Genomic DNA, 107437 nt, shown 5'->3' with positions numbered 1-107437 from the left:
AAGTATAGTGAAGCATTTTACCATACCTATCTCAGTAATTGATACAAAAAGCAAACAGAAAATCATTAAAGATACAGATTTTTGGAACAACATAATTAACAAATTTGACCCAGTGATTACAAATAATGTGCAGAAAATGCATTATTTTAAGTACATATGGAATATTTACCAAAATTAAGCATGATAGAGTAAGCCTCAACAATTTTAAAAATTGTGATAAAATATACACAATATAAAGTTTACCAACTTAACCACTTTTAAGTGTACGATACAGTGCCATTAAGTATAGTCACGTTACTGTACAGCCATCACCACCATCCAGCTCCTGAATTCTTTTCATCTGCAAAACTGAAACTCCATACTCATTAAACAATAACTCCCTATTCTTTTCTTCCCCCTGGACCCTGGCAATCACCATTCTGCTTTCTTCATGACTTTACTCTAGGTACCTGATATAAATGGAATTATACAGTATGTGTCTTTTTGTGACTGGCTTATTTCCCTTAGCATGATGTCTTCAAAGTTCATCCATGATGTAACATATTACAAAAAATTTTCTTCCTTTTTAAGGCTGAATAATATTCCATTGTTATACACCGTATTTTGTTTATCCATTTATCTGTCCATGGACAGTTAGGTTGTGTCTTAATCAGGCTGGGGTACTAAAACAAAATACCACAGAATGTGTGACTTAAATAGCTAACATTTCTCACAGTTCTGGAGGCTCAGAAATCTAAGATCAAGGTGCCAGCCTTTAGTGTCTGATGAGGATCCACTTCCGGGTTTACAGATGACCACCTTCTTAATATATCCTTACATTATGGGGACAGAGAGCTCTGGTTTCTTGATCTTCTTATAAGAGCTTAAGCCAATCCTAGGACCTCCACCCTCATGACCTAAGCTAAATCTAATTACTGCCCAGAGGCCCCACCTCCAAATATCATCGCATTGGGGATTGAAGCATCAACATATGGGTTTTTGAGGGACACAGACATTCGGTCAATAGCAGGTTGCCTCCACCTTTTGATTATTGTGACTAATGTGAACAAATATCTCTCCTAGATCCTGCTTTCAATTCTTTTGGGTATATACCCAGAAGCGGAATTATTGGATCATATGGTACTTCTATTTTTATTTTTTGAGGAACTGCCATACTGTTTTCCAAAGCAGCTGTGCCATTTTACATTCCCACCAGCAGTGTGCAAGGGTTCCAGCTTCTCCACACCCTCATTAACAGTTGTTATTTTCTGGTTTTTAGTAGTAGCCATCATAATAGGCATCAGATGATATCTCCTTGTGGTTTTGATTTGCATTTCCCTAATGGTTAGTGATGTTGAACATCTTTTCATATGCTTATTGGCCTTCAGAATAACTTCTTTGGAGAAATGTCTATTCAGTCCTTTACTCATTTTTACATCCCGTCATTTGTTTTTTTTTGTTTTCGAATTTCAACAAATTTTAAAGGATTGGAAGCTGCTACAAGTCTATTTTCATTTGCTCTCTATGACAAAGATTGTCTTGAAACAGTGTTTTATCATCTCTCAGGTTCTGATGAGATATAATAAGCCATGATGATAGTATGTACCCTTGATATGATGTGATGAGAATGGTACTTTATCTCTGTGATCTTTCTCTCAAAAAACACACAACCCCAGTTGAATCATGGGAAAAAGTATCAGAGAAATCCCAATCAAGGAGCATTCTACAAACCACCTGACCACTATTCCTTAAAAGTGTCAAGGTCATTAAAAACAAAAAGTCAGAGAAATCATCACAGCAAAGAGAGCCTGAGGAGACACAACAACTAAATATGATATGGTATCCTGGCTAGATTCTGGTATAAAAAAGGACACGAGGCAAAAACTAAGGAAATCTGAATAAAATATGAATTTTAGTTAGTGATAATGTCTCAATATTCGTTCATTAGTTGTGATATATATACCATATTAATACAAGATGTTAACTACTGCATAGCACAGGAAACTCTGCTCAATATTCTGTAACAACCTATATGGGAAAAGAATCTGAAAAAGAATGGATATATGTATATGTATAACTGGCTCACTTTGCAGTATATCTGAAACTAACACAACATTGTAAATCAGCTATACTCCAATGTAAAATAAAAATTAAATTTAAAAAAAGATGTTAATAATCAAGGAAACTGGGGTATATAGAAAGGAACTCTGTGCTATCTGCACAACTAGAATCTAAAACCTATTTTATTTATCAAAAAATTTCAAAATTATATTTGTCAATGATAGAAAAGGACTGGTTACTTGATTTTTAAAATATAATTTCAACTTTTGAATGATTGCAAAAATGCAAAATATCTTGTCAATAAGAACTTGGAGACATTGTCATTAAAATGTCTTGATCAAGAAGTACAGACAGGGCTTCCCTGGTGGTGCAGTGGTTGAGAGTCCGCCTGCCCACACAGGGGACACGGGTTTGTGCCCCAGTCCAGGAAGATCCCACATGCCGTGGAGAGGCTGGGCCTGTGAGCCACGGCCGCTGAACCTGTGTGTCCGGATCCTGTGCTCCGTAATGGGAGAGGCCACAGCAGTGAGAAGCCCGCGTACCGCAAAAAAAAAAAAAAAAGTACAGACAATTCAAACATTAAACCTGCCCATAGAAGTGCTCTTAAGCTCTTCACTAAAACTTCTGAAATTTTTTATTTGGAAGTTTTATGCAAATTTAATATTTTATATTTTCCTTAATACTTTAGTATTCCACTCTTTCTTATAATTATACGAAAAAAATAATGAGCTTTTTCATCAAGCTTCATATAGATATTCCTAAATCCTCTCCAGTTTATTAACATGCCACAGAAATTTTTTTTTTTTTTTTTTGGCGGTACACGGGCCTCTCACTGTTGTGGCCTCTCCCATTGCGGAGCACAGGCTCCGGACACGCAGGCTCAGCGGCCGTGGCTCACGGGCCCAGCCTCCACGGCATGTGGGATCTTCCCGGACCGGGGCACAAACCCGTGTCCCCTGCATCGGCAGGCGGACTCTCAACCACTGCGCCACCAGGGAAGCCCTAGAAATTTTATTGTTTTCTTTGTGTGCATGACCTGAAGTTAGGAAGTACTAACCTAGAGAAACTCTTATACAGGCACGTGTGCACCAGGAGATATGTACAAGAATATTTACTCCATCACTGTTTGTAACAGCGAAAAGTTAAAAACAACTTGTCTTGTCCATCAAGGATAGGGTAGATAAATGCATTGTGGTATGTTCCTGCAAAAGAATGCTATGTATACAGTAAGAAAAAAATGAATAGAGCCAGAGCTTCATATAAGAATATGGACAGGGCTTCCCTGGTGGCGCAGTGGTTAAGAATCCGCCTGCCAATGCAGGGAACATGTGTTCGAGCCCTGGTCCAGGAAGATCCCACATGCCACGGAGCAACTAAGCCCGTGCGCCACAACTACTGAACCTGCGCTCTAGAGCCCACGAGCCGCAACTCCTGAGCCCGCGAGCCACAACTACTGAGCCACGTGCCACAACTACTGAAGCCCGCACACCTGGAACCCATGCTCTGCAAACAGGAAAAGCCACCACAATGAGAAGCCCATGCACCGCAATGAAGAGTAGCCCCCGCTCGCCACAACTAGAGAAAAAGCACACGCACAGCAACGAAGACCCAACACAGCCAAAAATAAATAAATAATGAAATTTAAAAAAAAAAAAAAAGAATATGGACAAATCCCCAAAACAATGCCAAATGAAACAATCAAGTTGGAAAAAGTTATATACCTTTCATGTAAATTTTGCAAAAAGGGAAAACAATGCTGTATATTTATGGATAGGTACATATGTGATAGAAAACATACATGTGAATGATGAGTATCAAAACCAGGACAGTGGGTACCTCTGAGAGGAAGGGAATAGGATCTGTAGGCTATTCTGGGGGATTCTACTATGTTTGTAAAGTCTTCCTTCTTAAAAAAAAAGATCTGAAGCAAATATGGCACAATGTTAAGATATGATAGAATTGGAAGGTAGGTATACCAACCTATTATCCTCTATATTTGTATGCTTGAAATATTTCATAGTGAAACAAAACCCAAAATGCATCCTAAATCTGATCATTCTTCACTTCACTGCTACTGCCACCATTGTCCTGGATGACCACAGTAGCCTCCTGTCTTTCTATCTTGCTTTCTATCTTGTACCACTACAATCATTCTCCATGTAACATCCAGAATGATTTTTGATAAATATAAATCTGATCTCACCATCCCCTATTCAAAATCTTTCAACAGGTTTACAGCACTCTAAAAATAAAAATTGAACTCCTTACCGGAGTCCACAGGCCCTGTTTTATCTCCCACATTTAGCCTTTATTCTTCCTCCACTGTCATTACTTATTCCCTCAAACTGTGGCACTTCTCACTAACTCAAATTATATTAATTCATGGTTTATGGGTACAATTCTTCCCAGAGTCCCCGCCCCCACTAGAATATAAGTTCCAGGAAAGCAGGGACTTTGTCCTCCACTGTATCCCCACTGCCAAGAACACCGTTTGACTCATATTAAGCATGAAATAAATATTTTCTGGATGAATGAAAAAAATGAATGATTTCATTTTCATTCATATAGAGGAGGAATAACATTTCAGTGGTTAAAAAAAATGATGTAATCAAATGTATGGAGCCTGAAAATGACAGGGTACACTCTCAACAATGACAACAATTGCTAAGACCCATTAAGCACTTATTATGTGCATTTCCAAGCACTAGAACCACTTACATTTTGGGGTGCATGTCAGCCTTGCTCTCCTCAGAGGCCCTGCAAACCTGAGACATAGGAACCTCCTTCCTAGCCACAGCTGATTGGATTTGGAGGAGAGGAGACTGAGAAAAACCCATATGTTAGCCAGGGGGAAGCAATCAGGTTCTTTTTCTCAAAAATTTATCCTGAGTGACATGTGCGCTAATGAAGTTTGAAGATGAGTCATGTTAATGGCAGGACATTTTTGAGTGAAAGGAACAACTGCTGAGGTCCTGAAAGCTGCACTGGTATCTACCCTTTCTGAACCTTGTTGTTCAATGTTTCATTGGCTAATGACAAAAGTTACCCGACTATTCTTCCAGAAAAATCCTCTCCCTTCATTTTTTTTTTTTTTTTTTTTTTTTTTTTTTTTGCGGTACGGGGGTCTCTCACTGCTGTGGTCTCTTCCGTTGCGGAGCACAGGCTCCGGCCGCACAGGCTCCGCGGCCACGACTCACAGGCCCAGCCTCTCCGTGGCATGTGGGATCTTCCCGGACCGGGGCACAAACCCGCGTCCCCTGCATCAGCAGGCGGACTCTCAACCACTGCGCCACCAGGGAAGCCCCTCTCCCTTCATTTTTAAAACTAATACAGGTAGGTTACTTTCTTTGTTGGTTATTCATTCTCTTAGAAACAAACCAACAACAGCAACAACAAAAATTAGCAATCTCTTAATCAGGGAAACTTGACTAGGGCAGTCTTTCCCACACAAGGTCTCATTTCACTATGAGAAGGTATTACTGTTTCCATTTTACAGATGACGATACAAGGCTTGAACAGGTCCAATACCTTTCCTAAATCACAGAGCAGTAAGTGATGGGGCAAGATTCCAATCCTGGCCTGTGTACCTCTGAATGTGGTTGCAGGAATGGCAGCAGGAGGACTGTTCACAGATAAAGTTAGGAAGACAGGGCACACATTCTGATACCATTTAGGGTAAATTAGAAAATGACACTGATAACAGTGAAGGTTAAAACCCAGATTTCATTCTATTTTTGGATAAGATCCAGTAAAAGCTCTCTATTCTTATGTTTCAACAACTGTTGGCAGAGAGAGATTTATACCAACACAGACTGTCTGTATGATTAAAACTTTTTCTCTTTCCACTGACAGAGGTAACAGTTTTTAAAGAATGACAGGATACATTCTTTTTAGGTGACATAAAAAATGGAGTTTTAACAATATATATTCAGAAATGAGTTATAGTTGACTGTCAGAGGGTTTGCAGTTAGGCAGGTATCTTTCTTGTCATTCTTGAAAACTCTCCCTCATTCTTGCATGCCTATAGAAGCTCTGTGGAAGGTGGTTTGACATAAGTGAGGCTGTGAATACAGAATTCCAAGGTGTTTGTATGGGAAGAGGCTAGTGAAGAGAAAGGGATAGGCATTGATGGATTCACGCACAATTTGAAGAGCATAATCGGTAAAACAAAAAAGTTTATGAATAAAAAACACTCAGAGTTCACCCTATAAAACATCCTTGCTCTAAGAGAAAGAACAAGTGGAATAACTCGTTTTCTCCAACTGAAGTTGCACTGTGTTTTTCAATATTTTAGAAATAATATGCCTTAAAAAAAAAGAAATAATATCTCTTGAGAAACAAGAGATAAGCTTTGGCTCTGTTTCATACACGTCAAATGACACAACTTGGAAACATCAATAACGTGGACACCCAATGCAATTTTGCTACTTTGGTGATTATTGAAACAATGTTTTAAAACTCAAGGATAAGAAATGTAACGAATGTTTTACAAAAGGAGAGGAAAATAAAAATTTCCTTAGAAAGAGGGGAGTTTTCCTTTTGTCTGTAGGTATGAATGGTATAGGAAGCAATTAATGGGCACATTTTTTGAAATTGTTCTGGCAGCGTGGGCAGGTTGTTCACGCACCTGTTCCTGGAGTCGCAAAAGAAAGGGAGACAGGAGCAGCACGCTCTTCCTCAGAGATGTCTATTGCTGTGCATGTTCAGGTCCTACACGAGGCTGAGGACCACATTGTGAATGTCAGACAAACCCGGCGACATGTATCATGGGAAGTTCATGAGGCAGGGGACAACAGGAACTGCCAGATGTGCAAGGTCACAGTCCCCTACAGAGGTGATGGGCGGCTCACCTGGACTGTACATCCGTGGCAGGAAGATCCACTTTCTGATCTGGCCAGATATGCTGAAAAACTCACCCACGTTAAAAAGCATGAAAAAGAAAAACCAAGGCTCAGGGCCAGCCGGTGAAAAACTGCTATTCTGAAGGCCCAAATGGCCTCAGGAGAAAGAGGATGTGGAAACATCTTCCAGAAGCAAAGATACATTGTTGAAGAGAACTTTGCCCTTATTTTTTCTTTTAGGTTATCTGGGTTGGGGTGTGGTGGTGGTGAAGTGCATACTTATGTATATGCCCTAGGTTTTCTTTGACATCTTTCTCTTTAGATGAGGAGAAATGTTAAATTTAATAAACATGGCAGTGGGGTTTTTTTTCTTCTTGAGTAAAAGAGATAGGTCTAACCTGGGGCAATTTTGCCCTCCACGGGACAATCGGCATTTGGCAATGTCTGGTGATATTTTTGGTCGTCACAATTTGGGGGTGCTCTGGCATCTAGTGGGTAGAGGTCAGGGACCTACTAGACATCCTATGATGCTCAGGTTAGCCCCCCACAACAAAGAACTATCTGGCCTCGAATGTCAACAGTGCTGAGATAGAGAGACCCTGTCCTAGCCCAACAAATCTAGCTGGAGAATTTCAGTGAGAAAAAATGGGTTCCTCTCTTAAAGGAAAAAACACATGCTGCTGCCTTTGTGTTTTCTTTCTAAAGTGGTAGCTTTAATTAAAACTAATTTTACCATACGACCCAGCAATCCCACTACTGGGCATATACCCTGAGAAAACCATAATTCAAAAAGAGTCATGTACCAAAATGTTCATTGCAGCTCTATTTACAATAGCCAGGACATGGAGGCAACCTAAATGTCCATCAACAGATGAATGGATAAAGAAGATATGGCACATATATACAATGGAATATTACTCAACCATAAAACGAAACAAAATTGAGTTATTTGTAGTGAGGTGGATGGACCTAGAGTCTGTCATACAGAGTGAAGTAAGTCAGAAAGAGAAAAACAAATACCGTATGCTAACACATATATATGGAATCTGAGGAAAAAAAAAAAAAGGTCATGAAGGACCTAGGGATAAGATGGGAATAAAGACACAGACCTACTAGAGCACGGACTTGAGGATATGGGGAGGGGGAAGGGTAAGCTGTGACAAAGTGAGAGAGAGACATGGACATACATACACTACCAAACATAAAGTAGATAGCTAGTGGGAAGCAACCGCATGGCACAGGGAGATCAGCTTGGTGCTTTGTGACCGCCTGGAGGGGTGGGATAGGGAGGATGGGAGGGAGGGAGATGCAAGAGGGAAGAGATATGGGAATATATGTATATGTATAACTGATTCACTTTGTTATAAAGCAGAAACTAACACACCATTGTAAAGCAATTATACTCCAATAAAGATGTTAAAAAACAAAGAATATTTGAAGAAGAGAAAAAAACCCAAAACAAAAAACTAATTTTAAGACAGGGTGAGATGAGATTGGGGAGTGATGTACATGTGAAAATGAGGGATTTGAATGCTCTAGATTACAGGATTTTGTAGGTAGTAGTGTGATAAGATCTCTATTCTAGAAAACTAACACTGGGAGTAAGTCAGGGGTCAAGTGACCTCCAAAGATGTCCTCTGAGAGTGTCTCATTCGTGATAGTCCCCATGTCATGACCCCTCATCTAGGCTACACAGCCTCATTTCTGACCTCCCAGCTCCTGGCAGTCACCCTTTCCAAGTCACCTTAATTTCTGGAGAATATTTTCACTGGGTATAGAACACTTAACTTCACAGTATTTGGTTTTCTTTCAGCCCTTTAAAGATGTTTACTATGACCATCTGGACTCATGTTGTTTCTATGTCTTGGCTATTGTAAATAATGCTGCAATGAATATGGGTGTGCAGATACCTCTTCAGGATAGTGATTTCATTTCCTATGGGTATGTATCCAGAAGTGGAATTGCTGTACCATATGATAGCTCTATTTTTAATTTTTTAAAAAAACCTCCATACCGTTTTCCATAGTGGTTGTACTAGTTTATGGTTTCACTGAGAGTGCAGTTCCCTTTTCTCCACATCCTTATCTCTTGTATTTTTAATAATAACCATTCCAACAGGTGTGAGATGATATATCATTCTGATTTTGATTTGCATTTCCCTTATGATTAATGAGGTTGAGCACCTTTCCATGTACTTGTTGGTCATTTGTATGTCTTCTTTGCGAAAACGTCTATTCAAGTCCTCTGACCATTTTAAAATTGGATTGTTTGGTTTTTTGCTATTGTATTGTATGAGTTCCTTACACATCTTGTATATTAACCCCTTATCAGAATGATGGCAAATATTTTCTTACATTCCATAGGTTGCCTTTTCTTTTTATCAATCATTTCTTTTGTTGTGCGGAAGCCTTTAGGTTGATATAATGCCACCTGTTCATTTTTGTTTTGGTCACGTGTGCTTTTGGTGTCATATTGAAAAAAAAAATAATTGCCAAGACCAATGTTAAGGAGCTTTTTCCCTAGGTTTTCTTCTGGGACTTTTATGGTTTCAGGTCTTACATTCAAGTCCTTAATCCATTTCAAGTTAGTTTTTGTGAGTGGTGTAAGATAAGGGTCCAATTTCATTCTTTTGCATGGGAATATCCAGTTTTCCCAACACTATTTATTGAAGAGACTGTCTTTTACCCATTGAGTATTCTTGGCTTCTTGTCAAACATTAGTTGACCAAAAATGTATTTCTTAATGTGTGTTTCAGTTGGAAACATTTGAAAGCCGGTGGTTATGTAGATAAAATTCTTTAGAAACACTTATATTACATTTGGAAATAAGTCAAAAGATAGTACAGCATATCCTTTCAATGTCATACTAGAGCAATGTTTAAGAGGCCCAACTGCTTTCCAAAAGGACTTTTTGCGATGATGGAAATGTTCTATATCTGTGTTGTCCAATATATTAGCCATTAGCTACATATGACAATTGAATATGTGAAATGTGGCTAGTGTGACTGAGGAACTGAATGTTTAACTTTATTTAATTTTAATTAGTTAAAATTTAAATGTAAATGGCCAAAACTAGAGGAATGTTTCTATGTCCTTTAGAAAAGAAAATGTCAAGATTTTACTGCCCTGTAGAACATTAACTAATTTTGTATCTAAGCTAGCAATCTTATCCTAACCTTTCTTCTCAAAATGCCTATAAATACCCAGTTCCCCAAAATGCTCTTTTTTTTTTCCCAAAATGCTCTTAAACCAGCTTTACCATCTTACTGGCTCCCTCAGTGAGTTAGATAAAACCTTTGACATTATGTCCGTTCATATCAAAGAGAGTCATATTTTTAACTTTTTTTTTTTTTTTTTTTTTGCGGTACGCGGGCCTCTCACTGTTGTGGCCTCTCCCGCTGCGGTGCTCCGGATGCGCAGGCCCAGCGGTCATGGCTCACGGGCCCAGCCGCTCCGCAGTATGTGGGATCCTCCCTGACTGGGGCACAAACCCGTGTCCCCTGCATCGGCAGGCGTACTCTCAACCACTGTGCCACCAGGGAAGCCCATATTTTTAACTTTTTTGAAAGTCATGTCAACAAAAGAATGTGCTAAGTGTAGCGTAAAAGGATATATAGTGGAATCAGGAATTAGTTTTCTCTCCACCTAAGCTCTGCCTGGAGTAAATATTGTGATCTGATAAACACCACTGATTTGTCCTAGAAAGTGATTCCGGAGCTGACTCTTCGTAGGCAAAATAGGCTTCAATTAGGCAAATGAGGTAGGAATGATCCTCCAAGCAAAATGAACTGCTCAGGACTGGTTCACAAGCATTGTAAGCAGTTCATTTATGCTGGAGTGAGAGATGAGGGGAGGTGTCTGGGTCAGGGTGGGAATGACAGGTGAAACTGGACAGAAAGAATAGCAAGAGAGTGTAGTGGAAAGGAACACTGGCTTCAGTCAGGAGACCTAGGTTTGCATCTTAACTCTATCTAGTTGGATAACCTAAAATGAGCTAACTTAGCTCTTTGAGCCTGTTTCCACAACTGTAAATTGGGAGTATTAATAACTTTCCATGGGGTGTTAGGAGTAAATTGGATAAACACATAAATCACATAGTACATTGCCTGGTGCCCTACTTTAAATGTTTAATCAATTATAGCTATTATTACTAATGAGAGAGCAGTGAACAACTTCAAATGGTGCCAAGTTTAAATTTGGTAAAGTGTAAAATAATCTATAATTGGATTTCCTATTTAGGAAGTTGTTGGCAACTTTGGCAAGAACAGCTTCAAAGAAGTAGGAGCAGAAAGTGTTGAGAAATGAATGGGAGGTGACGAAGTGAAGAAGAGGGATAGCCAGTTCTTCCAGAAAGCTTGAAGTGAGTGCCAGAGAGGTGATTCAATTTAACAATTACAAGATGAGAACTTTTTTTTTTTTTTTTTTTTTTGTGGTACGCGGGCTTCTCACTGTTGTGGCCTCTCCCGTTGAGGAGCACAGGCTCCGGACGCGCAGGCTCAGCAGCCATGGCTCACGGGCCTAGCCGCTCCGCGACATGTGGGATCTTCCCGGACCGGAGCACAAACCCGTGTCCCCTGCATCGGCAGGCGGACTCTCAACCACTGAGCCACCAGGGAAGCCCGAGAACTTTTTTTTTAGATTGAGGAGACTTGAATATTTTTGTATCCTGAGGGGAGAATGGATGAAGGAAGCCAAAGATAATGAGGAGAAGATGTTTAGAATAAGATACATAGCAAAAGAGACTGAAGGGAAAGACCTTGAAGACACAAGAGTAGTTAGTAGATGAAGAAAATAAAGCAGAGGAAAAAGTAAAGTCCGTGTTTGTCCACTTTTAATGAGTAGGTCTGATGTGGGGGAAATTGGAGGGGAAGGAAAAGTTTAATGCACAGTTTGCATCCAAGATAGCCCCTGACAGCCATAGTCCACATCAGATTCTATCAGTCTAGATGGACCAAGTACAGACAATTTCAAAGTAAAGCAGGAAGGAATTTCCAAACCTTTTCCTTAATCAGGAGGGAGAGGGGGGCCTAGAGAAGACGGGATGCCAAAATAGAGTCTTGGGAACAGAAGCATTGGGTCACGAAGGCCTGAACAACTGCCGAAATCAGGACAAATACTATGGTGCATAAACTTTAGAGACAGAATTTTGGGAAACAAAACAATTGCAAATGACCCAAGACATGCCAATCATCCCTTTTCTGTCTCTCGATTGGTCAGTGTCGTGCAAAACCTCTGGATTAACAGATTTATTTTAACATTGATTGGCATGAGTAAAGAGTCCATCTTTGCCCAGTGATTGGTTGGCATGTCCAGGCTCTGGCCAATCCTGAAGGGGGCGGGCTGGTTAAGCGTCAGGTTTCCCTGAGCCGCCATCGGTGGAGGTACTGGTCAGCCTAGAAACCGGTTCCTTTTCTCCCTGCTCTCGATGGAGCTTTCTTACCAGACTCTCAAATTCAGTCATCAGGCGCGGGAAGCGGTAAGGAAAGCATATACAAAAAAATAATTGTACTACCAGGAGCTCCTCTCCCCTTGTTGCTGCGGGCCGATTCGAGTGTCTCCAGTTGCTATGGTGACAGAGTCCGCTGCCCGAGTGGAGCAAGCGCAAAGTTTGGGGACTGGGCTTGAGGCAGGGGGTGAGGGAAGGATGGGTCTGGGACGCAGGCGGGTTTGGACTTGACAACGGGTTTGATGAGAGACGGCAGGGTTGGTTTGTGACTGAGGAAGTGAGGTGTCGAAGGGGAGGTATTATTAGGCAGGCCGAGTCTTGATGGGTGAGCGGGTTTGGGGTGTGTTCAAAATGGGATTGTTCAAAGACAGGACAACACTGACCTGGGAGTTGGAATACTGGGTTCTGGTCCTGATTCACTACTACCAAGGCTGACAGACCTTAGGAATTCAATTCCTCTCTCAGGTTCCGGTTCCCCATTTGAAAGTAGGTAATTGGATTATAATCCTTTTCACAGGAAGTTAACATGAATTTTACAATACCATACTGTTTCCTGTTGTCTGTGTTATCCGCTAACTGGCTCAGCAATACTTTCCACAACAAAAAATGAATTGAAGATGTACTATATGCCAGGCTCTGGGGAAATAAAAACAGTGCTTTAGGGGGAAAAATGATTTTAAAAAATTTAAATTAAAAAATACTGGGGCTTCCCTGGTGGCGCAGTGGTTGAGAGTCCGCCTGCCGATGCAGGGGACACGGGTTCGTTCCCCGGTCCGGGAGGATCCCACATGCCGCGGAGCGGCTGGGCCCGTGAGCCATGGCCGCTGAGCTTGCGTGTCCAGAGCCTGTGCTCTGCAACGGGAGAGGCCACAACAGTGAGGGGCCCGCGTACCGCCAAAAATAAATAAATAAAAATTAAAAAAATACTGGTATCTAAGCTCCACCTCTCGAGATTCTGATTTACTGGTCTTGTTGTATCCTGTGCATTGATATTTTAGAAAATCTCAATAGGTGATTATAATGTGTAGCCAAGGTTATGAACCACCACTTTAGTGTCTCCCACCTTTAAAAAAAAAAACTAATAATACACGAAAAAGGTAACCCTTTGGTCTCACATCCCCTCTACCTAGCAACCTCTCTCCAACGTCTCCAATTTCTCTCCAACTTCTGGAAAGGATTGGCTACACTTGCTGTTGCTACTTCCTCACCTCTGTCCATTCCAACCTGAGCCTGAACTACCTGCATCAGAACATTTTGAACTGGCTTTTAATAAAGCAGATTCCTGCACCTCCCTGAGAATTACTGAATCAGAAACTCTCAGGGATGGGGGTCTTGAAACTTGCATTGTAAATGCACACTCCAGGTTTGAAAACCACTGTCCTAGATGGTCGTATACATTTTCATGACTTCCAATGCCATCTGTATGCCAACAACTCCCCCAAACTGACTCTAGACTGGACTTCTTTGCTGAGCCCCAAACCCATGTGATATCCTAGAATATGGAACATGGAGAGCACAATGAATCAATTGATTGTTTGACAAATCCAGTGGGGAATCTCAAGAATCTGCATGTTAACTTGTTCAACCCCTAACATTTAACCTTCTTCTCTAAAACCTGTTTTCTTTCACAGTCTTCCTCTCTCTGGGAATGTGAAACCGCCATCCACCCAATTGCTCCAATCAGAATTCTGGGAATCATCCTTAGCTCCTTCTACCTGCTAATTCCTCCTCCCGTCCTCTACATAAGGAAGGCATCAGCAAATCTTACTGATTCTATTTCTATAATGGGTCTTTAATAATAGCCTTTATCCAGGTCCAAGCCACTACCATCTCTCACTTGAGCCATTTCGATAACCTCTTAACTATTCCCCCTGTTGGTTTTGCCTCCTTCCAGCCCATTCTTCATCTAATGATCAGAGTGATCTTAAAATTGCGTCACTCCCTGGCTGGGATCCTTTTAATGGCTTTCCATTACACTTGGGATAAAACCCCCAACCTTGACATGATCTATAGAGCAGGCAGTGATGTGGCCCAACTTCTACATCCAGCCTCTTTCTCACCACTTTCCATATTGCCTCGCACTGCTCCAGGCACATTCTCTCAGATCTGACATGTTTCTGAACTCCGTATGGTTTGTACCACACAGGTTACCATTTAATTGTGATTAATTTATGTTATTACCTATTTCCTGCATGTGACATAGCCTCTCAAACAGAATTCATGTGACTTGGAAACAGAGACCCAGTCTTATTTTTTTGTTCTATTCCATAGATGGGACTAAGAGCCATATTTAGGTATGCTCATTGATGTCTTGAACTTTTGGGGTCTGAGTGCAAGAACTGTGTCTGTGGAGGGAATAAGGTTGAGGTGGGGGAGGTGATCAGTGAGTTGGATATAAAGAGGATTGCCTGTCCACAAGGAATTTTGATCATCTATGTTGTCTACTGTATTAGGATATCAAGAATACTTCCTTTTTATTAGGTTAATTTTTATTGTAGTTTCAAATTTTAAAAATATATATATATATTTTAAATATATATATATATATATAGGATTTCTGTTTTAAACAAAGTAATGCCAGCACTCAGTTTAAAAACATTTAATAGTTCTACAAAACTTAAGAAAAAAAGTTTCCTGCTTGCTTTCACACCGCCTTCAAATATTGCTCCCCAGAAGCAACTGCTTTTACCCTTCTTAGCAGCTTCTTCAAAATAACAAGTTAAAACTTCTGAGTTCTGATTTTTCATTCTCAGATGTAAATTCTATTTACTTTGATGGAAAATGAGCATTTGGCTTTTTTTAACCTACCTTGCTCCTTCCCCATCCTCTATCACTAGCCCATACTTAACTTCCCTTCCTCCATTTTCCCAAGATCATTTTATCACAATTTTTGGTTAAATACATATTCAGTACAGTTATGTATATTAATCTGACCATGAAAGTGTTATTCACAGCTGATATGGTACACTGTGGTTATATTTTATTTTTTATTTAACTTTGGGCAGGACTCAATCATAGCTTAACTATGCCTTACCCTTTGGCTTAATTTTCTGTATATTTGATGACTACTTTCTTCCTAAATTTTCTGAAGGAATTGTAAAACTCCTTTCCATATGGTGAAGCTCACCAGGAAATCTTGCAGTTTCTTTTTTTTTCTTAGTGATATCCTTTCTGGACCTCTTGCATCTCCTGCTTTGTAGACTGGTTGTTCTCTGGGCTTGCTATGCAGCATTCTTCCTGGGAAATCCCTTCCCCTCTTCCCTGTGTCAGAAACCCTGTTTCTTGGATCCCATGTCTTCTTCCTTCTTGTCCTATATCCCTGTTTTAGTGAAACATACTGACCAATGACTGCCTGAGAAAAGGTAGATGGGAGGCAAAGTTTTTGAAGTAAGGTACCATGTATGAAACTCTGTACTTCTCTCACCTTATTGATGGTTTGGCTGAGATTAATATTCTAGGCTGGAATTGATTTCATCTCATTTGAGAAGGCATTTCTCCATTATCTTTTAGCTTCCAATGTGACTGCAACAAGTCTGGTGCTATTCTTTCTCTGAAAGCTTTTAGAATCTTCTCCTTACCGTCCCTGGTTTCTGAATTTTCATGAAGATATCGCTTGTTGAGAATCCTTTTTCTTTTTCTTTTTTTTTTTTTTTTTGCGGTACGTGGGTCTCTCACTGTTGTGGCCTCTCCCGTTGCGGAGCACAGGCTCCGGACGTGCAGGCTCAGCGGCCATGGCTCACGGGCCTAGCTGCTCCGCGGCATGTGGGATCTTCCCAGACCGGGGCACGAACCCACGTCCCCTGCATCGGCAGGCGGACTCTCAAACCACTGCGCCACCAGGGAAGCCCGAGAATCCTTTTTCATTCACAGCACTGGTATGCAGTTATGAGCCATTTAGATCAGGGAATTCATGCCCTCAATTCTGGAAAATATTCTTGCATTATTTCTTTAGATAATTTTTTCCCTTTCTTTTTTTTCCTCTCTTGCTCTTCCTTCCTTCCTTTCTTTTTCTTTCTTTCTCTCTCTCCCTCCCTCCTTCCTTCCTTCCTTCCTTTTGTATTTTTAAGGTTTTTCTTTTCCCTGGAAGTCCTATTCATTGGATATTTGACTTCGAAATGGAACCTCTAATCATGTTGTTTTCTGTTTTATTTTACATCGCTTACTTTTCTTGCTTTTCTTATCAAGAGACCTCTTCAACTTTTTATCCCATTTTGTTAAGTTTTAAATTTCTACTATCGTATTTTTATTTCCAAGTACTTTCTTATTGTCTCAATGTTCCTTTTTCACGGCATCTTGTTCTTACAGGATACCATGGCTCCTTTTATCTCCCTGAGGTTTCCTCTCTCTCTCTCCCTCCTTCCCTCTTTGTCTTTTGCTCCTAGCATTATGTCTATTTCCCCTCAGGTTTTTCTTTGCTTTTTTCCCTGGTGCTCTGTCTTTCATGTAGGAGGTTTTCCTCAGAAGTCTAGTGAACCTTGCCTGAGGTGAGACACCTAAAAGCTAGTTAGAATCCGTGTGTTTTAGAAGAGGCTCTTCAAATAAAGATGGGTTTCTCTGTAGGATGATCACGAAGCCAGGGGCCTTTTCACTGGGACATCCCCAAATGCCAGTTAGTGTCTGTAGGTCTTTGTTCTGAGGCCTTCAGTTTCTCTAAGGAGAAGTCCTTCTCACCCTTCTACAGGGAATGAGGGCAAAACAAGCATGGTTGCCACCACTGTTGGAGTTGAACAGGGAAAGACAATTGAGTGGGGGGGTTGGGGGCCTCTCTTCACTCTTCAGTGTATAAATTATACTTAATTACTCCTTCCCTTAAAAAAAATTCCTTTACCATCACTTTAATGTGATTTTGGGAGAGAGCAGAGATAAACAATCTCTAGAACAGTTTTGTTTTACAGATATTTATTGAATGCCTACTGGGTACAAAGACTCGTACTAGTAGCTTTTGCAGGGGGTGGTTTCAGAGAGGTGAATTAAAAAAAAAAAAAGAACTAATATATGATTCATACCTAAAAGATAACTTTATTTTGTTATTGTTGGTTTCAAGCTAGGCATTTGTCATACATGTTTATATATTAAAATTTACTGTTAAATATGGTTATTTCTTTGCGTATGATAGGGGATGGTGGCTGAGCATAAGAATGGGAGTTAGATACTCTTGAATTCATACCCCGGTTTTTACTTAATACTGAGGTAAATATGCATTTATTCATCAACTCATACAATGAACACTTACCTAGTGACTGCTATGTATAAAACGTGGTGTTTTGAGATACCCATGATGTTTTGTGCATTGACACAGTTGATTATCCGTGGGAAATGCCTCTTCTCTTGGTTTTCATAATGCTACAGTTTCCTAGAGTTCTGTTTTCCTTCTTGGCCTCCTTAATGAGCTTATGTTTCTCTGCCCCTTACATTTTTGTTCTTTAGGATCTGAACTTGCCTTTCTTGGTCAGCCTGCTTCCCAAACTTGACAAAGTGCCCCTCCTTGATGCAATGAGTAGACATCGCCATGCCACCTTTATCCCAGGAAATTATAATTGAATTTTTCCTTGTTGATTGCCTCCCCTGACCCCAGTAGACTATAAGCTCCTTGAGGGCAAGGACTCTGGCAAGTTTCTTTCCTGACTGGTAAACTGATCATGCTTCTGCAGGGCTTCTGAGTCTTTAATGTGCACACTGAACACCTGGGATGTTTTGAAAATTCAGATTGTGATCCAGTAGTTCTGGATGGGGCATGAATCATGAACTCTCTTGTGGTACTGATGTTGTAGTGATCTGTGGGTAGCAAAATCTGTGAGTGGAGAATTTTCTCCTATTCCATTTTAAATTTAGTGTTTAATTAAAATAAGACTATATGCAATTTGTAAACCTCCGCCACTTACTTTTTTTAAACTTGAAGGTAAGATCCTCGGGGCAAGGAAGCTCTGAGGAGCAATTGCTTCAGTGTTTTTAGTTTGACCATACAATTAAAACCAAACAAACAGTAATTGGTCTCAGTGCAGAAGAATGGTTTTTAGAAAGCCATAATTGATTCACACATTCGTGTGTACACACAAAATAATCTGAAAAATAGTTAAGTTTATTTATTCTCATGTGTCATTACATGTACTTTTCAAAAGTTGTGACTTTGCTTGTGTGAAACTTATATTAAAAATATCTGCTTTAAGTGTTAGCTAATTAATGAGGTGTCAGATTAGGTTTTTAAATGAGCGTTGTTAAATGCCTTAGCTTTTATTAATTGCATGGGCCCCTAAAAAAAAAAAAAAACTAGAGTAATTGAAAATTTAATTACATCATGTTTTTCTTCAGAGAACTGAGGCTTATTAAGCTTTAAATGTTCAAACATTTAAGCGTCTATTTAAATACCAATAGCTATAAACAATGTGCAGTTCTAAATACTAATTAAACAAACTCTACCTCACCATAAAGCTAAGCTGAATTTTAAGTAACTCATGTTTTAAGTTCTCGGCTCTGCTCTTACATAAGGAAGGTTAAGCACTTCACTACCGAGCACTGCCGTAGCCTTGTGGGCATCTTTAAAAGTGCTGTGGCTGCTGTTGAGCCCCATTCTTCCTGTACCTGGACCAAGAAAGGGAGGCTGATCAGACAACCTGGAACATTTTGCTAGTGTCACATTGCTACTCTTGGAGATTTGTTCTTTTTTCTTTTATTTTTCTTTTTAACCACTAACTGAGAATATGAATATACAGATATGACTTTGTATATCTGATGTTTTGGGTTAAAAACATCCTTTCTTTCTTTTGTAAAAATAATGTTAATTGTATTAGGTTTTATTTTTAAGTATAAAAAGTATATATCTCTCCACTCAGGTCAATCTTGTAAACATTAAAAAAAATGATAAAGCTTTCTGCTCTCAAATGTGGTAGAGTAAAGGGTACCAGACTAGCCTTCCTGCTATTTGTAACTAGGAAACTGGACTAAATATATGAATAATCTGTTTTCAGACTTTGGGCAATGTGATCATGAGACAAGATCTTCTGCCTGGAAGCAGTAACTGGGTTCTAGCACACAAGGGAGTATCTAGGCAGAGCACAGCAGTTTTGCAGAGATGAGACCAGGGAGTTGAGTTTGGGAAGACTTAGCTGGTTAGAATTGGGAGGGAAGAGGAACAGAGAGGAGGGAGCTAGGCAAACAAATTGCTCCATACATCTGAGTTTTTGGCTGAATACTAAGCTGTGCATACACAGAGTGGAAATGTATGAAGCTGGGGAAAAACCAGTTATCGGGGAACTATAAGCTGAACAACTACTGGTGCTCACATAACATTGAGAGACATTTGAAGTCCAGCCAACCTGAGTGGAGACTTCTTGTGGAACAGCAGAGCATTTAGTAGAGATTCCAGGAAGCAGTGCATTAAGAGTAACCCTGTGAAGCTGAAACTAACATACCATTGTAAAGCAATTATACTCCAATAAAGATGTTAAAAAAAAAAAAAAAAGAAAATAGGAAAAAAAAAAAAAAAAAGAGTAACCCTAAACTAGGCTTAGAATAAAATTGACTTTGGATAACCTCCTTCCTAACAAAGCTTGATAGAATCAGACTTACCTGCAAATAACTAACCTATCTGCCCCCTCAAAACCCTCAAAATACTTAAAAGAAGGCAATATAACCTAGGTATTCACAAGACTGGCATCCAAGGAAATAACTACTAGCGGTCATAAAACCCAGGAAAATGTGCCCAAACCAGGACAAAAATCAGTCAACAGAAGATCCAGTAATACAACAAAAGACAGAATTAGCAGATAGGGTCTTTAAAAATAGCTATTATAAATATGTTTAAACATTTAAACATTATAAATATGTTTAAACATTTAAATATGTTTAAACATTTATAAAAAGGAGAAAAACAGAAGATATAAGAAGAATAAAATGGAACTTAACAGACTTGAAAAATATGCAGAATTGTTTCTGGGTCCTCAAGTCTGTTCCATGGGCCTTTTTGTCTATTTCCTGTGCTAATACCACACTGTCTTAATAAATATAGTTGTATCCATTCTTGATATCCATTAGAGCAAAGACTTCTACTTGTTCTTTTTTTGTCAAATGGTCACACTATTATTTGTTCTTGTAGTTCCTTTAGGTGTAAGATTAGATTGTTTATTTGAGATTTTTCTTGTTTCTTGAGGTATGATTGTATTGCTATAGACTTTCCTCTTAGAACTGCTTTTGCTGCATTCCATAGGTTATGGATCGTAATGTTTTCGTTGTCATTTGTCTCTAGGTATTTTTTGATTTCCTCATTGATTTCTTCAGTGATCTCTTGGTTATTTATTTACTTATTGTTTAGCCTCCATGCGGTTGTGTTTTTTTATGTTTTTTTCCCTGTAATTGATTTCTAATCTCATAGCATTGTGGTTGGAAAAGATGCTTAATATGATTGCAATTTTCTCAAATTTACCAAGGCTTGATTTGTGACCCAAGATGTGATCTATCCTGGAGAATGTCCGTGTGCACTTAAGAAGAAAGAGTAATCTGCTGTTTTCAGATGGAACGTCCTATAAATATCAATTAAATCTATCTGGTCTGTTGTGTCATTTAAAGCTTGTGTTTCCTTATTAATTTTCTGTCTGGATGATCTGTCCATTGGTGTAAGTGAGGTGTTAAAGTCCCCCACTATTATTGTGTTACTGTCGATTTCCCTTTTTATAGCTGTTAGCGTTTGCCTTATGTGTTGAGGTGCTCCTATGTTGGGTGCATATATATTTATAATTGTTATATTTTCTTCTTGGATTGATCCCTTGATCATTATGTAGTGTCCTTCCTTGTCTCTTGAAACATTCTTTATTTTAAAGTCTATTTTATCTGATACGAGTATTGCTACTCCAGCTTTATTTGATTTCCATTTGCATGGAGTGTCTTTTTCCATCCCCTCACTTTCAGTCTGTATGTGTCCCTAGGTCTGAAATGGGTCTCTTGTAGACAGCGTATATATGGGTCTTGTTTCTATATCCATTCAGCGAGCCTGTGTCTTTTGGTTGGAGCATTTAATCCAATCACGTTTAAGGTAATTATCGATATGTATGTTCCTATTACCATTTTCTTAATTGTTTTGGGGTTTTTTTTGTAGGTACTTTTCTTCTCTTGTGTTTCCCACTTAGAGAAGTTCCTTTAGCATTTGTTGTAGAGCTGGTTTGGTGGTGCTGAATTCTCTTAGCTTTTGCTTGTCTGTAAAGCTTTTGATTTCTCTGTCAAATCTGAATGAGATCCTTGCCGGGTAGAGTCATCTTGGTTGTAGGTTCTTCCCTTTCATCACTTTAAATATATCGTGCCACTCCCTTCTGGCTTGTAGAGTTTCTGCTGAGAAATCAGCTCTTAACCTTACGGGAGATCCCTTGTATGTTATTTTTCCCTTGTTGCTTTTAATAATTTTTCTTTGTCTTTAGTTTCTGTCAATTTGATTAGTATGTGTCTCGGCGCGTTTCTCCTTGGGTTTATCCTGCCAGGGACTCTCTGCACTTCCTGGACTTGGGTGACTGTTTCCTTTCCCATGTTAGGGAAGTAGTTGACTATAATCACCTCAAATATTTTCTCCAGTCCTGTCTCTCTTTCTTCTCTATCTGTAACCCCTATAATGTGAATGTTGTTGCATTTAATGTTGTCCCAGAGGTCTCTTAGGCTGTCTTCTCATTTCTTTTCATTCTTTTTTCTTTATCCTGTTCCACGTAACAAAAAGAATAAAATATCTAGGAATAAACCTACCTAAGACCTGTATGCAGAAAATTATAAGACACTGATGAAAGAAATTAAAGATGATACAAATAGATGGAGAGATATACCTTTTTTCTCTTTAAGAGATGCATTTAAAGATTTAAATTTCCCTCCAATCACTACTTTGCCTGCTTGCATATGTTTTAATATGTAGCATTTTAATTTTTTCCTTTTCATTCAATTTCACATATTTTCTAACATCTATTATGATTTTTCTCTGACCCGTAAGTATTTAGAAGTGTATTATTTGCATATGGGAAGTCTATTGATACCTTTGGACATTGTTTTCTAGATTAACTGCATTGTGTCTACATAACAATATTCTACATAACAATCTACATGATTTCATTCCTCTAACATTTGTCAAGAATTGTTTTATGGCTCAGTGAATGGTTAAGTTTCTTAACTGTGTTGTTCAAATCTTTTATATCTTACAGATTTCTTTCTTCTTCTTCTGTTAATTATTGAGGGAGGCATATAAATATCTCTCACTGTGATTGTATTTTTTTGCCTATTTCTCGTTTTGATTTTGTCAATTTTTGCTTTATTTATTTTGATACCATGTTATTATGTACATAAAAATTTAGGATTGTTATCTTCAATTAATTTCTGTGTTTTATGTGAGATAGGGGTTAAGCTTTGTTTTTTTCTTATTTGGTTATCCAGTTGCTCCAGTACCTTTAAAATTTTTTTTGAATTACAGTGGCAACTTCGTAAAAAATCACATTATCATGTATTTGTGGGTCTATTTCTGAACTCTCTGTTCTGTTCCATTGATAGGTTTATCTATCTCCGTGCCAATATCAAACTATCTTAATTATTGTGGCCTAGTGTTAAGCCTTGAAAACTGGTAGTGTAAATCCTCTGACTTAACTCTTTTTCAATGCTGTCTTGGTTATTCTAAATTTCCACATAAATTTTAGAATCAGATTTTCAATTTATACAAAAAAGTCTGCTGAGCTTTTCATGAGATTTCATTCAATCTATAGATCAATTTTCAGGAGAATTAACATCTTAACAAAATTCATTTTCCCAATTCATAAACATTGTATCTTCTTTAGTACCTCTTATCCCTATTTTGTCATTTTCAGCACAGAGGCTGTATTAGTTTGCTAGGGCTGCCATAACAAAATGTCACAGACTGGGTGGCTTAAACAACAAAAATTTATTTTCTCACAATTCTGAAGGCTAGAACTTCAAGATCAAGATGTTGGCAGGTTTGGTTTATCCTGAGGCCTTTCTCCTTGGCTTGCAAATGGCCACCTTCTTGCTGTGACCTTAATATGATCTTTCCTACATTGGAGAACATTCGTGGTGTCGCTTTGTGTGTCCAAATTTCCTCTTCTTCTAAGGACACCAGTCAGATTGGATTAGGGACCACCCTAATGACCTCATTTTAACTTAATCACCCCCTAAAGGCTCTATCTCCAAATACAGTCACATTCTTAATTATTTCAGGGTTAGGGCTTCAATGTATAAATTTGGGGAGGAGAGGACACAATTCAGCCCACAAAAGAAATCTGAAACATCTTTTGTTAGATTTGTTCCTATCTGATTTTTATATACTATTGCAAATGATATTGGTTGAAATAGTTTTTCTCAAGTCTGTGTCTGAGAGTTCCAGTATCTTGAGGCCCATGTGAATCTGTTTCAGTTGTCTGTTATTCCTAATGTTTTTCATTTATGTTGTTCTTTTCTTAGACTGTATATGGCAGTGTAGTTGATGGTTTGTTTTTAGAAATAATTTGAGATGAAGGATGATGATATCTTCCTGTAGAGGTAATTTAGGCTTGTTTCTGTCTTGTGCCTGGGGAGAGGAGCTAGTAATCTAGGAATATCTCAATCCAAATTCAGGGACTGAGATTTTTCTGGGCCATACAGAGCTTAGGCAGCCTAACTTATCCTTTGTCCTTATTCCTTGGACTGAATAAGGACTGAGTATTCATTGGTTTTACCAGGATCCCCTATCTTGGTGGGTCTTGGATTAGAACTTTTGCACCTGTAGCACTTTGAGGTTGTCAAACACACTACTCAGCATCTTAGCCTCTTAGAGGCAGGCAAACGTCCTGGAGAAAAATTCGATTCAAGTGCCATGGTCATGTCTTTGTATTAATTGAGTACACACACACACAAACACACGCAGGTGTGTCTGGAGAATAAAATCCTATAAGTGAAATTGCTATATCAGAGTTTGTATATGTGTATGTTTGATATATGTGCATCTGTAGAATACAATTCTTGTGGAAATAAATGAAAACCACCCAAGCTGAACAAACAGAGGCTATTTATTGAGAGCTTGCTATAGCAAGGGAGTCAGCTACCATCACTTGCATTTGGCAGGCAGGGGAGTGGGATAGCTTTACAGTGAAAAACTAAGGGAAGGCTTTAGTATTTTCTGATTGGAGGTTGCTGACTTGGGAAATCTGGAGTTGGGCCTAACTAGAAGCGGGGCATCTTATGTGATTGATTTGGAGATCATATTTGGCTTTCTCTGCTTGGTCCTGACTTGGAGGCTGAGGGCAAAAATTGGGAGGCTGGGAGTTGTTGACCAAATCCTCACCACTCTGGGCCGATTGCTAAGGAGGTTGTGATTTAGTTTCCTGGACTGATTGCTGGAGAGTCTGTGATTTGGTTTTCTGGGATGGTTGCTGCAGAGGTTGTGGTTTGGCTTCCTGAGCTTATGTGGTTCTGGTCATTAGTCATTTATATATTCAGTTTCTCATCCTAAAAGTGATATTGTAGTACCAAAGAATATATATTTAACATTTGCCTATTAACTTGAATAGAAGTTGTATTAATTTATCATCTACTAGTAATGTATGATCATCTGCTCTAACATAGCAGGCTATTAAGCTTTTGAATTCCACTTAACTGGTAGGTGAAAATTTGTATCATATTATGGGTTTTTTTCCTTTTTCTTTGAATTTAATTGAATTTAATTTTTTTATACAGCAGGTTCTTGTTAGTTATCTATTTTATACATATTACTGTATATATGTCAATCCCAATCTCCCAATTCATCCCACCACCACCACCTCCCTCATATTATGTTTATTTGCATTTTAGTAAGATTGAGCATCTTGTCATATATTTAAGAGTCATTTGTGTTTTCTTTTGTGTGAACCATCTTTTCCTATGTTTGCCCATTTTTATAGTAAATTATTGGGTTTTTTTCTCATTAATTTGTGGGCCCTTATTATATATAAAGGAAATTTGCCTTCTGAATGTTAACTGAGTTATAAATATCTTTCCCAGTTTGTTGTTTATCTTTCGACCTTGTTGTTTTATATATTTCTAAATTTTTATGTGGTCAAATATATCAGTCTTTTTAATTAATTGCTTCTGGGTTTGTGTCCAAGAAGACCTCATCTACTCTGAGAGTAAAAAAAAAAATCTCATGTTAAGTACTTTTGTTTATTTATATAAACACAATCTGGGGATAATATTTTTTAAGACTATGTCATATTGTTTACAAAGAGGCTAGTTAACAACAAAAGTATAATGAATCTTAAAATCGTCAGTGGGACTGAGGCGTCTCATCTTCAGAATTCTGAAGTGTTCTCCAGGCAGGAGGCAGTGGCTATGGCAGCTCACAGGTACAGCACTTGAAAACGACAGGAGTCAGAGTCCAAAAGTTTCCACAAAGCAAAACATTCTGGTCTCCTTTGGAAGTCCCATTCCCTAACACCCACTGCCCTTGTATTCCTCCTCTGGAATTCCAGCTCCAAGGCAAGGCCTCAATTTACTGTCGGGAGAACCTGTTCTTGAAATCTTTAATTGTCTTGGCCATCATGGGGGTGATTTTCTTTGCAGGTTTCCTGCTGCAGACGACCCGCGGCAAGTGGGTACTGGTGGTGCTTGAGCAGGCTCTGGCTGGCTCCTCATGGGTGAGGTTAAGGCTGTTTCTGCTGGAGGGAGTATGGATGGTTCCTGTGGGGTACAGGGCTGGTTTGATCTTGACTTTTTCAGGGGCAGCTGCTTCTCCTATTTCAAACTTCTCCTGCCTCCTTCGAACGTCAGAAGGTGGCCTGGCCAGAGAGTTGAGAAGGATCATCTTTGCTTGTTGGCCTTTGGGCTTATTGGCTCGTGCAGATTGGATATTCACTGTCAGTGCTTGAAGCCCCTGCTCTCGGGCATCCTGAAGCCGCATGTACATCTCTCGCCATGTCTCGTGCTCTTTTGGCCTTTCTTTCCTAAAGTTTTGGTGAGAGTGAATTTTCCATAATTTGTCTGTTTCTTGGACTAATGCATGATTGTATTTCTCTATGCGATACAGCTGATCAGGTGTACAGCTCTCCAAGATGGGTTCAAGAACTGAATATGGGACTCCTCCCACTTTAAAGATTGAATTGATGTTGTTTTAAGTACCCAGATGCACTGCTGGCGCAAGGTCATCATTTTGGCAAGATAGGCACACTTGGAGCCAGAAAACACTTGCATCTTAGAATTCATTCTGTGTCCAGTAAATCCAACTTCTTCCTCTTCCTGGGGTGAAGACAGTGCTTTTTGCTTTGGTCCTAAGGAGGACATCAATCCAGAGGCAAGAAGTGGACGGTCATTGGCCTGGACCCTGGGTAATGGGAGGTCCGGCCACACTGGTGCATCAGTGGGGACTTTTTCCAGCTTGGCCCAGACGTTTCCAGAGGGCTGCAGCTTCTCTGATCTGTTTTCATTCACCTTAGGTAGTTCCTGAACCAAGTCCAAGTTTTCACTTGAATCATATTTTTTAGGTCCTTTTTCTTCAAGAGCAGTGGCTGAAGTTTTCATAATCTTTTTCTTTTTCTCCCTAGGCTGGTTGTGGTTGAGGTATGACTCAAAAGACATGGTGGGCGGCTTGAATTCATTATCCATATCCACCTCCTCACCTTTAGGGAGGGAGCCCTCAGGCTTTCCATCCAAATGAGGAGGTCTTACTTTCCCTTCTTGAATCTTTTGGTTATTGGAAACCTTCTCTTTCACCTTGGGTAACAGGCCTCTTGTCCCCTCTGCTATGTCCAAGCGGTCGAGACGCTGCTTGTTTTTGTCCGGTTTGATTTTCTCGGAGTCTTCGTGCTTTCGCTTTTTAAGGTCTGAAGCTTGTCTGAAGGGAGGTAAAACCTGGATGCCGCGACCCTCTCTTTCCTTCTCTTTCTCGACACCACTAGAGGGCGGATTCTCGTTTGCGCTGTTCCGGGGTGGGGGGGGGAGACCGCGGCCTTTCCTCTGGAGAAGGCCAGGCCTGATTTTTGTCTGGTCAAAGCAGAGGACTTCTCGTGTCCCTTGGTACAGACCAGGCGTTTGTCCCTGTGGGGAGGCTGGTGTCCCCTGCTTAGACTCCCAGCCCCTCTCCCCTGGGGTGCACCCAGGCGGCGGTCCAGTCTGGCCCGAGGGGCATCTGAGGGGCCTTCTCCAGGCCTCTGCTGTGCAACACGGGCCTCCGCCAGGCGTCTGTGACAGTCCCCGTACATCAGACAAGGACGGCTAGACTGAGGAGACCAGCTGTAACCAGATGATCCCCGCCCCGAAGAATAAACTGGGGAACCCCCGCGGCACCGCCGTCTGTCCTCGCCCCTCTCCCGGCCGTGGGACCCGTGGCAGGGCCTCACGAGCTCTGAGGAGTGTCTGTGTAGCTCTGGTCTGTGCTCGCGGCCGTGCAATCCGTCTCTGCGGGCTGCGCGGTGTGCGTGACCGTGCCCCTCCATCGCCTCCTTCGCCGAAGGAGCGTCCTCTGGGGGCTGTTGGGAATCGCTCTTCCCCAGGTCCCTCTCGGCAGGCTCGGGGTTTCCGTCCACCGGAACCAGCCTCCTCCACAGCGCCGCCAGGTCCCGGCCAGGCTTCCGACGCTCTGGCGTTTGTGCCCTCGACTGGCCGTCGGGCCGACCCCGCTCTCCGTGAGAACGGCCGCCGGAACGGGCGAGGCCAGTGGCGCTTCTGGTCTCTTCACGGCCTCCTCCACAACCTGGTGCCCGGACGCCGCCGCCCGGCCCTGCCCTGCCCTGCCCTGCTCCGAGCTCCCCCGGGTGCACACGGCGCGGCCCCGCCTCTGGCGCTCGGGGCGCGGAGCCCCCACGGGAACGGCCACCAGCGCGCGTCCGGGACGCAAGGAAGCCCCAGTGCCCTCTTCCTGAGGGGGCTGAGAGCTGTGCCCAAATTACATCACCACCAGTCGGGAGTCCCTGGGCCGCCCCGTCCCACTTGGGTCCCGAGAGCAGCAGGAATCAATCAACAGTGACGACAACCCTAGCGCTGTGCGCTTGCCATCGACTAATTCCAGCCTCTACACAACCAAAGAAGAGTTATATTATCCCCATTGTACGGGTGAGTAAACTGAAAGTCTTAGAATTTATTAGATCTAAGAATTCCTGACAGTTATTTTTATTTTGTTTTCAATATTCTCAGTAGTATAAATTGACAGTTCTAATGATTACTTATGTAATAATAAGTCAAGCTTAAAGAAATAATAGGTAACAAACAGAATAAATAAGTAAAACCACCACGTTCCCACAACCCAGATACACTAAGGTATTATTACCCAACAGTGAACCTTGGTGCATATCCATATATCTTTCCAGATCCTTTGCTATGTGTGTATATACATATACATGCACACACCCGTATATTTTATCAAAATGAAATTGTATTGTAAATATTGTTCTTTAACCAACTAGTTCTCTAACCAGAGTGCAAAACAGGATCATGCATTGTATCTGGTTGTATCCCCCATGTCTCTTTGAATTTGCGCAGCTTCTCCCATCCCCTACCTTCTCTATTTCTATTTATTTTATTTATTTTATCTTCTAGTTTTATTGAGATATAATTGACATACAGCACTGTATAAATTTAAGGTATACAGCACAATGATTTGACTTGATACATCATGAAATGATTATCACAAGTTTAGTGAACATCTAGCATCTCATATAGAGACAAAATTAAGGAAATAGAAAAAAAATTTCCTTGTGATAAGAACTCTTGGGATTTGCTGTCTTAACTACTTTCATATATAAATACAGCAGTATTAATTATATTTATCATGTTGTACATTATATCCCTAGTACTTATTTATCTTATAACTGAAGCTTGTACCTTTTGACCACCTTCATCCAATTCCTCCTCCCTCCACCTACTGCCTCTGGTAACCTCTTTTTCTATGAGTTTGTTTGTTTGTTTTGAAGTTTAATTCACTTACCATACTATGTTAGTTCCTGTTATATGACATAATGACTTGATATACATTCGATTTATATAATTTCAAAATGATCAACACAGTAAGTCAGTTTTGAGCTGTCATCATACAAAGATATTATATAGTTATTGACTATATTCCCCACACTGTGCATTTCCTACCCGTGACTCATTTATTTTGCAGCCAGAAGTTTGTTCCTCTTAATCTCCCTCACCTATTTCTTTCCTCCTTCCCGCTCCCCTCTGGCAATCACCTGTTTGTTCTCTGTATCTATAACTCTTTTTCTGTTTTGTTATGTTTGTTCTTTTGTTTTGTTTTTTAGATTCCACATATATGTGAAACCATATAGTATTTGTCCTTCTCAGTTGGATTTATTTCACTTAGCATAATACCCTCTAGGTCCATCCATGTCATTGTAAATGGCAATATTTCATTCTTTTTTTATGGCTGAGTAATATTTAATTGTATATATATGCCACATCTTCTTTATCCATTCACCTATTGTTGGGCAATTAGGTTGCTTCCATATCTTGGCTATTGTAAATAATGCTGCAGTGAACGTAGGGGTACATAGATCTTTTCTAATTAGTGTTTTCATTTTCTTTGGATAAGTACCCAGGAGTGGAATTGCTGGATCATATGGTAGTTCTATTTTTAATTTTTTGAGGAATCTCCATACTGTTTTTCATAGTGGCTGCACCAATTTACATTCCCAGCAACAGTGCAAGAGGATTCCCTTTTCTGCACATCTTCACCAACACTTGTTATTTGTTGTCTTTTTGTTAATAGCCATTGTGACAGGTATGAGGTGGTATCTCATTGTGGTTTTGATTTGCATTACCCTGATGATTAGTGATGTTGAAAATCTTTTCATCTGCCTGTTGGCTATCTGTATGTCTTCTTTGGAAAAATGTCTATTCAGATCCTCTGCCTGTTTTTTAATCCGGTTGTTTGTTTTTTGATGTTGAGTTGTATGAGATCTTTGTATATTTTGGATATTAACCCCGTATTGGATATATTTTTTGCAATTATATTCTCCCATTCAGAATGTGGCTTTTCATTTTGTTGATGGTTTCCTTCGCTGTGCAAAGCCTTTTACTTGGATGTAGTCACATTTGTTAATTTTTGCTTTTGTTTCCCTTGCCTGAGGAGACATATTCAAAAAAGTATTACAAAGATCAATGTCAAAGAGCATACTTCCTATGTTTTCTTCTAGAAGTTTTATGGTCTCAGGTCTTACATTTAAGTCTTTAATGCATCAAGTTTATTTTTGTGCATAGTGTGAGAGAGTATTCTGGTTTGATACTTTTGCGTGTAACTGTCCAGTTTTCCCAACACCATTTATTAAAGAGGCTGTCTTTTCCCCATTGTATATTCTAGCCTCCGTTGTTGTAGATTAACTGCTCATATAAGTTTTGGTTCATTTCTGGGCTGTCTATTCTGTTCCATTGATCCATGTGTCTGTTTTTGTGCTAGTACTATACTGTTTTGATGACTGTAGCTTTGTAGTAAAGTTTGAAATCAGGGAGTGTGATACCTCCAGCTTTGTTCTTATTTTCTAAAGATTGTTTTGCCTAATATTTTGTTGAGGATTTTTACATCTATGTTCATCAGTGATATTGGCCTGTAATTTTCTGGGTTTTTTGTGATGTTTTTGTCTGCTTTTGGCATCAGGGTGATGCTGGCCTCATGTTTGGAAGAATGTGTTTGGAAGTGTTCCTTCCTCTGCAGTTTTTTGGAATAGTTTGAGGAGGATAGGTTTTAGCTCCTCTCTAAATGCTTGGTAGAAATCACCTGTGAGGCCATCTGGTCCTGGACTTTTGTTTGTCGGGAGTTTTTTTTTATTATTATTATTACTGTTTCAATTTCATTACTGGCAATTGGTTTGTTCATATTTTCTATTTCTTCCTGATTCAGTCTTGAGAGATTGTACATTTCTAGGAATTTGTCCATTTCTTCTAGGTTGTTCATTTTATTGGCATATAATTGTAGTTACCTCTTATGATCCTTTGTATTTCTGTGGCGTTGGTTATAACTTCTCCTGTTTCATTTCTGACTCTGTTGATTTGGGCCCTCTCTATTTTTTTCTTTTTTCTTCTTCTTTTTTTTTTTTTTTGCAGTACGCGGGCCTCTCACTGTTGTGGCCTCTCCCATTGCGGAGCACAGGCTCCGGACGCTCAGGCCCAGTGGCCATGGCTCACGGGCCTAGCTGCTCCGTGGCATGTGGGATCTTCCCAGACTGGGGCACGAACCCATGTCCCATGCATCGGCAGGCAGACTCTCAACCACTGAGCCACCAGGGAAGCCCTCTATTTTTTTCTTGATGAGTCTGGCTAAAGGTTTATCAAGTTTGTTTATCTTTTCAAACAACCAGCTCTTAGTTTCATTCATCTTTTCTATTTCTTTTTTTAGTCTTTATTTCATTTCTGCTCTGATCTTTATGATTTCTTTCCTTTTATTAATTTTGTGGGTTTTTTCTTTCTCTAGTTCCTTTAGGTGTAAGGTTAGGTTGTTTGAGATTTTTCTTGTCTCCTGAGGTAAACTTGTATTGCTATAAACTTCCCTGTCAATATTGCTTTTGCTTTGTCCCATAGATTTTGGATAGTGTTTTTTTGTTTTAATTTTCTCCAGGTTTTAAAAATTTTGTCTTTGATTTCTTCAGTGATCCATTGGTTGTGTAGTAGCATATTGTTTAGCCTCCACATGTTTGTGTTTTTGCATTTTTTTCTTGTATTTGATTTCTAGTCTCATAGTGTTGTTATTGGAAAAGATGCTTGTTTTGATTTCAGTTTTCTTCAATTTACTGAGACTTGTTTTGTGGCCTAGCATGTGATCTATCCTGTAGAATGTTCCATGTGCACTTGAAAAGAATGTGTATTCTGCTGCTTTTGGATGGACTGTTTCATGTATATGGATATGATCCATTTGGCCTAATGTGTCTTTTAAGGCCAGTGTTTCCTTATTGATTTTCTGTCTGGATGATCTGTCCATTAATGTAAGTGGGGGTTGTTAAATTACCTTACTATTATTGTAATACTGTCATACTGTCATACTGTAATACTGTTTTCCCCTTTCTGTCTGTCAATATTTGCTTTATGTATTTAGGTGCTCTTATATGGGGTGCATATATATTTACAATTGTCTTCTTGGATTGATCCCTTGATCATTAGGTAATGTCCTTCTTTGTTTCTTGTTATAGTCTTTGTTTTAAAGTATTTTACCTGATATAAGTATTGCTACCCTGGCTTTCTTTTCATTTTAGTCTGCATGGAATACCCTTTTCCATCCTTTCACTTTCAGTCCATGTGTGTCTTTAGATCTAAAGTGAGTCTCTTGTAGGCAGCATATATACGGGTCTTGTTATTGTGTGCATTCAGCCACTCTATGTCTTTTGATTGGAACATTTAGTCCATTTACATTTAGAGTAACTATTGATAGATATGTACTTATTGCCATTTTATTAATTGTTTTGGGGTTGTTATTGTAGTTCTTTTTCTTTCTGTCTTCTTTTGCTCTCTTCCCTTGTGATTTGATGACTATCTTTAGTGTTATGGTTGGATTCCTTTCTCTTTTTGTGTGTGTGTATCTATTATGGATTTTTGGATTGTGGTTATCGTGAGGTTTATATATACCAATATATATTTTAAGATGCTGATCTTTTAAGTTCAAATACATTTTAACAATCCTACATTTTTACTCCCCCATGTTTATTGTTTTTGACATCATATTTCCCATCTTTTTGTTTTTTATATCCCTTAAATACTTAATATGGATATAGATGAGTCTAGTATGCTTGTCTTTTAACCTTCCTACTAGTTTTACATGTGGTTGATTTACTACCTTTATAGGATATTTGCCTTTACCAATAAGATTTTTCCTTTCATAATTTTCCTATTTCCAGTAGTGGTCTCTTCTTTTTCACTTAAAGAAGTCTTTTTAACATTTCTTGTAAAGCTGGTTTGGTAGTGCTGAACTCCTTTAGCTTTTGCTTGTCTGTAAACCTTTTGATCACTCTGTCAAATCTGAATGAAAGCATTGCCAGATAAAGCATTCTTGGTTGTAGGTTTTTCCGTTTCATCTCTTTAAATACATTGCCACTCCCTTCTGGCCTGCAGAGTTTTTGTTGAAAAGTCAACTGATAGCCTATGGGAGTTTCCTTGTACTTAACTTGTTGCTTTTCTCTTGCTATTTTTATCTCTCACTTTAACTTTAATTTTTGCTATTTTTATTACAATATGTGTTGGTGTGGTCCTCTTTGGGTTGATCCTGTTTGGGAATCTCTGTGATTCTTGGACCTGGATGTCCATTTCTTTTCACAGGTTAGGGAAGTTTTCTACTGTTATTTCTTCAGATAAGTTTTCTACCACTTTCTCTCCTCTTCTCCTTCTGGGACCCTATAATGTGAATGTTAGTACCTTGATGTTGTCCTAGAGGTCTCTTAAGCTATCCTCATTAAAATTTTTTTCCTTTCTTCTGTGCAGCTTGTGTGATTTCTACTACTCTGTTTTCCAGCTCACTGATCCATTCCTCTGTATCATCTAATCTACTGCTGATTACTTCTAGTGTATTTTAAAATTTCAGTTACTGTATTCTTTATCTTTGGTTCTTCTTTATGTTTTCTAACTCCTTATTAATAACTTCCAACTTCTCACTCTGCTCACCCGATCTTCTCCTGAGTTCTTTGAGCATCTTTACAGTTACTACCTTGAACTCTTTATTGGGTCGATTGATTATCTCCACTTCACTTAGTTCATCTTCTGGGGTTTTATCATGTTCCTTCATTTGAAACATATTCTTCTGTCACCTGATTTTACCTAATTTGCTTTTATTTACCTAATTTGTTTTTATTTCTATATATTTGGTAGGTTGATTATGTTTCCTGACCTTGGAGAAGTGGACTTTTGTAGATGTCCTGTGTTTCCCAGCAATGCACTTCCCTCTGGTCACAAGAGCTATATGCTCTAGGGGTGCCCCCTATGTGGGCTGTGTGGGTCCTTCTGTTGTGACAGGCTGACTACTGTGGGTGGTCTGGTATGCCTGGCTGGTTTATATATAGCAATATATATATGTATTTAAAAAATCTGGTTTGTTGTCAGGCCCTGTCTTGCGCTGAAGCTGCTAGTCACTGGTGCGTGAGGCGGGGTCACAGGGCAGCTGGGTACAAGGCCCTGGTGTGTTCTGGGGCTAGTGCTGGTCCGCTGATGGGTGGAGCCAGGTTCTAGGATGGTGGTTGTGGGGCTAGGTGTCCCAGATCCACTAGATGGCCTGCTGGTGTGGGACCTGTTCCTGACACAGCTGTCTGTGGGATCTGGGGTGTCCTAAAGCTGGTGTTGGCCTGCTGGTGAGTGGGGCTGGATCCTGGGGTTGGGGGGATCCTGGGGCTAGTGTTGGCCTGCTGGTGGATGGGCCCAGGGCCAAGGGGTTCCCAGGACTAGTGGCAGCCTGCCGTGGGTGAGGCTGAGGCCCATGAGGTCCCAGGGCTAGTGCAGGTTCACTGGTGTGAGGGTTCTGGGGAACAGGACTGAGTCCCGGGGCAGCTGTGGGCTCGGGGGTATTAAGGCAGCTAGCCTACTGGTGGGTGAGGTTTTATCCCCACCTATCTAGCTACTTGGCCTGAGATGTCCCAGTACTGGTGCTTCCAGGCTGGTAGGTGGGGCCAGTCCCAGCACTAATAAGCTAGAGGGAGGATTCCAGAATGGCATTGGCCAGCAACAGTGTCCTTGTGGTAGAACAAGCTTCCAAAAATGGCTGCCACCAGTGTCTGTGTCCCCAGGGTGAGCTCCAGTTTCCTCCCACCTCTCTAGGAGGCTCTCCAAGATCACCAGGTGCATCTGACTCAGGCTCCTTTCAAATTATTGCCTCGGCCCTAGGTCCCAGCACATGTGAGATTTTGTGTGCATTTTAAAGATGAAGTCTTTATTTCCCACAGCCCTCTGGCTCTCCTGAAAGTAAGCCCCACTGGCCTTCAAAGCCAAACATTCTAGGTGCAGGACCCCCAGGCTCAGGAGCCTGATGTGGGGCTTGAACCCCTCACTCCTTGTGGAGAACCACTGCAATTGTAATTATCTTCCCATTTGTGGGTTGCCCACCCACGGGTATGGGTCTTGACTATACAGCATCTCTGCCCTTCCTACCTGTCTCATTGTGGTTCCTTCTTTATGTCTTTAGTTGTAGAAGAACTTTCCTACTAGTCTTCTGGTCTTTCTCATCACTAGTTGCTCTGTAAATAGTTGTAATTTTGGTGTGCCCATGGGAGGAGGTGAGCTCAGGGTCTTCCTACTCCACCATCTTGGCCGTTCTCTCCTATTTTATTTTATTTTATTTTATTCTTTATGTATTTATTTATTTTTTGCTGTACGCGGGCCTCTCACTGTTGTGGCCTCTCCCATTGCGGAGCACAGGCTCCAGACGCGCAGGCTCCGGACGCTCAGGCTCAGTGGCCATGGCTCACGGGCCTAGCTGCTCCGCGGCATGTGGGATCTTCCCGGACTGGGGCATGAACCCGTGTCTCCTGCATCGGCAGGCGGACTCCCAACCACTGCGCCACCAGGGAAGCCCTCTTATTTTATTTTTAATGACACTAACCTGTTCAAGAAACCATGCCAATTGTTTTGGAGAACATCTCCCTTTCTACAGTTGTCTGATTGTTTCCTCAAGGTTTCACCTGCTGTTCTATCCCTGGTGAGACTGTGGTGTCACCTTACTGTGATTGCAGTCTGATCTCTCCATCATGCAGCTGTGTTGCAACTAGAAAGTAGCCTGTCCATAATCTAGTTCCATGTTTAATAACAATGGCATGGCACAGCAAGTCCCCTGTGTTTCAGTAGGCTTTATACTTCCCTGAAATCCCCAATTCTATAACCAGTTCAAGCTCAGGATTTACAACAAATGCCTCCCTTCATGGAACACCGTTCCTGAGCGTAGCTGACCTGTTCTGATTTTGTATTAAATACAATAAATACCTTCCCTGGATCTGTAGATACCCCTTCTGGCAGTTCTAGTGCTTTGCCAAGTTGTGCAGCATTTGGAACTTGGGAAGTTTCTTGGTAGAAACAGGAGATAATCAGGAAACAAATTAGAACCTATGGGTATATATATTCAAGCTTTTAAGTGAATATAAGATGCAAGGACTGTAAAATAGAACTATAATGAAAACATTTGAAAGAAGAAATGTGTCCTTTTTAACTGTTTGTTTTTGAGATGGAAAGCTTAATGCAAAATTTAGATCTTATTACAGAAATTGAAACAAGCTCATGCAAATTAATCTCCATTGCACCCATAAAAAAGAAATTAAAAGCACTAATGCTGTTTGTGGTGTATATACAGTAACATTTCCTAAATATCTTCTGGGTCTAAAGCTAGGAATGATATTCAGTGTTTCTTTTCCTCAGGCTACAGTATCATAGGATTCAATTTTGAATCTGATAATGTAGGCATTTTTGTTGCACAGTAGCCCACAAAGGAAATGAAGGAAGTAGAAAACAGCCAGATTATTGAAGCAGAGACAAATGAGACACCCCAGTTAGATGCTCACTTCTGGGCCTCCTTTCTTTGGTAGACAGAAACTAATTGAGCATCTAATTGTGTCCATTTCAGGGGCACACCATCTTTTACAGTTTAAATTGACCATTGGTGGTGGCCTATTCTTAGTCTTTTAATTCAGAAGACAATTTTCTATGGTAATTTGAATGGCATGAGTAGAAAGGTGTTATAGATCTGGCAAACTTTATACTTTTAATTAACAAATTTATAAGACCGTATTCTGTGTTTCAAGTAACCTCACGCCTTAAATACTTAACACTAGGTATTTGAATAGAGTTTTCTTATCTCTCCTTAAATTCTGAATTACCATCAAACTTAAAGCAGAAGTAGCATTATTATTTTAAGGCCTGGGCACCCCAACTATAAGCTGTTTCACAGTCTGCATGGTAAGAAAGCCATTTTTGAAGCAACCTCATTATCAAACAATTCTAAGTCACTGAACCAGAGTATCCTTCAGTCCCCATCATCTGCTGTAGAGATCAGGACTGTTTGCCAAACTTTGTGATTCCAGCCATAAAGCCCTAGAAATACTCTTGATTGGAGTTGGGACAGCTGTCGTTTTCCAGGAATATAATAAAAACTTGGCACAAGTCCCTCTGATAGAATGTTTATAGTCTTTCAAGAATATGATCAACATTGCTCAGATCAGCTCAGGATCCGGAAGTCCATCCCAAGAATTAGAGCTTTGCCTTCCTATTCATCCTGAGGTACCATGAGTTCACTAGGTCAGTGGTGTTCACTGTTTAAGCGACTCTCCAGGGATTCTAAAAGGAATTTGAGGGAGATTATTCTGACAAATCCTCCAGCTCAAGTTTGGTGAGGGCAGCTGTGAAAGCCAAAGCTCTCCCTAGGGATAGTGGACAATAAGACTCCTATGTTTCTCTCCCTCAGTGTATATGCACATGGAGGGAGGGAGGTAAATTCAGGGGGACATGGGAGTAGGAAGTGTAGTGTGGAGGAGGAGCTGCCTTTGGGTGACTTTGTCTGGATCTTTCCCTCCTAGTGAATGGAACACCCAAGGCCAGCATCAGTGTCAGGACATTTCTCACCCCACCCCCATATCTACTGATGGAGGAGAGGGGAGGGAACCCAGATGTCAGAATGGCTCATCTGCCAAGGTGATGATGGAATTCCTTAGCCTGGAAGTGTTTTGATCTGTGAACAGTTGAACCCAAGCCAACGTGTTTCTTTGCTCTTTACTTGCCAAAGTATTGAAGTTAAACAATTCAGAAGTCTATGGATAAAAAATTGAGCCACTGTGCCCCCATCCCTTTCCTCTACCCGGAGGTAACTACACATCTAGATGTTTATTCCTTTTTTTTTCTATGAGTGAAAGAGTGTGGGTATGTATTTCTGTGATTTTTCACCTTACATATGTCTTAGAATTAGGTAGATTTGCATCTGCTCACATAGAAAGATGTTCAAGACATATTATTAAGTGGGGGAAAAAGCAAGATGCCCAACAGTATATATAAAATGATAAAATTTTTTGCAAATTTAAAAGAATTTGTGCATATATATGTTGATATATTCATAAACCCCTTTCAGAATGATTACATGAGAAATTAACAATGGTGGATAGGGTGAAGAGAGAAATGTTTCTTTTTAAACTTTTTGTACTAATCGAAGTTTTTCTTTGTCAAATTTAAACATTACTGTTTTTTTATAGGTTTATTGGAATATAATTGCTTTAAAATGGTGTGTTAGTTTCTGTTGTACACCAAAGTGAATCAGCTATATGTATACATATATCCCCATATCCCTTCCCTCTTGAGCCTCCCTCCCACCCTCCCTATCCCACCCCTCTAGGTGGTCACAAAGCACGAGCTGATCTCCCTGTGCTATGCAGCAGCTTCCCACTAGCCATCCATTTTACATTTGGTAGTCTATATAGTCCATGCCACTCTCTCACTTCGTCCCAGCTTCCCCTTCACCCCTGTGTCCTCAAGTCCGTTCTCTACGTCTGTGTCTTTATTCCTGCCCTGCCAATAGGTTCATCAGTACCTTTTTTTTAGATTCCATGTATGTGCATTAGCATACAGTATTTGTTTTTCTGTTTCTGACTTCACTTTATATGACAGACTTTAGGTCCATCCACCTCATTACAAATAACTCAATTTTGTTCCTTTTTATGGCTGAGTAATATTCCATTGTATATATATATGTGCCACATCTTCTTTATCCATTCATCTGTCGATGGACATTTAGGTTGCTTCCATGTCCTGGCAATTGTAAATAGTGTTGCAATGAACATCGTGGTACATGACTCTTTTGAATTATGGTTTTCTCAGGGTATATGCTCAGCAGTGGGATTGCTGGGTCATATTTTTAGTTTTTTAAGGAACCTCCATACTGTTCTCCATAGTGGCTGTATCTATTTACATTCCCACCAACAAAGCAGGAGGGTTCCCTTTTCTCCACACCCTCTCCAGCATTTATTGTTTCTAGATTTTTTGATGATGGCCATTCTGACTGGTGTGAGGTGATACCTCATTGTGGTTTTGATTTGCATTTCTCTAATGATTAGTGATGTTGAGCATCTTTTCATGTGTTTGTTGCCAATCTGTATGTCTTCTTTGGAGAAATGTCTATTTAGGTCTTCTGCCCATTTTTGGATTGGGTTGTTTGTTTTTCTGATATTGAGCTGCAGGAGCTGCTTGTATATTTTGGAGATTAATCCTTTGTCAGTTGCCTCATTTGCAAATATTATCTCCCATTCTGAGGGTTGTCTTTTCGTCTTGTTTATGGTTTCCTTTGCTGTGCAAAAGCTTTTAAGTTTCATTAGGTCCTATTTGTTTATTTTTTTATTTTATTTCCATTACTCTAGGAAGTGGGTCAAAAAGGATCCTGCTGTGATTTATGTCAAAGAGTTAAACATTACCTTTAATTCACACTTTCTTTCTATTTGGGAGTGGACAGTAAGTGGGTGGAGAGAAAATACAATGTCTTCAAAATCTTTCCTCGTCAGTGTATATAGATCTACTTCGTTTTTTTTATTGGGGCAAAGTGATACATAGTAAGCCTGTATCATGATTTAGTTAACCACTAATGGACATTTTAGAGTATTTCTAATTTTGGAGGGGAATACACATAATGTTGTATTAGACGTCCTTGAACATTTATTATTTTGCACATGTGAAGTATTTCTATAATATAGTATAATTGATCTAGCATAAATGGTGAGGTATGGAATTGCGGGGTCAGTGGGCATGTGCATGTTTCCTTTTGCTGTATAAAAGTGTTGTACTAGTTTATATTTCCACCAACTGTATCTGAGTACATATTCTTTCACATCTTGCCAACTCTGAATATTATCTGGATAAAAATTTTTAAATTTCTGTGTTAAAAAATTTTGAGATTCTTTTTGAAAGAAGTTTATTTTTTTCCAAATGAACTGAGGAGATATTAACACTACTTAAGGTGGTTTCTTCAAATTTTCTGTGTACTGCAAGTTGTGATAACACCAGAAAGAAAACATAAAGGAAATATCTGCCTAGATGATTTTGTGTTTTCTTTTCTGTCTGGGGAGTCTACCCTGTAGCCACATTGACTCAGCAAGCTTGTTACAGCCAAGTCATCAGAGCAAGTAAAGAAGCATCATTGCCGCATCCCAAGACATGACCAGGCTCTACCATCAGGGTGGTGAGGAGGCCCTCACAGCAGTGTGGGTGATAAGCAGCCCCCCATTTCCATTTTGAATAACTTCAAAATATTACATGAAATCATTTCTATTTCCAGTCATATCATTTATTTTATATTACTCAAAACATTGCTCAAATTATTTACATTCGTTTTAGCCTTTTTCTCCCTAACTCTCCCTGTTTTATGCATTTTAAAACAGTTTTATTGAGATATAATTCATATACCATGCAACTCACCCATTTATTTTTTATTTTTTATTTTTCTAAGATGATGCTTTTTTTAGATTTTTTTTCTTGGCTGTGCCGGGTCTTCGTTGTGGCATGCAGGATCTTCGTTGTGGCGTGCGGGCTTCTCCGTAGTTGTGGTGTGCGGGCTCTCTAGCTGAGGCACACTAGGGGCTCAGTTGCCCTGCGGCATGTGGGATCTTATTTCCCTGACCACGGATGGAACCCGCGTCCCCTGAATTGGAAGGCGGCTTCTTAACCACTGGATCACCAGGGAAGTCTAACTCACCCATTTAAAGTGTGCGATTCTATGGCTTTTAAGGACAGGGGGTGACGGTTAAGGGATGCAGAGTTTCTTTTTGGGGTAATGAATATGTTTTTAAATTATCATGGTGATAGTTGTATAAATCTGATCTGGGCTCTACCCAGGTGATCACCTTTAGGAAATTCAGGGCTGTCAGCCAAAGCCAGTGCAGTGTGTGTCGTACTGAGGAGCACAAGCAAAACACTCCCGGCTGTTTTTTCTCAGCATCTTAGTCATAAGGGACCATTTGCATTAGTGCGTGTTTAGATTAGGAAGAAGCACGTGCTTTCAGAGTGAAGGATGGAGGGTCTCTGAACTATATGAACAAAGCAACTAACAGCTGTTAAGTACCCACCAAACACTGACCTGAGGCTGGCAGAGCACCCCACAGTTTGCAAAACACCAGGTGGAAATGGACCTGGTCAGTGTCGAGTGCAGTCCCTCTGGAGATATTCATGGCTTTCATGGCTCTTTAATTCAAATCCTTTTGTTCTCAAAGACCTTTGCAAAAATGAGATGGATGGGCTTCACGTACAGCAGGACTGTGTTTTTCAGGAATTAAAGACATAATCTCCTACAAGACGCACTCCTCCTGGTGCCGCAGGGTGACTAACTGAGGTCTAGCCAGTAATTGCTTTGAAATGGTCACTAAAATTGTGAGATTATGTTTGAGGAATTATAAGAGACACCATTTGTTGCTATGTGAGCTCAGCTAAGACTGGCAACCACGGTTGTTTAATTTGGGCAAATTTGGCACAATTTTTGGCAGATTAGAACAGCAGCTTCTCTCTGGTCAGATGTGCAGGGGCCGGAGTGGACACTGATGGGAGGGGTTAATGCAGGGGAGGAGTTGATGCAGGGAAGGGCACAGGTCGGAACCAGAGACCTCGGTTCTGAGTCTAACCCCCAAGCATGAGTTTGAGAATGTGGACATTTAGAAACATATCCCATCAATCTTATTACTGCTTGTTTAATATGCAGTTTTATTTTGAAAACTTGATTTGGACTAAATTTTGTGATGATTGTCATCTTTTTTATTATGTAAGTAGTAATTTGGAACTACCTGAATTTCATGAAGTACTTCCCTTCCTCATACACTAGATGGCACTACAGGCGAGGCAAATCAACTTAGAAAAATAGAGACTTTGACTACCAAGGCTAATTTTGGTAAATTAGAAAGGCTTCAGTCTTCACCAAGAGTTGTTGTGTCAGCATCTTCAGAAAGATGAGGGAAAACTGCCAGTGTTGGACATCTTAATAGGATGTCATTTTGTATAGTGGCTTTCAAGTTTTTTTTTTACTGTGACCAATTGTGAGACGTCTTAGACTGGGATCCAGTGGACACACACATGCAAACGCAACAGAAGTTTCACGAAGCGATACTAAGCCTTCTTACCTGTTATGCATTCTGTGATAATTCTGTTGCGTTGAACTATGCTGCTTGTAGCCCATTGATTTCATGACCTGTAGTTTGACAAAAACAGTTTTCTAGTGGACCTATCAAGAAATATCAGTATCTGCTTAGCACTTGGCACCATGCCAGGTACTTGGGGGGCCATGAAGAAATACTTAACTATACTTCTGTTTTCTGGGAAAGAGAAGAGTTAACTTGAGAAGCCTTAGAGAGCAACCCTGTAAGACACTGTAAAATTATGCCCCCAGACTAAAAAAACTGTGGAAGCAGATAATTGAAGTGAAGATATTATGGAATAGCTGGATCATACTTAAGCTCTTACTCTGACATGAATTTTTTTTTTTTTTTTTTTTTTTTTGCGGTACGTGGGCCTCTCACCGTTGTGGCCTCTCCCGTTGCAGAGCACAGGCTCCGGATGCGCAGGCTCAGCGGCCATGGCTCACGGACCCAGCCGCTCCGTGGCATGTGGGATCTTCCCGGACCGGGGCACGAACCCGTGTGCCCTGCATCGGCAGACGGACTCTCAACCACTGCGCCACTAGGGAAGCCATGATATGAATTTTTTGGGGGGAAATTACATACTGTGAAACAAAAGTAGTCACAAGAAATACATGTGTATTCCATTCATATAACATTCAAAAATGTAAAAACTAAACACTGTTTTTTTACGGATGTATAGTTGGTAAAAACCATAAAGAAAAAGGGAGTGATGAGCATAAAAGTCAGGATGGAAGTTACCTCTGGTGGGAGGAGGGGAAACGTCCGAAAGGAACAGCACGAGGGAGTTTCTAAGACACTGAAGGTGCTCTGGGGCTTAACCAGGGTGATGCTTGTTATTATTATTAAAAATGAATGGATGCTTTATACATTCTTCTATATGAATTATATATTTCATAATAATAAAAACATAGCAAAGAAGATTACTGTAATTGCCTTCTTGAGTCTTTAACTCATCTTGGTAAGTTGCTTTCCGGTTTTTTAACTCACTCGGACAAAAGGGGTTTCTTCAAGGACAGAGGTAGAAATGTACCAAAGGTCAGTTTTTAAGAATGACCTGTCATACAGTTTTAAAGCTCTCCAGATGTTATCAGATCTGTCCTTGAGGGCAAATTTGGATTTTAGAAAGAGTCAAAACTGCTAATAAAGTGCGTTCTTAAATTTAGTGAGGCACTACTTCAAATAAGAGGACTCTCCAACAGCTGAGGGGTGATTAAGTTATGGTGCATTCTCTGCAGTCATTAAAAGTCATGTTTTAGAAAAACTTCTAATAACTGGGAAAAATATTTACAAAGTATTGATATTTTTAAGAAGAAAAAGCACAGGTTATCAAAACACATGAGAAGCCTATTTTGTAAGAAGATGGAAAGAATGTGACCAAAACATCTAATTTTTTTCTTGTGCCTTTATGCATTGTCCCAGTTTTCTACAGGGCCACATATTATTTTTGTAAATGTGGGCTGGGGAAGACTGTGGTCATTAATCTACCTTTTAAAAGGTAATCTACCATTTAAAAGAGGAGTTTCAGAAATATTTTGAGCAATGGAATAAAAGCATGACCTGCTGAGGTAACTATGTTGAAGGGTGACTCCATTTAAATATATTAAGTCTGATATATTTGTTTAAAAATCAGTTAATAGTTTAAAAAATAGACATTTTTTTAGATTAGTTTTGGTTTCACAGCAAAATTGAGTGGAAAGGGCTTCCCTGGTGGCACAGTGGTTGAGAGTCCGCCTGCAAATGCAGGGGACATGGGTTCATGCCCCGGTCTGGGAAGATCCCACATGCCGCGGGGCGGCTGGGCCCGTGAGCCATGGCCACTGAGCCTGCGTGTCCAGAGCCTGTGCTCCGCAGCGGGAGAGGCCACAACAGTGAGAGGCCCGCGTACCGCAAAAAAAAAAAAAAAAAAATTGAGTGGAAAGCTGCCCACATATGCACCAGCTTCCCCACACATGCACCAGCATGTGTGGCTGCCCCACACATGTACCAGCTTCCCCAGTATCAACCTCCTGTGTCAGATGAACCTACTTTGACACGTCATTGTCACTCAGAGTCCGTAGTTTACATTAGAGTTCACTTCTGGTGCACATTTTATGGATTTTGACAAATCTTTAATGACATGTAGGCACCATGATAGTATCATATAGAATAATTTCACTGCCCTGAAATTCTCTGTGCTCTGCCTCCCTCCCTCTCCCCCAAACTGGCCACCAAAATCTTTTTACTGTCATCATAGTTTTGCCTTTTCCAGAATGTCATATAGTTGGAAACATACAGTATAAAGCTGTTGACACAAATAGCCAATAAATAATCTATAAAAGGACTAAAAAGGAGTTTTATTTGAGCCAAATTGAGGACTATAGTCCAGGAGACACAGACTCAAGAAGCATTTGAATTATGTTCTGCAGGACTACAAAATGGGGGAGGATTGTAAAGGCAAAAATTGCAAGGTTACAACTAGTTAACATGAATTGTTTATCACGAATTATGATTGGGGCTGGCAAGAAGTAAGGGTGCTTGTTAAGTAAGTATTGGTTGGGTCCAAAATGGTTGCAGCTGCTAGCAGATCTTGTTTTGAGAATGGCTGGTGGTGTCCTTGAGTCTGGTACAGTTCAGAAATTCAAGTTCTTAGTAATGCAGGAACGTGTCTGAAACCATATCCACAATGGCCACCAGGCTCCACTTTGGATGCCTGAACCAGTTACTCCGTTTTGATTTTTAAACGCGTCTTTTCCTTAATGGTTAAAGCAGACGTACAATTTGTCTGATAGGCTGCAGAACAGGCTATTCTATTCAAGCCAAATCACGTATATGCCAGAATGACTTCCCCATACCTCAATATGTGAAAATTTCTTGCACTGTAACCTTTTCACATTGGCTTTTTTTACTTAGTAATATGCATCTAAGTTTCCTACATGTCTTTTCATGGCTTGGTAGTTTATTATTATTTTTTTACTACTGATTAATATTCCATTGTGTGGATGTACCACACTTTATTTATCCATTCATCTACTGAAGGGCATTTTGGTTGCTTTCGGCAATTATGAATAAAGCTGCATCCGCAGCTTCAGTGTGCAAGTTTGTGTGTAAACGTAAGTTTTCAACTCTGGAGTAAATACCAAGGAGTGTGACTGCTGGATCATATGGTAAGGGTATGCTTAATTTTGTAAGAAACCACCAAAATGTCTTCCAGAGTGGCTGTACTGTTTTGCATTCCCACCAGCAATAAATGAGAGTTCCCATTGCTCTACATCCTCACCGGCATGTGGTGGTGTTAGTGTTTTGGATTTTCACCATTCTAAGAGGCGTGCAGTGCTATCTTCTTGTTGTTTTAATTTGTCATTCCCTGGTGACATATGATGTTGAGCATCTTTTTATATATTTATTTACCATCCATATATCTCCTTTTGTGAGGTGTCTGTTCATCTCTTTTGCCCATATTTAATTGGGTTGTTTATTTTCTTATTGTGGAGTTTTAAGAGCTCTTTGTATATTTTTAATAATAGTTCTTTATCAGATGTGTCATTTGTAAATATTTTATCCCAGTCTAAGTCACTATTTTTTGTGTTATATATTTTATTACTTCAAGGATTATAATTTTCCTTAAATCTCCTTTTCTCTTAGACTTCTGAGAACTTGATTTCATTTATTTTAGCCTGAATTCAAAGCAAAACATTAAACTAACAAAAACAACAACAAAATGTGTATAAAACTGTGATAAATAAAATTCAAATTAATTTTTTAAAACAGCAATAACTACCTTATAATGAATTTTTTTTTTTTTTTTCGGTACGCGGGCCTCTCACTGTTGTGACCCCTCCCGTTGCGGAGCACAGCCTCCGGACGCTCAGGCCCAGCGGCCATGGCTCACGGGCCCAGCCGCTCCGCGACACGTGGGATCCTCCTGGACCGGGGCATGAACCCGTGTCCCCTGCATCGGCAGGCAGACTCTCAACCACAATAACTACCTTTTGAGTGGCAGAAACCAGAATACCTTTTCGTTGAAAAAGTGGTACTTACTATACTTCCTTCACAAGCTCTTTGAAACACAGGTTGCTTCATTTTCTTTATTTTCTGGCAGTCTGAATAAAAACTTATTACCTTAAGCAACAAAACTTTATTTTAATAATTTTGGATGGATATCTTTATAAAATAGTGTTTTACCTGCCTACATAAACAGCAAATATTGAACATAACTGACATTGAATCATAAGAGAATAGTGCATTCAAAAAACAACAAGGGAGTTCCCTGGCAGTCCAGTGGTTAAGACTCTGCACTTCCAATGCAGGGGGCGCAGGTTCTATCCCTGGTTGGGGAACCAAGATCCCATGTGACGCATGGTGTGGCAAAAACAAACAAACAAATAAATAAATATTGGGAAACTGCTATATGTCTTAAAAAAAAAAAAGAACAAGATGTTGTGAAAAAGGAACAATCAGAAAATAAGAACAAGCTCTTGAAAAAAAAAAAAAGAACAAGCTCTTGGAAGTTAAAAATATTATTGTCTAAATAATTCTGGAGAGTGGTTCAAAGACAAGGCCAAGGAGGTTGCCCAGAAAATAGAAAAAAGAGACAAAGAAAAGGGACACTATAGGAGAAAAAATCTTAAAAGATAAAAGATCAATCCAGGTTATATCCCGTTCAATTAATAGAGGTTCTTAAAAATAAACTGGAGAAAACATAGGGGAGTAATTTATCACAGAAATAATAAAAGGCATTTTCTTTTAGAACAGAAGCATGAGAATGTCCAGCTCGTCAACGGCCAGCACAGTGAATGGAAAAAGGCTGGCACCAACGAAGTTGTATAATTTCAGAGCACCAGAGTTAAAAATAAGATTCTAAAAGCTTCCTGGGAATAAAAGATCCTTTACCTGCAAAGGAATAAGAATGTTATGCCCTTTCAAACTATCAAATTTTTAAATAGAATAAAAACACTTGCAGGCATGCAAATTCTCAACCACATTTATCTCTGTGTACCTTTACTTTAGCGGATGTGTGCTTTACTAAACCGAACCAGTGACCAGTAAAGAAGACTCCATTTCTAGGGAATCCAATGCAGGAAAGTGTCAAAGGGAAATCCCTGGATGAGCACCCATAGCAGGCCTAACAGTCAGCAACCTAGAGTGGAGAGGGAGGGTGGAGGCTTCAGGGAAGCCATGGCTGGGGGGAGTGTAACTGACACATTGACTGATGTATTTGATGTGTGGAAAGTGATGCGAGGGGCCTTTAGAGGTATGTTGGGATTTGAAAATTAGCAATAGGTATATAGAAAAGTAACCAAATTTTTAACATGAGGCAATTCTTCATTCCAAGGAAAATAATGTTGTCCAGAAATGGTAAAGTAACCACAGTACTTTTTGACTCAGCGACATTATTTACACAGTCATAATAATGTAATCACTGCATACTGCTATAACTGTAAGGGGAGGAGAGGGTGAGAGGTCTGTAAGGCAGCTTACTGCTCATCTGCCTTAACAAGAAGTGAATAGTTTAATGTCTAATATTCATATATTATAAAACAGTGATATGTTTAAAAACATGGAGGCAAATATCAGAAGAAACAGCTAAAGTAATTAAGGTTGTTGCCTCTCAGGAGTGGGGCGAGGGGGTAGTGGAGTGGGACAGAGATTACTGTTTTTCCTTACAAATGTATAGTACCATATTACTGAGCCACACACATGCTACAGCATGGATGAACCTTGATGACATTATTGTAAGTGAAATAAGCCAGTCACAAAAGGACAAATGAGTTCCCCCTATACGAGGAACCTGGAATAGGCAAATTCACTGAGACAGGAAGTAGAATGGTGATGGCAGGGGTTACGGGGATGGAGTTATTGTCTAAAGAATATAGAGTTTTAGTTGGGGAAGATAAAAAGTCCTGAAGATGGATGGTAGTGATAGTTGTGCAATTTGAATATACTTAACGCCACGAAACTGTACACTTAAAAATGGTTAAAATGGTAAATTTTATGTGTATTTTATCACAATGAAAAAGCAACTTAAAATGAAAGAAAATATAGTACTATTTGATTTTTAAGTAACTATGCACTTTTAATTTTATTACATTAATTTTTAGAAAGTTTAGATGAATGCCTGAAAAATTTTTATGTCATCAGTGTGTTTGTGCCTAGATTTTATGACATAATTTGGGCCACTCAAGGGCCTTTTTTGCTTTCATCCAGTTCTTACCTGTGTTCTCCTTAGATAAATGTAAGTTATTTTCAAGTAAGGGAAGTATTAGTGAAAGTAAATATTTTCTGAATACATTTCAGGGGAATTTGAGATACCAGGTAACGTAATGTAGCACATTAATACTGTGAATAAAAGTGCAAATTCATCCAGTTTGAATAAGCACATTTGTTATGCAGGAATGTCCCCTTTATGGCCTCTGCTACTCAGTGGATTTCTAAGTGCTCAGCTGCCGGGTCCCCCTGAATGGATTATTGGAACTCATCTCCACGTTTGTGCAGGGTCTGGGTGGGACTCCGAGTGAATTTAAGATGCAGTAGCAAGTCAGTACCTGTGATGGTACATCTTGATTTCTGGCTCATGAGTTTATCTCACTTTCCTTCACCTGGTCCAAATAAATGTGCATATATTTGTTTCTTTGCGGTGATAAGCAACAAAATGCCAATTAGCTTGGCAGTAAGAAGTTAACTAGTCAAGTGCAATCCCAATCGAAATCACTGTACCTTCAGTTTACAATTGAGAAGGCAGCTCTGAGAAGAAAATAACAATGGAAAACAACTTTATATATCCTTAGAGACGTCAAACTGCCTTCCAGCCTTTAAGTTACGCTTCTTGCTTTTGACAGGTTACATTTACCGTCAAGGGTTTATTGCTATAAAAGGAGTGTTATATTTCATTGTCGTCTCACCTACATTTTCTTTTTCGTTCACAGTGCGAGATGAGGACAGAAGCACGACGAAAAAATCTTCTTATTTTGATTTTGCATTATCTAACACAAGAAGGGTATGTTACATTAAAATATTTACAGAGATGATTCCTTTCTTTCTCTGACCTCTGCTTTTCCAACTACTCACTTTTAAAAACAGTTAATAACTTTATTTTTTTAGAGCAGTTTTCTATTTCCAGAAAAATAAAACAGAAAGTGCAGACAGCTCCCATACACCAGCAATACCCCGCCCTGCCCCGTCTCCCCTGTTACTAACATCTTACACTGGTGTGGTACATTTGTTGTAATTGATGAGTCAATATCGATATATTATTATTAGCTAAAGTCCATAGTTTACATCAGGGTTCGCTCTTGTGTTGTACAGTTCTACTAGTTTTGACAAAGGCATAAAGTCACATATCTACCATTGTAGTATCATACAGAATAGCTTCCCTGCCCTAAAATCTCTTGTGCGCTACCTATCCCTGCCCACCCACAGCAACCTAGACACATACTTTTTTTTTTTTTTTTTTGCTGTATGCGGGCCTCTCACTGTTGTGGCCTCTCCCGTTGCGGAGCACAGGCTTGGGACGTGCAGGCTCAGCGGCCATGGCTCACGGGCCCAGCCGCTCCGCGGCATGCGGGATCTTCTCGGACCGGGGCACGAACCCGTGTCCCCTGCATCGGCAGGCGGACTCTCAACCACTGCACCACCAAGGAAGCCCCAAGACACATACTTTTATTGTCTCATTTACCTAGATATTTTTCACATTATGCATTTGAAAACTTCATTAACAAAGCTACCCAGTTCATGGGATACTTTCCCTTTCCCATTCAGGTTTGAAGATAGTGTAGGCCATTCAAAGACGGTTTCCAGGGTCCCACTGCTTGCTGGCTAATGTACATAAAGATAACATTCTTTCTTCCCAGTTTTCCTTCTCTCGGAATAAAAGTATTGCATTTCCCTGGACGACCTGTGCTCAGATCTCTTTCCTGTGCGATGCCCATTCTATAGCTGGCAGGGGGAGGAAATTTGGAATCATTTGAGTTTGGCCACCTACCTCATGTGCGAGCACTTACATGAAGGCTGCTGATATGCTGGGAGTTGCGAGAGGGAGAGAGACCACCAAGTATCCGAAGGCTACACTTTAGAGTTTCCTTTCATTTCAGTTTTCAGCCAGGAAGAAAATATTCAGGTTTCAGGGTTCGGGCTCAAAACTTTCAAGTCAGAGCAGTGGTTCTCAACCTGGAGAACCCCTCAGAGGACATGTGGCAATGTCTGGAGACCTCCCGGGCAGCACACTGGCATCTAGTGGGAGGAGACCAGGATGCTGCTAAACGTCCTTCATATGCGCAGGACAGCCCCAAATGTCAATCACGCCAAGATGGAGAAACCCTGCCTTAGAGCAGGAGGAACCAACCAGCTGCTGTATTTTCCCAAAAGTTTGAAAGAGCATCTTTTCCTCTGATAAACGTAGTAGCTATCAGTGCACTAGGAGAGCTACCGTAACTAAAAGCCACATTTGAGAATCTAGCAACCCTAGTGCTGAGGTAGGAAGGAAAGCTGATGAGGGCGGGAGGGTAGGAGGCAGCTGGGATGAGAGTGAGGAGTTGATCCTTGTTCCTTGAGCTGTGCCAGCAACAGCTGTTTTAAATGAATCTAGTGCCTTCTTGAGGGGAATGACCGTTCTAGGGACCTTGAGGAATTTTTTCTGTTAAATTTTAAGGGAAGTAGTATTAGGGTCCCCATTTGAAGAAATCGAGGCTCAGAGGAGTCTAGGAACTTACCAGAAGTCTCCTGGCGCTAGGTGGGGGCACTTTTGAGGCTGTCTCACCCCAAGAGTCTTCAGGGTCCAATTCCTCTGCTCCAGTGTGGAAGATTTAGTTTTGTTTGAGGGTCACCTCAGGAAAATCAGAATGTGTGTGGGGCATATTTTATGAGTTTTTAAAAAAGTGATGGCTTTTTAAAGTCAGAAAATGAAATCACTGCAACTGTACTTAAGCATTCTTTTATTATCTAAGTCATTGAAGGATTTGAATTTTTTTGCCAAAATTTCAGAGGCACTGCATTTTGGTGACCAATTATAACACTGCACTTCTGAACAAACTTTGTTATTGAGTAATCTGATTTATTTTCTCCCCTGGACTGACCATGTAAGATCTTCAATTACAAAATGTGGCCTTTTTCATAATACCTTAACGTCACAATTTTGGAAATGGCCCTTTTCTCAGGGTAAATATGATGAATTGTATCATCTTTAACACAAAAACATTTCTCAGTCCACTTACTTTGAAACGGTTTTATCAGACAGTTCTCTTTTTGGTGTTGGGGATTTAAATTTTATTGAGAAAATGGCTCATTCTTTCCACATCACCACCAGTCTCAGACCAGAGAAATGAGTCCCTCTCCACCCCCCATGGTTGGCAGGCAGGCCAATCAGGTGATGCTCAACTGCTAAATCTCTGTGTCCACACACAGCAAGAGGGTGGAAGTGAGAGCCCGAGTAGAGAAAGGCTGACTTTGGTCCTGTCTGTGCCTTTTTTCCCCCATCTGGAATATGACAGTGTTCCTGAAGTTGCTCCACACTGTTCACCATCCATCCATGGAAAGCAATTCCAAGGGCAGCATGGAGCTGAGTGTTTGCTCTAAGACAAGGGCTGGCGGGTTGGCGTGGTAGGGGGGCTTCCTGGGTAAGAACACAGACTCAGGAGCCAACCTGCCTTGGTTCAAATGCCCACTCTACTCTTTGCTAGCCAGCGACCTCGGGCAAGTTACTTATCCTCTTTGTTCCTCAGTTACCTTGCTTGTAAAATGGAGTAATGGAAGATGGTATTTAAGTGTCAGGCAGATGTTATTATTATGAGGATTAAATATGTGACATGCTTAGAATAGTGCCTGGCACAAAGTAAGCGTATATGAGTCCTTGCTATTTTTACTATGGAGGAGGTAGGAGTTGGATTTTATTCTTTTAATACCCAACCTGGTTCAGCAAAGGACTTGAAGCAGTGGGAAGTGGGTTTGGCACATTTTACGTTATCTTTTGATAAAATCTCAGCTCCATTCAAAAAACCCTGAGCTAAATTACCTCAAGGCAGTGTTTTCTAAGTGCGTGGAACACTGAAACAATCGTTCTGCAGAATGTTAATTGATGTAACTTTATTTTATTTTTTTATAAATTTATTTATTTTATTTATTTTTGGCTGCGTTGGGTCTTTGTTGCTGCGCACGGACTTTCTCTAGTTGCAGTGAGTGTAGGCTACTCTTCGTTGTGGTATTCTCATTGCGGTGGCTTCTCTTGTTGCAGAGCACGGGCTCTAGGCGCGCGGGCTTCAGTAGTTGTGGCACACGGGCTCAGTAGTTGTGTCTCACGGGCTCATTAGTTGTGTCTCACGGGCTCTAGAGCGCAGGTTCAGTAGTTGTGGTGCACAGGCTTAGTTGCTCCACGGCATGTGGGATCTTCCCGGACCAGGGCTCAAACCTATGTCCCTGCATTGGCAGGCAGATTCTTAACCACTGCACCACCAGGGAAGCCCAATTGATGTAACTTTAAAAGAGCTTTATGGTCAAGTAAGCTTGGCAAACATTGGGTTAAACCGGGTTAAACAGGTTCTCTCATTTCAGGACTTCTCAGATCCTCTGACTTATTAATGTGCAATGGGAATATCTGTGCTAAAGTCACAGTATTCAGGGCTTTGCAAACCAATTTGGCCAAGGAACCCTTTTTTTCCTCAGGCCAACTTTAGGGACTAGTTTTCCATGGAACACTCTGAGAAATGCTGCCTTCATAGATTAACTGACCCTTTTAAAACCTGAACTCACCTTACAAGACCCCAACCTTGTGAGCATTGTATTAATAGATGTTTGGCAAATGTTATTTGAACAGCCATTAAAGAACTTACTAGCAGGTAGATGGGTAGAATAATTAGAAAGTGACTCAGTCGTTTACACAGATAATTCTTGATTTTTATTGTAATGTATTCTGTATTTCAGAAACTGTATCAGAAAGGAGAACTGTAAAAACAAAAAGACAAAAGTCAGATAGATTTCCCTTCTCCTGCAGGTGCTATTATGGCCTCAAGAGTTTCCTATTTACAAAGCATGCATTTACCCTTTTTGCCACAAGATGGCCTCTGGAATCTAGAAACGATGAAAATTATACTAGAGTTGATCATTTTCCTGAGACCTGCTGGGAAAGGGACTCACCAGTGGATTATCAAGATGAAAAGTAAACTATAGGTATTTTTAAGGACATATCAGTGTCAGAAAAGTAGACCTGCCTTTAACGAAAAACTGAGAATTCACAAAGAGGACAGATTATTGTGTATTGGAATAAACAATCAGGGAAAGCTTTGTAGGGAAGGCGATGTGAGCTGGTCTTGAAAAATGTGTAGAATATGGATAGACAGATGGGATGGACAAGGACATTCTAAGCAGGGGCACAGAGAAAGAAGGGGCAGGGCGTAAGTGGAACCACTAGGGAAACAGAAAGAGCAGAGTTCAAATGCATGAGGGAGAGTTAGTGAGATCAGACAGTGGAGGGTCATGGCTACAGGTTCTTCTAGGTCTGCACATGCATCTCCTCTGGTCTAAGTCCCTCTTAACAGCCTCCCTGTCTCTCCTACTCTGTCTTTCTCTTTACTGCTTATGCCTCTTTTTGAAGTCTTGTCCTGTCACTCTGTTGGTTAAGAATTTCCAGTGGTTCCTCCTGCCAACCCTATTAAGTTCAGACCTCATTCAAGCCCAAACAGTGGAATAGGAACACAGAAGCACTTCTGTTCCCCTGATCAGTTAATTTAGGAAATATGGGGCCTGCCATCATCTATTTCTTTTTTTTACACATCTCTATTGGAGTATAATTGCTTTACAATGTTGTGTTAGTTTCTGCTGTATAACAAAGTGAATCAGCCAAATGCATAGGTATATCCCCCATATCCCCTCCCTCTCGAGTCTTCCTCCCACCCTCCTTATCCCACCCCTCTAGGTGGTCACAAAGCACTGAGCTGATCTCCCTGTGCTATGCAGCTGCTTCCCACTAGCTATCTATTTTATATGTAGTAATGTATATATGTCAGTGTTACTCTTTCACTTCGTCCCAGCTTACCCTTCCCCCTCCCCATGTCCTCAAGTCCATTCTCTACATCTGTGTCTTTATTCCTGTCCTGCCAATAGGTTCATCAGAACCTTTTTTTTTTTAGATTCCATATATCTGTGTTACCATACAGTATTTGTTTTTCTCTTTCCAACTTACTTCACTCTGTATGACAGATTCTAGGTCCATCTACCTCACTACAAATAACTCAATTTTGTTCCTTTTTATGGCTGAGTAATATTCCACTGTATATATGTGTCACATCTTCTTTATCCATTCATCTGTCAATGGACACTTAGCTTGCTTCCATGTTCTGGCTATTGTAAATAGTGCTGCAATGCATGTTGTGGTACATGACTCTTTTTGAATTATGGTTTTCTCAGGGTATATGCCCAGTAGTGGGATTGCTGGGTCATATAGTACTTCTATTTTTAGTTTTTTAAGGAACCTCCATAGTGTTCTCCATAGTGGATGTATCAATTCACATTCCCATCAACAGTGCAAGAGGGTTCCCTTTTCTCCACACCCTCTCCAGAATTTATTGTTTGTAGATTTTTTGATGATGGCCATTCTGACCAGTGTGAGGTGATACCTCATTGTAGTTTTGATTTGCATTTCTCTAATGATTAGTGATGTTGAGCATCCTTTCATGTGTTTGTTGGCAATCTGTATGTCTTCTTTGGAGAAATGTCTGTTTAGATCTTCTGCCCATTTTTGGATTGGGTTGTTTGTTTTTTTTGATATTGAGCTGCATGAACTGCTTTTATATTTTGGAGAGTAATCCTCTGTCAGTTGCTTCATTTGCAAATATTTTCTCCCATTCTGAGGGTTGTCTTTTCATCTTGTTTATAGTTTCCTTTGCTGTGCAAAAGCTTTTATGTTTCATTAGGTCCCATTTGTTTATTTTTGTTTTTATTTCCATTTCTCTAGGAGGTGGGTCAAAAAGAATCTTGCGGTGATTTATGTCATAGAGTGTTCCTCCTATGTTTTGCTCTAAGAATTTTATAATGTCTGGCCATACATTTAGGTCTTTAATCCATTTTGAGTTTATTTTTGTGTATGGTGTTAGGGAGTGCTCTAATTTCATTCTTTTACATGTAGCTGTCCAGTTTTCCCAGCACCACTTATTGAAGAGGCTGTCTTTTCTCCATTGTATATTCTTGCCTCCTTTATCAAAGATAAGGTGACCATATGTACCTGGGTTTATCTCTGGGCTTTCTATCCTGTTCCATTGATCTATCTTTCTGTTTTTGTGCCAGTACCATACTGTCTTGATTACTGTAGCTTTGTAGTATAGTCTGAAGTCAGGGAGCCTGATTCCTCCAGTTCCATTTTTCTTTCTCAAGATTGCTTTGGCTATTCGGGGTCTTTTGTGTTTCCATACAAATTGTGAAATTTTTTGTTCTACTTCTGTGAAAAATGCCATTGGTAGTTTGATAGGAATTGCATTGAATCTGTAGATTGCTTTGGGTAGTAGAGTCATTTTCACAATGTTGATTCTTCCAATCCCAGAACATGGTATATCTCTCCATCTGTTTGTATCATCTTTAACTTCTTTCAACAGTGTCTTATAGTTCTGCATAGAGGTCTTTTGTCTCCTTAGGTAGGTTTATTCCTAGGTATTTAATTCTTTTTGTCGCAGTGGTAAATGGGAGTGTTTCCTTAATGTCTCTTTCAGATTTTTCATCTTTAATGTATAGGAATGCAAGAGATTTCTGTGGATTTTGTATCCTGCTACTTTACCAAATTTATTGATTAGCTCTAGTAGTTTTCTGATAGCATCTTTAGGATTCTCTATGTATATATAGTACCATGTCATCTGCAAACAGTGACAGTTTTACTTCTTGTTTTCCAATTTGGATTCCTTTTATTTCTTTTTCTTCTCTGATTGCTGTGGCTAAAACTTCCAAAACGATGTTGAATAATAGTGATGTGAGTGGGTAACCTTGTCTTTTTCCAGATTTTAGAGGAAATGGTTTCAGTTTTTCATCATTGAGAATGATGTTGGCTGTGGGTTTGTCATAGATGGCCTTTATTATGCTGAGGTAAGTTCCCTCTATGCCTGCTTTCTGGAGACTTTTTATCATAAATGGGTGTTGAATTTTGTCAAAAGCTTTTTCTGCATCTATTGAGATTATCATATGGTTTTTATCCTTCAGTTTGTTAATATGGTGTATCACATTGATTGATTTGCGTATATTGAAGAATCCTTGCATTCCTGGGATAAACCCCACTTGATCATGGTGTATGATCCTTTTAATATGCTGTTGGATTCTGTTTGCTAGTACTTTGTTGAGGATTTTTGCATCTATGTTCATCAGAGATATTGGCCTGTAGTTTTCTTTCTTTGTGACATCTTTGTCTGGTTTTGGTATCAGGGTGATGGTGGCCTCGTAGAATGAGTTTGGGAGTGTTCCTCCCTCTGCTATATTTTGGAAGAGTTTGAGAAGGATAGGTGTTAGCTCTTCTCTAAATGTTTGATAGAATTCGCCTGTGAAGCCATCTGGTCCTGAGCTTTTGTTTGTGGAAAATTTTTAATCACAGTTTCAATTTCAGTGCATGTGATTGGTCTGTTTATATTTTCTATTTCTTCCTGGTTCAGTCTCGGGAGGTTATGCTTTTCTAAGAATTTGTCCATTTCTTCCAGGTTGTCCATTTTATTGGCATATAGTTGCTTAGAGTAATCTCTCCTGATCCTTTGTATTTCTGCAGTGTCAGTTGTTACTTCTCCTTTTTCATTTCTAATTCTATTGATTGGAGTCTTCTCCCTTTTTTCTTGATGATTCTGGCTAATGGTGTATCAATTTTGTTTATCTTCTCAAAGGACCAGCTTTTAGTTTTATTGATCTTTGCTATCGTTTCTTTCATTTCTTTTTCATTTAGTTCTGATCTTTATGATTTCTTTCCTTCTGCTAACTTTGGGGTTTTTTTGTTTTTCTTTCTCTAATTGCTTTAGGTGTAAGGTTAGGTTGTTTATTTGAGGTTTTTCTTGTTTTTTGAGGTAGGATTGTATTGCTATAAACTTCCCTGTTAGAACTGCTTTTGCTGCATCCCATAGGTTTTGAGTTGTCGTGTTTTCATAGCCATTTGTTTCTGGGTATTTTTTGATCTCCTCTTTGATTTCTTCAATGATCTCTTGGTTTTTAGTAGCATGTTGTTTAGCCTCTTATGTTGGTATTTTTTACAGGTTTTTTTCCTATAATTGATAACTAGTCTCATAGCGTTGTGGTCAGAATAAATACTTAATATGATTTCAATATTCTTAAATTTATGAAGGCTTGATTTGTGACCCAAGATGTGGTCTATCCTGGAGAATGTTCCATGAGCACTTGAGAAGAAAGTGTATTCTGTTGTGTTTGGATGGAATGTCCTATAAATATCAATTAAGTCCATCTTGTTTAATGTGTCATGCAAAGCTTGTGTTTCCTTATTTATTTCCATTTTGGATGATCTGTCCATTGGTGAAAATGGGGTGTTAAAGTCCCCTACTATTATTGTGTTACTGTCAATTTCCTCTTTTATGGTTGTTAGCATTTGCCTTATGTGTTGAGGTACTCCTACGTTGGGTGCATAAATATTTACAATTTTTATATCTTCTTCTTGGATTGATCCCTTGATCATTATGTAGTGTCCGTCTTTGCCTCTTGTAATAGTCTTTATTTTAAAGTCTATTTTGTCTGATATGAGACTTGCTGCTCCAGCTTTCTTTTGATTTCCGTTTGCATGGAATATCTTTTTCTATCCCCTCACTTTCAGACTGTATGTGTCCCTAGGTCTGAAGTGGGTCTCTTGTAGACAGCATATATAGAGGTCTTGTTTTTGTATCCGTTTAGCCAGTCTATGTCTTTTGGTTGGAGCATTTAATCCATTTACATTTAAGGTAATTATCGATATATATGTTCCTAATTACCATTTTCTTAATTGTTTTTGGTTTGTTTTTGTATGTCTTTTCCTTCTCTTGTGTTTCCTGCCTAGAGAAGTTCCTTTAGCATTTGTTGTAAAGCTGGTTTGGTTGTGCTGAATTCTCTTAACTTTTGCTTGTCTGTAAAGGTTTTAATTTCTCCATCAAATCTGAATGAGATCCTTGCTGGGTAGAGTAATCTTGGTTGTAGGTTTTTCCCTTTCATCACTTTAAATATGTCCTGCCACTCCCTTCTGGCTTGCAGAGTTTCTGCTGAAACGTCGGCTGTTAACCTTCTGGAGATTCCCTTGTATGTTTTTTGTTGCTTTTCCCTTGCTGCTTTGAGTGTTTTTTCTTTGTATTTAATTTTTGATAGTTTGGTTAATACGTGTCTCGGTGTGTTTCTCTTTGGGTTTATCCTATATGGGACTCTCTGTGCTTCCTGGACTTGATTGACTATTTCCTTTCCCTTGTTAGGAAAGTTTTCGACTATAATCTCTTAAAATATTTTCTCAGACCCTTTCTTTTTTTTTTTTCTTTCTTTTTTTTTTTTTTTTGCGGTACGTGGGCCTCTCACTGCTGTGGCCTCTCCCGTTGCGGAGCACAGGCTCCAGACGCGCAGGCCCAGCAGCCGTGGCTCACGGGCCCAGGCGCTCCGCAGCATGTGGGATCCTCCCGGACCGGGGCACGAACCTGTGTCCCCTGCATTGGCAGGCGGACTCGCAGCCACTGCGCCACCAGGGAAGCCCTCAGACCCTTTCTTTTTCTCTTCTTCTGGGACCCCTATAATTCGAATGTTGGTGCTTTTAATGTTGTCTCAGAGGTCTCTGGGACTGTCCTCAATTGTTTTCATTCTTTTTTCTTTATTCTGCTCCCTTGCAGTTATTTCCACCATTTCATCTTCCAGCTCACTTATCCATTCTTCTGCCCCAGTTATTCTGCTGTTGATTCCTTCCAGAGTATTTATTTTTAATTTGTTTATTTAATTTATTTATTTTTGGCTGCATTGGATATTCCTTGCTGTGCGTGGGCTTTCTCTAGTTGCGGAGAGCCTGGGCTACTCTTCGTTGCAGTGTGTGGGCATCTTATTGCGGTGGCTTCTTTTGTTGTGGAGCACGGGCTCTAGAGTGCAGGTTCAGTAGTTGTGGCACGCAGGCTCAGTAGTTGTGGCATAGGCTCAGTAGTTGTGGCTCACGAGCTCTAGAACGCAGGCTCAGTAGTTGTTGCGCATGGGCTCAGTTGTTCCGCAGCATGTGGGATCTTCCAGGACCAGGGCCCGAACCCATGTCCCCTGCATTGGCAGGCGGATTCTTAACCACTGTGCCACCAGGGAAGCCCTAGAATATTTTTAATTTCAGTAATTGTGTTGTTCCTCACTGTTTGTTTGCTGTTTAGTTCTTCTAGATCCTTGTTAAATGTTTCTTGTATTTTCTCCATTCTGTTTCTGAGATTTTGGATCCTCTATACTATCATTACTCTGAATTGTTCTTCAGGTAGTTTGCCTATTTCGTCTTCATTTATTTGGTCTTGTAGGTTTTTAACTCGCTCCCTGTCTGTAACATATTTTTTTGTCATTTCAGTTTTTTGTTTTTGTTGTTGGGTAGTGCTGTATTCTTGTCTTACTGGTTGTTTGGCCTGAGATGTCCAGCACTGGAGTTTGCACTCAGTTGGATAGAGCTGGGTCTTGGTGCTGAGATGAGGACCTCTGGGAGGCCTCACTCCGATTCATATTTCCTGGGGTCTGAGGTTCTCTGTTAGTCCAGCAGTTTGGACTCAGAGCTCCCACCACAGGAGCTTGGGTCCAGCCACCAGCCTGGGAACCAAGATCCTGCAAGCTTTGCGGCATGGAAAAAAAAAAGTAAGAAAGAAAAAAAGCAGTACAATATCAAAGAATAAAAAACAAAATAACATTAGACACATAAAATATATGTTAGGAAAAATAAAACTATAATTGAAACAAGTACAACAAGGTAAAATAAAACCACAACAGAAAAAAGAAAATAAAAAGGGTGGGGGAGACAAGCCAGAAGGAGAGAACAATAACAAAGTATAAAGAATAAAAGAAAATTAGGAAAATAAAAGATTTATTAGGAAAAATAAAAATATAAAAGAATCAACAACAATGAATCAACAAGGTAAAACAGAACCCCAGTCTAAAAGAGGAAAAAAGGAAAATAAAGAGCCTTGGCTATGGGGGCAGAGTTTAGGCAGGGTGGAATTTAGGCAGGGGTGGGGTTTAGGGTGGGGCGGGACCTAGGCAGGTGGGAGGTGACGTTTGAGCATGGGGCGGGGCCTAGGCTCAGGACCCATGCAGCCAGAAAAGGCCTTGGGGGTGGGGCCTAGGCGGGGCAACGTTCAAGCGTGGGGCGGGGCCTCTGCTTAGGACCTGCTCGGAAGGGGAGAGGCAGCATGTAGAAAGGGGGGCCTCTGGAGTGTGGAGTTCCGGAGTTTGAAGGTAGGGCCCTGGGTGAGGGTGTGTGTGTGGGGTTTAGGCCCAGAGCGTTGGAGAGGGTCTCCGAGTGTAGAGGTGGGGCCCTGTGTGGGGGTGTAGGGGCGGGGCTTGGGCTCTGCACAGCAGGAGGGAGGCTCCGAGGGCAGAGGATTAGGCCCGGGAGCCCAAGAGGCTCCCTGGTGCCTAAGAGGACAGGGAAAGTGCTGGCCCCGTTCCCTTCCATTCCTTCGTGCCCCTCCCCCACCATCTCCCTCAGGGTCTCTCCCGTCGCCACTGGACCCCTAACTGTGGGTGGGTCCCGCTGGGTGTAGGAACTCCTCCCCTCCCCCAGCCACCCCTTAGGGATGCTGGTCCCGGAGGTCTGGCCTTTACTTTTGCTCCCCCTTCCCTCCCTCCCACTCCCTCAGGACCCGCGTGGCTGGAGGGGGCCTAGGTGGGCAGAGTATCAGGCCTGGGATCTCAGCAGGTTCCTGAGGGCCTGAGTGGGCAGGGGAAACCTGGCCACGCTCCCTTTGGATCCTCTGCCCTCCCAGTGTTCCCCAGTTTCCCCCTTTGGGCGTGGGATCCCTTCCCCTCCCCCAGCCGCCCCTCGGGCGCCACTCCCGTCCCGCCTCCACTTCTCCCCCTGCACTCCCCCCACGACCCACGTCCTACCCGGTCGCTGGGGGTACCTCCCGTCCCCTTAGGTGTCCATGGTCTCCCTCCGGTGCCTGGTAGGTACCCTAGTTGTGAGGAGACGCGAATTCCAAATCTTCCTAATACGCCATCTTGACTCCGCCCCTCATCATGTATTCTTATAATTTTTGTTTAAGTCAAAACCCTATGATCGGGAGGGAGACGCAAGAGGGAAGAGATATGGGGATATATGTATATGTGTAACTGATTCACTTTGTTATAAAGCAGAAACTAACACACCATTGTAAAGCAGTTATATTCCAATAAAGATGTTAAAAAAAAAAAAAGACTCGCCCCCAAAAGAACAAAAAAACCCCCTATGATCCTGGGAAGAGTTCAGAATGTAATGTGATGTCAGCAATCTTTATATTGCTGACAATAAAAACAATCTTTATATATACAAGCAATCTATAGTGTAGGTTCCCATCTTTTTTTTTTTTTTAAACAAGTGCATATATGTAAGTATATGTGTTTTTAATCACTTAAAAAATGTTTGGAAAGAGAGAAAATGTTAACAGTCATTATCTTTGAGTAATGGAATGTTCTTTTGACTCATCTGTATTTTCTAGTGTTTTTTTAAATGAACATGTATTACATCATACTAAACAAAAATTATTAATAAAAATGTATTTAGTTTTTCTCTCTGTAAAATGGTGATTAAGACATTGGGTAGAAGCGTGGTGAGCCATTAATAAGTATAGAAGCTGACAGACTACAGTCAATTGATGTTTGCAAATTCTTTAAAATTAGCAAGGTCATTGGAAATAGCCACGGCAACCTCTTTCAAGGAAGTCCAGTCTTCTAACTGATCTGAATCTGGGACAGGGAAGGAAGCATAATAAAAAAGAGTTTTCTCCTCTACCTTCCCAGATTTGAAATCAAAGAGAAGGAACTCTAACTGCAATGAGAATTTTTAATCTGAGGTCCTTGGATGAGCTCCTGGAATTGTATGCTAATTTGTGCATATTGCACAGTTTTCAGGAGAGAATTTTTGGTTTTAAAAGAAGTTAGGGACTCAGATTAAAACCAGAGAGTTTTTCCACTTTCAGAGGATTGTGAGACAAGGAGCTTGCCTTCATTGCTAAGACCACTTAAGTCAGATGGCCTTACAACTGACCACGTTAAAAACGAGTGAGAAACCCATGGTGATGACACTACATGCATGCAGAGGCACCTGGTAGTATAATCTGTGACTGATGAAGAAATTATCAGAAATACAATACATCCAAGTAGATGACGTCTTCTTATACTAAATTTCCTCGGTGATATTGATCAACATATTTTTGGAATTCCCTTTAGAGCACATGACATATTCTTTTGAGTTGCCTCAGTGATGGCAAATCTTGCCTGTTGGGGTTGAATTGGGGTTTTATCAATTGTCAAATGTGACCTAAAATGAATACTGGTAAATAAAGAAGTAATCAAGTTGGGCAAATAATCATCTTTGGCTAAAAATGAGTAAAAGTAAATTACAAGACATTTTCTTAGTTGATTTAGTTATTTGACTTTTAAGTACTTACAAAATGTTTTGAAAGACAATATTTGGATATACTTAACCTATGTGGGGCTTCTTTCTCTATAGGCAAACCCCATGTATTCTGGTTTTCCTTTGATGCACTCTTCAATATAAGCCTACTATTTGTATTGAGTCTCCTTGGACTTATGATGCCTGTTTGCCTTCATTCTTTTTACCTAGAGTTAATTTTTTCTTTCTCCTGTGAAATGGCCAGATATATTGATGCAGCCAATGCTTTGGAGCAAGAAACTAAACTGGGGTTACGACGTTTTGAAGTTTGTGACAACGTTGATCTTGAAACTATTTTGATGGAATATGAGAGCTATTATTTTATAAAATTTCAGAAATACCCCAAAATTGTCAAAAAGGCATCAGACACAGGTATCTTTACGTTTCGTGTTTCTTCCTCATTTTATTTCCAGATAGATGATGTCCCCCACCCTACACTGAAGGAATAGACCGAAGGATTGTGTAGCCTCTCTTAGATCCAGTGCAGACAATTTAAACATGACATCTGGACATTGATGTCCCTTTTGTCACTTTGGCATTTGTTTGAGGACTGTATGATTTAGGGCAGTGAAAGCAAAACCCCAGTGTGTCACAGGTACTTTTTAGAAGATCAGCATTACTTTCGTTTCTTTAGAGATGAAAAGAGCTGTTGGAAGACAATAAGTGACAGAAGACTTTTTTCTTGTTGGGAAGACCTATTATCCATCTTGAAAATAACATGAAAATGAGTATTGGTGAGGCTAATAGCTCATGTATAGATAATGAAATGCTTTTGGAAGCCATCAATCCAGATAATGATCAATATAATGCAAAGACCCAGTATAGGTTAACAGTCAAGGAGGCTGGCTGGAGGAAAGATCTAAAGTTAGGGTCCTGTGTTTTGTAGTGACATTGACTTAGAAGTCTGTAAGTGGGGAAAGTAATTATAAACCAAGGGAGATCATTGTCCTGTTTACAAGGCACTTGTTAAGCCACAGACTTTAACATTTCATGTGGGGACCAGGAAACCAAGAGGAATATCAATTAAAATTAGCCAGCACTGAATCTCAGAGCTGGAGGTGTTCTGAGAGGGTGGTGTTTTATCTGAGCTCCCTTCCAATGCAGGGTTCAAAGCTCCACATCCTTGGCTGGTTGTTGGATCTGGGTTTTGGCAGAAAATGCACTGACTCCTAACCACTGGGCCGCCAGGACTGTTATTGACATGATCTGATATCTAGAATGCTAGTTCTAGCTTGGAACCACACTCTCCTGGGATATTGGACACAATGTCTTTTTTTTTAAGGTAAACAGGCAAAATAGACTGGTAAGTGTTCCCTGCCAGGCTCATGCAATCATCCTGGTGTCCCAGGGACCACAGCAAAATGGTGTCAAGTTCATGAAAACTTAATAAAATGGTAACTATAAAGCTAGCCCACATTGGAGGTGCCACTGAGTCTGTGTTCTCCAACATGTTTAATATCTGAGGTCTTTGGGGTCCTTGTGTGGAAATGCTTGGGAAGCATGGGCTTCTTTCTCTTCGCCGGTAGGTAATTCCACTCCTCTCTGGATGAGAATAGCTTAGAGTTTATGGATGTAGCACAAATTTTAAGAACAATGTAAAAGGAAAAACATACCTGAAAAATCGCTTTCTCTTAAAAATTAAATCTTTCCTTTTCCTCCCAATATTTGTTTTGCCACAGCAGAAAATAATTTACCACAAAGAAGTGGAGGGAAGACCAGAAGGTAAAGTAAATAGTAATTCATCTTGACCAACTCAACTCTAGGAGTTTGTGGGATCTGTTTCCAGAAGATTCTCTAGTGCAGCTCCATGTCTGCCTACCAGCAATACCAGACTGGTCCTGTGACCTTGGTGGACCCAGCCACGGGTTCCCCTCATGTTACAGATGTTCAGGACATGGACCAATGTCTGTCGGTTCTCTGGTTTTACCACAAAGAATTGCGTCCACTGATGCTCTGTCTTTCTAGGCTGGGTGGTATGAAAAGTACGGACCTCAGAGATTAAAAGACCCATGTTCAGCTCCCAGCTCTGCCACTTACAAGCTTGGAGCAGGAGCCTGACACATAGTGAGTTCCTGCCACATAGTAAGCACCCAAGAAATATAATTTTCCCTTTTCATGTCGTACCTGTCATTTCTTTGTGCACTCCAGATCACATGTCCTGTCTGAAGGGAATCAGATCTATCTTTTCCTCTCCTTTTCTCATGCTCACCTTATATTTCTTTCTCCAGCTTCTCAAATCCAAGTCTCATCTGGCACTTGGGGTATCTGATTAGAGCCCCTCTGTCTCTTGACCATCCTGGGTTGACAGAGGCCCCCAGTCTTGCCTCAGTGTCCATCCCATTCCTCTCTTCACTCCAGACCACACCCCTGTCGTCGGAGCCTGTTCAGAAATGCCCCGGACGGCACAGCTTTGGGGCATCAAGGCCTGTGGTATTACAATAAAGCCCAGACCTCAGGGGAAGGTGGAAGTGGGCTTCCGGCAGGGGCCACACAACCACTCAGGCAGTGAACAACATTTTTTAAAATCTTAGAATGCAATTGAAAGGAGTAAACTTAGATTGTGATCATAATAAGCAACTCATTAGGCCATCAAGAAGTGTTGTGAATTCCGCGAATCCCGCTAGGCTCTCTGCTCTGTGACTCCAGTCCCTTGTCTGCAGCCTAAGAAGGAAGGGACTGAGACACCTCACCTTTTATGAGCGAAGGTGTTTGACATCGCTTGTAGAAGAGCCCTGGAGCCCGAGCCTGCTTCCTGATGATACTCACTGTGATACTCAGCCTGAGGCTGCCTTTGCTTTGTGCGACTCTTTAGGAACAGGTTTACTGTTTTGACCAAAGTGTTCTTCTTTTATTTATGGTTTCCATAAAGCTAGTCAGACTCTGGTAATAAATGATAACTACTTGGGAACAGAAACAGTGAGCAGCATTTTAAGAGGCAGCTTTGGAGCGCATTTGGATTCTGATAGCTTTGCAGCCACACATTCATGTCTGGAACTTCCTCAGCATTCCTTACCTGGCAGAACGTTCTGTGAGTGAATGTCCCTGGAGCCCTTTGCCTCCCTTTAGGGCTGGAGCATGGTGGCATCGGACAGCTGGGGGCTTCTTCAGCCCCTCTCTGGGTAGCTGTTTGTACATGGCAACCATCGAGGTTGGATGGCAAAGGGTTGGCGTCAGGAAGGATAACTAGAAAAGTGATGCATGGTGTTTGTGTATAATTTTCTACTTAAAATAGTTATTGAAATGAGAGGTTGTGTCATGAGACTGGTTATTAACAAATGAAAGTGCTTTTTCCTAATTCCTGCATCTCACACCAGAGAGCAAGCTCCGACGTTACAGATTTGCAGATGACCCAAAGGGGGCAAGGTTACCTTGTGTGAGGAATGACAGAATTAGGATGCCAAAAGATCTGGACAAATTAGGAGACGGGTCCAGAATAGCAGGATGAACTGTAATGAAATAATGTTTAAGGTCTAATCAAAGATTCACAACAAATAGCTCCATTATTACAAAATCTGAGACCTAGAAATCTGAGTGACAGAAGATGCAGTGTGAGTCGACAGTATGCTGTGATTGCTGATGTGGTCTCGGGCCTCATCAATAGAAACACAGCGTCCAAAACGTAGGAAGTGACTCTATTCCAGTCAGATGACAGTGGACAAAGGGAAGATGACCAGGATGAGGACGACTCTGGGAGCCAGGTAACCTTAGGAGTGCTTGGAGCAACTGGAGGTGTTTAGCTTGAAGAACAGAAGACTTGGGGTGGGGGTGGGCACCTAGAACAACACGGTGGCAGTCTTCACTTTCTAAAGAGAGATTAGGCCTTCTTTGCAGAATTCCATAGGGCACACCAAGGACTGGTGACTAAAGTTAAAGCAGGGTGAATTTGGTTTCATATTCAGAAGAATTTTACATTTAGAGCTGATTGGAAATGAATTGCATTGCTTGTACATTAGTGCACATGTCTTTGGTCATGTCAAAGCAGATCTGTGAATCAGTTACCTCCAATGGGAAATCAAAGTGGGAAAATGACTCCCGGTTCTTCGCCAGCCTCACAAGGATGTTTAGGCACGTTTTATATATATGTATCACGTATATAGATGTATATGTGTGTATGTGTATATATATATATATATATATGTCTCCTTACTTCATTTAAACCAATGCTACTCATAGGGTTTGTACTTGTACAATGCTTGGCACTCATTTCATAGATGGTTGATTTTTGTGCCAGCAAAATGCCTAAGGGACAGACATTCTTGTTCCTTGGTTACAGATGAAAGACAAATGCACTGAGAAACCGCCAGTTGTCCACGTCTTATGACACTCACCCCAGAGGGCCCAACACTGGGATCACCACGAGCGGACACTGGTGTGGTATTGGCGTGGGTGATCTTGCTGGCCAAATACCTACGCGTTTATATTAGACACCAGCAACTTTTTCTTTCCTACAAAAAAATGGGGTTGAAATAGCAGCTCTGTGAGACCACTTAGAACATGGGGAGAAATACTTCTAGCGAACGTCCTGTAAACGCTCCTCACGTGAGGGACGAGAACCAAACAACCTCCCATGGGGGAGCTCATGTTCTGCCCCGTGAGCACACCCTGCCTCTCTCTGGATATCGTCGCCTACCTGAAAATATTCCATGTCTACTTATGCGGACATAGTGACAGGTTTATTTTACCTTTGAATTGATGTATGACATAAACACAGTCAAATGCATGCATACTCTTTGAACCACCACAAGTCCCACCCCCGGGGTGGGCCCCCTTGCAGGCAAGGCTCCCCGTCTCCACCAGAGTTAGCTACCACTGGGACTTCCAGCCCCATCAGTTCATTTTGCCTCAAGTGAACAATATTTGGTGAAAATTTGTTCTGCAAATGTGAATGATCTGTGACAGCAGAGATGAGGGAACTTTGCCTCCCTTCCACAAGCCACTTTTGATGCTGGCTGTGCGCGGCTTGAAAGGCAGTAGGCAGGGTGCACCCAGCACGATGGATTGAGACGACGGACAGATGCCCAGGACTTCCTAACGTTTCTTAATTTCAGCAGGAGGACCCCTTCCTGGCCCGCACCCTTCCCCTGGTCTGAGTGCTGTTGTTAAAGGAAGGTGGGAAGAAACATCTGAGGAATGCTTGTAGAGCAGTGTGTTCTTAGGGATAGAAAGCTATCTGTAGAAGCCAGGTGGTGTGAAGGGGAAATGAAGAGAGGGTGTCGGGGACCTCCAGGAGGAAGTGGACCCTCTAGCCCAGTCTTGGAGGAACCTGGATAGACTGAAGAGGGACAGGGCCGGGCTGGGCAGAGTGGGAGGACAGTGCAGATAGACTTGCATCTGCAGATCTTTCCAGAACTCTCTTTAAATGCACTATGCAAGGTGTTTAGCTGCCTCAGATTCAGTTAAAAGGACTTCCACCATGGTCTTTGTTCCCTCCTCTAGAGTGACGAGCGACAGTTGTCAAAATCTTCCCAAGATCAGCCAGCAGAGGCCACGGTCCAAAACCACGGTGGGGAAGCCAGGGGGCGCCAAGCCCCTCTACGGGGAGCATCCTAAAGAGGTCGGGCCGGCTTTACTTGACGTTGGTAAAATTGCAGGTGGCTGAGAAACAGCCCCAAGAAAAAAGTCACATTTATTTGTTTATTGAGCACAGTTTGATTTTGTTAAATTGTAGATTTTCTTCCAGCACACTGGGTTAAAAAGGACGGGCAGATCCCCAGGCTTCCTAACGTTTCTTCACTTGGAAGGAGGACTCCTTCCTCCCCACAAGCTTTCCGTTGGTCTGAGTGCTGGGTGACAGGCCTTGAGGGGTGAGTCCTAGGCCCAGTCAGAGCAGGAGGGCCTGGTCTTCACGAAACACAATCCTCCCGCTTGAGGAAACCGTAGGTGCCAGCTCTACCTGTCCTGAAGCATGTCCCTGGGGTCCGAAGTGTAGGCCAGTGTAGTCTTGGGTGTGGCTGGGCCTCACAGTCTCCTACTGGGTTTCTCCAAGACGCACATGGTGGGTCACCACCCCAGACCTCCACACTGGACTTTTGGGGAAAGAGATGGGTAGCAAGAGGAGAGAGCCCAGCAGGCGGGTGAAATCCTTGCCAAGAACCTTCTGGTTTAGGACAAAACATACCAGGTTTCAAAGGAAAGAGAACTAATGGAAATGGTGAAGAGGAATGAAAGAATGCATGTCAAAGCGGTCTGGTGGGATAGAAAGGCATCATCACAAAACTCAGTTGGTCAAAAGGCATCTCTCACCTGCAAGGAGGTTGTGTGGTCCTGGCCATTGCAAACTGGCTCAGGGGGAGGGGAGGTGAAGGGGGGCAGGATGAATCCCACAGGAGGCTGGCTAACTGTCGACTATGTTGCATCTCCAAACTCAGCCGCCCCTGCCCACAAATACCTCTGGCCCGAGGATAAAAGACAGGCCAGTGAGTGGGCATGGGTGGAGGCCCAACCATTTCCTCCACTGCTTGTGCTCTCAGAGCCCATGGCTTCCTGGGACAGCTCCTCCTTCCTGGCACAGGCAGAGTTTATTCATCTTGTTGGGTCTGCACAGAAGAGGTTGAATCACACGTGGGAGTCCCCGTTTGCAGAATGGTGTGGGACGACGGGACGGGCAGCTGCAGCCAGCATCTCGAAGTTGCTTTCCGCAGCTGACTTCTCACTGTCTTCCTCTTTCTCCAGGAGCTTGTCAATCACACTCATAAGGAGAGTGCTGACTTTGGCTTAAGTATATCTGGAATCAACAAAGGCAGTGGAGAAGAAAACATCCGCCCACCAAAAGTAAGTGGGACTCATGAACTGAACACTAAATGGGGGAATTCCCTTTTCTTTTTGAAAATGAAAAATTTTAAGTGTTATATTTGTCAAAGAGGAAAAGTAATATGTGATGATCAAAGGTTGGCTGTGGGGTGAATTGGCAAGGGACTGGCTGTGGATGAGACCCTGAGGTGCTGGTCTGGATCTCCCTCCTGGGTGGATGGACTTGAATGAACGGCCCCATCTCCAAGGGGCTCAGTTTCCCATTTGTAAATTGCTGGGTTTGGAAGAGATGGCTTCTAAGGTTCCTCTCAGCTTAAAAATTCTGTGATGACAGTGACAAAGTGCTCTGCGATACCTAAGGAGTTGTGGCCTTGCACTCATTCTTTTCTGCCCTGTCAGCAGGAGTTGACTAGCAGTGTTCCTTTCTCCTTGGAGATGTGGCTCCAGGCTTGAATGTAATTTCATGTGAACCAGGAAACCTCAGTTGATATAAGGCTGATCTTGTCCTCAATAGATATTTACCCCTTTCCTAATGAACCTCACGTCCTGATTCGTAAATAACAGTCTCTCAAACAGAAAAGACCCATATTGGGTAGTTGTAGGCCAAAGGTAGGTAAAAGTGGGTCACTTGGAAATAAAAAGCAGCATCGACACCAACGTGTTTCTCTTGATTATAACTTTTCAGGGTTGAATATCATTGAGTCATCTTTCTTTCTTCGATCGTACGGGACTGCTGACTTACCTCTGGCCAGCTCTTCTCAGGCAGACCAAACTCTGGGTGTGTGTGTCTGGAGGGGAACTGGGAGCATCTATCTCCCTGAAATCAAGGGGAGCCGCTTCATGGGCCAGAACTGGCTCCTTTTAGGCCCTCGATTATATGGGTGATTCCTGGAGGTGACACATTCGAATCACTGCTGCCCATAGAGGAATACTACCCTGCTCACCGTCACTACCTATGTCACATTTTTGGTCACTTGTGTGCCCAGCAATGCTGCTCTCATGAACATCTCATGTTAATGTGAATGGATGTTTCTGATCAGGTCAAGGAAGGGGCTATTTAACCCAGCACTTAACCTTTGAAAGAATCTGGCTATAAATTCTCTTTGCAGCAGAAATGTCCTCAGGGTAAACTGTGGACGGTTTTCTCCCTAGCATTTCATAAGCTGAATGAGGGCATATGGTCAGGGGCCTATCTCCAAAATGGGTCTTTCATCACCATCTCAGAGCCCCTAGCTTCATGATTCCCAGGCCCCCGTGCAAATTTTGTAGATGTGCTGTTTCCAAAGGCACTAGCTTTGGAGTCAGCCAGCCTAGGTTCAAAGCCCAGGTCAGACCTTCCTGGCTGTGAACCTTGGGCAAGTTGTTTAATCTCTCCAAGCCTCGTTTCTCTCATCTGTGAAATGGAAATAATCATAGTGCCCACTTCCAAGGTCATAATGAATGGAGTGCCTTAGTCTTACACCCAGCACATAATAAGCACTCAGTAGATGTTGGCTACTGTTACTGTCTTTTATTTTTTACAGGCATCCTTGCTTTTTCATTCTGCCTCTAGGGGAGACAGAAGGAGTATGGGTAGGGGAGACAGATATCTGGGTTTGAATCCTGGTCTTAAGTAACTTGTTAGCTGTATGGCCCTGGGCAGATCATTTAACTTCTCTGGCCTTACCTCCACATCTGTGAAACTAGAATGCCATTCCCGACTAGCAGAAGTGTTAGAAGGATTGGAAATAATCCTCACAAGTACCTTGCACACCTGTTTTGTGCCAGGCAGTCTCCTGAGTGGTAAATGTACAGTGTGGTCCATAAATAGGAGCTATCAATATTCTTGTGCCAGTGAAGTCTTCCTGCGTGTGGAATGTTTAAAAAGGATGAGACAATACAGGGGAAGTAGACATGTAGGAAGCAGATGGTGTGACAGGAACTGACAAATGCTTTGGAATTTTATCCAAACCAACTCCATTCTGAAGAATTTCTTTATAACTTGTTTCTTTTTCCTAGAGTGCCCCAACTTGATGAAATCATCTTGTTCATTATTAGTGCAGTTTCTTTTTGAGGCTTTAAGTTTGCACTACATACCAAGGCACATAAATGTGTCTTAATTTAATGAAACTGAGCTATTAAGGTTAGTCTCCCCTCATGTTTTAATAGCCGTTTCAATAACTGTTACTCCCTTTCAGGGCCAAATCATTGACTTCCGAGGGCTGCTCACAGATGCCATAAAAGGAGCAACCAGCAAACTTGGCTTGAATAGCTTCGACTGTAACCCAGACCCTTCAGTAAGTGGCTAAGCTGGGACATTCATCTTACAAACTGCCAAAATCCAGATGAACTTTGGGAATATAATTTTGAGTCCAGAGAAACCTTGAGATCAAGTCAAAGTTCATAGCAACCTGCCACCATTTGTGTCCTGGAGGTCCGTGCCCTGTTTTTCTTCCCAAGTGATGAATTAATATTGTAACATTAGGCTTTCTATTCCTATTGTCAGGAACGATTGTTGAAACCTCTGAGTGCATTTATTGGCATGAACAGTGAGATGCGAGAACTGGCAGCCGTGGTGAGCCGGGTAAGATCTGATATTCAATTCACAAATTTACGGAGGCGGATTGGGGCTCCTGGAGCATTGTGGGCTGCTTCTTTTATTAATAACAATAAATATAATCATTTATTTATAAAGTGCCCCCACTTGCAAAGGCACTCATATTGTTTAGAGGCACAATAATGCATGATGAATAAATTATAGAATCGTAAAATTACAATATAAAAAGCCCACCATCTCACTATAGAGGCCAAGAAAACCCAAAGAGAAAAAGACTTAGAGTGGAAGGGACAGGTGAAAGGGTTTAGAGCCGAGCCAAGACTTAAGGAAAGAAAGCCTCTCAGAGAAGGAAAGAGCACGTCTGCGTCTTGTTTAAACAGTCGAAGCCTAGAAATAGAGATGTTGGGAGTCTGATTTCCTAACTGGAAATTTTCATGAAGAAACAGATTAGTAGGAAGGATCTTACCATCCAAACTACTGATTTTTCAAGATTGGCCTCCGGGACCTAGAGACAGTGAAGTTTAATGGTTAACGACACAGGCTGTGGAATAGGTTGACCTGGATTTGATTCCTAGATCCTCCTCTTTCTAGCTGTGTGACTTTGGGCAAGTTCCTTGGGAATAGAATAGATTCCTGAGTTATAGGAGGTTTTTCTAATTTCCAGTGATCTTGTATTTAATGAAAAACTGAAACCTAGACAGGCTCAGAGAGATGTTTAAAATGATGCAAGAACTTTACATCTACTCTGAGGTCATTAAGGTCTCCCAGGTCTCCTTTCAGCCCAGCATTTGTCCCCTGCACGCCTCTGATGTGTCAGGCATGTGCTGGTGGCTGGAAACACAAAGGTGAACGACTCAACACAGTCCTTGCCCATAAGAGTTTCTCGTCCCACGGGCAAGGTGCACTTTAGGAGCATAACGGATGGGTATTGTTGTGCCAAGGAGTGGGGAAAGTGTTAGGGAAGAAGATAAGCAGGAAACAGCCACGTGAAAAAAGAGTAGAAGAGGGTGGGGGGAGGCGTTCTGGGCAGAGGTGCAGACCTGTGAAGTTGTAGCGCTTGTGCAGTGCTTCTCAGGAGCCACCTGGGACGCAAGGAATGGTGGGAGATGGGCTGGAGAGAGAGGCCGGGGTTCCTGCATGTAAGGGTGCTGCGAACAGGACCCAGGGCTGGAGTCAGTCTGTGGGAGACTGGGAATCTTCGAAAGTCGTCCATCAGGAGAATGGGGCAATCAAATGTACTTTTAGACAGCTTGTTCTAATGACAGTGTGGAAGGCTATCAAAGACATGGAGATAGGAAGACCATCTCTGAAGTTATTGCCAGTGAGAGGATGAGGGATTGAGCCAGGCTGTGGTAATTAGGATGCATAAGAGAGCAGAGAAAAATATTTTTATACCCCCAAATCAATAGTCTTGTTAGTGTTTTTGCAAAAGGATACCAGGACTAGTGATAATAAAGTTGTAGAGTAGAAGTGGCCTGAAAGGATTCCATTTGGAACCCTTCCCACAGTACAGTGGGAGGCAGTCGTGCAGACCCTGCTTGAATGCTGACAGGGATGGGAGCTCACCACCTCCTGAGGCAGTCCTGCTGAGTCTTGAGAACTTTTGATTGATGTAAGGAGGGACTTCCTACTGGGAACTTAAACAGTACCACGTGGAATTCAATGTCAACTCTAGAAGAAGGCAAGGAATACTGCTATTATCTATGGATGCCTTGAACTCCAGGGTAGTTGAATCCCCACTGTGTGCCAAGCTTTTCCTAAGAAAGTGTGGTAATAAGAATGAGTGGGTGGTCCTTTAAAGACAGGGTGGTTCTCCCAAGATTTTGGAAGACTGAGACCTTTGTCAGCTCACCCAGGAATGGATCATACATACATCATACACCATGAAAATCACCTGCATAAATAGTTTCTCTAATAAAATTTGTCACTTCTGGTGAAGGGAACTGGGAGGATGGGGGACAGAAGTGGAGGTATAACATCTCACCAGAATTTTAAAAATATGTTTGTATATTTTTGAACCATGTGCATGTATTATTTATTTAAAAATTAAATAAATATAAAAGTAGTTTCCAGATTGTTCTGTAGTCACTCAGAATGACTTTGGAAAAGAGGTGGGTTTTTTGTTTTGTTTTGTTTTGTTTTTGGCCGTAACACTCTAGACATTCAGCTTGCCCAAAACAGCTCCTACTGAGAAAGGCCCCTGAGTGACTGTTCTGATCATCTAGTGAAATTGAAGTTTGGAAACTAAATTAGTATCAGTAAAAGCTACCTTAATTGATTACCCTCAGTGGTTGCTACAGGGCTCTGCTATGTGAGGGGAAGACTTTCGCTTGGTTGTTGGCTTCCTTGGATTTTGTAGAAGGAATTGCTCCTGATGGAAGTAGGGAGCGATCACTAGGGAAAAAGAGGAATTGGTTTCAGAGGAGCGTTCTCTCTTTTAGGCAGCAAATTAAGAGAGTGTTTTCGAGATCAAGGAGTAAGAGAGAGGGCAGGCAACGGCTAGGAACTATGTTTCAGAGTAAAAGCTAATGTAATTTGTAGGCATATTCTGTAGCTTCTTTGATTACGGTTGTAAATCAGCATGGTTTGCTATTGACCGAAGACAGGTATAGTCCCTCATTAGAAGATTTTCTTTTTTTACCCTAAAAGTACCATATTATATCAGCAATGTCTTCTTCAGGGAATATCACTGAATATTTTCATGACATCCCTTTGGTGAACTAGCCTCAGATTACAATGTGTATATATACACATGTATCTAATATGAAAAGTGTTTATCACAAGCACTTTGTGTCCTATTGTAAGTCAGGTATTCTGCTGCTCCAATGTTTATTACAGCTGTGGAGGAGAACATTAGTTTTAACAAAATGATCAAATGTGCATTGCAGGACATTTATCTCCATAATCCAAACATAAAGTGGAATGACATTATTGGACTCGATGCAGCCAAGCAGTTAGTCAAAGAAGCTGTTGTGTATCCTATAAGGGTAAGGATGGGAAGGAAGCCTCTTGGGACATATTTCTGTTCATTATCCATTGGACAAGCTATATGTCATATAGCCATCAGGAAGAGAATGACAGGGTGCTTTTCTGTCCACAAATTAACTTTTTGCCTGTGTCACAATATTTTGTCAACACTGGAGCACCAAGGCTCAGTCCATTCTAGGCAATTTGAAATCATGTTGCATATTGGGTGAAGGCAGGTGTCTGCTCTAAGAGGTAATTTAAGATCTAAGACTCTATAGTACATATGATTTGTCAGTTACTATAGGTTCAAATCAGCCTGCCTCCCTAAAAATATTTAGAGTAGAAATAACTGCCATAAGAGAGAGCATCTGACTTTTTTTGCATAGATCTTCCCCCTGCCCCCAACACCCCCATCATTGGGGGCTTTGCTTTCAGCTGGTTGTAAAGACTAGACAGCCCCTTCCAGGGCACTGGCCAATAGAGCCATAGGGCTGTGCTCAGCTTATTCCTGACAGAGTTTTGTGCAGAGTGGCTCACTAAATAGGAAGAAAAATAGAAAAACAAGACTCTTCATGTTTGGTTTACAACAGTGGTGATGAGAAGGTCAGTGTACCACATGGCTTTTGCTGTATAACAGACCACCCCAACACTTAGTGCCTTAGAATGACAATCATTTATTTGTTTGCAATTCTGTGGGTGGGCTCTTTGGGCTGGGCTTAGCTGGGCCAGTTTGGCTCTTTTCCACGTGATGTTGGTTGGGCTCACTCACACGTCTGGGGCATCAGCCAGCGTGGCTGGAAAAGCTGGAAAAGCTGTGAAAGCTGGGATCACCAGGCAGCTGAGGCCTCTCTCTGCCTCTCGTCCTCTGGCAGGAGAGCCATAGTCTTGCTCACACGGTGCAGAGAGTTCCCAGACAGAAGCAAGAAAGGGCAGGACCCAATCCGTGAGCCTTTCCCGTGTCTCATTGTCTGTATATTTGCTCGTCTCTATTTTCAAGTCTCTTCTTCTATTTGCTAATGTCCCACTGGCCAAATTCACAAGGCAAAATCCAGATTCAAGCGATAGGCAGATATCCTCTGCCTCTTGGTGGAAGGAGCTGCAAATAATTTGTGGCCATTTTTTGTAATCTCCTGCAGTTAGGATTACAGATTTACTTTATTGAATAACCTATTTATTCTTACCACTGGGCCCTTGCAGCCCCTGATTTTTGGATGCTTCTTTTTGAATGGGACAAATTCAGTAAATTTGGACTGTCTTCCCTTTCTTCCTTCCTGTGTTCAGCCATGGGGGTAAGAAATATACTGGTGTTCAGAATTAGTAGAAATGTATTTATTCCCTATTTCCTCTGAGTGGCTCTATTGTACAAGACTTCTTGTACGAAAGAATAGAACTGCCCAATCAGACTCTGGTTGTGTTATCTCCATGGTATTAGAAGTTCCACATGATGTCAACATTTTGACATTAGCATCAGCAAGAAACTAATAGCTAGTTATAATTTTACTATTATTTTTCCTTCTCCTTGGTTCTCTATCAACTCCAGATGGCTTGAGTTTGAACTAATGGGAGAGACTCACTGAAAGTCCACGCATGTTCTGTTTGGAGTCAGTGTCTCATAATGTATTCTGCACTGAATGTTCGCAACTTCCAAATCAGGCTTCACCATAGCTTTGAGCTTTATTCACATACACTTTTGTATGTTGGTTCTAGTATGTATCTTAAAGAGCATACCTGCTTCACAACATTCAAAAGATTGCCAGATGCTCTGCATATATGTCGAACTCTGGGGGAAATGATGTTATGCATGTGAGAAATGACTATTGAAACGGAGAGAAAAGTACCTACATATGCCTTTCTTCTCCTTAAAATAACTGCTCTTTTAAAAAGTGACAAAAATTAAGCCATGCATCCTATCAAGTGTGAAGGTAAAATTGGGATAAGTAAGATATATTTATGGGGGGGGGAAGGAAAAAGCCAGCCTTAAAAAAAGGAGGGCCTGGGCTTCCCCGGTGGCGCAGTTGTTGAGAGTCCGCCTGCCGATGCAGGGGACACGGGTTCGTGCCCCAGTCCGGGAAGATCCCACATGCCGCGGAGCGGCTGGGCCCGTGAGCCATGGCCGCTGAGCCTGCGCGTCTGGAGCCTGTGCTCCGCAACGGAAGAGGCTGCAACAGTGAGAGGCCCGCGTACTGGGAAAAAGAAAAAAAAAAGGAGGGCCTGACGCAGAGTTGCGTGTGTTTCACCCTAGCTCCCCTAGCTTGCCTGAGCTCAGGGCGCGCAGGCTGACGTACCGATACTAAACCTCATCCTTGTTCCTTGCTCCCATAGTACCCACAGCTGTTTACAGGAATCCTTTCCCCCTGGAAAGGACTGCTGCTCTACGGACCTCCAGGTAAAGGGCTTTCTGTTTTGGCCTTGGTATGAAGCGTGTGTGCAGAGGACGAGTTGCCCCATCTGTCCTTACTTCAGGGCTGGGGCAGTGCTTGCTGAGTAACCACCTCCTGTTTTGCTTGTGTGACTGCCTTCTGTCTGCAGGCAGAGGAATGGAGCTCGAGGGCCGCTCATATATTTTACCCACATGTGATTCTAGGTACAGGAAAGACTTTGCTGGCCAAAGCTGTGGCTACGGAATGCAAAACAACCTTCTTTAATATTTCTGCATCTACCATCGTAAGCAAATGGAGAGGGGATTCAGAAAAGCTTGTTCGGGTAGGGATTCTTGATTTTGGTTTTTTAGAATAAGTTCTGGCAAAATACCGTGGTACAAAATGAGGTTATATCTTACTTGTTTTAAGTGATTTGTATGTTCAAATTTATCCTGGATCTTAATTACCAAAAACCTGGGAGGTAGATTGACTACTGTGTGTGGCTATCAGTCATGCCCCTATCATCAAACATGATCTCCCTTCCTTTGGGAATTTGACCAACAGCCCTTTTGCAATTCATGCGACTTGGGAATAGAAGCTGGAAAAAATTGTCTCTGAAGTGGTCTATTATTTCTTCATTCAAGAAGCATTTATTATTAAGCATGTGCAGTATATTTAGTTAACATTTATTGAGAGGCTACTATGGTATGCTAGTCCCTATACTAGATACTCTAAGGAAGAATCAAGAAACTTAAAACTTAATTATTCTTTCAGGTGCTCTGAGCAACTTTCCTTTGCAGAGCCCATAGCCTGTAGGGATTTTTTTCTTCCCTTAAGAGATTGTTTCCATCTTTACAATATCTCATTCATAGTATATGGTATATTTTATATTATAAAATTTTACTATATCTTCCAGTCACCTTATGAGAACACTTGTTTTTTGGTTTATGCCTCAGTGTAAGGTAGGTCCTGCTTAGAAATCCTGTTAAACTATTGCACTCTGTAGGATGACTGATAAGTAATCAATACAAAGTGGATATAAATATGATATATTTTCTGAAAAGAAATTACTCTAAAATATTATGCTTAAATTACATTACTTTGGATAGACTTATTTTCAAAATATTCTGGCTTTTTGGAAATGATAATAAAATATTTTTAAAGGATTGATTTACCTAAAATAACCTATTACTTATTACTTTGTGATTGTTCTCAAGTTACTTCAAATGTGTAAGTTTTTATAAATTCTTATCACCCCTACCAGATTGTAATTCATGGAAATCTATGTTGACATCTTCTATTTCATTGTTCTTCATCTTGAGTCTAACTCAGTGCCAGACAGGGTTTAATTTTAGCTGCTCCTAAATTTATGGGTTCCATGTGATTCTAGTTAGCTAGATTTCAATTAGCTTAAATCCAACAAACTAGAATTCTTATCAGCCTGAAGACTTTTCTCTTTAACATTCCATTTCTGCGTGATGAGGAACAACAAAACTTACAAGGTGCCCCCAGAATCAGTTTAGATTCATCTCCTATTATGAAAAGTGGTGTTTTGAACTATGAGCACAAAACACTGCAAGGTGCTCGGAGGAAGATTCCCTGGACAAGACTCACCCAGGCAAAGAAGAAATTCAGATGTTTAATGAATATTCTGGTTTTTTTGTTTGTTTGTTTTGTTTTTGCGGTATGCGGGCCTCTCACTGCTGTGGCCTCTCCCGCTGCGGAGCACAGGCTCTGGACGCGCAGGCCCAGCGGCCATGGCTCACGGGCCCAGCCACTCCGTGGAATGTGGGATCTTCCCGGACCGGGGCACGAACCCATGTCCCCTGCATCGGCAGGCGGACTCTCAACCACTGCGCCACCAGGGAAGCCCTAATGAATATTCCTAACAAAGATTTAAACTAAATGGACTTTCTTGTTTAATGTTGAATAGCCAGAAAAGTCATTTAACTATAATGCTCCATTCTGTGTGAGCATTTTATTTAACTCAAGTTCTCCTCTGCTTCAGTATTGTTTTGCTAGACTTCTAAGAGTTAGGAAATGATTCCGCCCCCAATTTTTTCCCCTTCCTTTACCATACATTTAAAAAGTAGCCTTTCAGGGACTTCCCTGGTGGCGCAGTGGTTAAGAATCCACCTGCCAATGCAGGGGACACAGGTTCAGTCCCTGGCCCGGAAAGATCCCACATGCCACAGAGCCACTAAGCCCGTGCACCACAACTACTGAGCCTGTGCTCTGGAGCCTGCGAGCCACGACTACTGAGCCCGTGTGCCACAACTACTGAAGCCCACGCACCTAGAGCCCGTGCTCTGCAACAAGAGAAGCCACCGCAATTAGAAGCCCATGCACGGCAACGAAGAGGAGCCCCTGGAAGAGTAGCCCCCACTCGCCGCAACTAGAGAAAGCCAGAAAGCCAGAAGGCCCAGGTGCAGTAATGAAGACCCAATGCAGCCAAAGAAAAAAAAGTAGTCTTTCTGAAAAAAATAGTAAAAAAGACCCCTGAGCCTTCTCCCTGGAGGAAACTACTACAATTGCTTTCCAGAACATTTATTTATATCTACATTAACATCAACAACTGTATCTCGATCTCCCTCCTTTTAAGATACAAGTAGGAACATAGCACACATACTCTTCTGTACCTTGTGGGTTTTTTCACACTTAACAATGTAACTTGGATCTTGTTCCACACTATTATAGATAGACAGAACATGTTTTTAATATGTCTGCATGACACTTCATTGCATGGTTGTACCAAAACGTGTTTAACCAATCTTTTCTTAATACACATTTAGGTTGTTTCCAGTCTCTTGCTATTATGAAGAAAGCTACAGTGAAGAGTCTTTCTATACACGTGTCTTTGCATATAGTGTAGTGTAGGACAATTTCTTAGAAGTAGAGTTGCTGGGTCAGAAGGAAAGAAAACCACTGAGAGCCAAATTCCCTGCCGACAGGGTTGCACCAGCTTACATTCCCATCAGTGGTGTGTGTGTTTGCTTCCTCACACCCTGGCCAACACCATGTAGTACCCAAATTTAAAAATCTTTGCCAGTCTGATAGTGAAAGTAACATTTAAGTGCTCAAACATGCATTTCTTTCATTCTGAATGAATTTGAGCATCTTTCTATAGGTTTAGAAGATACTCATATTTCTTATTTTCTATGAAATACATTTTTTGGATATTAAAAAATAATTCAAAAGGAAAACAGGACTTCCCTGGTGGCGCAGTGGTTAAGAATCCGCCTGCCCATGCAGGGGACACGGGTTCGAGCCCTGGTCCGGGAAGATCCCATATGCTGCAGAGCAACTAAGCCCGTGAGCCACAACTACTGAGCCTGTGCTCTAGAGCTCATGAGCCACAACTGCTGAGCCTGCGTGCTGCAACTACTGAAGCCCGCGAGTCTAGAGCCCATGCTCTGCAACAAGAGAAGTCACCGCAGGGAGAAGCCCTTGCACCACAACGAAGAGTAGCCCCCGCTCGCCACAACCAGAGAAAGCCCGCATGCAGCAACGAAGACCCAACACAGCCAAAAATAAATAAATAAATAAAGTAATTAACTAATTTTAAAAAAAAGGAAACCAGATAACTCTGCTAATGCTAATCTGGAAGGATCTTATCTTCTGTCCTTTCAGAAATTACTCTTATTTTCTGAGCTCCTGGAAAGAGCCTCACCTGGAAAACCTTGGTCATGCTGTCAAGATTCTTACAGTGAAGCTTTCAGATAAAGAAAGCCCTTCAAGGCCTTCCCCTAAATCAGAGACGCTTTCCTACCATTTGCTTCTCTTTCTATTCCAATTAAGGAGTTATTTATAGGGAGCCCTTGGTTACGTTTCTCCCTCCCCTCCTAATGCTCATGTCTCTTAGGAGTGGATGCTATTGAGTAGCTGAGTGGTCTCTTTAGCAAATGCACACACCTGTTGCTGCTTACATCTTTCAACATTCCACCCTCCCCCAGTTGTGTGATTTAACTTCCTCCAAGAGCTTCTGAAAATTTTAGACTAATGCTTCCCAAGCACTTACCCAGGGTTCTATATATTCTCTGGCAGTGGAAGGGTAGTGGTGTGGTCCATGTGGAGACATAGGCTCCAGACGTGGTTCTCCTTCCAGCAGGATGTTTGGTCTTATCGAGGCTGTTGGTCTCTCTGCACTTTGGGGAGCTCCTTAAAAACGTGTAAAAGTGTTCTAATATGCCATTTTTCATTGGGTAGATTGCTGCTGTTGTAATCATCCTTAATACCAGGTATATTTGAGCTTTTCTTTTTGTGACAGGAAGACAAATTACCTGCTGCTAATGAGTTGGTCTCTGTTGTGTCTAAAAAACATTTGTGATGAGTGTCCCGGCATTGACACTGTTCTCTTAAGCTCACTGGGCTGAGCCAGAAATAGGATTCTGTGAAAGGAAAACACTTGCGCATGAGCATGGAGGGACCACACACACACAAGCAGCGGTGAAGGTGAGGAGTTTCCCATTCAGTGACAGGGAGGCCTGTAAGGGACGACCTGCTACTACTATGAAAACCACAATCTGGCCTTTTCTGAGCCCTTCCCCTCTTATTTATTCTGTGATGCTTTGCTAGTGCTAAGTGACACAGAGAATAAATCTCCTATGCCTATTAAAGAACATCTATTCTTTTCTAAATCTCTAATGCTTTCTCTGATCAACCAGGGAAGAATTGTATATGGTGCTCAAGAGATTAGTTTCAGGGTTTTTTAAAAAAAGGTATAGTTTTTTATACTCTTTTCATCACCACCACATCTCCCTTTAGAGCTCTCGATTTTGTTTTTATGGCTGTTCTTTTGCTGGTTGCTTTCCTGTTCTTATTCAGTCTATAATATTTTATTATGGAATGGAACATTTTATTCAATTGGGAATTGCTTCAAGTACCTGAGCCTACCAAACAGCAGTGTTGGGGACCCCGTGGAGTAATTTGGGGAGCAGAAAGGGCAAAATTCTTTGGCCTTGTTGCCCATGACCGGAACTCTACCCTTTCTCTGCAGTTCTTCCTTCTGAGAATAACCTTATTGTCTCTAAGTGGTAAGGGAAAAAAAATTATTAACTGATTTTACGTATTCCAAGGCTTTTGTGTCCATATGGAACATGTTATTGGCAGGGGGTCTCAAGGGTTAACTAACAAATTAGCTAACAAACTAACTAACAAAGTTCAGGAACTGAGTTTTATCTTAAGCTCTCCCATTTATGATTAGTAACTTTAAAAAATAAATTTATTTATTTTTATTTATTTAGTTTTGGCTGTGTTGGGTCTTCGTTGCTGCACATGGGCTTTCTCTAGCTGTGGCGAGCGGGGGCTACTTTTCATTGCAGTGCGTGGGCTTCTCATTGCGGTAGCTTCGCTTGTGGTGGAGCACGGGCTCTAGGCGCATGGGCTTCAGTAGTTGTGGCACATGGGCTCAGTAGTTGTGGCTCGTGGGCTTAAGAGCGCAGGCTCAGTAGCTGTGGCGCACGGGCTTAGTTGCTCCACGGCATGTGGGATCTTCCCGGACCAGGGATAGAACCTGTGTCCCCCTGCGTTGGCAGGTGGATTCTTAAGCACTGCGCCACCAGGGAAATCCTATGATTAATAACCTTGAGCTAACCACTTACTCTCTCTGGCTGTAATTTTACCAAGTGGTAAATGGAAATAATTGGACCATGGGGTAGTGCTAGGGAGAAGTAACTGTAATGATTATAAAGTTATTGTGAAATAACAAAGTGAAGCATAAATGCTTAATATTACAGCTATCCTAAGCTTTTAATCTCTGGGAGCATCTGAGAACTTTAAGTATATGAATTAACAAGTGGTTGCTTTTCTCCTACCCAGGTGTTATTTGAACTTGCCCGCTATCACGCCCCCTCCACCATCTTCCTGGACGAGCTGGAGTCAGTGATGAGTCAGAGAGGCACGGCTCCTGGGTAACAGACAGGGTTTTTTTGGTCATCACTTCTCCCCTCTCGTAAGTGTGTTTGACGGTCGGAAGCCCATCGACATTTACCAGCAGAATGAGCCTATTAATAAGCCCACAGATTTTCTGCAGACACACGGAAAGGTCTTTAAATTAGATCATGTTAACTGAATAGCTGATTTAAATAGTTTTTATAACCAGAGGAAATGTCATTCTCCCTTGCCCTTTCCCCACAGAGTGGATTTCAGGCCTGAAGATCACCCAGCCCCTGATCCCAGGCTGCCATAACCATCCTGCTGGCTCCAAATAGCCGCCTGTGAACACCTCCCCTGGAGCCAGAGGGGCTGCCTGGGGGGAACGGGGCTGCCAAGGGCTACGCCCTGAGAGGCAGCCCTGGACAAGGCGTGTGAGGCCAGGGAAGCCGCCACTTCTCTGTGACACCAGACTGTGGCTCAGCCGGCCCAATTTTAAATATGTCACATATGTTATCTCTAAAGATTAAGTGTCCACTAATGTCCCCAGCAGGCAGAACACATCTCAGACTGTAATGAGGTTGTGTGTGTGTGTGTGTGTGTGTGTGTGTGTGTGTGTGTGTGTGTTTTAAGAACACCTTTCTGTCTTCATCAGAGGTGTTTTTCTTTGAAACTTTTTACTAAACTTGGTATCCCTGGCTTGAAAAAACAGCTCTCAGGGAAAACTCAACACAGCTGCATTTATTGATGGCTTCTAATGGTCTATCATCAAGGCAGAACTAATATTAATAAAAAGTAAACAATTATCTTGTTGGAAGTATAACTAGAATATAATTTATGAAATTTTACTTATTAAAAACCATTTTCCCAGCAGAGAAAAACAACCATCAAGATGCATCCAAGATGCATGGGATTCATGTCGTTGATTGAAATGCAACTGTTTCTATGGCTTCATGGGTGCTAGTCAGCCCCAGGCTAGGTGATCTGCCTCTCCAAAGGGGGCCTGGCGGGAAGAGGCAGCTGCTCGGGGGCCTGGCTGGGAGCCCACCAGGCCGCCCTAGTGGTCACTTCCTCTGCAATGCCCTGTGCTCCTGGCCTGCCTTACTGCAGTGACACTCGCCCTTACATGCACTCTGCCCATCTCCATCCCCAGGGCCCTCCACAGCTTTGATTGAGCTACTTTGGAAACTTCATCTACCAGCCTTGAGTGTGTCAGTTTCCTTGTCTGGAAGTTAAACACTAAAACGAGAGTCTTCAAAGGATAAGGGAATAAGGGCAGGTGGTCTGAAGACTTTGGGGGTCATGTTATGTTAAAAGAATAGTAATTATGTGTAAATGCTAGATAAATATATAACGATATTTATATTTCTTCTTAGATAGAAAGGGGCACAGTTCTTAAAAAACCCATAAGCCTAATTTGGGCTGCCACCATATACAGGCAGAGATGAGAAACTGAATGTTGTGTTGTGCTAGAAAGGCACTTTTTTTTCCTTTTAACTTGATCTACATGAGAGCCTGCTGGAGCTGGTCAGGACTTTGAGCCAGTTTTGATTGTGCACGTCCTATGGTGTAGTAACCTCTTTCTTGGCTGGAGGGTCTCAGCAATGAGGGTGGTGGGAAAATCAGAGGATGAATTTGCACAGAAAACTGCCTCTATTCTGCTGTGCAAGGAAAGCCTAGTTTCCGTGTCATTATCTTGTCTCTTATTAGAAGAGAATGAAATATTGTGTTGTGGTTCATCTCTTCTTGGACAGTTTATGTCCATACATTATACTAAAAGAAATCGTGTGTGTAAAGTACTTTCATGCCTGCTATATAAATGAAAAGGATTATTCTCAATGAAGCCATTTTTTAAAAGGGTAAATGATACGGCAGGTCGACACAGTGGGGCTGCCTTTTTTAATCTACTAGTGCCACTGTCTCCCCTTCGGTTATTTTCTGGTTCATTGTCAACCTTTGTTTTTCTTTTCAATATCATCATTATATTCATTTACTTCCTTTCTGTTACTGTTTGAAAGTAGTACCAATTGCTTCTTTTCTCCAACCCTGGGATGAGTAGCTCCTGAGAATGCGGCAGGGAAGGGGTTAGTTGTCAGAAGGGAACCCGGTCTGCCGTCACTGAGTCCTTGCTATGAGTGTCACTCTGGTCATGAAAGCAAAGACTCTGCCTCTTGGGAGCATCTCACCTTCCCGTCTTTCTCTAGGGGAGAGCACGAAGGAAGCCTGCGGATGAAGACTGAGTTACTGGTGCAGATGGATGGGCTGGCCCGCTCCGAGGATCTCGTGTTTGTCTTAGCAGCCTCCAACCTGCCATGGTAAGAGATCTAGAGAGTACATTCTGAATGCATTTTCATGAGCCACTGAGTACAGATGAAGACACTATACTGAGCACTTCAGGAAAAGTCCTCTTGTTTGGTTCCAGCCCTGGAAGATGAAGCTGAAGGCTTTCCTGGTCAAGTCCTCAATCCTTGCTACTTGTACCGTGAAAGAATCTGCCTGAACAGAAGGAACGTAGGTCAGGGCTACCACTGACAATATTTAAAATGGACATTCTGAGTTTAAAGCCAAATTATTAAATGTGTTTAAGCAGGGGTTTGGCAGAGAACTGTAAAATGCTAAAATCTGCAGGACTCAAAGAATATTCCAGAAATAACATGTTTGGATTTTAACATGTTAAAATTAAACTTTAAGTTGGGAGGAAAATCTTTACCTTAATGTTGCGCAGTAAATAGGAAGCTAAATAATATCTAATTGAAAATATAATCTACTCTCAGAGTCTGTTATTCAGACTGTATCCCAGAGTAGTTTAAGACCAATTCTAGAAGCAGAATTGGGAAATAAGAGATGTTGACTAGAGAAAAATAATATCTACTTGGAGAGAATATTTTAAAAAATAATTATAATCCCTTTATAGTTACAAGACTATTTTCACATACCTTGTTTCTTTTGAGCTGCAGATAAGACAGGAGCCAGATGAGGAAATGCTGCTCTTGCCATTTGCAGAGTGGGTACCAAGGTCAAGGGAGGTCAGTCCACCCAAAGTCAACATCCTATTTGCGGCAGAGCGGGGACTCGTGACACTCTTCCCCTTCCCCCTACCTCGTCCATTTCTGTTTCTACATTCCAAGGTGAAAAGAGACACCCTTCTGCCCGTGCATGCTGATCATCTAGGCTCCCAGAGAAGTTGTCACTGGCAAGAGGTGATGATGTTCATGTGTAATCTGTTATTTTAACTATATTCATAATTTCAACCCAGCTTCAACTCTTCTCAAATTTATAAGACTTTTCTAATGTGCTAAGGTGATCAGCATTTTACATTGTGAAGAGAGAGGTGTTTACACACAATGTTAAAGTTGAATCCACACAGAGAACCATCATTTAAATGTGGCGGTGAAATCCTTTAGAGAAAGAATCTCCATTCCTTCACCTGTTTGAAAGAGGGTTGATCATAACCTCTTTACTTATGACCCAGGGGGACCGTGAGAGTCAGCTGAGGAGGGTGGGTGAAAACTGGACAGCTTCGTGCACGGCTCCGGGAAGGGCTGTGCCCCGCAGGGAGGAATAGAGAGCCCTTACCTCCCAGCGAAACCTAGGGCTTAGCTGAGGAGGTTATAGTGCTGCCGCAGTTTCCCTGAGGTGATCAGTTGTTGGGAGACCTCACATAAAATGGTTCAGAGAGGAAAAACAAAAAGCTAGTAAGCAATCAAAAATAAAGAAGCCTAGAAGGGTTTTTCTGAAAGAATTGCCTCTCGTCATGTCAAATGGCAAATACAGATGTGCTTTTGAGCTTGGATTCCTTGACATCACAGATTGCATCCTTTCAGCATATCTGGGAACCGGTAAGTCCTACCCATTCTTGAACGTCGCTGGGTTGAAAAAAAAAACTTTTTATGATGAAAAATTCTAGACAAACACTAAAGAGAAAAGAGCACAATGAACCCACCATTTTCTAGTTTCCATAACTAGCATCTTGCCCAATTGATTTAATCTGTTGCTGCCTCCTCTCTTGTTTTGCCGCAACATTTTAAACTGTATCCTAGATTCTTATGTTATTTCTCACATATATATACTTCAGCATACATCTTTAAAAAAATAAGGACATTTTCTTACATTATCACAGTGTCATTATCAACCCCAACAAAGTTAACAGTAATTGCTTAGTATCCTCTAATACCCAGTTTATATTCAGATTTCCCATATTGTTCCAAAAATGTCTTTTTACAGTTGGTTTACTGAACTGGTAACCAAACAAGATTTGCATTTTGTAATTAGTTGTTCTCTTAAGTATCTTTTTTTTTTTTTTTTTTTTTTTTTTTATTGCGGTACACGGCCTCTCACTGTTGTGGCCTCTCCCGTTGCGGAGCACAGGCTCCGGACGCGCAGGCTCAGCGGCCATGGCTCACAGGCCTAGCTGCTCTGCGGCATGTGGGATCTTCCTGGACCGGGGCACGAACCTGTGTCCCCTGCATTGGCAGGCAGACTCTCAACCACTGCACCACCAGGGAAGCCCTCTTAAGTATCTTTTAATCTAGAACAGACTCCCTCTTTTTTTCCCCCACTTGCTATTGACTTGATTGCTAGGGAGGTTGTCCTGCAGAGTCTCAGCTTTCTGGATGTGGCTCATTGTATGCTCATGGTATTACTTAGCTAGTTCTTCTTGCCCTTATAATTACTCTAGACTAAAAGTTAGATTGATTCGATTCGATTCAGGATTAATATAATTTTTTGGCGACATACTTCATACATGATGCTGAGTACATCACATTGCATCACATGCAGAAGTATGTAGTGCCCTGTTGTCCCACCTGTGGTGGTACCAAGATTGATCAGTGGGTTCAGGTGTGTCAGCCAGGTTCCTCTGCTCTATAGTTCCCGTCAATGGTTGTAGCATCCATTGATGGTCTTTGCCTGAATCATTTATTTCACTAGAGGTGTGATTCTATCATTCCTTCTGATTGATAGCTGGAATTATTCTCTACCATAGAACTTTGCCCCATCCAATAGGGTTATTTGGTTACCCTGAAATGTAGTTCATACTTGAAAATCAGAATTCTTTCTCTTTGATTTTTAGAGTCATGAGTTGTGCCCTAGCAACCTCCAGTGGTAACCAATGAGTCAGTCTCCCTCCCTCCCTCCCTCCCTCTCTCTTTCTCTGTCTCTCTCTCTCTCTCTCTCTCTCTCTCACTATGATCTCATGACTTGTTTGGTATAACATCATTAGTTTTTTTTTTACAGCTTTATTGAGATAGCGCTCACATACCATACAATTCACCATTTAATGTGTACAATTCATGGTTTTAGCTATATTTATATTTATATGATTATACAATCATCACTACAATCAATTTTAGAATATTTTTCTTTACCCTGAAAAGACACCCTGTACCCATTAGCAGTCATCCCCATCTGCCACCCCCAGCACTAAGCAACCACTAATCTATTTTCTGTTTCTATAGATTTGCCTATTTTTATACCTCTGAGTGCAATTATTATGGTAACTCTATGTTTAATTGAGGAGCGACCAATCTGTTTTCCAAAGTGGCTGCACCATTTTACATTCTTACTAGCCATGGATGAAAGTTCCAATTTCATCACATCCTCATCAACACTTGATATTCTCTGTCGTTTTGATCATAGTCATCCTAGTGGATGAGCAGTGGTATCTCCTCTCTTTTGATTTGCATTTCCATGATGACTAGTGATATTGAGCATCTTTTCGTGTACTTATTGGCCAATTGCATATCTTCTTTGGTGAAATGTCTTTTCAAATCCTTTGTCCGTTTTTAAATTATTGAGTTATAAGATTTGTTTCGTCCTCTATCAGATTTGTAGATATTTTCTTCTGTTCTGTGGCCACTAGTCTGTCTTCCCTCCCTCCCTCCCTCTCTGAATTTTTTGTTCCTCTTTCTCCATGCCTTTGCTAAACTTCCCATGTCTGTCCCATTTCCCAAGCTCCGAGCCTTTCAGAAGACCCTGTAACTGGTTTTTCTAGAGCAGCACTGTCTAATAGAAATATAATGTGAGGCACACATACTTAAAAAATGTCTAGTAGCCACATTAAAAATTATCAAAAGAAACATAATATGCAATTTTGATAACATATTTTATTTAACCCAATATATCTAAAATACTATCATTTCCATATATAATCAGTATAAAAATTATTGTGATATTTACATTCTTTTTTTCATACTAAATCTTTGAAATCCAGTGTACACTTTATACTTAGGGCATGCTTCAGTTTGGACTAGCCTTGCTTCAAGTGCCCAGTAGCCACCTGTGGTCGGCAGCTACTCTACTGGACAGGGCAGATCAGGGACTGATTGTCAGCCCCCATGCTGCTGTGGCAGAGATGATAACTGCCTCCCAATATATATATATATATATTTTTTTTGCGGTATGCGGGCCTCTCACTGTTGTGGCTTCTCCCGTTGCGGAGCACAGGCTCCGGACACGCAGGCTCAGCGGCCATGGCTCACGGGCCCAGCCGCTCCGCGGCATGTGGGATCTTCCTGGACCGGGGCACGAACCCGTGTCCCCTGAATCAGCAGGCGGTCTCTCAACCACTGCGCCACCAGGGAAGCCCCTGCCTCCCAATATTTACTTCATCCTTCTACTTTCATAACAGAACCCCAACTTTTGGATTCTATTTCTTAGCTTCCCCTTCTGTTAGGTGTGGCAGGGCCAAGCTTCTTTGTCATTTGCACAAGGTGACTCAGGCTCAATTTGAATATTCAGCTCCAGACCTGGAATCAGCCATTGATTCACAGAGCCCTGGTTCCCTTTAATGGGAAATACTATTTAGAGATCACAGTCTCACAGTTATGGGTGTTCCTTGCTACTGGATTATCATTGCTTCCTGGCCTTTCGATTGGGCAGAGCTAGGAAATACATACCTATTTTTAAAAAGAGGCAAATGATGAGTTCATACTAATATTTACCACTCAAATTTAAGATTACAAGGTTTTTAAATTATTTGATTTTATATTTGTGTCTTTAATTGTGAACATTTTAGTTCTTAACAACATTAATATAATTGTTATTCACTTTATCCTAATATGTAGATATATTTTATATTTGTGACTATAACAGAATTTTCAGTAATAATACCAAACCTATCATAACAGTAACATTTTGATGAAGAAAATGGTACAGACCTGGCATAACTAAGACGGAAGAGCTAATTCTGGATTTTTCATCTTCAGCACTCTTGACATTTGGGGCCAGAGAATTCTTTGCTGTGGGGCCTCCTGTGCGCTGTACCATGCTGAGCAGCATCCTTGGTCTCTCCCCACTAGATGCTGGTAGCATCACCCCCAGTTGTGACCGCCAAATAGGTCTCCAGACATTGCCAGATGTTCCCCAGGGAGGGGGGCAAAATTACCCCGGCTGAGGCTCACTGGACTAATGGAAGGAATGACAGACATTATTTAGAAAGACATTATTTAGAGACAGACTGTCACATCCTCCACAAATAAACTGTCAAGTTTTTTTTAAGAACTCCATAAAATAACGGAACTTGGTTTACTTACACAAAAAGCGGCATATTATAGAAATTGTTCTGTCTTTTTATTTTTTCCGTAACAAAATGTTCTGGAGATCTTTCCAAATAAGTACAGAAAGTTCTTCCTCCTTCCCTTTGTAGCTGCGTGTATTCCATCTTGTTCATATGATAATCTACCCTAGTCACCTACTGATGGGCATTTGGGCTGTTGCTACTCTTTTGCTCTTATAAGTAATGTTGCAATGAGTAATGGTGTGCATATATCACTTTGCATGTTTGCCAGTGTATCTTTGGGGAAGGTTCCTGGAAGTAGAATTGCTGGGTCAAAGGGTTAATGTGCATGAAATTATAGTAGAGATTGCCAAATTTCCCTCCATAGAGGTTGTACATTTTGTATTCCCACCAGGGTCCTGCTTTCATTACTTAACATTATAGTAAGAACATTTCCAACGTCATTAAATAATCCTTGAAAATTGGATTTTGTAATGGCTGCCCAAAATTCCCACATGTGAATATACCACAATTTAGTTAATCATTCCTTTCCTGTTGAACATAAATGATGCGCCCAACTTTCTCTATTATAAATAACACTGAAATGAACTTCCTTGAATAAAAATCTTTGACCAAAATCTAGTTATTTCTTGAGTACAGATTTCTGGAAGTAGGATTGCTGTATGAAAGGGCATAGTTTTTATTTTTAGGTATTTTGCTACATACTGTCCAAGTCCTTAAATTAGGAAATAGTATATTTTTATCAAGAGTATTGGGACCAAAAAAAAAAAAAAAAAGAGTATTGGGACAGACTTTTATTTTGGCTTCAGGGTCTTAGATGAGGGAATAAACTTATCTGATTCAAGCAATCTATGCTTGTTGGGGAAATAACTAAATTATACCAAACTATGTAAAAATCCAGTCGTAAAATCCCCAAAGAAATTCTTTATGGTTGGTTAGTGGTATTTCTTATCTACAGCATCTTCCAAGGCATTAGGCTATCACCTACTGCTTGTTAACTTATCACTTTCCCTAGACAAATCCATTCTGTCTCAAAGGGCTAGTCATTTTCTCCCTTCTCAGCAGTGAGGTGGCGTGCAGCATCTTGGTTTATTCAGTGCTTCTCCTCCGAGGACCTCCTTCCTTGATCTATAGCATCACAGAAAGGACAAGAAGGAAGCAGGAAATAACAGCTCATCTGTGTCATTTGATGTGTAAATTAGCAATGAGAAGAATAACGAATGTTGCATATTTAATATTACCACTTAAAGTAATAGCCATGGAAGAAATGTTTAACAAGCACAGTTAGTATTGTTGAGTATTCACAAACTCAGGCCTAGGAGTACAGAGGGAAACAAAATACTGAACAGGGCTATTAAGGCAAATGCCATCTTTAGATGTCTACTAAACTTGATGATAGTTTGTACAAAGAAGGTATAAAAATTGTATGTGTGAAGCGTGTTGAAACTCATCTTTTCCTTGTTATTTGCAAAAGGGCTAGACATTTCACTAGCCCTTTTAAAAATCATCCACCTAGTATGACCACACTCTGGATTTAAAAAAAAAAAATCTTAATATGTAAAGAAAGCATAAGATCCTAGAGATTCTGGCACTGGGAATGTGGAAGAATGTACCCATGTAAACTGACTTCTTCCCATATGGGCTCTTTCCTGTCTGGCGTGAGATTCCTATAGACGTGTATACATGTGATTGAAGGGGTCAGCAGACATAACCCTGGGTTTTTCCGCAGTAGCTCCATGTGTCTCCTGGGCTCTAGGGAGAAGTTGTGCTCTCTGAGGTCCTACCTTTTGGCCTCGTGCCTTGAGTATCATTACCCTCTAGATCAACATTTCTCCAAGAATGGTTCCCCACAGGTCTTTATCCAAAAAATGGGATCTAGTGGGATCTAATTTAACTCAGAGATACTGAGTTACAGTTCAACTGATTTCCACCCTGGCAGGAGTTCTCAGTGCCTTTAAGATGCTATTGTGTGTTGTGACTCTCCAAGAAAAGCTGTGAGAAAGCAGTACATTCCATATTTATTTGACCCCAGAATCCCTTCCTTAAGGAGCATCTCATAAGACCAATGTTCTATTTGAAAACCTTTCGGGAAACAGTGGTTTGCATTAACTCACTCTGATCTGATAGTTGCATCTTTCATTGCAATAGCATTCAATCATGCTTTCAGGCTTTTAAAATCTTTTATCATTTTAAAAAAGGGACAACAGGCCCCAAATGAAGTCACTTGTTCTAAGCCCACATCATCAAACTGAGACTCAATACTTAACCTAATAGCAGTTTCAGCCTCTCCCAGGAATGTAATCTTAACCAGTCAGTCTGGAATTACCTGGTCAGTACTAGTGAGGTAATCCACTGGATAGACTCTGCTGTTCCCCAAAAGAAGGTGACCTTACCCAAAACAATCCACTCTTCGCTCATAACTTTCTTGTTGCATCTCCTTCTGCCTATAAAACATTTTCCATTTTGTACGTGTCTTCAGAGCTCCTTTCTGTTTGCTAGATGGGATGCTCCTGGATTCCTGAATCGTTGAACAAAGCCAATTAGATCTTTAAATTTACTCATTTGAATTTTGTTTTTTAGCAATAGTATGTCCGTGCCTACCAGTGGTCAAATTGCTTTGCTTGAAATTGCTTCTCTCCATACAAAGCTTCACTAACCTGTGCAGTGATATCAAGTTCATGACCCTCCATATGTGGTTGATGGGTGATTCTGACACAACCAGGAAAAAAGTGTGTGGTGCAGGATTTGGTAGGTGCAGCGGGGCAGGCCCAGGACTGACTGGGCAGGAGGTTATTAGGAGTAACCCTACCCTTGCCCCATTCACACCTTCTCAGCTTTTTGGTTTCATCAGACATAAACTGATTGCAGCCTGGCCTGCTGTGGCATTACTTTATCTTAACAGGGTGCAGGTTGACATGTGAACTGTAATTCTAAAACCAAATTTTAAAAAGTATAAAATTAACATAACCATTTTACAGAAAATTTGAGAATCAGGGAAAAACTACTCATAGTTTCACCACTGTGACATAAGTATTTTCATCTCTGTATACACCCTAATGGTGAAGATGGCTTGGTTATTTGCTATCATTTGTTGCCTTTGTATCCTTCTGTGGTAATTTTTTTCCCCAAGAGGGAAATCATTTTCACCATTTTGGCTATTTAGAAAAATAATACATGTTCATTATAAAAGTCATATTTTATATGCTTTGGGGTTGCTTGAAAGTGCACAGTCCCCTATAACTGTACACACAGACACCACCCCACGCCCCACACACAGAAACAAAAATGTGAACGTTCATGGATACGTATTATTTTGTTCTATGGCCTGTTTTTTTCTTTCACTTAATACATTGTGGACAACTTTGAAAATCTACCTAATTCCATATAGAATCCCACGTATGGGTGGGCCTTAATTTATTTGACTTTTCTTTTTCTTGAGGGTTTTAATATGGCACCAGCGCATTGGACCAAGCTCCTTCCACCAAGACTCCCAGCACAGACACTCTGTGGGGGGCAGTTTTCCCTCTGACGTTTAGCTGGGGTAGGGCAGGTATTATCAAAAAGGCTTTGTGTCCTGGTGGACCTACTCTTCCCAGCCGTTTGTTCAAGAGAATGAGCTTTCCTTGAGGCTTCTGTCTGTGCCTGTTAGCAGTTTGTCAGTGGGCTTCTCCAGCGCCCCGTGTGGGAGGTCTGAGGGAGGCAAAACAGAAACCTGAGAACACTGCCCTGTCGTTTCTCATGTCCCCCGCTCCCTAGCCCCTCGTCCTCCTTCTTTCCAGTGTCTTCCTATGTTTAGAAGCTGTATTACATGCAATGAATTTTAGTAGTAGTGTGTGGACTAGAGAAGGATGGGCTACTCCATCTTGGCCAGTAGCGAGTCTCTCTCATATTTTTGATTCCCTCTTTTATCGTTTTATACATCTTAAACACAATTATTTTATCGTCTGTATCAGTGGAGTTTAATCCTGTTCTTAGTTTCTTCTGCAGACTCTCATTCTTGGTGGTTCGTTATATGTTTCAGAATTTGGGGTGGTGAGCTTACATTTAGTGAGGGGAACTCTATCTGTGAGAGTCTTACACGTGTCCTTTCACAGAAAATTTATGTCTGACAGGCTTTGGACAACTGTAAGCTAATTTCTTAGCATAGGGTTTCTTCATCCATGCCAGTGAGGGTAGGTCGGATTCTGAATTATCAGTGAAGACTTTTTCCCACCCCAAAGTATAAGACAGATTCCCTTGGTTCTTTCCATTGCTAGTGGGGATATTTTTCTAACCCATCCTTTCATAGAGGATGTGCCACCTGGTTTTTTGTTTTACATGATGGGCCTTGTTTCTACCTACCATCTTGAATGGGCCCAAGGCCTTCTATGCTATGCCACAGGTAGACTTTAAAATCCAAACTTTTTTTTGTAACTAAGAGGCAGACACTCAGCCACAGCTTCAATTTCAGCTGCCCAGTCTTGATTTTTGGCTTCCTCTTCATTTTTAAGGCTTGAGAATTTTGCTGCTTCCTGTGGACTCATTTGTTGTGTATACCAAAAGTGATTCCTTCCTATAATTCACCGAGCTTGTAAAGTGGCTTTATAACAAGAGATTTCTGAATATCTAGTTCATCATTTTGCTGGAAAAAGAAGATTCCCATTTCTTCTCTCAATTATTGGTCATACATTTTCTGGCAAGAGTAATAGGAATATATCTCCTTGTTGGTATTCTAGTAACTCGAAGTAATTGTCATTCTTTATTATAAATATGTGATGCTCTTACCCTAACATCAGTAGGACATAGACTGAACTGATGGCTCTCTTTTTGGATCCCCTTGTCTCTTGCTTGTGAGCTCACTCTTCAGAATGAGAAGTGCAGTCTCTGGAGATGAGAGGCCCCCTATGGAAACTACATCTTTCACCTCATCTTCAAAAGCACTGCCCAGCCAAGTGAGCTGAATCATCATTTTTTTTTTTTTTTTTACTAAAGATGAAAATAGAATGCTTTATTCCCAAGTTGATGCTTGTTTTCTCTGTTAATTCGAACTAATGATGCTTATAAAATGCTAATTTTCAACAAAGCAGATTTACCTTCGTAAATAAAGACTGGGCTTTAAGGAAGCAGATCACTTACATGAAGCCAGTAGCCCTGAACTGAAAGTTTATTCATTCACTCAAGTAATATCTATTGAGTACCTACTGTGAGTATTCTGCATGATGGAAGGAGGGGGAACCCAAGATATATGGTCCATGATCCTTGGCCTCTAGAGGCTGGCTATCTGATGGGACAATGGATGAGATATAAACGCAAATCACTGAGAAGTGAGGATACAGCCAGCCATGTGGCTGGTACAGACAATAAGTAGAATAAAATTATATCGGGAAGAGGCCATTTCTGATTAAAGATATTTAAAAGAAAAGGGGGTAGAGAGCACTTGCACTGGACCTGTGAAAAGGACCTGGCTCTTGGTAGACCAACTGGAAGTTCCAAGTAAAGAAAATGACCTGAGTACATGCTCAACTAGGATAGCAAAACGTAGATTCAGATAATGGCCGACAGAGCAGTTTGGCCCAAGTGGGAAGTGTAGGTAGGAGTCAACTTACACAGAGCTCAGTGCAGGAGACACAGTAAACTTCAGTGCTTTATTCATTGTCTCCCTGTCATCTACCAAAGAATACAATTCCTGAATCTGCTTTTCAAGGATTGCCACGATCTCTGACTTCACATTGGTTAGGGACATACTGCAAAGACTTTGCCTACAAAACTGAAGGTTGCTTTTCTCTTGTCACACTGAGATGATTTGAACTTAATGTTTTCACTATGGAATGAACAAACTAGAATTATGTTTGATTTCCAAATTCTGTAAAATTTGGAATGATCATTTTCCCAGGAACAACATGGTTTAACAGGGGAGACAGGCCAGGGGCTGAGGAAGGGCCCCGAAGATTTGGCGCGGGAGCCCAGGTGCTCAGGTGCAAGGCCTCGTGGCCCATGCAAGCTGTCTAGGTGACCAGTGGGCGCTGCCACCTTGTATATAGCAGCGGGCACCGGTCCAGTGGCCAGGCTGTGAGGTCTGTGAGCCGTCACTGTGTCACAGTCACTCTTGCTGGTTGCTTTTGACCTTCGAGGTGATGGAAGTACCAAATGACCAAGATGAAGGAGATGTGAGAACAGAATAACCTGGGTGTGAAAATCAAAATGTAGCAGCTAAAGGGAGTGTTTTCTGGTTGCCGCAGGTTAAATTTTTTCACATAAATATATTGGCATAAAGAATGGTTCCTGGGTAAATTCCATTTGTCCTTTGTTTCCTCCCTTGTATGATTATAATTATTGATGTCATTAAAAGTGCATTAATCAGGCCTGGCTGTCAGAGAGTTGCACTTATTTTGTGCCCACAAGCAGTTTTGAGGTAAATCTCTTGCTTTAGGGCATTAGCTGATCAATACAATCATCTATAGTGAGGGATTGCTTTCCCACCTCCCTCTGCCTGCCTGCATTTTCCTAGGGCATTCGGGGATCTGGTCTTCCTTTCAATAAGCAGTCCCCCTGGCTGGGATGAAGAGACCAGAGGTGCTCCCACCAAAGAGCCTTCCTTCTGCAGCCCCTGCCCTTTCAGGAGGGGCAGCTGGTCCAAGGAAAGGCCTTGGGGGAAATACGGCAACTGCTCATCAACCCAGCACTGCCATTTCCCCAGCTTATTCTCTCTTCCTTCCTGGTTTTAGCTTCAGGTTCCCAAGTCTTATTTCATTTTTAAAGTTTACAGGACCAACGTTCCTGCAGTCCAAGGCCCAAACCTCCCAGTTATTGCCTATTATTTACATTGAAGTAAGGAGTTTGTCATATTCACTTCTGTGTATCGGAGACTCAGCAGTGACAATACACTTGGCGGGTGGGCAATGTTGCTGGACCGAATTCCTAAATGTGAGTCTAATGGTGTCTCTTCTCTATATCTCCCTGACCCCCCTCCTTTCGTGCCCCCTCACTCACCTCCTCCTGCCACTAATCGAGGCCCATCTCTCTGCTAACTGTCTAAAACAGCTCTGGATTTACTCAGACATACCAGGTATTCAGTCAAGTTTATGTTCTTGGAGGCACATCTTCCAGAGCCTTCTCTCCTTCTCCAAAATGAGCGGATTGTCCTCTGCACCCTAGGCACCCCCTGCATCATCCTGGAGGTTTCCTTCTCTCTCTGTGTCAGACCCTCCGTTTCTTGGAGCCCATGTGGCCCTTTGGTTTGGTTTCTCTCTCCCTTTGGTCCTCCAGTACTTTCCCGATAAAGGGTACATGGGAGGTAATAATTTTTAGGCTCTGCATATTGAAAATGTCTTTATTCTATCCTCCCACTTAATTGATGGTTTGATCAAGATACAGATTTCTACACTGGAAATTATTTTTCCTGGACTTCCCTGGTGGCACAGTGCTTAGGAATGCACCTGCCAATGCAGGGGACACGGGTTCGATCCCTGGTCCAGGAAGATCCCACGTGCCACGGAGCAACTAAGCCCGTGCGCCACAACTACTGAGCCTGCGCTCTAGAGCCCACGAGCCACAACTACTGAGCCTGCGTGTCACAACTACTGAAGCCTGTGTGCCCTAGAGCCTGCACACTGCAACTACTGAGCCCACGTGCCACAACTGCTGAAGCCCACGTGCTCAGAGCCCATGCTTTGCAACAAGAGAAGCCACTGCAATAAGAAGCCTGCACACTGCAATGAAGAGTAGCCCCTGCTCGCCGCAACTAGAGAAAGCCCACGCGCAGCAACAGAGACCCAACGCAGCCAAAAATAAAGTTATAAAAAATTATTTTTCCTCAGAATTTTGAAGGCATTGCTCTATTTTCTTTTAATATCTCACATTGATGATGAGAAATCTTATTCTCCATTCATTGGATGCAACCTGTTTTTCCTCTCTGGAAGCTTTTATGATCCTTTGTTCTCAGGGTTCTGAGATTTCACCGTGATGTGACTTGGGGTCTCCCTGCTGTTACTGTGCTAGTATCAGGCCAGTTACTGAGGCACAGTCTCCAGAGTCTCACTGTTCGCGTTCAAGTTCAGGGCCGCCATTCACTAGCCTTGACCTCAGGCAAGCTACTCGACCTCTATGCCTCAGTTTCCTCATCTTAAACAAAGATATTACCTACCTCATAGGTAGGTTCTGAGAATTAATTAATATCTGAAAAATGCTTGAAACAGTACCTGCCACCTGGTGAGTGCTATTTAAGCACTAGCTTTTATTAATACTTCAAACGTAAAAAATAATTTCCTAGAGCTCTGCAAAGTTCCCTCAACCCTGTGTCTGGAATATAAATGTTGGCCCTGAGAGGGGGCGTGGTTGTGCAGGTGGCTTTCTCTGCTGAGATGAATTTCAACAGGGTGAAGCTGATAAAGAACAAAGCAAATACAAAAAAGAAATAGGTACTTTTTATTGCCGGGAAAGCAGCCCTGGAGTGGATTCTCAGCTCAGGACGGGAGGAATAATAGGTAAAGAAAAGACACAATCTTTTAAGAAACCTGGTTGCTCCAGTTTAGGATTCAGATATGCTCCCTGGAAGGGTATTTTCATGTTTTCGATTTAAAAGGAAATATCATGACATAGATTCAGAATACGAAAAAAGGGAGGGTGCTTTGGAAATTCTCGGTATCTTTATGAGTGAGAAAATCTGGTGATGATGCTTTTCATTGTTACTCTTTATTATCGGCTAAGCCAGACCAACACACAGGCATTTCCTAATTTCTGTGCTAGAAAATCAAAGAGAGATTTCCCTCCCATCTAGGAGCTTGAAATTTTAACATAAAAAGGGTTCACAAACTCACACTCAAAAATGATCTGTTTTTAATAGGAATGGTAACTCAAGGTAACCAAAGAGCCCCAGTTAATGAGGGAAAGCTCTACTTTACCTAATAATTCTACATAATCATTTGGAATGGAAAAAAGTTTTAAATCACCATTTTGCACCACTCTCATGAAACAGTTGGTTCAAAGATCATCAACAGATGCTAAAACCACTAGTTGAAAGGGATGGGGAAAGGGGTGTTCACATGGTGCTAAAGTACTGTGTGTAGAATATTCACTCCTTACAAAGAGATGCCTGAGAGATCGTCCAGTGAAGAGAGCTGTGGTCACCAGATGATCTCAGTAATTAAACATCACATCACTAGCAGTGAGGCACACCAACATTGGATTCCAATGTAATGAATGTGAAAACATATTATCTGTGAAATATACTTGCCAAAAATGTTCATCCTGATTCTGATTAAGCTTTGAGGTCTAACTTCCATCTTGGAGGACAGGGGATACAGAAACCAGTTACCTGATACCATGAAGAAAACATCAGACGAATCCAGAATGTGGGACGTCGTACAACTAGCCTTACCTATTCAAAAAGGGGCCAAGGCAAGGAGACTGCTTTGGATTACAAGAGATTTAAGAGACATCATCATATGTAGTGCATAATCCTTGATTGAATGTTGGTTGGGAAAACTGTAAAAGATATTTTGGGGGTGATTGGAGAGATTTTACTATGGAATGGGCATTAGACATATTATTCAATCTGTGTTAATTCTGTTAGTGTCATAATGGTATTATACTTATATAAGGAAATGTCCCTTTTTTGGGAAATGCATACTGAAGCATTGGGGGGTGGGGTTTCATGATGTAATTTACATTGAAATAATTTAACAAGAATAGATAAATACGTATGAAGCAGATACGGCAAAATGTTAACTGTTGTTGAATCAAGATGGTAGGTATGTGGATATTTGTTGTTTTATTCTACTTTTCTATTTGCTTGAAATTTTTATATTAAGAAATATAAGGAAATGGCTTGCAGATGCAAAGTGCGTAAACCTGGCCTGACAGTGTTTTGGGAGGCCAGGAATGAGTGTTTCAAAGGGCCACATTTGCACTGGGCGCCCAGGAAGGAGCATTCGCACTTTACTTCACCAGAGCAATGGAGTGAGATAGTCATTCACTCCAGAATATATGAGAGTTTTTGAAGAATTAGCGTACTTCCCAGAGTGCCCAAGTTATGTCAGGAATAATGTACTCGTTGGCAGGGTCAGGTTGAATAATTGATGTTACAACTGCAGTGGGAATGCTCACGTTTGGTTGGTGTTAGCTGGATTTATTCCCCCTCAAATTAAGTCACCTAAAACTACCTCCTTCACATGAGGTATCTGGGGGACGTATATTTCCTTTCTCTTTTTCTTCCTTCCTTCCTCCCTCCCTCCCTATCTCTCCTTTCTTTTTTTCTTCTTTTTAACCATTTGTTTCTCCCAAACAACATGAAGTAATGGTCCTACCCACTCAGACTTAGATGTAGAGTAACAGTTAAGATGCAGGATTGGTTCCTGCTAAATTTGTTCTTCAAATATAGTTGTTGCTTAAGAAGTGAGTTACTGCTCCAACCAGTTCCTGTGTTTTGGACGTGACTCAGGGAGCTAGACTGGGCCATGTTGCGGCGCCTGGAGAAGAGGATTCTGGTGGACCTCCCAAGCCAGGAGGCCAGGCAGGCCATGATCCACCACTGGCTGCCGCCCGTGAGCAGGAGCTGTGCCCTGGAGCTGCGCGCGGAGCTGGACTACAGCCTGCTGAGCAGGGTGAGCTGCCTGGGGAGGCGCCTAGGCCCAGGGGCTGCCCCGTAACCGTCTTCTCAGCTGTTCGGAGCCTCGAGTCACTTAAAAAAGATCCAAGCTGCCCCAACAAGCGCAACGGGCCTTTCCTTCATGAAAGACCAAGCTCTTTGTCCCTCGGGAACATTCAAGCAGAGATGTGATAAAGTGGAATAGGGTTTAGTCTCAGAGGACCTATGGTCAGATTCTGGCCCTGCCACTTATTAACTGTGTGCCATCAAGGAAGTCACTTCCTCTCTGAGCCTCAGCTTCTTCATCTGTAAAATGGGTTAACAGGCCATAGAGGATTGCTGTGATGATTAAATGCAAGTCTTTCACAAAAGGAAAAGCATGTTACCCCCGTGCCCACTGGTGTCATTGCCTCCTTGAGAGGACACTTGAATGTGATGTTCTCTGAGGTTCCTTAAAGGCAGGTTATAATCCTATTTACAAGAACAGAAGTGTCTACCAAATTTTGCCATCCTTGAATTTGGGCACAAGGGCCCCATTAGGCTGGCTTGGGTGGGCCAGTCGTCACCAGCATCTCACCACCTACGTTTGGATGGTGTTAGGAAGTTGTTTGTGACCCAGATCCTTAGGTTATCCAAACACATTAGCAGCCTCTCTCCCCCTAAACACTATTTATCTGGGAATCTTTACATAGTGTCCATGGGTGACGGATACAGAATCCAAACAGGGGCTCTGACCCCCTGTCCTGCCTGTAAGAATGTAACCACCACCAGCATTCTGCCTGCTGCCTAATGGCTGGGTTTGCGGCTGTTTCAGGAGATGGAGGGCTACTCGGGCTCGGACATCAAGCTAGTCTGCAGGGAAGCAGCCATGCGGCCTGTGAGGAAGATCTTCAATGCCCTTGAAAATCAGCAGTCAGGTATGGTGAGGATGACAGCCAAGGTGCTCTGGGAGAGAAATTTGTTTTTAAAAATTGGTCTTTCACCAGCAGGTGGCACCTTGCCCCTGTTCTCTGTGGCTTGTTACACTGGCACTCATTCTTTGGTCAAAAATCCTCCTTCTGCACCCAACTCCTTCCTCCTCTGCTGTTCTGTTTCGGATCAACTTTGCCCCCAGATGATAAACTCCTTAGGGCTCGGGCTTTTATTGCCCTGGCACACTATGTTGGGCTGGATCCATTTGTGGCACTATATAAATATTAAATAACACTTTATAATGATACATTTAAGTCACATTTTGTGTATGGGCTTCAGGGGCTGAGTTGCACATTAAAGACTTTTTTCCCCAGCCCTCTTTAGTCTTGCCTGTTGCTGCCTTAACCATTAAGAATGCTGCATTGTGCATTGTCTTGAAAGAAGGTCTATTAATGTTTCAAGAGCATTGATCACCATTAGGTAGACTGTTGTGCTGTTCCTCTTGTGTTTTTATCTAGAGAGCAGCAGTTTACCTGGGATCCAGCTGGATACAGTGACCACTGCTGACTTTTTGGATGTGCTGGCCCACACCAAGCCTTCAGCAAAAAATCTGACTCAGAGATACTCAGCCTGGCAAAGTGAATTCGAGTCTGTGTGAAATCACATTTACCCTGACTTGGCCACAAAGACAACTACAGAGGCCTCCTCATTAATTAGTGTAAGTGAAAGAAGAATATTATGCTTGGAATAGAAAACAGAAAATTATTCTTGAAGACTGGATTAATTTGGACAACTGTACCATTTTGGAAATATATATTTTCATGGTCGATGTCAGCAAAATATTGAAGATTCCAATTACAGGTATGTGTGCTATGAGGTCTTGCAACGGAGACTTTTCTCACGAGATCCCATAAAATTTAGATGAATAATTTCTTGTAGTGTTCCTCATTTGTGAACTGGCATTTTCATTTTTTTTTTCTTAAAGATGTTGGGGGTAGGAGTTTATTATTTTTGCTGTGTTGGGTCTTCGTTTCTGTGCGAGGGCTTTCTCTAGTTGTGGCAAGCGGGGGCCACTCTTCATAGTGGTGCATGGGCCTCTTACTATTGCAGCCTTTTTTTTTTTGCAGCCTTTTTTCTTAATTAATTAATTAATTTTTGGCTGTGTTGGGTCTTCGTTTCTGTGCGAGGGCTTTCTCCAGTTGCGGCAAGTGGGGGCCACTCTTCATCACGGTGCATGGGCCTCTTACTATTGGGGCCTCTCTTGTCGCGAAGCACAGGCTCCAGACGCGTAGGCTCAGTAGTTGTGGCTCACGGGCCTAGTTGCTTCGCGGCATGTGGGATCCTCCCAGACCAGGGCTCGAACCCGTGTCCCCTGCATTAGATGGCAGATTCTCAACCACTGTGACACCAGGGAAGCCCTGGCATTTTCATTTTGAAAAAGATGTGGTAAGGAAAGTTGTGTTGGGATGCAGAGGGTGGTTCTAAGTTGGGGAGCCAATCAGAAGCTAAGCTTGACAGACCATCTGACAGCTGACAGTTCAAGGGTGGATAAGGGTGGGAGCAAGGAAGAGAAACAGCATCTGCTTCTCTTGACAATATTCTGAATCTCATCTGCTCTCCCTGATTCTGACTCCAGTTTTATCAGCAGAGCAAACCCCACCAGACTAGCCCCACTCAGGAATATCACTGGCCCATCTCTGGAGATGAGCTAATAGCAGTGGTAACAAGCACCCCACTATTACTACCTACCAGTTGCAGTGTTTTGAGTTCTGGCCCCTAGTAACATCTTCACATCTCACATCCTGTGTATTCTGCCCTTCTCTTTCCATTGCCACAGCTCCTCATTGGATCCAAAACTTAGGATGGGGTACCTGAGCTTCTAGAACAGTCTTCCCTGCGCTTAGGCTCCTCCACATCTCCTTACGGGGTTGGAAACAGCTAGAAACATCTCATTCAGAAACCCACAATCTGAGGCATCTACTTTCAACTCCTGGTAAATTTTGAAGGCTTCCACTAAGTAATGCCACCCCTCCCCCCGCTTAGAATTTTCCTATGGTCACCTTTTGTTGTCTCCCTTGCCTTGTTTTCTTCATCCCTGCAAGGCAGACTCCTCCAGAGAAGAAAACACTTCCAGGAAAAGGGCTAAATTTGGGCTAAATAGTCCAAAGTATTTCACCCTTTTAAACAAAAACATTTGGGGTTTTGATTGTTTTGAATAGAATATTCTCAAATGCCTCTTAAAATATCATTTTATGGAAAATGTAGTCAAATTGAATGAGTTTAAAAGAAACAAAAAGACATTTCATCTTAGTAGAAGCTCAGCTGAAACTTCTTCATGGTCACTAGGTAGTAGTACCCTGTGAGCACTGCCGATATGCAGACATGGAGGTCTCTAAGCTCAATGGCCTAGACTGCTGTGCTGTTCAATTTCCAACATCTGCCGTCTGTGCTTTTGGGTTATTTTGTCAGGCTGTCAGCTGACATTTCTTATAGCTGTTAGTCCATTTGCTTGCGGCCTTTGCCACCCTTTCTGATTTCATAAAATCTCAAGTGGATGGAACCTCAATAATAGCTAATTTGCTGTGGTTGGAAAGCAGGTTAAGTGTGCACTGTATATGTACCTAAGAATGAACAGGCAGAGGGACAGAGGAGGGCTCCCGTGGACAGCATGCTTTGTGACAATAGGGTTGGGCCCTTTTAGCTTACTGCTCTGGAGTTCCTGATTCCGTTCAGGTAAGTGTGGTTGGCCATCCCTCCCAGCACATACCGGTAACCTTCCACTTCCAAAACCCACCTCCACATCCTCCCTCCATTCCTTTTAAGAATCTCCAAGTTCATCTTTGTACATTCAGTCACGTAGTCCATCCTTCTCTCCTCATTCCTTGGAAAATTTGTCTACAAATGATCACGCACATATGCTTTTAGGTCATGCCTTTATTTTGGTGGCTTCTTATCAGTTTTATACATTATCTAATGACTTCCTGCTTTGGATGAAATGAAATATAGCCTTTTCAGCCCTTTGCCCCATCCCTACCACACACGTCTTTCCCTAATCATCCCCAAACAGTTTTACTACAGTTTTAGGTTAACTCAATAATCAATATTTTTATGATATTGTTCACTGTACATTGTTTAATGAAGAGCCAACTAGTGGATTAGGATTACATTTCCTTGTTGAGTTTTGTCTTTCTTGGAATTAATACTGCCTCATTTTTTTCATTTGCTTAATTTTCTAAGTATTTATTCTTAATTTTTTGGGCAACATTTTCATATCTGTCCGATATCCATCAGTATTGTCTTCTAAATGGCCAAACATATCAGATTAACTTTCAACTCCATTCCCACGCTCTCTGGTCCTGGTTGTAAGGGGAAGGGGACCAGACAATGGCTGTAGAACAGGCAGAGATTTCCCTAATCCCGTTTTCAGCCCTGCCTCTCAGCCTGGCCCACCACCATGTCGTCTCCAAGGCCTGAACGTTCATAGTTCCACTTCTCCAGAGCGTAACCCCCGCCCCGTCTCCTGCCTGGCTGCTCAGGGTGGGGAGGGTTTCTGGGGCTCCAGCCACTTTCCCAGCTTTGAACCAATTCCTTGCTTCTCAACCTTGCCTCACACCTCACGACCACTCTACCCAGTGTCTCCAAGCCTTGAGTCTTTGAGGTGATAATCTACAGGATGAATCTTGGTTTTTTCCTTTGCGTTGATTTTAGTTATCAACACTCCATCATCCTCTTTCCATCTCCCGAAGCCTGAAGCCTGTCACCTACTGCTGTCTCCTCTACCATTCTCTTGTGGGTTGTCCTTGTTGGTTTATAACATCTTTATTCCTTTCCTCTTCTTTTAGTGGGGCTTTGAGAGAGATCAACTAATACATGACTAATCTACTGTTTAGTGTCTCTAGTTATTTTTTTAAAAGTAGACTAGAAGTATATCTAAGTTTATAGGGATATAGGAGATTGGCCCGTTAGTTGTTGGTGGAAATTTGAACCTAATTCCACATGTGGTATTTTCTTCTAAAGCAGAGGTCATAACTCAAATGCTATAGGAACTTGGAATATAGTTACACATGGGTAAAGGAAGACAAGGAAGAGGTGGGGGACTGTGGCGAACTGGAGAGGCCAGAACTAGCTGAAGATAGCTCAATTTCCCAACTAGAAGATACGTATCTAGGAGTTGGAGCTACGTTCTGCTGTCTTCCTTAGTGATTTACTCCCAAGGGCATTTAAAAATATTTGGGAGACTTCCCTGGTGGCGCAGTGGTTAAGAATCTGCCTGCCAATGCAGGGGACACAGGTTCAAGCCCTGGTCCGGGAAGATCCCACATGCCGTGGAGCAACTAAGCCCGTGAGCCACAACTACTGAGCCCGGGCACCACAGCTACTGAAGCCCGTGCATCTAAAGCCCGTGCTCTGCGACAAGAGGAGCCACTGCAATGAGAAGCCCGCGCACCAAAACGAAGAGTAGCCCCCGCTTGCCGCAACTAGAGAAAAGCCCGTGCGCAGCAATGAAGACCCAACACAGCCAAAGATAAATACATAAATAATTTAAAATAAAATATTTGGTTTTCTCAGGCACATCAGCCAGTGAAACAAACAGGCATTGAGATGTGTATGACATTAAACACAGGAAAAAGATATCAAAATCTGTTTCATCTTAACAGATGCGGTTTGAATTATGATAAACGATTTCTGGTGCACTGGCACCTCGCCTTTCAAGGACAGCAGCATGCTTTGGGTAGTAGGTCTTGATGGCTGGTGTAACACAAAGTCAGCTCAGCAAAGGCCCTGTGCATTTACGCGGGAAAGGCCTTTTTGACTTATGTCAAAGAAACTCAATAATGCAAACATGGCTCTATGCAAACAACTGCTAACAGGACGAAGTACTCTGCTGCCCAAGGCAAGTGTTTTAATGAAATAGATTAGTGCAGTTTTAAAAATTCTTTATTATAGGTGCCCAAGGACTTCAGTTTCATACAACATGAACCACCACCGATCCAAAACCAACTGAACATAGTGCGGTTGTGTTTTGACTTTCCTGTCCAACTCGCTCCTGTAATTTTTCAGTGTGGGGTTAAGAGT

General features: G+C 41.5%; 2 protein-coding genes across 2 annotated transcripts; one reads left to right on the top strand and one right to left on the bottom strand.

Moving 5' to 3' along the window:
- Positions 1 to 12275: 12275 nt before the first annotated feature.
- KATNAL2 (katanin catalytic subunit A1 like 2) lies at positions 12276 to 103019 on the top strand (the record flags this gene model as incomplete). Its single annotated transcript, XM_082852494.1, has 16 exons — positions 12276 to 12356; positions 49249 to 49319; positions 63091 to 63257; positions 64565 to 64607; positions 68322 to 68439; positions 69558 to 69656; positions 71813 to 71911; positions 72121 to 72198; positions 75060 to 75158; positions 77461 to 77524; positions 77723 to 77841; positions 83316 to 83407; positions 85574 to 85684; positions 101303 to 101465; positions 102264 to 102366; positions 102880 to 103019. Exons 1-16 carry the CDS (start codon positions 12306 to 12308, stop codon positions 103017 to 103019), a joined length of 1617 nt encoding a protein of 538 aa, XP_082708620.1. The 5' UTR covers positions 12276 to 12305.
- LOC309970581 (elongin-A-like) lies at positions 25798 to 48881 on the bottom strand (the record flags this gene model as incomplete). Its single annotated transcript, XM_082853045.1, is given in 4 exon segments — positions 25798 to 26417; positions 26420 to 27219; positions 27641 to 28174; positions 48868 to 48881. Coding segments are annotated over 4 exon segments (1968 nt in total).
- Positions 103020 to 107437: the final 4418 nt, after the last annotated feature.

This window comes from Leucopleurus acutus (genome assembly GCF_964270905.1).
Source record: "Leucopleurus acutus genome assembly, chromosome: 13".
Classification (NCBI taxonomy): domain Eukaryota; kingdom Metazoa; phylum Chordata; class Mammalia; order Artiodactyla; family Delphinidae; genus Leucopleurus; species Leucopleurus acutus.
Note: the sequence above shows the minus strand (reverse complement) of the source record. Positions and strands in the feature narration are given on the sequence as shown.